Consider the following 144,179-nt stretch of genomic DNA (forward strand, 5'->3'; position numbering starts at 1 on the left):
TTGACAGGTCTTCCTGTCAAATCTATGACTGGAGATTCCCTTCTCTGGCTCCCCATGGCCCACATGATCCCAGCGACGCTGCGAACCACCTGAGCCTCTGGGATACGGCACACCGGCAGTTTGGAGAGGCCCAGTAACGGAACTCTGCGCCTCCCGGTCCAAGCGCAGATTTTTCCAGATCGCAGCCCTCCACCCACAGAAGACCTGCGAACGGAATTTCTGGGCTAATAATCTGGGACAATCTCAGACTGATGAAATGGCCAGTCACGTGGCAGATGAAATTTAACACAGAGAGGTGTGAAGTGATACATTTTGGTTGGTAGAATGAAGAGAAGCAATATAAACTAAATGTTACAATATTAAAGGGGTACATGAACAGGGAGACCTGGGGGTGTATGTACACAAATCTTTGAAAGTTCTAGGGTAAGTTGAGAAGGCTGTTAAAAAAAAGCATATGCGATCCTTGGCTTTATTAATAGAGGCACAGAGTGCAAAAGCAAGGAAGTTATGCTGAACCTTGATAAAACACTGGTTAGGCATCAGCTGGAATATTGTGTTCAATTCTGGGCACCACACTTTAGGAAGGATTTCAAGGCCTTAGAGAGGGTGCAGAAGAGATTTACTAGAATGGTACCAAAGATGTGGGACTTCAGTTATGTGGAAAAACTGGAGAAGCTGGGGCTATTCTTAGAGCAGAGAAAGTTAGAGGAGATTTGATAGAGGTGTTCAAAATCAAGAATGGCTTTGATAGAGCAAATAAGGAGAAACTGGCCTAGAAATTGTAACCTTTAGTGCTGGTCGGTGAGGCCAGTTTTGAAGAAAAATGGCAGCCGCCTCTCATCGCTGAACGCAGAAGCTGCCATATTGGACAGGTCGGCAGCGCTGCCATTGCCTGCATTCATCGCAAGCATTTAAATGACTCAGAGCATGATGTCAATCGAAGTGCAATGCTGAAATGACGCTTGCTCAGCGATTTTGGGTGTCACCCCTCCTCTTAGCGCCCTCTCCAAAGCACAACAGTGTGTAGAGCTGGGAGAAAGCAGTAGAGATCTATAGATCTCCACCAGAATCTTCAATAATGCTGCAGAGTATGTCCAGTCCAGTGAGATGGCTCATGGTGATTGCTGCAGGAACACATCAGATTGAATGCCTGTTCTATACACGTTAGATGCCAACACTCAACCAGACGGAGCAGGTCAGCGAGTTCTGGCACGTAATGTGTACAGAACAGTATATGGGTACAAATAGTCTGGGGGACTTGTACTGCATCTAAAGGCCTGATCCATTACTGTCGCTTGCAGTTGTGTCAGTAAACTGGAAATGAAATATTTGGGCTTTGTAAATGTTTACTGTTAGTGTTCCAAATGTCTGTATTGAATATGCATCCTCTTACTCTGAAGTAACAGGTGTGTACTTATTATATTTTCAATGAAAGGAGCCCGAACTACTTTTTCCTGTTTCTGAAGGAATTTTTAAATCTGCATTTACTCATATCGATATTCAGGTGTTCAGGGTATCCAGTAAACTTTTCACATCCCTTGGTGTATTCAGGGAGGAATCATGGGTCACCTACGCCGGCTGACGTCCAGTATTGCAAACAAGTCTCCCAATTCCAGTATACCATTGCCCTTTAAATGCTTATCTGAGTACCTTCTAGAGAGATATAATCCTAAAAACTTAGTGAAAAGCCTCTGTAATAACAAAGCTTATTCACTATGTATGCGTATCAAAAGAATAGGTTGCTTTTATTTGTATTCTAGGGAGTAGAATCGGAAATATTGGTTGTATTCTTTAAAATGACAGATTCATCTATTTTTACGTTTTCATTTATCTTGCATCAACCGCAAAATATAAGCGGAAACATAGTACACTAAGAAATCGCGATCTCCTGAGAACGTCACACAGATCCTTTAGACCCGACCTTCGGCCTCCTGCTGATTTTACCGGTAGAAAGAACGCATTGAACAAGAGCTTCTGCACTGTGCTCATTTAAATCAGCAGGCAGCACCAAAATACTGGCGGTGCCTACGCTCTTTTTGCGGGCAGCCGTTAAACCTTAGCCCGGGGTGGCACCCCTCGTTTTAGGGCTTAATAGAATTTCTAGGCCACTGTTTCCAGTGGCAGAAGGGTCCCTAACCAGAGCAGACAGATTTAGTGCTTGGCAAAAGAACCAGAGGTGACATGAGGAAACATTTTTTACCGCAGCGAGTTATGATGATCTTGAAAGCACTGCCTGAAAGGTGCAGGAAGCAGATTCAATAGTAGCTTTCAAAAGGAAATTGGATAAATACTTGAAGGGAAAACTTTTTCAGTGCTGTTGGGAAAGAGGAAGGGAGTGGACTAATTGGATAGCTCTACCAAAGAGGCGGCAAAGTCACAAGGGGCTGAATGGCCTCCTCCTGAGCTGTTTCATTCTATGTGGAACACTGAGCAAAAACAGTTATGCTGTGTTGATTTACTTTTAAAAAAAAAGTATATACCTCTAGTTGAGAACTGGATGGAAGGTACTTATAGGGGAAAAACAGAATATGATCAATACTGCATGAGGCACAATATTCACTGTGTTGTTGGGGGCTAGTGTCACCTTGGATGGCAGGGATGTAAGTGAAGGTGAGGGGAGGTGTAACATTTCAGAAATTTCACTTCAGACCTTTGGAAATCAGAGTACTTATGCATAAAATGTCCTGAGGAGATTAATGGAATGCAGTAGAGTCCAATGACGATTAAACTGTACAGGGTCTGTGGAAGAAACAGGTTTGATTGCCTGAACCATCATTTCTCATCCCATGCTTTCTTATCTACAAATTTGGAGTAAAATGAAAAGGAGAAAAATAATTCAAAGTACGCTAAAGAAATAAGTAAAAATAATGACTGGGCTTTCCGCTTCTGTGCTTGCCGGCATGCCATTCCACACCCATGTAACTATAAATGATAAAAAGTTTAAGGAATTTAATCAAAAAATTAAAGACAAGCGGAAGATTTTAGTTTGAAAATGTCACATAAAATATATACATTTTATGCATGTAATGCAAGATTGTGTCCACATGGTCATCTCTTCTGCTCCCAGAGTCCATCCTTGGTACCTCCTTATTCATAATCTACATGCTACATTCAGCAACATGATTCCCAATCATGCCTCCAGTCTCCCCAACCCAAACCAAATTCCTTGATCTCCTGCTTAGTGTCCACCGCTGCGTGTAAATCTTTCCAAGATGTCCTTTACATAAGGTGTACAATGTAAATTGGTGTCAATAGACAGCTAACAGGGAAGAAGAATTTTCTTCTCTCCTCCTCTTCTGAAGGCAGTGACTAATGCTGGGGTTTGGTTTCGTAGGTGCCAGTCACCTTCCAGCACCTCACTCAGCTAGTCGTGCTTCATGTGCGACCCTGAACAGTGAGCTTCAGCAAACTATTTGGGCTGTGGTGGTCATCGCTGACAAGCCCAAACCTGTCCTCACTTGACATACACAGCAGGCGTCAATAGATAGCAGTTAAGAGCAGTGCCCCTACTGTCACCCTGCCCGAGATCAATGAATTCGGCAGACTGGGAATAAAACCTGGTCTGCATGGTTCAGCTACACATCAACTTTACTAATTGAACCCCTGAAGAGCTCAGTTCAGTTGGCATTCAAATTCATAACAGCAAAGCTGAAGCAGTGTGTAATTGGTGGAACCCTCAAGAGCAATGACTCATGTGCCACCAATTTGTTCTCATATGTAATTTTTTAAAAGGTTTTCTTATGGTCAGCCAGTGAGGATGGAAAAGGCAAATATATGTAGGTAAAAGGGTAAAATTATGATAACCATCACTGAACTAGTACAACAATATTCTGGGTATGTTATTGAGGATATCAAATTACAAGAAAATAAACATTAATATTTTTCATGTAATTACCTGAAGAATTTAATGCGGTATTTAATACTTTTTCAACTCAGTAATCTAAATGAAAATATATAAACCAAGAACAAATCGGTGTTTATTCTACTGGGCAGTAATTTGTTTTTATTTTACTGTCATCAAAATTATTTGGGTGAGGAACATTTTTTCTGTGGTGAATTTATCAAATAGGACTCTGGCTTGTAAACTGGTGATTGAGGTTAGAATCAGCATTTATTATGGTTGAGATTATTTTGGCCCCTTGCAGGAGATAGTAAATTAGGAACAAAAGGCATTTTACTGTAATCCACCAAAATGACATGGTTCTGTTGGAAACGGGAGGCTCCAGAACTCTGGATCCACAGGACACAGAGTTAAGGAGAAAGGCCTTCCTCCTGTCTGTATAATAGAAAAAAATCTGTCAATTTCAGCATGATGGAAGAGTCAGGATTTCAGTAAACCATAATGGTATGTGTGAAATTTCCATACAATGACCACCTGAAGTAAAACTTACAGCAGTACAATTTATAAATTCTACCCTTCCGGACTTGGGATACATCGAGAGTGTGTATTTGAGCTTTATATAATGAGGGAGAAATAATTCAGCTCAAGGGGACATTGTATGAACATTCCATACATCCATCATGCTTTATTGAAAAAAAAATCAAAATGTGGATAAACTTCCATAATTGTTCCAGCAAATTTCAACCAATTAACATTACTACTACTGCTGTAATGTCACTAACTTAAGGATTGAACTGACAGCGCAATAACTTTTCATGACAACATAGAATCATAGAATAGTACAGCACACAAGGAAGCCATTTGGTCCATCGAGTCTGCGCCGGCTCTTTCGAAGAGCAATCCAGTTAGTCCCACTCCCCCGCTCTTTCCCCATATCCTTGCAATTTTTTCCCCTTCAAGTATTTATCCAATTCCCTTTTGAAGGCTAGTATTGAATCTGTATCCACCACCCTATCAGGCAGTGCATTCCAAATCCTAACCACTCATTGCATAAAAGTTTTTCCTCATGTCGCCTCTGGTTCTTTTGCCAATCATCTTAAATCTGTGTCCTCTGGTTATCGACCCTTCAGCCATTGGAAACAGTTTCTCTTTATTTACTCTATCTAAAACCTTAACGATTTTAAACACCTCTATCAAATCACCTCCTAGCCTTCTCTGCTCTAAGGAGAACTACCCAGCTTTTCCAGTCTATCCCCGTAACTGTAATCCCTCATCCCTGGAACCATTCTAGTAAATCTCTTCTGCACCCTCTCCAAAGCCTTTCCATCCTTCCTAAAGTGCAGTGCTCAGAATTGGACACAATACCCCAGCTGAACTAGTGTTTTATAAAGGTGCAGCATAACCTCCTGGCTTTTGTACTCTATGTGCCTCAACTCTGCTGTGACATTTTGCCTGCCCCCCACCTTGTCGCCTGCCCACCTTGAGGAGGGATCCCACTGGGTCAAGCACAGCAACTGAGCTCGGTGCACAGACCCGTCAAGGACACAAAACCTGAAACAGCAAGAAGCAAGGAGAAAGGGCACTGTGGTCAGAACATGGAGATGGAGAATGAAGGTGCCTGGGATCTCACTGCCGTGCTGCCTCCCGCAGGATAGCCGAGCACAACCAGGGTGGCAATAGGGGCTGCAATCAACTTCAACAGCCTGTGGTCATGGAGGAGAAACTAGTCAGGGTTCGTGCTCCAGGTCCCCAAGATCAATCCTGCTGGAAAATGCCTGCATGTGGCTGCTGGTGACAGCAGGGTTGGGCTTTGCTGTAATAACACTCATCCCTCGGAATAAATATCAACATTGAGAGCCTAGAAACACGGGAAGAAGGCCACATTGGTGAGGTGCTGGATATGGAATATATAGCTGAGTAGAGTCCATGATAGGGGAGAGTGTCCGTGGGAGGAGATTAAATGGGTGGGTAGAGTCCATGATAGGGGAGAGTGTTCTTCAATCTGTGCTAGCCATAGATCCAAAGCCTTGCATTAATTCATCTGATCTAAGATTAAGATCCCATGATAATATTAAAGATTTTGTGGAAGTTTGATGTGCCTGACACCCACCATAAACTACACATTCAAGGGATGGACTGCCAAAGACTCCTCTTCCACTGAGAGATGAAAGGCATCAAATGGATCCCCTTATCTTAAGAGTTCCTGGAGGTTAAAAAGAACACAAATTGCATTATATGACAAATGGTCAAGAACATAATGCCAGATGTCAAAACACCCCAATTTGCAGATGCCTAGCTGTGAGTACAGGTAGACTATCCTTTATCCGAAAACCTCGGGACCAGCCGTGTTTCGGTTTTCGGAAAATTTCGGATTTCGGAAGGTATTTTATAAGACTGGGAAATTTGTCGGGGGTGGGTCCGCGGTGGGGGTCCGCGCGGGGGTCAGCGGGAGTCAGGGTCGGCGGGGGTCCGGCGGGAGGGTCGGGGTCGTGCGCACGACTTACGCTGACCCTCTGCTCAGCATAAGTCGTGCGCCACTCTGGTCATGTCGTGCGCACGACTTACGCTGAACGAAAAAACCTTCGGTTTTTAGAGGGTTTCGGTTTTCGGAAGTTCGGATAAAAGGTCGTCTACCTGTATTATCATTACAGAAATAAGAACATAAGAAACATAAGAATTAGGAGCAGGAGTAGGCCATACGGCCCCTCGAGCCTGCTCCGCCATTCAATAAGATCATGGCTGACAATCGACCTCAACTCCACTTTCCCGCCAGATCTCCATATCCCTCGATTCCCCTAGAGTCCAAAAATCTATCTATCTCAGCCTTGAAAATACTCAGACTCAGCTGAAGGGCTGAACAGGCTGGGGGTCTATTCTCCAGAAGAGAGAATGCAGAGGGGTGATCTAATAAAGGTCTTTAAAATTATGAAGCGGTTTAATAGGGTAGATGTAGAAGATATTTCCACTTGTGGGAGAGACCAAAACTAGGAGTCATAAATATAAGAGTCACCAATAAATCCTATAGGGAATTCAGGAGAAATTTTTTTACCCAAAGAGTGGCAAGAATGCAGAACTCGCTACCACAAGGAGATTTTGAGACAACTAGCATAGAACTAGATAAACACATGAAAGAGAAAGGAAAAGGTTATGCTGATAAAGTTAAATGAAGAGGGGTGGGAGGAGGCTCATGGAGCAAAAAAACACCAGCACAGACCAGTTGAGCTGAATGGAATGTTTCTGTGATGTACATTCTATGTAATTCTATGTATATGAAAACCAAAATACCCACCATGTATGATACTAAACTGTTAAGCTCGCCATTAGGTTGATTCAGCAGGTATTCCAATGTTTTAGCTGTATCACATGCTGGAAGAACTGCAATTTTGATTCTAACAATGGGTTTACAAGGGAAAACCTTGCCTGACTTACCTCCTTAATTTTTTTTTGAAGTGATGTCTCAAGTGGACTGTAGAAATTCCTACGATTTGGTGTACCTAGACTTGCCAAAAGCATTTGATGAAGCTTCTAATGAAAGATAAGCGCAAAGCGGTCAGGATTCAGGGTAAAACTTTGGAATAGAATTTTTTTTAATGGCCGATGGGTAAAAGACAATAGCTATTAGTTAAAGAAGTTATGTCGAAGGTGAGGGAACGTGCTGAGTGGGTTGAATATCAAGGCCGCTACTGTTTCTACTTTCTATAAACTCATTGCAAATTGGTATCATCTACAGATGTTACCAAAGTAGAAGCAGCATTTGATTGAGGAAACAGCTCAGGACCTGAAAAAAAATGAATGGGATAAAACATGTAATGGGCAAAATGATGGCCGGTAAAATTTAATATGGTTAATTTTTAAATACAGCAAATGGGAAAAAATGGGCAACATAATTACTCCATGAATGGCATTGAAATATCTAATGATAAAGTTGAAAATATCTAGGCGTGCAACAGCAATTAACAAAGCAAATAGAATGCTGAACTATATAAGCTCAACAGTAGCGCACAAGTCAGAGGGAACAGCATAAAAAGTGGCTCGTTTCCTTATACACTGATATCCCTTAGTGATGAGCACAAACATTTCCCACAAGTAAAATCAAGGAAAACCCAAAGATGTTTTATGAATACATAAAGAGCAAGAAAAAAAAAGACTTGTATTTATATAGTGCCTTTCACGACCACCGGACGTCTCAAAGCACTTTACAGCCAATGAAGTACTTCTGAAGTGGAGTCACTGTTGTAATGTAGGAAACAGGGTGCATATCCACAGATTCCTGAAGGTAGCAGGACAGGTAGATAAGGTGGTTAAGAAGGCATACGGGATACTTTCCTTTATTAGCCGAGGCATAGAATATAAGAGCAGGGAGGTTATGCTTGAACTGTATAAAACACTAGTTAGGCCACAGCTAAAGTACTGCATGCTGTTCTGGTCACATTACAGGAAAGAGGTGATTGCACTAGAGAGAGTACAGAGAAGATTTACGAGGATGTTGCCAGGACTGGAAAATTTTAGCTATGAGGAAAGATTGGACAGGCTGGGGTTATCATCTTTGGAACAGAGGAGGCTGAGGGGAGACTTGATTGAGGTGTATAAAATTATATGGGGCCCGGATAGAGTGGATAGGAAACACCTATTTCCCTTAGCAGAGAGGTCAATAACCAGGGGGTATAGATTTAAAGTAACTGGTAGAAGGATTTCAGGGGAGTTGAGAACTATTTTCACCCAGAGGGTGGTGTGGGTCTGGAACTCACTGCCTGAAAGGGTGGTAGAGGCGGAACCCCTCATCGCATTTAAAAAGTACATGGATATGCACTTGAAATACCATAACCTACAGGGCTACAGGCCAAGAGCTGGAAAGTGGGATTAGGCTGGATAGCTCTTTTGGCCGGCACACACACAATAGGCCGAATGGTCTCCTTCTGTACCGTAAATTTCTATGATTCTATGAGAGTTCAGCGTGAATTACATTGTAATGGAGAGTTATGACACTGGTTTTAAACTACAATACCTCAGATATTTTAACTGTTTAAAACTACAGTTCATCACATGAATATGACTGCAGAACTAAAGGAGAACCCAAGAAATTTAGCAACAGGAAAGTGGAATTAGGCCCAATAAGTATCCCTTTTTGATAGATCTCAACCCCATCATCTCAAGTCCGAGGTTCAGTCTGATGAGTTGCTTGATCTCGGCTAGGGTGGCAGCAAGACCATAACTGGCCTTGGGGCCTCGAGTTTGGGAAGAAAAAAAAAATCAGCCAACTTCCTGATCACAATATAGTGCATTGTCCTCCTACGATCATCACACATGGTCTACGGCTGAGCTCTGGACAATCCTTATTGGTTGGGGAAGGGCGGATCTGCAAGGGTCCAATAGTTGAACAGGATAACTGAATTAGGCAATTAAAGGCAGGTGTTGAGAGCTATAAAGATGGCTGCTGCTATATGACCTAAAGTTTTGAAATAAACTAGGTTTTGGGGTGTGCCTGCAAAAGTGGGGAAAACAACTATTAATATTTTATGGCCTCTTTAGCCTGTGCACGCCTGGCATAGGCCTTTGTGGAACAACAAATTTCTAGGCCTCCTCTGCTGATATTGGAATGCTAGATGTCTGGGTCTAATGAGCATCTCTTGCATCCAGCATTCAAATGACACAAATGGAGGGAAATAGGTCAGTTGATATACTTCCCTCTATTGGCATGCCATTTCAATAGGCCCACCATCTTGTTGGGGTACAGTCACAAATGCCAAGCATCCTCTGATATCTCACTCAAACCTAACCATTCTTCACGTGGCCTAGAAAGTTAGTGTCTGCAGCTATTCAATAACAGGGGGTATCACCACGTAGCTCAGTCCTGACCTCACTCCGTTTACACACGTGCTTAATTCCAGCAGGGGTTGCACCACCTTCACCATAGCTGATGATTGTAATACAAGAAATCCTCACACATTAACTAAGCTTTGCTGTCTAATCGCAAATAGCAAAGCCTTTGGCAGATTGGTCATGACAGTTGGTGTTATGGTTGCTAAGCAGGGGCCTTCCGTCCTAACCTTATACCACTTTGAGATGTTCCAATGGTATATACAGGATGAAGGTTGCTAGATCAGAAATAAAGAACTTACATTTATATACAGGAAACTTTCTGATATCCGGCACTGACTGGACCGAGCTGGTGCCATAACATCAAAAGTGCCGGACATACCAGAGTTAATGTTTAAACATAGAGAACTGAGCAGCTCCGTGTGAATCAACAAACCCTGTTGCTTAGCAACAGCTTCAAAACAATCGGCTGCAGCTGCAAGCGTCTGTAGCTGAAGCTGTTGCTATAGCTACAGACCTTGCAGTGCTTGACTGGGGAAAAAAAAGCAACGAGAACTAAAAAAACATAGAAAACAGCTCCTGATTTTTGCCGTTAGATCGAGTATTCCGGACATATAACCCACGGATAAACCAAAGTTTCCTGTAGCATCTTTCACATCCTCAGGATGTCCCAAAGTGCTTTACAGCCAATGAATTACTTTTAAAAGTGTTATGTATGCAAACATTGCAGTCAATTTGCACACAGCATGGTCCTACAAACAGCAATGAGATAGGCGAGTTAATCTGTTTTGGTGGCGTTAGCCAGGACACCAAAATATCTCCCCTGCTCTTCTCCGAACAGTGCCAAGGGATCTTTTACGCCACCCAGTAGGGTTTTTTTGTTGTTGATTCTTTGACTAATATGCATCCTCCGCACCACAATCTCATCCATCAATTCCCACAAGATTATTTTTTTGGGGAGTTCATGATTAAGTGATTAGTTAGATTCCAGTTAGTTTCAGGTCAAAACAAACCGGCACATTGGCACAGGTTCTACAGCTTAATATGACACGGGAGTAGACGACTGCATGTAACATCACCTGTCTGCAATGTCATGATGCGGTTTTCATTTGTAGTACGCAGCATATGGTTCCTCCAAATTTTAAATCAAGCCAGGCTATACTTCAACTGTGTGTTGAGGATGTGAAATGAAGGATAATTGGGCTTCATATTAAATCTGTTGCAGTTATTTTTCCACTTGCTACATACATGTATACCATTAGGCACTAGTGAAACAAAGCTAGAAACTGGGGTGTGACAGTATAAAACATACTTCCAATTCAGGGCCATTATACTGCAGATCTGGCTATTTTCTGTCATGTAGCTGGGTAATAAATGTTTTAATCGGGATGTACCTATTACAAAGATTCATATTCATCTACACTACTTTAGCGGCAGTAATCCTCTCTAGGGAATATAAAAAATGATTTACAAAAAAAACTATCATGCTCTCACATTTTGGCCTGGTTATAGAACAATATTGGCAGCAAGCTGTCTGGCCACCCTTCTTAGCCAGGTAACTGCAAGGTTTGGTGAGGAGTATAAAACAGAACTAAACTAAGGGTGGTGGTCGGGGGGGGGGGGGGGGGGGTGCCGACGGGTGTTGGGGAGAGAGCAAGATATTTTTTAAAAACTCATTCCGAATAAATTTCCCTTAGTTTCTGGCTGAAGCTGATCCATGCTTAAAAGGAAAAAAAGAAACTGATGTATTACTTAACAAAAGGGGGGAGAATAACAGTCAAACTGCAAACTGGTACACATTTCCTTTTAAGACCACTGAACCATTGTAAGATGATGTTAATATTTAATATACTGGAATTATATTCTCAACCACTGGCAAGCGCTTATAGTCAGGTAACATGTTCAAACTGAAAGAAAAACACACCAAGGCTAACAAATGGTCACCAAATTCATATTTATTTTCATTAAATTCATATAAACTGGGCCAACTTGAACCTCCAATATCTGTTTCAGACATATGAAAACTAATTTTATAGAAAAATCAGCTTCAGGCTTGCTTTTCAGAATGACATTTTGTTGGATTTGAACATCTTATTGAGCTACAGCACATCCAATTGAGATCTTAGCTGTTGTGACCTTGAAGAGCTTCAGCCATGAATAATTTGCCCATGCTCTGTGACGTGAACTCCTTGACCTGCTGGCAGTAGGTGTTGATTTGTCCTGTTAAGCAGAGAGAGTGAGAAAAAAATTACTCTGGGAACTTGACGGCCAAAAATGCAGCCTGAAAATGTAAACCCAGAATTCAAAAGGACAATAGTTCACACAATTATATACTGGACAGAATAAATGTAATTTTGTCAATATTTAATATACACATCTCATACTTTTTTTGTGTTTTAATGCTTGCATGCAAGCTAACCAATCACCACAGGTTACAATACAACCCCTACTGTATAATCACAGCGCCAACCACATCTGTCTGCAAAGTGACCAGTGTCAAAGTAATTATTACACAACACTCAAAAGAAGCCTTTCTGAAAACCTCTTATTTTCTCCACAATTCCATGCTAATGTAATCACAAGAACTTATGGTTGCAAAATTCTAAGGATCTGTATCAAATGGGCAATGTTCTGCTGCTTACCAATCATGCGATATGTACTTGGCACAGTACACCTAAAAGGTTGATACTCATTTAAACAGAAATGCAGGAGTACAATTTAAGGAAATGGGATTTGGACTTTAAGCGCAATGCCAAGTTTAATGACCTTTGCTGCTCTAACTTTACTACTTATTGCTGAATGGCAGCAAAGACTCTGCCAAAAGATTGGTAAATAAAGCCCCCAACTGTTCCTAAGGGATTCTGCAGTATTTCAGCTCTTCCTGAGTCAGCAGCCCAGTGCCCAATTTGAGTCAATACTGTGTATACTCGCCCAATTTAGACTAAAACAACAGAACTACCACAAAGTCTTACTAAACATGTTCCAAAATCTGATACAGTAATCATTTCCCTCTCCTTTCTAGAATGCTTCTGTAGGACAGGGATATTAACAAGAATTTCCATCTGGAAGTCTGCAAGTAACCAATGACAGGATCGGACAAAGTCAACATGGATTTACAAAAGGTAAATCGTGCTTGACTAATCTACTGGAATTTTTTGAGGATGCAACTGGTAAAATAGATAAGGGAGAATCAGTGGATGTGGTGTATTTGGATTTTCAAAAGGCTTTCGATAAGGTCCCACATAAGAGATTAGCGTGTAAAGTTAAGGCACATGGGATTGGGGGCAAGGTATTGACTTGGATAGAGAACTGGTTGGCAGACAGAAAGCAAAGAGTTGGAATAAACGGGTCTTTTTCCGAGTGGCAGGCAGTGACTAGTGGGGTACCGCAGGGATTGGTCCATGGACCCCAGCTATTCACAATATATATTGATGATCTCGACGAGGGAACTAGATGTAATATCTCCAAGTTTGCAGACGACACTAAGCTGGGTGGGCGTGTGTGCTGTGAGGAGGATGCCGAGAAGCTCCAGTATGATTTGGACAGGTTGGGCGATTGGGCAGAAGCATGGCAGATGCAATATACAGGAAACTTTTTTTTATCCGGCACCAACGGGACCGGCGTGGTGCCGGTTCATCAAAAATTCCAAATAACCGAAAACTATAGTAAAAGATACGGAGCTGAGAGCTCCGTATAAAGCAACAAACCCTGTTGCTTAGCAACAGGTTCAGAACAATGGCCACAAGTTCCAAGCGTCTCTGTAGCTTAGCAACAGCTGCAGCCACACCCTTGCACAGCAGCAGACCGAGGAAGGCAAGTAATAAAACTTACCTGAACCTACTCCTGAATTTTGCCGGTTAACCGAGATTTCTGGTTATTTAGGTGCCGGTAAATCAAAAGTTTCCTGTAACGTGGATAAATGCGAGGTTATCCACTTTGGTGTCAAAAACAGGAAGGCAGATTATCTGAATGGCAATAGATTGGGAGAAGGGGAAGTGCAATGAGACCTGGGTATCCTTGTGCACCAGTCGCTGAAGGTAAGCATGCAGGTGCAGCAGGCGGTTAAGGCGGCAAATGGTATGTTGGCCTTCGTAGCGAGAGGGTTTGAGCACAGGAACAAGGATGTCTTGCTGCAGTTGTACAAGGCCTTGGTGAGACCACATCTCGAGTATTGTGTGCAGTTTTGGTCGCCTTATCTGAGGAAGGAGGTTCTTGCTATGGAGGGAGTTCAGCGAAGATTCACCAGGCTGATACCTGGGATGGCAGGAATGACGTATGAGGAGAGATTGGGTCGATTGGGCTTTTACTCGCTGGAGTTTAGAAGAATGAGAGGGGATCTCATTGAAACTTATAAAATTCTGACAGGACTGGACAGACTAGATGCAGGAAGGATGTTCCCGATGGTCGGGGAGTCCAGAACCAGGGGTCACAGTATAAGGATAAGGGGTAAGCCATTTAGGACAGAAATGAGGAGGAATTTCTTCACCCAGAGAGCAGTGAACCTGTGGAATTCTCTACCACAGACGGCAGTAGAGGCCAATTCATTAAATATATTCAAGAAGGAGTTGGATATATTTCTTAAGGCTAAAGGGATCAAGGGATATGGGGAGAAAGCAGGGACAGGGTACTGAATTTGGATGATCAGCCATGATCTCATTGAATGGCAGAGCAGGCTCGAGGAGCCGAATGGCCTACTCCTGCACCTATCTTCTATGTTTCTATGATAGAGGCACCTCCCAAGGGTCCAATTTAGATCCCACTTGCACCAAGGAGTGGAAAATAGTCCAGGCCACTTTCCTTTTTGAAGCAGTTTTGGCAGTATCTGGACAAACCCAAGGGAGAATGCCAAGAGGTCTGGGGTGGCTGTTTTGGACATTTTTTACTTGGACTTGTCTTACTTTTCCAGGAAACAATTAAAAGTTGTGCTCTGTGAAAAGCTCTTCCCAAACTTTTTAAAGCCAGAATTTTCCATAAATTTTAAATTTTAAAACAAATACAAAATGGATTACAACAATAAGAGGAAAAGAATATGTAAGGTTTCTCCTACGACTTGGTTATGGAGAGCAGAAAGATTTAAATTGAAAGTGTTTTCCTTTATACTAAGCTGCTTTCTCCGTTACCTAACCCAATCTTCGCATGCCGCTACGTTTTTGTTTATATACACTAATGCATGGGGAGGGGCAGTAATACTAAGGGGATGCTTGTACCACAAATGAAAAGTGCTTACAAGTGCATGTGGCGTAGACAAACAAAAAGTGAGGAAAGTAAGAGAGAGAGGGAAAAAGATAGTTGTTTTATATTAATGCCAGATATACACAAGTTTGCAGAATTGGAAATATATGTGTTAAAGGAAAAGTGCTAAATAAAAAGAAGAGATCTGGGTTAAACTGTTAGATCCGTGTATCTTAATGTTGTGTCCTTCAATAATCAGACAAAGACTGCAGGGAACGATCAACAGGTGTTTACTGAATGAGGTTCAAACTGCAACTAACTGTACAGAGCACTACTCATGGTTTATATACAGGTGTGGTCACTGCCGGTACTACAGGATACAGGAGCTGTAAAAAGTAGTTCTCCCCCTTAAAAAAGGTACATACATTACAATTCCTCCCCTTTTAGATTAACAGTACCATAACTCTCATTTAACAATTAAATATCAAACTAATTACAATTAACACTTTTAACATGCAACATTAACTGGAAATAGTCTATTTATAAATTCAAGTCTTTGGGGAGGCTTCCTGATTCTTTCTGGATAACGCCTTTCCTGAGTGTCTCGCTCTTGGTGTGGAGGCGATTCGAACACCCTGTCGTCAGTTGATTCATCAGCTTCCAATGCTATTGTTTGAGGTAGATGCGACCTGTACGTCGGGTTCCTCACCAGGTACGTATGGCCGAGACATGGGGTTGACTCGTTCCTGTGACTCTAGGATCTGGTCAGCATGGCGTCTCACAATGTTCTCCCCAACATCCACTGTGTACATTAGTGGCCCCTGCCGTGTGCATATCGTTCCTGGTTGCCATTTCTCTGTTCGGTAGTCGTGGGCCAAGACTGGTTGTCCTACATTGAAGCTTCTTGTCGGCTTCTCATTGATGTGCTGGAATTGCTTATTCTCAACATCTCTTCGTACATTTGGCCTGAGCAAATCCAGACGAGAACTCAACCTTCGGTTAAAGAACATCATGGCCGGGGCCTGGTTGGTGACTGCATGCGTCACATTTCTGTAGGCTAACAGGAAATTGTCCACCTTATGCTGCAGTGGAATGTCGTCATCGCACATGGCCTTTACTGCTTTTTTAAAGGTTTGTACGAACCTCTCAGCCAATCCATTTGTGGCTGGATGATACGGGGCGGATGTGTAATGCCTTACCCCATTCCTTTTCATAAATCTTCCAAACTCTTCGGACACAAACTGTGGTCCGTTATCAGAGCAAATCTGCTCTGGCAAGCCGTTCCTGGCAAAAATGGTCCGTAGGACTGCAATAGTTTTCTCCGTGGTGGTGGAGGACATTTTGATCACCTCAGGCCATTTCGAGTGCGCACCCATGGCTATTACAAACATTGAGTCCATGAATGGACCAGCAAAATCAATATGCACCCATTGCCATGGAGATGAGGGCCACTCCCATGGGTGTAGAGGGGCATGTGGTGGTGCATTTTGGACCTTCTGGCATCCTGAGCAGCTCTTTGTCAGGTCCTCGATTTGCTGATCGATCCCCGGCCACCACACATAAGCCCTGGCAAGGCTTCTCATTTTCACCCCTCCCAGATGACCTTCGTGAAGCTCATTGAGCACTCTCTCCCTTAACTTGGGTGGAATTACCACTCGGGATCCACACATCAAGGTCCCCTGGCATACTGACAGCTGTTCTCTTCTGGATGAGAATGCTGGCAACAGTGAGTCGCCATGTGCTGGCCATCCCTTCACTGTCAAATCATATACCCGAGACAGTGTCAGGTCATTTCGGGTCTCCTTCTCTATACCAGCGTAAGTTACTGGCAAGCATTCAATTATAGTCGAATGAAATATTTCGACAGGATCCACTGCTGGTGCTTCCTCCACAGTAGGCAGTGGCAGGCATGATAGCCCATCAGCGTTTCCATGCTGTTTCGTGCCCTTATACTAGATATCACATTGGTGCGCCCCTAGAAAAAGGGACCATCTTTGTAGCCGTTGCGCAGTCATCACCGGAACGGCCTTCTTTGGATTAAAGATGGAGACAAGTGGTTGGTGGTCAGTCAGCAAGGTGAACTTCTGCCCGTGCAGATAGTGGTTGAACTTTTTCACTCCCCACACTAGGCTGAGGGCCTCCCTGTCAATCTGGGCGTAGTTACGCTTGGCTGAGGTTAGTGACCGAGATGCAAAGGCTACTGGCCTCTCCGAGCCGTCCGGGAATTTGTGCGACAGTACCTCTCCAATGCCGTAGGGTGATGCATCACATGCCAACCGAATTGGTAGTGCTGGGTTGAAATGAGCCAACACCTCTTTCAATGTGATCAATGCTTTGCTCTTCTGGAAAGTTCGTTTACATTCGTCACTCCACTTCCATGGTACCCCCATTTGCAGTAGGGTGTTCAGTGGGTGTAGTACGGTAGACAAATTCGGCAGGAACTTATGGTAGTAGTTCACCAGCCCGAGGAACGACCTCAGTTGTGACACATTTTCCGGTGCTGGAGCCTTGACTACTGCCTCAATCTTCTCTGGGGACTTATGTCACCCCTCTTTATCAATAATGTGGCCACAATACGAGATCTGCTCCTGGAAAAACTCGCATTTGTGGCGATTAGCTCGGAGCCCATATTCCTTCAATCTAGTGAGCACCTGCTCCAGGTTGGCGAGGTGATCACTGTCATTTTCGCCCGTGACCAGGATGTCGTCCAAATAACACTGGGTCCCTGGAATCCCTTGCAGGACTTGTTCCATTGCCCTTTGCCAAATAGCCGGAGCTGATGCTACCCCGAACACCAGCCGGTTGTATTGGTAGAGACCTTTAGGAGTGTTGATCGTGAGGTACTGTTTCGAGGCTTCTTCTACCTCCATTTGCAGGTACGCCTGGGCCAGATCAATCTTGGTGAAGCGTTTCCCTCCAGATAGCGAGGCGAAAATATCTTCAATCCGCGGAAGCGGATATTGTAGTGTGAAGGACTGGGTTCACTGTCACCTTAAAGTCCCCACAGATGCGAACCTTCTTTGGTTCCCCAGGCGTATTACTCAATGACCTCTTCATTACAGGAATGATGGGTGTAGCCCACTCGCTCCAGTCCACTTTGGACAGTGCTCCTGAACGTTCCAAACCTTCCAGCTCTGCTTCGACGGCTGGGCGGATCGCATAAGGTACCGGTCTGGCCTTAAAAAAACTTTGGGCTTGCATTTTCCTCTATTTTGATCGTCGCCGTTATGCCTTTCAGTGTTCAGAGTCCCTCCTGGAACACTTCTTGTGCGTCAGTTAGCATTTTTGCCAGTCGTCCAGGTGTGACGTCGTCATCCTTTTTGGCATCTACAGTCAGTGCTTGTATGGAATGCCAATCTAGCTGTATCTTCCGGATCCATTCACGTCCTAGTAGTGGTGGTCCTCCATCTGGCAATACAGATAGGTCCATTTTTGGTGTTTCCTTGCCGTTATATATAACTTCACCCTTATTTTTCCTTTGGGGTAGACTTTTTGCCCCGTGTACGTCTTCAAGACAATCTCTGTATCTCTCAAGGGTATATGTGAGAATAGCCGCTTGTAGTCCCTTCGGTTTATGGCTGTTAGGGCTGATCCTGTGTCCAATTCCATTTTCACTTGGACTCCTGCTATCTTGAGCGTGACCCAGATAGTTTGGTGATCCTCCGTTTTGATCACATTATGTAGTTTCAGACAACCCAGCTCCTTGCTTCCGGAGTCTGTATCACTCTTCTGTTCGTCTGAACTACTCTCCATCACCTTATGTACCTTCTTGTACTTCTCCTGTGGAGAATTCTTGCTGCTGGTTTTCTTTCCCGACCTGCAGACTCTTGCTATGTGTCCTACTTTTCCACACTGTCTGCACACTTTGTCCTTGAACCAGCAATCATTATGGTCATGTGTTGTTCTGCCGCAGCGATAGCACTTCACTGTTCCGTATGACATTTCATTTGTGCCATATTCTTGCGGTCTCCGTTGTATCTCTGCAGTGCCCCGTGCTGCTGCTTCGTGTGATACTGCAATGCTGAAAGGCTTGTCCAGCGTAAGATCCTTCTCTGATAGAAGCCGTTTCTGGGTTCCTTCACTTTGAAGCCCGCACACAATCTTGTCCCTTAAAGTATCTGCTAGTCCCGTTCCAAACTGGCAGTGTTTCGATAGCTTGCGCAGTTCCGTTAAATACTCAGCATTACTTTCATCTTTATGCTGGTTCCTTTTGTGAAACTTAAATCTTTCTGCTATCAGCAGCGGTGTGGGGTTTAAGTGGTCCTGTAGGATTGACACTATGTTTTCAAAATCCTTTTCTACTGGCTTCTCTGGGGTTACTAGGTTTCGTAGTAAGCCATACATTTTTGCACCCATTGAATTCAACAATACCAGCGCTTTCTTGTCATCTGGCACTTCATTCGCCTTGCAGTATACTTCTATGCGTTCGACATATGTCGTCCAATCTTCGACTTCATTGTCGAACGCTGTGATACTGCCACTCTTCGGCATTTTTGGGTGTGGTTAGACTGGCTTAAAATGGCGTCTCCCGCGCTTTCCTTTCTTCCCCGCTGCGGCTTAAAATGGTGTCTCCCGCGCTGCTGCCAACGCCGCTCTCGGCGGTCCTCCTGGCAAATGGCGACGCCCTGTGGGCCTCGCGCGCTGCTCCTGCGCTGCTGCCAATGCCGTTCTCTGCGGTCTTCGTGGCAATGGCAGCGCCTCGCATTTTCCTGCGCGCCTCTCTCCCCCGTTGACGCTGCTCGGCCCCTGAACACCGACTGCGCTCTGCTCTCTCTCGCCTCTCTCCCCCGTTGACGCCGCTCGGTCCCGAACACCGGCTGCGCTCTGCTCTCTCTCGTTGACGCTGCTCGGCCCTTGAACACCGGCTGCGCCCCGTGCGCTCTGCCCTCTCTCTCTCCCCCGTCGACGCTGCTCGGCCCTTTCTGTGCCGCTCAGTCGGCTCTAGCCGCCGCTGTCCAGGAAGGGTCTGCGCAGTACCTGTTGCCAGCCCGTTTCGCTGGACCACCGTGGCTGGAAAGCCAAGCCTGGCTCTCGACAGCCTCCCCTGCGATGCCCGTGCTTCTGGACTCGACCTCCTTCAACTGTTCTCCAGGAGCGAATCCCTGGGAGGTGATGCAGAGATGCAGGTAGGTTCGAATCTTCTCGTCGCCAATGTTAGATCCGGGTATCTTAATGTTGTGTCCTTCAATAATCAGACAAAGACTGCAGGGAACGATCAACAGGTGTTTACTGAATGAGGTTCAAACTGCAACTAACTGTACAGAGCACTACACAGGGTTTATATACAGGTGTGGTCACTGCCGGTACTACAGGATACAGGAGCTGTAAAAAGTAGTTCTCCCCCTTAAAAGGTACATACATTACATAAACGAGAACATTAACTGGAAAATGTTGGAGTCAACAGAAGGGATAAGCACATCATAGCAGGTGGAGGAGCGTCAACATGTTAAAAGATATTGTATCCATATAAGGAAATTATATAAAAGTCTTGTCTGATGCAGCTGAGAAATTATGGATTGAGATCAAAGAAAGGTAAGAATTGGACAAGAGAAAACCAACAAGGAAAAGGTTTGCAGAAAGTAAATGCCTGAACAGTAATCATTGGGGGGGGGGGGGGGCGGGGGTGGCGGGGGAAGAGAGCACTGCATTTTTCTAGAGATGCTACATGGTTCTTTCATTAACTCGTTTGTCCAACTAACAAGGTCAGTGCCAATTCTGGATCTAATCTTTAGTAGTGATCCAGGCATTATACATAAGATAGTGGAGCATCTAGGATCCAGATATCATTATATTAGAACTGCAATGTTGGATGAGGGAATACAAATAAGGTGATGACACAAAACTATTGATCATTAGAAGAGCAGACTTTGAAGCAATGCAAATTCTGTTTTTTTAACAAAAAGGTTGACTGGAACACAATAATGATTGGGCGAAGTACAAGAGAGTGGGAAGTACTTAAGGAAACATTGGAGAGGCTACAATCAAAATTAATTCCTGCTGGACTTTCAGTAATGCTGTGATCCAGAGAACTGTTTAAGGCAAGAGCTGTGGACCCTAGCAAAAAATTGCACCTTAAATCGCCCCATAGAGCTGAGAAAACTGGAAAGAAAATATGAATATCACAGTTTCCGCCACGCTGCAGCTGAAGAATGTCACTAGAAAACAGGTATGCTCCCAAATCTCAAGCAACAACCCATAGCATTCTATTTCCCTCCCTTCACCAACCACAAATACAACACAAACCAAGGGAGCCTAGAGTAACCTTGGTGAAAACAGAATTGCCCAAGTTTCATCAAAATCAACAAAGATAAACCTTGTTTTGGTACCTCAGAAAACATATGCTGAAAACTGCTATCAACCATGCCAACCTGTGATTTGTACCATTTGTATTTCTGATAAACATTTATTATGATGCTTTTTAATAAAGACACCACTCCTTCACTCTACATAGGTTAGATACTAGTCTTTTATTTCTGGAAACTGGGTCTAAGACCAGCCATGACTGACCAAATGCAAGTCTCTTTTGCCTACTGGCGGTAAGGATTGTGTGAAATGGTTCTGGGCAGTCTCAATCCAACTCTTACCAGCTATAAGTCGACAGCACAAAATTGATCCTAATTCTCTACCAACTGGCATTAACTTATCAATCTCATTCACAAAAACCACAGAATGGCTCATGGGAGAAATGTAAAAATGTCACACTGGTACAGCAGAGCGCTCTTCTGAAACAAAAAATAGAAAATGCTGGAAACACTCATCAAGTCAGTCAGCATCCCTAGAGCGAACAAATGATTAACATTTTGTGTGTAGACATTTTGTCAGAACCTCTTCTGAGCTTGGGGAAGAATACAAAAGCTTTACTGTGCACCTAACTGAACTACATTTGACATGGAAGTGTTTAATATTCACTTCTCTCCTTTTTCCCCCCTCTAAATCTCTAACCTGCAACAAGCAGCGTTTCAAGCCTTGGTGGTGGCTGAGGTGGTTTGAATAACTTGGTAGGATCTTCCTCTGGCAATGGTGCCTCTCCACGGCTCTGTCGTTGGGTATTTTCCAGCTGGCGTCTGTGGAGATACTGCAGAGAAATTGTCAGTAGAAAGTATGCTGCCAATTCAAGGTTTTCAGATAACTTAATTGCTTTAGAGAACACTTTTTAATCTTTCATGTGGGGGGCAGGAGGAAGGACATTCTTAATCACCTATCCTCACTTTTTTTCCTCCAAAAGGAAATATAAAATGTCCGATTAGTACTTCCATCTGCCACTGACAAATATTTGTATGTTAGTTGTGTAAATTATTCTTAAGTTATACTGACCCTTTATTAACTATGTACATCCTTGTTGTAAGCTAGTATATTTTCTCAGGTGGCATGGTGCCGGTCACCTCCATAAGTAGTCTGAGCATCTTACACTTAGGGGTGCCCGTACTGCCACTAGAGTTTAGAAGAATGAGAGGGGATCTCACTGAAACATATAAAATTCTGACAGGACTAGACAGACTGGATGCAGGGAGGATGTTTCCCCTGGCTGAGGGCTCTAGAACGAGGGGTCACAGTCTCAGGATGTGGGGTAGGACATTTAGGACTGAGATGAGGAGAAATTTCTTTACTCAAGAGGGTGGTGGACCTGTGGAATTCTCTACCACAGAAGACTGTGGAGGCCAAGTCACTGAATATATTTAAGAAAAGGAGATAGATAGATTTCTAGACACAAAAGGCATCAAGGGGTATGGGGAGAGAGTGGGAATATGGTATTGAGATAGAGGATCAGCCATGATCATATTGAATGGCGGAGCAGGCTCAAAGGGCTGAATGGCCTACTCCTGTTCCTATTTTTCTATGTTTCTATGCCCCATATCTAACTACGTGATAATGTAACCCAGAAGCTGTAACAATTTCTTTGTGAGCTCAGCTTTGAGACCAAGAAAACACTGGATAAGACAAGGTCAGACACAAATGGTTAAGCCATTTTATTTTTCAGACAGCGAGTGAATCTACAGAACAGTTATGATGGAACTCACTTAATTCAAATCAGTACAACATGTATTTGTGCAATAATTTAAAATAATACATGCTACACTTCTCCATGTCAGTGAGTCACCTTGCTTGACTTAAAATACATTTTAACTACCCTTCTGCAACCTAACCGTCTGAGCCTGGCAAAAGCATTTTGTTTAAAAACCTAACTATCAGTGTGCGGTTCTGTCCCTATCTTATCTCCGTGTTCATAACCAGAGGGGAAGGCCTATGCCAGACAACCTCCGCTGAGCACATGGTATGGGGGACTTCCCATTGCAATGGGTGTGTTTACTGGGACAAACTAACAAGTTGCTTATTGCCTTTGGTCTTTGGGAAAACCACTTCAATGCCTAGTGCATTCACATTGTAATCACCTTCCGACTAAAGACATTTTTTTTCTTTTTTTAAACTTGTGGGAATGCACTTTGCTTTAAAAGCACAACATTTAAATGTATCTCTCTTCCAAATTCTTTCTATGGAAAAATGGTCAAAAGTACCAAAACATGACAATCCTGCTTCTGGAAACAAATAAACTACTGCTGATGTAAAAATGTTTAGATCCGAATGACCTCCCCCACTGCATGCAATATGTAATAAGCATTTTACAATAATAAACCTACAAATTTTGCAGATTAAATTTAGGAGAGTAACAATTACTAAGGACTTAAAAAAGCTTTTATTTCTAAACTACAACGCACAATGTTTTTTACACCTACAATACACAATTTGTTTTACACCAAAAGGTTGATGGTGCACATGAAATATGCTCATCTCAAGTTAATACACAGGAACAGAATTCATAGATGTGTATCTAAAGATGCAATTATATTCATAGCATCAACAGTGACAACTTTCAAATGGCTGCCAAATACCTAAGCTTTGACTCAGCACATAAAGGAAAACTGACCTTTCCCAGAAGGAGGAGAGGAGGCCAACAGAGCACTCAGTGTCAAAAAGAAACAGAAAAAATGAGAAGAGAAAAATACTGGGCTAAAAAAAAGGATGTTTTTCTTTAAAAGAGTTTTTAAGCATGAAATCCAAAGGGTGTGATTCATTTCCCCCAGTTAAGAATAACCACCATGACATAATCATTATGCAGTTGTAAAGTCTGTGCTTACCACAGTTTGCAGTGATACTATGCTGATGGTATTTCTTTATTCTAAACTTTGCCAATACAGGAAGTTGTAGCTTTGATTCTACTTACTTGTTGCTTCTGTTGTTGCTGTTTAGTTACATTCCTCATGTAAGTATTATATTTAATGATATCTTGGCTCATTTCATCCACTCTGTCCATTAACAGCTGGAGGTTCTTCTCCAGGTGATTTCTGTCAGACACAATTATGAAATGAAAAATTATAGATTGTATATATTATACAAAAATAAATTAACCTCTATTCTTCATACGCTCAATTAAAATTTATTTGTACTCAATTTTAGAACAATCACAGAAAGGAGTGAAAGCCCACTTGCCTCAGCAGACCAAACTGTCGACGCTCCAGTGGGGAAAAAATACAGCCGCTGTTGCTTTCTAGTTCACCTGCTGGTGTAGGCCACACAATTAGTCAGAAATGGCCAGCATCTGACAAGAACATATCTGGAACCCTGGCTCATTGTGTTGCTTACAACACCACGTCAGCCAGAAAGCAACACTGGTGGTATCTTACCCATACTGGATCGTCTACTAAGTCAATACTGACCTGCTACAGGCCAGAAATCCTGCCAACGGATGGGAGGATTGAAAGATGCATACCCTGAGCCTCCAGCCATTTTCAGTAACCCAGCTAGTGAAGCCAGACAATTCAAGCTGCTTTTGCTAGGCAAGAATAGGAACCCAAGTATACAATCCAAACTGTACAGCCAAAAAGTATTTTAGTTTGAAAACAGTAATGTTTTTATGACTTTTTCCCCCAAAGGGCCAACCCTTTAAAGTGTGCAAGATAGTTGATGGTATCAAGTTATACAAGAAAAGTATTTTTATTGAAATGCACTACTGCTATGGTATAAAGTAAAATTAATTTATGACCCATGCACCTAACCCAACAGAGTTGTGAGGAAAAAAAAAGTGTGCTGGAATTACACAGCAGGCCAGTCAGCATTTGTAAAGAGAAAATACATATTACAGTATGACAATTTGGGTTCGTACCTATTGTGGTTGGGTAATCCAATTCAGCCAATTGGGTACAGTGTGCCACAGGAGTGTAGTCAAAAGATCATAATCTTCATAACCAAATCAAGTCTTAACAAGATTTATGCAAGAATTTACAATAGTTATGGATGAGGAAAGCCATTCCCTCCATCTAAATTCATCCATCCAGAAAGATCATCAAGCCCCCCCATTGCTGTATCCCAATTTTTTCTTAAATGTTGCCCAGGTTTTTGCCTCAACTACTTTATAGAAACATAGAAGATAGGAGCAGGAGTAGGCCATTTGGCCCTTCGAGCCTGCCCCGCCATTCAATCAGATCATGGTTGATCATCCAAATTCAGTACCCTGTCCCTGCTTTCTCCCCATATCCCTTGATCCCTTTAGCCTTAAGAAATATATCCAACTCTTTCTTGAATATATTTAATGAACTGGCCTCCAGCGCCCTCTGTAGCAGAGAATTCCACAGGTTCACCGCTCTCTGGTTGAAGAAATTCCTCCTCATTTCAGTCCTAAATGGCTTACCCCTTATCCTTATACTGTGACCCCTGGTTCTGGACTCCCCGGCCATCAGAAACATCCTTCCTGCATCTAGTCTGTCCAGGTCTGACAGAATTTTATAGGTTTCGATGAGATCCCCTCTCAATCTTCTAAACTCCAGTGAGTATAAGCCCAATCGACACAATCTCTCCTCATACATCATTCCTGCCATCCCAGGTATCAGCCTGGTGAATCTTCGCTGCACTCCTTCCATGGCAAGAATGTCCTTCCTCAGATAAGGCGACCAAAACTGCACACAATACTCAAGGTGCAGTCTCACCAAGGCCCTGTACAGCTGCAGCAAGACATCCTTGTTCTTGTAATCGAACCCTCTTGCTATGAAGGCCAACATACCATTTACCTTCTTAACCACCTGCTGCACCTGCATGCTTACCTTCAGCGACTGGTGCACAAGAACACCCAGGTCTCTTTGCACTTCCCCTTCTCCCAATCTATTACCATTCAAATAATAATCTGCCTTCCTGTTTTTGCCACCAAAGTGGATAACCTCACATTTATCCACATTATAGTGCATTTGCCATGTTTCTGCCCAATCACCCAATCTGTCCAAATCGTACTGGAGTTTCACGACATCCTCCTCACAGCATACCCTCCCACCCAGCTTTGTCGACTGCAAATTTGGAGATATTACATCCAATTCCCTCGTCCAGATCATTAATGTATATTGTGAACAGCTGGGGTCCTAGGACCGATCTTTGCGGTGCCCCACTAGTCACTGCCTGCCACTCGGAAAATGACCCGTTTATTCCAACTCGCTGCTTTCTATCCGCCAACCAGTTTTCTATCCAAGTCAATACTTTGCCCCCAATCCCATGTGCCTTAATTTTGCACGCTAATCTCTTAAGCGGGACCTTATCGAAAGCCTTCTGAAAGTCCAAATACACCACATCCACTGGTTCTCCCTTATCTATTTTACCAGTTACATCCTCAAAAAATTCCAGTAGATTAGTCAAGCACGATTTACCTTTTGTAAATCCATGTTGACTTTGTCCGATCCTGTCGCTGCTTTCCAAGTGCTCTGCTATTACATCTTTTATAATGGACTCTAGCATTTTCTCCACTACTGATGTCAGGCTTTTTCTCTACCACCTTTTTTGAATAGTGGGGTAACATTAGCTATCCTCCAATCCATGGGTGCTGTTCCAGAGTCTGTCGAGTTCTGGAAGATGACCAGCAATGCATCTACTATTTCTAGGGCCACTTCCTTAAGTACCCTAGTATGTAGATTATCAGGCCCTGGGGATTTATCAGCCTTCAGTCCCATCAATATTCCCAACACCATTTCCCTACAAATACTGATTTCTTTCAGTTCCGCCCTTTCATCAGGCCCTATGTTCCCTGGCATCTCTGGGAGTTTATTTGTGTCCTCCTTTGTGAAGACAGAACCAAAATATGTATTTAGTTGGTCTGCCATTTCTTTGCTCCCCATTATAAATTCCCCTGATTCTGACTGCAAGGGACCTACGCTTGACTTCACCAATCTTTTTCTCTTCACATATCTGTAAAAGCTTTTACAGTCAGTTCTTATGTTCCCTGCAAGCTTACTCTCATTCTATTTTCCCCTTCTTAATTAATCCCTTTGTCCTCCTTTGTTGAATCCTAAACTGCTCCCAATCCTCAGGATTATTGCTTTTGCTGGCCAATTTATGTGTCCTCTCCTTGGATCTTATGCTATCCCTAATTTCCCTTGTTAGCCACAGTTGAGTCACCTTTTTTGTTTTATTTTTATGCCAAACTGGGATGAACAAATTCTGTAGTTCATCCATTCGGTCTTTGAATGTTTGCCATTGCCTATCCACCGTCAACCCTTTGAGTGACATCTCCAATCAATCCTACCCAACTCGCTCCTCAGACCATCGTAGTTCCCTTTATTTAAATTGAGGGCCCTTGTCTCTGAGTCAACTACTTAATTCTCCAGCTTAATGAAGAATTTGATCATACAGGAAACTTTCTGGTATCCGGCACTGACTGGACCGAGCTGGTGCCGGTCGATCAACATTGCCGGAAAAACGAGCGCTAATGTTAAAACATACGGAGCTTCTGAGCTCCCTCTGAAGCAACAAACCCTGTTGCTTAGCAACAGCTTCAAAACAGTCGGCGCAGCTTGCAGGCGTCTCTGTAGCTAAGCAACAGCTTCAGCTAGACGCTTGCAGAGCCAGGACTGGAGAAAAAAAGCAACGAAAAGTTTAAAAAAATTATCTGAACCGACTCCTGAATTTTGCCGGTGGATAGAGCATTCCGGATATTTAACCTGTGGTTAAACGAAAGTTTCCTGTATTATGATCGCTCCGACCCAAGGGGCCTCGTACAACAAGATTGCTAATTAATCCTTTCTCGTTACATAATACCCAGTCTAAGATGGCCTGATCTCTGGTTGGTTCCTCGACATGTTGGTCCAGGAAACCATCCCGTAAACACTCCAGGAATTCCTCCTCCACAGTATTGTTGCTAATTTGGTTAGCCCAATCTATATGTAGATTAAAGTCACCCATGATGACTGCTGTGCCCTTATTGCACACTTCTTTAATTTCCCTTTTAATGCCATCCCCAACCTCAGCCTTACTGTTTGGAGGTCTATATACCACTCCCACTAACGTTTTCTGCCCCTTAGTATTTCTCAATTCTACCCATACAGATTCCACATCAGAGCTAATATCCTTCCTTACAATTGTGTCAATCCCTTCTTTAACCAGTAATGCTACCCCACCTCCCTTTCCTTTTTGCCTATCTTTCCTGAATATCGAATACCCCTGGATGTTGAGTTCCCAGCCTTGGCCATCCTTGAGCCACGTTTCCGTAATCCCAACCAAATCATATTCATTTACCTCTATTTGCGCAGCCAATTCATCCACCTTATTACGAGTGCTCCTCGCATTAAGACACAAAGCCTTCAGGCTTGTTTTTTTAACGCTCTTAGACCTATTAGAATTATTATTTACTGTGGCCACCTTTGATTTAAACCGTTGATTTCTCTGACTGCCACTTTTGTTTTTCTCCTTCCTATCTTTTGCTTTTATCCTTGTTTCCCTTTCCTCTGTTTCCCTGCTCAGGTTCCCAACCCCCTGCCATTTTAGTTTAAACCCTCCCCCAGAGCACTAACAAACACTCCCCCGGAAGACTATTTCATACTTTGATCACACTCTATGAAGAATAATTTTCTGATCGCACTCATAAAATTACTAGCTTAAATCTGTGTACCCTTGTCCTGCTCTAGAAATTTAAAATACTGTTACAGATTTACCTTTTCCATTCCTTTAACTACCTTATATAGCTCTATATGGTCATCTCTCAGGCACCAAGGCCCCAATAGAACAGGCAGGCGGAAGGGTGCGGGGGAGCCCTGTAGCGGGCGAAGAACACAGCAAGGTCGGGGACATGGAGACGCTACCGATCTTAAAGGCAGGGCCTCATTTAAATAATTCTGTGCTGCTGGCCAGATTAACTGCCTGGCTCCCTGGTGGGAGGAGAAATTTAGCAGTAGGAAGCCACAGCCTGGGACCCGTGGAAATGGTGCTGGTAGAAGGGGGTGTGTGTGGAGGAGAAGAGGGAGAAGACCCTCTGGCCACAATCAGCAGGGGGAGGGGGGGGCCTGCTGATGGCTGTGATTGGGGATGGTCAGGGTTCAGGAGGCTGAAGGCTTCCTTGTGAGGCCTGGGAGGAGCTCCTGGCCCAAAGGGAGCTTAAAACCAGGCAAACGTTCTAAGACTTACCTGGACCTCCTCTGGTCAGTCGGCTCCTCCCACAGTGTTGCTGCTGCTGCTGGGCAACAGACTGTGAGAGACTTCCCGTGTTGAGAAAGAAAGACTTGCATTTATATAGTGCCTTTCATGGCCACCGGACATCTCAATGCGCTTTACAGCCAATGAAGTACTTTTGGAGTGTAGTCATTGTTGCAATATGGGAAGCACAGCAAACTCCCACAAACAGCAATGTGATAATGATATGTTGGTTGAGGGATAAATATTGGCCAGGACATCAGGGATAACTCCCCTGCTCTTCTTCGAAATTGTGCCATGGGATCTTTTACGTCCACCTGAGAAGAGCAGAAAGGGCCTCGGTTTAACGTCTCATCCGAAAGACAGTATAGCCCTCCCTCAGCACTGCACTGGAGTGTCAGCCTAGTTTTATGTGCTCAAGTCCATGGAGTGGGACTTGAACCTACAACCTTCTGACTCAGAGGCGAGTGTGCTACCAACTGAGCCACAGCTGACACTGTGGTTAAAAATAAGTTTTGCATGTTAAGTAGTCCCCTGCCTGCTTTTAGCAAGAGCCTGTCCAGGGCCTGAATCGCCACCATGAATGGGGTCGGGTCACTCGATTCTGGTATTGTACACCGCCCACACCCCTCCCAAATGAGCCCCAAGTTTCTCCAGTCCTTCCTCATAACTCAGACCTTTGATACTAGGGATCAGCCTCATGGCTTTTCTTTGCATTGCCTTCAGCCCTTGAATGTTTACCATGTGTCTCAGCAACTAGAATTGGACACAGTACTCAAGATGCAGTCCAACCAGAGCACTATAGTTTTGTCACAACTCCTGACTTATAATCTCGGGTTGGATCTTGCTGGAGTGGGGAATCTCAGACTTTTCTCTCCATCCTTCAGCACTCAATGTTTTGTGGCATAACTTGCTGGCAGTGCGAGCCACTAGCAGTGCGCCGAGGGTAACAGGAACTTTGGGACCTCAGTGAACGGTGGGACCAACAATGCATTAACCAATGAGATTTAAGGATTGAGAAAGAAACCAAGGAACTACTGAGAAGGAGGGTGAATTAGAGACAAATCGGGTACAGAAAGAGAACTAAAGAGAAGTAAAGAAAGATCGGATTAAGAGAGCGAGTAAAGAGACAGAAAGGGGAAAAAATTAAAATTTGACATTTTTAAAATCTCTAACAACAATCTACTGTTCCACAGTTTAAATTGTTCAATTTCTGGGCCAGAAAGGTTGATTGGCACTGCATTAACAATTATCACGTTGTCATAAACGTACTAACTCTGTTAATTACCAGTCTTAACTTTGTGTGGCAAGTTCAATGGGCAATTAATGTGCAAACCCAGCAAGGTCTTAAAAATAACAGGAATGTTAAGGGTGCAATGCCGTTTGTGGGAAGCAAACATTGGAGCAGCAAATCCACCAGCAAGTTCCAGACATTCACAACTCAATGCATGTCTCTCAATCCCCTGAACCTGCTGGCCAATTTGCACGTTAATAACTCCGTGCGTTGTTATCACACCGTTATTATTTCAGCAAGATCCTGCCCCTCCTGTTTTGGTTTTGTAGGTCACTAATTGCTGCTCTAGATTGGTTGAACATATTGAGCATTCATTCTGCTAAGACTCCTAGATCTTGTTCTGCTTCATCATAGCTATTTCAATACAATTCATAAAGTATGTGTGTCACCTATTTTACTTTGCACTCGTTCATTAAATTTTACCAGCAATTGTTCTGTCCATACTTTGTCCAATTCATTTTCTAGTTCCCGGGCAGACTTGTCAGAATCAAATGCCATTCCTAGTCTGGTATAATCTGCTAATCTGACCAAATGCATTGAGTTTCTGAATCAGTGGTGGCCTAAACACAGAGCCCTGGGGCACGGCACTCAGTATTTATCCCATCCCACCATAGCTCCTCTAACAAATACTCATCAGTTTCTACCCTTCACATCCATTCCCAGGGTTTACCCTGAATCTGCAGAGCTTTTTAGGTTAACTAACAGCCTTGTGTGAAAGCCTCACATGCCTTTTGGTAGTCTCAGTACACTATGTCGTAGGGCTTTTCACAATCCACTTGGAATGCTACTTCCTCAAAGCGGTCAAGGAGGTTCCCCATCTGACTCCAAGTTGACTACTGTTTGTTTGGTTATTATTCTACAGTCTTCAATTTTACTCCTGATAATCATTTCCATTATTTTACCCAAAATGGAAGAGAAACTAATGGGTCTATAGTTGCCCATGTCTGTTTTGTCCCCCTTTTTGAATATAGGAATCACACTGGCCTGTTTCCAATCTACTGGTACCTCCCCCCAGTGTCCACTGACTCCTGCATAACGGTCCTTGGGTATTTCTCAAATCTGTCGCTCAAAAGACTTCTTCCTAATCACTTTCAGCACTCTGGGGTAAATACCTCCTTTCCTTGGCAATTTACTTGTTTTGAGCTTGTTTTACTTGTTTTGAGCACATCTCAGACTTCCATCTCAAGGTCACTGAACTTACTTAAGTTATCACCATTTGAGCAGGACATGTTGCATATGTCAGACCCTTTTTGAGGAAGTAATCATTCAGAATATTTACTATTTTGTACTCAGTTTCAAGTCTGTCTGCATCTTTTATGGTTTTCACCTCTTTAACTGCTCTCTTACTGGTACAGTTATGTTTAGCCTTAGCTTCTATAATTCTTCCTAGATCTCTTTTTGCCTCTCTGATCATCCTTCTGCATTTTCTTGTATTTATCCCGTGACCTCTTTCCTGTTCTTGCTGCAGGATTTGTAGATGACATTTTCTATCTTTGTCACTTTTACTTTGTTTGTTAATCCATTTAAGGTCATGTTTGTTTAGTCTTGTAATTTTTTGGCACACGTTTATCCTGCATGCTCAATGTTGTTTCTTTAAAGGTTACTGAAATGTTGTTTAAAAATCTTTCCAAATCTATTTAGTAGCTCCCTCCTTTCATTAAATGTAGTGCTTTTAAATTTATATACCTGGTTCTTGGTCTTAGGTATTTTGGACTTCCAGATCATATCATTTGTGGAATGCTACAACTTCCATTTCCTACACATTATTTGGGTTGTTTCCAAATACCAGGTCAAGATGGGCACTGCCTGTTGTTGCTTTGTTGGGTCATTATGCAGTCTAGTATTATATTTACTAACTCTGATTCTAAACTTCTTGGGTTTTCCCAATTTTTATTTGGTTGGTTTAAGTCTCTCGTTAAAATAACTTTCCTGTTATCACATTCTCTTCCTATATCTTCATCGAGTAATGTATCTTCCTCCTCTTACTGACCTGATGGTTTGTAGCATGCATCACATACTAGCTTAGATTTTTAAGCATGAGATTATTAACTAATTCCCTTCCACAGGATCAATTTTGTTTACCTTCTTCCAGGTATCCCTGAAATATAGGGGTACACCACCTTTTTCTGTCCACTCTGTCTGTTCTGAACAGTTTCTAAGCCTGAACTTTATTTTGAAGGGATGTACAAAAAATGTTTTAATTATATTTCCCAGCTGCTGTTACAGATGTGCAGGTGAATACTTTGTTCAAAGTTGACAACACTTCCTATAAGCTTAGATTTGATTGTTTTACAGTGGTGCTTTTAAAAGTTACTTTGAAGTCCTGCACTAAAGCTAGAAGTTTGGGTTATCAAAGCGGTGTATCAAACTTTGCCATATTAATAATGCAGATATTGGTTTGGCACCAGTACCTACCTCCACACCGGACTCAAAATGGGAGAGCAAATAGCACTGCACATGCTTAAATCTATTTGCAAGCTCTGCTAACCAGCATCCAAATACCAGTGACATTTTGAACATCACCAAAGAGCCAAATTTCTTGGTTTATGCCCATTGTGTACAATAAAAGATAAAGATGGGTGCTGGCTTTTTACCACCAAAAAGATTGCCATGTGTCTTTTGGTGGAACCAAGTTATCAAGGTGCTAACTTGCATTATATAACTGATGCAGGCACCTAAACAATGTCAACACATGTATAAATGGAGATGCACTAATGGAGTTTTAGACTGCTAGAAATAGTTGATGGCAGAAAAAGAGCTAAAACAAATTCTTACGGAACAAATCAAGACGACAACTCTGGCTATTCAAACAGAAGAAATAAATTAATCTACAGAGATCGGCTGACATAAAATAGGTGTAATTACTTTAAATTTTAGCACCATCAGCCAGAATCTTAAGATTCTGATTGCACACAATAATCATTTTGTAAAAAGTACTATTACAATCACTATTACATCTATTTTAAACCCAATTATAGAATGCATAGACATACATTTTTTGTTTAGTACTTTCAAATATTTTGACAATTAAAAGGGTTGCTGAATATAATGCTTTGACCGATCAATGAGCTAAACATGATTGACCGCAAAATAGAGCCTGAAATGCTGCAGTGCCCCAGAACTATTTAAAGTAATGCACTCCAACAGTTTCCCATGGACTGTGTTATCGTTAATAGATTGACATTTTTCTTGAAAATCACGGGCTGGATTGGGACCAGGGTACTAATCCAGCCCATGATGAAAGGCTTTGCTTTGTGAAATTAGTTTAGGCAGTCACAACCTAGCTCTTAGCAAGAAAGAAAGACCTGCATTTATATAGCGCCTTTCACAACCTCAGGATGTCCCAAAGAGCTTTACAGCCAAGTACTTGTGAAGTGTTTAATTTGCGCACAGCAAGCTCCCGCAAACAGCAATGTGGTTTTTTTTTTAAATAGTGAGGGATCAATATTGGCCAGGACACATGGGATAACTCCCCTGCTCTTCTTCAAAATAGTGCCATACATCCTGCTGAGAGAGCAGACAGGATCTCTGTTTAAAGGCTCGTCGGAAAGACGGCAGCTCCGACAGAGCAGCACTCCCTCAGACCTGCATTGTACTAAGGCGCTATATATACATGCAAGTCTTTCTTACTAAGTTAGGTCGAGACTGCCCAAACTCATTTCACAAAGCATCATCCTAGATCATGTGCTGAAGTCTCTGGAGTGGGACTTGAACCCATAACCTTCTGACTTACAGGCGAGATTGCTACCGCTCAGCCACAGCTGACTCCTTACTTACTAGCCCTAATTTGTGATCTCAGGGAAGTCATAGGATGTCTATTATGGGAAATGGAAATGTCACACTGGTGCAGTAGGTCTTGCACTTTGGAGAGTGGGGCCTGTAAACATTGTTGGAGTAAAGAGTATTCTGCATAGAATTGTAGAATGATACAGCACAGAAGGAGGCCATTCGGCCCATCATGCCTGTACCGGCTCTTTGAAATAGCTATCCAATTAGGCAGACTCCCCTGCTCATTCCCAATAGCCCTGTAAAGTACCCAGTGAGCGGCTGATCGGGGGGTCGGAGGAGCTCATTGGGGGGCAGGGGGGGGGTGGTAACGATGACTGAGGAGCTTAGCGGGTATGGGGCCGGGGGGATATCGAACGTCTCCTGGGGGATGCTGGATCCAGGAGTGTAAAAGGCACTTACCTCCTGGATCCAGCAGTCGTCGCCGTCCATTATCTGGCAGGTTTCACTAGGCGTGCAAATCCCGACCAGTCATTGTTAAATTTAAAACGGTGGTTAAATCTGAGGCACGCCAGCCTCATTATAATATTTAAAAGTGCAACCCGCCTCCTGGGAGCAGGTTGGCTGCCCACCTCCGTTAAAACCGGAAGTGGGCAGGTTGGAATTCAGATTTTTAACACTTTAATTTCCCTTCCGACCCCAATCCATCCGTTTTTTTGCATTAAAATTCCCCCCATGCCTCTGTTTATAAAGCCAAGGATCCCATATGCCTCAACGGCCTTCTCAACTTATCCTGTTACCTTCAAAGATTTGTGTACATACTCCCCTAAGTGTCTCTTTTCCTGCATCTCCTTTAAAATTGTACCATTTAGTTTACATTGACTCTCCTCATTCTATCTACCAAAATGAATCACTTTACACTTGTGTTAAATTTCATCTGCCATGTGTCTGCCCAATTCACCAGTCTCTCTATGTTCTCCTGAAATTTGTCAGTATCCTCCTCGCTGTTTACTACACTTCCGAGTTTCATGTCATCTGCAAACTTTGAAATTATGCCCTGTATACCCAAGCCCAGGTCACTAATATATATCAGAGAGAGCAGTGGTCCTAATACAGACCCTTGGGGAACACTACTGTATATTTCCCTCCATTCCGAACAACAACCGCTCAACACTACTCTCTGCCCCTTTAATCCCACCGGCTTCAATTTTGCTTACAAGTTTATTATGTGTTACTTTATCAAATGCCTTTTGAAAGTCCATATACACATCATCCACACTAACCTCATCAACCCTCTCTGTTACTTCATCAAAGAACTCAATCAAGTTAGTCAAATACGATTTGCTTTTAACAAATCCATGCTGGCTTTCATTTATAAACCCATGTATTACCTGATCTGGAAGTCCCTGATGTTAACACTTGAAATGACTAAAGCTAGCTAACTTCCCTCACTTTTCTAAGCCAAAAAAAGTTGGAAACATGAGCAAAGCCAGGTGCAACAAAAAGTTTAACATGGAGTGTCACTGGAGAAATAGAACTCTGTAGAATATTTTGTCAAAATTCTGTGGGGAATCTGCAGGACATTACATTTGCTTTCTTATAGATAGGAATTCCATAATTATACATTTTCATTTTTAGAACATGGGGAAATGTAGTCACCTGGGTCTTCGTACAAGACAACACTTTTGGGTCAGGAGCTTTAAAATGATCTATTCTGTGCTGCTTTACTCTTGACCCGGCTGTAGGACAATTCAAGTCTTCATCAGTAACTGACTACTGAATAACAGTTGCGATACAAAGCTTCTCCCTAGACACAAACTCTCTTGAAAATTTTACGGCACATCACAGCAACTGAAGCACATCTGAGCTAAAGCAAATGCCAATGCCTGCCAAATGTACGATATACACACACGTCACATAATAGAGACAGTTACAACCAATAGATCTCCACTAATAAATTAGTACATTTTATTTGAAATTCCCACGGAAACAGTGTGGGTTGGACAATTAATACTAGGTCTACAGTTTCTAACATTCTCTTCTGCAGGGTTGTGAATCTTTGGAATTCTCTATCCCAAAGGGCTGTGGATGCTCAGTCGTATATTCAAGGCTGAGATCGATAGATTTTTGGACTCTCGGGGAATCAAGGGATATGGTGATCAGGCGGGAAAGTGGAGTTGAGGTCGAAGAGCAGCCATGATCTTATTGAATGGCGGAGCAGGCCCAAAGGGCCATATGGTCTACTCCTGCTCCTAATTCTTAGGTTCTAAACTTATATTCACAATATATATGGCTATTTTCTCTTTCTTTCTCGACCAAACAGGCTTTTCTTCATTCAAATGCCCATGTGGCAATACTGAATACTTAGTGTCCAGATGAAATGTTTGCTTAAAATGCATCAAAAAATTACTGAACAACAATGAAACACGCTTTATTCCACTTCCTCTTCGAGGATTTTAGTTCTTTCATAAAAAAATGTTTTCACTTCCACTCAGCTGGAAGGAGCTGTAGGCTCCTAAAAACAATGCAGCTCATGCTCCTGTGTAATCTTTTAATTTGGTGTGTAAAATGTGTATGCAGCAACTTTAAAATTGAAATATGATACTACAGTTGGCAGCCCTGCTATACCTTGCCCAGGTGGCTATTGCTCATGTCTAGACAGTGCGCATCAGTGGGTTATTCCACTACAGTGGCAGTTATAGTTGAGCCAAATCTCATCCTCAACCATCATCCGTGTGAATATGTGGGAAATACAGCAACAAATCTGCACACAGCAAGATACCACAAACAGCAATGAGGTAAATTACCAGATATTCTGTTTTAGTGGCGTTGGCCGAGGGAGAAAGGTTAGCTGGACACAGAGAATTTCCCAGCTCCTCTTCAAATAATACAATGGGATCTTTCACATCAGAGAAGAGAGTTTAATATCTCATCTAAACGGACATTGCAGCACTTCCCCAGTACTATTCTGAAGTGTCAGCCTAGATTATGTGAAGTCGCTGAAATGGGGCTTGAACCCACAACCTTTTGATTCAGAGGTATAATGAATAATTTCATTATCCACATAGCCTAGGTTACATTACTGTGCAAATGCAGTATCAAAGAAACAACATTTATCATTAGCAGGATGCGGAGTTCCAGAGCTCATTGAAACTCAGCAGTTGCGCATCCACAGAATAAACCATGACCTGGATTTTGCGGTAGTAATGATGGCGAAACTTTCAGCAATCGCTGTCATTACTCCTCAAAGTGACATCAACTTCTGGAGTCAACACATGCTCAGATAAACTCAGAAATCCAGAAGCTTGTGTCAGTCATTCCCTGCTTTGCCACAGGCTGAGCTGTGGAACTCCCTGAAGCCCACAAGCAATTCAAATCACACTGCAATGTCGTTTCTGATGAAAACTTCCTCTATTACGCTGGAATATCACTGTTTAAAAACCCCAGAAAAAGCTACGCCTTGTTAAAAGAGGTGTAACTGGGTTTTTAACGGCGCATTGACTACTGAACAACAGTTTATTTGTGGAATGTAAAATTTTTCCACTATGATAATTACTGTACATGGTTTTTAAATATAAAATTGTTTTTTAAATTTATGATATTTCGGCTTCTATCTTAATCCTATACATAGAAGATAGGAGCAGGAGTAGGCCATTCGGCCTCTCGAGCCCGCTCCGCCATTCAATGCGATCATGGCTGATCATCCAAATTCAGTACCCTGTCCCTGCTTTCTCCCCATATCCCTTTAGCCTTAAGAAATATATCTAACTCCTTCTTGAATATATTTAATGAATTGGCCTCTACTGCCTTCTGTGGTAGAGAATTCCACAGGTTCACCACTCTGGGTGAAGAAATTCCTCCTCATCTCTGTCCTAAATGGCCTACCCCTTATCCTTAGACTGTGATCCCTGGTTCTAGACTCCCTGGCCATCGGGAACATCCTTCCTGCATCTAGTCTGTCTAGGCCTGTTAGAATTTTATAATTATCAATGAGATCCCCTCTCATTCTTCTAAACTCCAGCGAGTATAAGCCCAATCGACCCAATCTCTCCTCCAACGTCATTCCTGCCATTCCAGGTATCAGCCTGGTGAATCTTCGCTGAACTCCCTCCATGGCAAGAACATCCTTCCTCAGAAAAGGCGACCAAAACTGCACACAATACTCAAGGTGTGGTCTCACCAAGGCCCTGTACAACTGCAGCAAGACATCCTTGTTCCTGTACTCAAACCCTCTCGCTACGAAGGCCAACATACCATTTGCCTTCTTAACCGCCTGCTGCACCTGCATGCTTACCTTCAGCGACTGGTGCACAAGGACACCCAGGTCTCGTTGCACTTCCCCTTCTCCCAATCTATTGCCATTCAGATAATAATCTGCCTTCCTGTTTTTGACACCGAAGTGGATAACCTCACATTTATCCACGTTATATTGCATCTGCCATACCACCCAACCTGTCCAAATCATACTGGAGTTTCTCGGCATCCTCCTCACAGCACACACGCCCACCCAGCTTTGTCTCGTCTGCAAACTTGGAGATATTACATCTAGTTCCCTCGTCTAGATCATTAATATAGATTGTGAATAGCTGGGGTCCTAGGATCGATCCCTGTGGTACCCCACTAGTCACTGCCTACCACTCGGAAAAAGACCCGTTTATTCCAACTCTTTGCTTTCTGTCTGCCAACCAGTTCTCTATCCAAGTCAATACCTTGCCCCCAATCCCATGTGCCTTAACTTTACACGCTAATCTCTTATGTGGGACCTTATCGAAAGCCTTTTGAAAGTCCAAATACACCACATCCACTGATTCTCCCTTATCTATTTTATCAGTTAAATCCTCAAAAAATTCCAGTAGATTAGTCAAGCACGATTTACCTTTTGTAAATCCATGTTGACTTTGTCCGATCCTGTCACTGTTTTCCAAGTGCTCTGCTATTACATCTTTTATAATGGACCCTAGCATTTTCCCCACTACCAATGTCAGGCTTACTAGTCTATAATTCCCTGTTTTCTCTCTACCACCTTTTTTGAATAGTGGGGTAACATTAGCTACCCTCCAATCCATGGGTACTGTTCCAGGGTCTATCGAATTTTGGAAGATGACCAGCAATGCATCTACTATTTCTAGGGCCACTTCCTTAAGTACCCTAGGATGTAGATTATTAGGCCCTGGGGATTTATCGGCCTTCAATCCCGTTAATTTCCCCAACACCATTTCCCTACAAATACTGATTTCTTTTAGTTCCTCCCTCTCATTAGACTCTATGTTCCCCGACATCTCCGGGAGGTTATTTGTGTCCTCCTTTGTGAAGACAGAACCAAAGTATGTATTTAATAAATAATTGGTCTGCCATTTCTTTGTTCCCCATTATAAATTCCCCTGATTCTGACTGCAAGGGACCTATGCTTGACTTCACCAATCTTTTTCTCTTCACATATCGATAAAAGCTTTTACAGTCAGTTTTTATGTTCCCTGAAAGCTTACTCTCATACTCTATTTTCCCCTTCTTAATTAATCCCTTTGACCCCCTTTGTTGAATCCTAAACAGCTCCCAATCCTCAGGTTTACTGCTTTTTCTGGCCAATTTATGTCCTCTCCTTGGATCTTATGCTATCCCTAATTTCCCTTGTTAGCCACGGTTGAGTCACCTTATTTGTTTTATTTTCATGCCAAACTGGGATGAACAAATTCTGTAGTGTGTGTCCCAATCTTTATCTCGCTCTCAATTTGTTTAGGAATTAAAAAAAGATAATTATTGGCAGACAATTTCTATGCATTCTTATTTCTATGAAGGATGCCTATATTTTAGATGCTCAAGTAGTATGGGGCAATATAACAACAGAAAATGCTGGAAAAACTCAGCAGGCCAGGCAACATCCGTGGAGAGAAAATAGAGTCAACGTTTCAGGTGAAAACCCTTTGTCAAGACTGAAGAAGCACAGGAAATGAAATAGATTAAAATGCCAGTGGGGGCTGGGAGAAAACAAAAGAGAAGTGAAGAGACATTAAGAGGTATTCAAAACGAGACGAGATGGTGATAGGACTAGTGGAGACAAAAGACAGCTCTAGATTAGGTGTGAAATGCGCTGGCAGAATGGGAGACAGCTGCCATGTGGGAGAGAAAAAAAAAAGGGGGGGGGCGGGGGAAAAGGCCAAAACAAAGGTGTGGATAAAAAACATAAGTAAAAATGTAATAGGGGCCGAGGTTATGATCTGAAAATGTTGAACTCGATATTGAGTCCGGAAGGCTGTAAAGTGCCTAATCGGAAGATGAGGTGCTGTTCCTCGAGCTTACGCTGGGTTTCTGTGGAACAATGCAAGAGCCCGAGTATGGTGTGGTCTGAGTGGGAATGGGGCGGTGAATTAAAATGACAGGCGACCGGAAGCTCGGGGTCACCCTTACGGACTGAACGGGGGTGTTCTGCAAAGCGATCACCCAATCTGCGTTTGGTCTCCCCAATGTAGAGGAGACCACATCGTGAGCAGCGAATACAGTATGCTAGATTGCAAGGAGTACAAGTAAATCGCTCTTTCACCTGGAAGGGGTGTTTAGGGCTCTGGACAGTGGGAAGGGGGGAGGTATAAGGGCATGTGTTGCATCTCCTGCACTTGCATGGGAAGGTGCCAGGCAAAGGGGAAGAGGTGCTGGGGGTGATGGAAGAGTGGACTAGGACGTCTCGGAGGGAGCGGTCCCTACGGAATGCTGAAAGGGGAGGGGAGGGGAAGATGCGTTTGGTGGTGGGATCACTTTGGAGGTGGCGGAAGATGATCCGTTGAATGTGGAGGCTGGTGGGGTGAAAGGTGAGGACAAGGGGAACCCTATCGTAGTTCCGGGGAGGGGCAGGGGTGAGGGCAGAAGTTCTAGTACGGTTTAAATCAAAAGTGGCCACAGTAAATAATAATTCTAATAGGTCTAAGAGCGTTAAAAAAAACAAGCCTGAAGGCTTTGTGTCTTAATGCGAGGAGCATTCGTAATAAGGTGGATGAATTGGCGGCGCAAATAGAGGTAAATGAATATGATTTGGTTGGGATTACGGAAACGTGGCTCAAGGATGGCCAAGGCTGGGAACTCAACATCCAGGGGTATTCGATATTCAGGAAAGATAGGCAAAAAGGAAAGGGAGGTGGGGTAGCATTACTGGTTAAAGAAGGGATTGACACAATTGTAAGGAAGGATATTAGCTCTGATGATGTGGAATCTGTATGGGTAGAATTGAGAAATACTAAGGGGAACAAAACGTTAGTGGGAGTGGTATATAGACCTCCAAACAGTAAGGTGGAGGCATTAAAAGGGAAATTAAAGAAGCGTGCAATAAGGGCACAGCAGTCATCATGGGTGACTTTAATCTACATATAGATTGGGCTAACCAAATTAGTAACAATACTGTGGAGGAGGAATACCTGGAGTGTTTACGGGATGGTTTCCTGGACCAATATGTCGAGGAACCAACCAGAGATCAGGCCATCTTAGACTGGGTATTATGTAACGAGAAAGGATTAATTGGCAATCTTGTTGTACGAGGCCCCTTGGGTCGGTGCGATCATAATATGATCGAATTCTTCATTAAGATGGAGAATGAAGTAGTTGACTCAGAGACTAGGGTCCTGAATTTAAATAAAGGAAACTACGATGGTCTGAGGAGCGAGTTGGGTAGGATTGATTGGGGAATGTCACTCAAAGGGTTGACAGTGGATAGGCAATGGCAAACATTCAAAGACCGAATGGATGAACTGCAGAACTTGTTCATCCCAGTTTGGCATAACAATAAAACAAAAAAGGTGACTCAACCGTGGCTGACAAGGGAAATTAGGGATAGCATAAGATCCAAGGGAAGGACATATAAATTGCCCAAAGAAAGCAATAATCCTGAGGATTGGGAGCAGTTTAGGATTCAACAAAGGAGGACAAAGGGATTAATTAAGAAAGGGAAAATAGAATATGAGAGTAAGCTTTCAGGGAACATAAAAACTGACTGTAAAAGCTTTTATAGATATGTGAAAAGAAAAAGATTGGTGAAGTCAAGCGTAGGTCCCTTGCAGTCAGAATCAGGGGAATTTATAATGGGGAACAAAGAAATGGCACACCAACTAAATACATATTTTGGTTCGGTCTTCACAAAGGAGGACACAAATAACCTCCCAGAGATGTCAGGGAACATAGGGTCTGATGAAAGGGTGGAACTGAAAGAAATCAGTATTTATAGGGAAATGGTGTTAGGAAAATTGATGGGACTGAAGGCCGATAAATCCCCAGGGCCTGATAATCTACATCCTAGGGTACTTAAGGAAGTGGCCCTAGAAATAGTAGATGCATTGCTGGTCATCTTCCCGAACGCAATAGACCCTGGAACAGTACCCATGGATTGGAGGGTAGCTAATGTTACCCCACTATTCAAAAAAGGTGGTAGAGAAAAAGCAGGGAATTATAGACCGGTAAGCCTGACATCAGTAGTGGGGAAAATGCTAGAGTCCATTATAAAAGATATAATAGCAGAGCACTTGGAAAGCAGTGACAGGATCGGACAAAGTCAACATGGATTTACAAAAGGTAAATCATGCTTGATTAATCTACTGGAATTTTTTGAGGATGTAACTGGTAAAATAGATAAGGGAGAACCAGTGGATGTGGTGTATTTGGACTTTCAGAAGGCTTTCGATAAGGACCCGCTTAAGAGATTAGCGTGCAAAATTAAGGCACATGGGATTGGGGGAAAGGTATTGACTTGGATAGAGAACTGGTTGGCGGACAGAAAGCAAAGAGTTGGAATAAACGGGTCGTTTTCGAGTGGCAGGCAGTGACTAGTGGGGTACCGCAAGGATCTGTCCTAGGACCCCAGCTGTTCACAATATATATTAATTAATGATCTGGACGAGGGAATTGGATGTAATATCTCCAAATTTGCAGACGACACAAAGCTGGGTGGGAGGGTTTGCTGTGAGGAGGATGTCGTGAAACTCCAGTACGATTTGGACTGGTTGGGTGATCCTCTTTTGGTACGATTTGGACTGGTTGGGTGATTGGGCACATACATGGCAAATGCACTATAATGTGGATAAATGGGAGGTTATCCACTTTGGTGGCAAAAACAGGAAGGCAGATTATTTTTTGAATGGCAACAGATTGGGAGAAGGGCAAGTGCAAAGAGACCTGGGTGTTCTTGTGCACCAGTCGCTGAAGGTAAGCATGCAGGTGCAGCAGGCGGTTAAGGCGGCAAATGGTATGTTGGCCTTCGTAGCAAGAGGGTTCGAGTACAGGAACAAGGATGTCTTGCTGCAGTTGTACAGGGCCTTGGTGAGACCGTACCTTGAGTATTGTGCGCAGTTTTGGTCGCCTTATCTGAGGAAGGACGTTCTTGCCATGGAAGGAGTGCAGCGAAGATTCACCAGGCTGATATTTGGGATGGCAGGAATGACGTACGAGGAGAGATTGTGTCGATTGGGCTTATACTCACTGGAGTTTAGAAGATTGAGAGGGGATCTCATCGAAACCTATAAAATTCTGTCAGGCCCGGACAGACTAGATGCAGGAAGGATGTTTATGATGGCCGGGGAGTCCAGAACCAGGGGTCATAGTCTAAGGATAAGGGGTAAGCCATTTAGGACTGAAATGAGGAGGAATTTCTTCACCCAGAGAGTGGTGAACCTGTGGAGTTCTCTGCCACAGAGGGCGCTGGAGGCCAGTTCATTAAATATATTCAAGAAGGAGTTGGATATATTTCTTAAGGCTAAAGGGATCAAGGGATATGCGGAGAAGGCAGGGACAGGGTACTGAATTTGGATGATCAGCCATGATCTCATTGAATGGCGGAGCAGGCTCGAAGGGCCGAATGGCCTACTCCTGCTCCTATCTTCTCTGTTTCTATGTTTCTATGGGGCAATGTTCCTTTTAAGCTGTGTAGTCGTGCAGCGCTCTGCAGCTCCCGCACAGCCGGCTTTTAAATGGAAAAAAACTGCACATGCACGGCATTTTGAATGAACCGTGCAGCCCCTTAAAGGGGCCGTGCATCAAAAAAAAATTAAAGGGAACATTGATTAGGAGTTTGTCACACTTAGTAACTGAAATAGAAGGGATAAAATGGAGTTTACATGTTACATAGGACATATGGCACAGAAACAGGCCATTCGGCCCAACCAGTCCATGCCAGCGTTTATGCTCCACTCGAGCCTCCTCCCATCTTTCCTCATCTAAATCTATCAGCATAACCCTCTATTCCCTTCTCCCTCATATGCTTGTCTAGCCTCCCCTTAAATGCATCAAAACTATTCGCTTCAACCACTCCCTGTGATAGCGAGTTCCACATTCTCACCACTCTTTGGGTAAAGAAGTTTCTTCTGAATTCCCTATTGGATTTCTTGGTGACTTATCTTATATTGATGGCCTCTAGTTATGCTCTTCCCCACAAGTGGAAACATTCTCTCTGTATCCACTCTATCAAAACCTTTCATGATTTTATAGACCTCTATTAGGTCGCCCCTCAGCCTTCTTTTTCCAAGAGAAAGGAGACCCAGCCTGTTCATCCTTTCCCGATATGTATACCCTCGCATTTCGTTGTACCTATTGTTTGCACCTAATGGAACAAGATGCACCAACCCCAAATTTAATTTGATTGGCACTCACATAAATCTTTGGTCAGGACAAGGACAAAGGTTAACACCTCCTTTACAGTCGGCACAGTGAGCTGCTAATGGTAAACAATTTGTGAAGGGTCACCCTTCAATATACACTCTGGTCAGTCATCCACAGGCCAGATTACGCTCTCTTCAATTAAAGCAAGATAGAACCACGATCAAATTGGAAAGATTAATTTCATGTTGTTTGAAAATCCTATCTTCAAAAATCAAACCACAACTTTAAGATTTCTTGAAAGGTTAATGTGACTACTCATGAAATAGAAAAATGTAGTTTTACTACTACATTTGGCATTTACTGTGATCTGATCTACAATCCCTTATGTATGATGTACAGAACAAATGTCTAAGTTTTGTTTTTAAAGGGAAAAGGATTCTTTTAAAACATTTTCATTATACCCCACGACTTTGGGTCTGAAACGTAAGACCACAAAGACTGAATTGAAGAAAATATGCAACACAACATGCTTCCTGAAACATTAACATTTTTGTTCAAGTTCTGATTAATACATTTTCCAAAATTTCTACACAGAATACTCTTTGGATTTTTTTTAGAGACTGCAATCAAAAATACCATAAAGTCTAAGACTGTAACGAGTTCAATCGAAGCACAAGCTAGAAAATGTGCAATTGTTCACAGGCAATTTCAGAAGTTTTCATGCATCTAATTGGGACACACTACTGTGGATTTTACAAAACTGAATATAGGCACAGAACATGTTTTAAAACAAGAGTTGAGGTTTAAAATTAAGAAATGTAATTGGCGATTCGCTAATTTAAAAAAAATAACCCAGAAGAAAACCAATGATATGGGGGTATCCCTGGATCAATTTGTATTTTTTTTTAAAGTAACACGTAGTCCTGCAACTCTGCAGACACTGCTCAATGAATGGTCAATAGCTCAGTTTTCACCCTCCTTGTGGGAAAGTGTGTGGCTTATGGTGCATCGCCACAATCAATTAAAAATTCACCTTGGTGCAAACCATCACTCGCCCCCAAGTTTGTTAGAGCGCCAATACTTAACTTATCTCAAATCAGAATGTTACTTTTAATTCCTTCCATTTATCTCTACCTATTTTCTTACTGCCAAGGTATCAGACTTGGCTCAGTGACAGCACTCTGACCTGTGAGTCAGAAGATCGTGGATTCAAAGGCCCACTCCAGAGACTTGAGTACATAAGCTAGGCTACACTTCAGTGCAGTCCTGAGGGAGTTCTGCATTGTCGGACGAGCTGTCTTTTGGATGAGACATTAAACACACTTCTACATCTACCCTATCAGATGAATGCAAAAGATCCCATGGCACTATTCGCAGAAGAGCAGGGAAGTTGTTCCGGCGGCCTGGTCAATATTTATCCCTCAACCAAAATCTCTAAAAAAAAATAAAAATAAAAAAATAAAAAAATAAAAATTAAAAAAAATGATTTAAGATTCTCTGGTCATTGTTCTTTGATGTAATTGCTGTTTGAGGGACCTTGCTGTGCACATATTGGCAGCCATGTTTCCCTACATTACAACAGTGACTGCAATTCAAAAAAGTACTTCATTGGCTGTTTTGAGGTGTCTTGAGGTCATGAAAGATGCTGTGTCAATGCAGATTCTCTTTCTTTACTAAGTTTTCTCACCACGTGTAGAAAAATTCTAAATCTTTACTTTCACATTCAGTTTATTTTCTCTCAGTTGGGTGAAATGCTCTTTTGCTAAACTGTAACTGTGGTATGAATTTTGAAGCTCTTTCACAGTGTCTAGCTGTGACATTCCCATAGAATGGATGTCTAATTTCAGCATCATCATTGTAGAGAGGCACTCAGCAGATTGAAACGGGAGGGGCGGGGGGGGGGGGGGGGGGGGGGGAACCGTTGAAAAATTACTTTCCGTGAAGCACTTTACTGATAGAGGTATTTTGGTGAGGAAATCTGCTATTCATTTTTTTCCCCCCCTTTGCACCAAACACTATCGTGGTCTGACAGGGTGGATCAACCACTCCTGCGTCTCCTCCAACATCATTCTCAAAGCAGCTGCTAGGTGTTCAAGATTGGCTAAAGCATAATTTCCCCTCCTTCTCAGGGGAATCTCAGTGAACCCAGACTCTACTTCACTGGACAGCAATGCTCCCCAACCCACTTTAAAAGAAGTTGCACTAGACTTCTTCAGATGCAAAAAAAAAAGTTTACTAATCTGAAATAATGGTGTGGAGATGCCAATGTTGGACTGGGGTGGACAAATGTAAGAAGTCACACAACACCAGGTTATAGTCCAACAGTTTTATTTGAAATCACAAGCTTTCGGAGCGCTGCTCCTTCGTCAGGTGAAGTGGAGAGATGCATAAAGACACAGCTTATATAGTCAGAGAATCATGCCAGATGATTACAGGTAATCTTTCTAACTGCCATTTATCACACCTCGGCAGAGAGATAATCACAGCAATCAAAGGTGTGAATGGTGTCCAAACAGGTCAGTCAGGAAAACATTACATCAAAGAACAATGAGGTGGGGTCACAAGGGGTAAAATGTTGCAGATGCTGGGGTCTGTATGGAAAACAAAAAAACATTTTATTTGCTGGAAATCACAGCAGGTCCGGCCGCATCTGTGTAGAGAGAACAAGCCAACGACGACTCGAGTCTGGATGACCAGCCTTCAACATGTCATCGATGACGACGAACACCTCGCCAAGGCCACCCCCACGCCTCCACTACTCGCCTTCAAACAGCCGCCTAACCTCAAACAGACCATCGTTCGCAGCAAGTTACCCAGCTTTCAGGAGAACAGCGACCACGACACCACACAACCCTGCCACGGCAACCTCTGCAAGACATGCCAGATCATCAACACAGATACCATCATCACACGTGAGGACACCACCCACCAGGTACATGGTACATACTCATGTGACTCGGCCAACGTTGTCTACCTCATACGTTGCAGGAAAGGATGCCCCGGAGCATGGTACATCGGCGAGACCATGCAGACACTGCGACAACGGATGAACGGACACCGCGCAACAATCGCCAGGCAGGAGTGTTCCTTCCCAGTCGGGGAACACTTCAGCAGTCAAGGACATTCAGCCTCCGATCTTCAGGTAAGCATTCTCCAAGGCGGCCTTCGAGACACACGACAACGCAAAATCGTAGAGCAGAAACTGATAGCCAAGTTCCGCACTCATGAGGACGGCCTCAACCGGGGTCTTGGGTTCATGTCACGCTACATGTAACCCCACCTGACGTAGGGTCATCCAGACTCGAGTCGTCATTGGCTTGTTCTCTCTACACAGATGCGGCCGGACCTGCTGTGATTTCCAGCAAAAAAAATGTTTTTTTGTTTTTTGTTTTTCATACAGACCCCAGCGTCTGCAACATTTGACCCCTTGTGACCCCACCTCATTGTTCTTTGATGTAATGTTTTCCTGACTGACCTGTTTGGACACCATTCACACCTTTGATTGCTGTGATTATCTCTCTGCAGAGGTGTAATAAATGGCAGTTAGAAAGATTACCTGTAATCATCTGGCATTATTCTGACTATATAAGCTGTGTCTTTATGCATCTCTCCACTTCACCTGACGAAGGAGCAGCGCTCCGAAAGCTTGTGATTTCAAATAAAACTGTTGGACTATAACCTGGTGTTGTGTGACTTCTTAAATCTGAAATAAGACATTTCTCACCTCTTATGGCTCACACTCACTCTTTGGTCAACAGCACAGGTAGGCAACTTTCTCCAAAGAGTTCCAACAATGCTGCTCTATAACTGAATGTAACCATGCATCCCTTTTCACGCCCCTCACCGATTTGGGGAAAGTCAAGCTTATTCTTTGCTCAGTGATTAGCCCATCAATGCGGGAATGCATCTCGAGAAATTGCAGCTGTTAACCTATGTTCTTCCAGTCCATTGCAAAAATAGTTCTGAAACAAAATTCCCTTAAAATGTGTGCTACTGATAATGCTATCCCTGCATCAGCTGTGAGTGAAACCAAGCTAACATTATGAAAAGTCTGATTGGTAGCAGTTTTCTTTGCTGCTGCCCTACCAGAAAAGTATCATACTACTAGCCCCTCTTACATTATCTGTTCTCTGTTAACAATCATCTCTCTGGCTCAGCCTTTTGAGGGGAAAACTGGTTGAATAACAGCAAGGCAACTCAAGGGACAAGATTGTCGGCTGCTATGGGATCACAGATGGTCAAACAAAAACCTAAAAACAATTTAAATTGGCAGGAAGGGTATGATTTTACCTAGAAAAATATCATGCCTAATTTAAAAAGATTGATGGTTCCATTTGTATTACAAAATAGATCACATATAAACGGAATTTCCCAGAACGAGCAGCTAATACTCAGGTACAACCCTAATCATATGTGGATTTTGTACAGAAATTGAGAAACAGCTGTTCCTAACAGGATGTGTTCTGTGCCAATGTAGTGCCTATCATCTGTGTAGTTGCCATCAGCAAAGCAAGCAAACATATGCGAAGATGAAGTATACCAAGTATATTAAGCATGACCTTTAACAGCATTTTAAGATTAAAATGACATATTCCTTTAATATCAATTCTGAAGTATAATATATTCAACAAAGTGGGCAAATGTTCTTTTTAACTGGATTTAACTTTTTAGATTTCAAAGCTATTTGTTCAAATATAAGCAGAGTCCTTATAAGCAGAAGCTCTCACTAATTTTATTTAAAAAAATTAACTTTGAAACATGCAAGCTTTTATATTTAGTACAAGTGACCTATTGATGATAATATAAAATGTTGCACCATACAACACATAAAGGAGAGGAAACTGAAGTATAGCTAACACAAAATGTATAACGCCATTAAACTAGCTACAGCACAATAATCACAGCTTTTCACTATAACCTCATGACTATATTAACTTTCTTCTTTTCAGGAACCTGTCTCCTATACATTAATTCAACCATCACACTTCACATCAGGTTACAATATTGTCCAACAGATTTTGGTAAGATTTTGTCTCAGAGCTTTTTTACTAATGTTCCAAATTCAGAGATTTCGGCACACAAAGTCAACCCAAAGAGAATGGAGCCTCCAAATAAAAATTATACGTCACAAGCCACAGGACAAAGTGAGGCACGCATATCATAACTGATATATGTATTAGCATTATCTGCCCCTGCGAGACCTCACGTAACAGCTTTCAAATCCCACCTTGGCTAGCCTGAGGATAGAGGTAAGGCACCACTGAATGGAGGCAAGATACCTCTCCCCAAGGTGGGGGTTGCTCTCACCCACATCCTGCTGACCAGCTGCAAAGTAAAACTGGAGAAATCTTGAAGCAGATCACCTACCTGGCTACTGTAGCACAGGGTCTTTAAGGACAGTGGAAAATAACTGAAGCTTGGGAGATAAATAAAAGATGAACTGCACCAATGTCTTCTCTCATTCAGTATGATGGCAATTTAAAACATGCAAGAATTTCTGCATGTAATTCCAGATGACTGAGTTTTACAATAAAAACAGAGGCCCCAATTTAATAATCTATGCACTTTTGCAAAATCTCAATATAGGCAAGGTCAAAACTGAACCAGTGGCAAAAATATTCTGTTTGTAATTTATTCTGTAAATTTTACATAGAACTGCCAGTAGCATCAATGTCTAAGCCACAAGCTTGGTTCTATGGCTAGGAAGAACGGTTGTAAACAAAGGGTCTCTCTCTCATTGCCAACCTTCAGCTTTCTAATTTGGTGATTACCACCAGGACTATGTCTACAAAAGTTTTGGTAAAGCATGTGTGTAATTTCCCACTGACAGCATTTCGAAAAGGATTAAAATTCACATTTAACTGGACACACCTCAAACATGCCAAAAAATATTTTAGAAGCCCAAATTGCTTAAACTACAGAAATTAAACTTGAGGGTATTTTATTGGGCACAAAACAAGAATGCTGTCAGAAACCCATATTAAATTCACCCAGAGTGTAATAACTAGGTCAATGATTTAGAAAGTCCCCACTGGGGATAATAAGATGAGCTAGCTTTATTAAATAATTCTAAAATACCTAACCTGCGAGAAGTTACTAATAAGGTTTAAAGGAACACATGTTGCCAAGAGGCTAGGTTATTCTCCCCAAGCACAGTAACTGCAGCAGCTGGCATGGCAAAGTGGCAAACCCAAATTAACATGAGGGATAAAGGCCAAGGAATCGGCAGAAGGCTGCACTAAGTACTTCAGCAAGTGAGAGGACAATGGTGACACAAATAGGTGCTAAGGGAAAATCTAATAACACAAAATCAGATTTTATTTGGATTGAAACCAATTGGATTGAAACTGCTCCATTTAACAGTGCTGTACGTCTTAGTTCACTTAGAATTTAATGCACAATTGCAACTGAAACTAGGTCATGTGCTTAACTGATATCCATCCTTTTCCGTTCAGTTTGTTTGTGTAGGCAGACATTCCAAAATAAAATTAGCATGCTACTCATCTATGTTTTGTTGGGGCGACGAGAGGATAGCATGTACAGTATCATAAAGATTGAATTGTTTCACTGAGTTAATTGATTAACTCATTCCATTTAATTTAAATATTCATTGCACATTAATGCAATTTCTCAAGTTAGTGCCGGGATCTTTGTTATTCACATTGGCCCAGATTTTCCGATCGCAGGCCTCCCGCGGGCGGAGGGCTGCGATCTGGAAAAATCTGCGCCCTTACCCGAGGGCTCCCGGGAGGCGCACAGTTCCGCTGCTGGGCCTCTCCAAACTGCCGGTGCGCGGGGCCCACGTATCCCAGAGGCGCATGTAGTTCGCAGCATCCCTGGGATCACGTGGACCATGGGGAGCCAATCAGAGAAGGGAATCTCCCTTCATACATTTGACAGGAAGACCTGTCAAATATATGAATGGAGATCACCCCCAAAAACATAGTAAAACTTCAAATAAATGTTTTAAAAATCACGTTTTTAAAATGACTTGAAATTACATAACTATTTTAAACAAAAATTTAAATTTTGAAAAAAATTTAAGTTTTTAACAGGACTAAAAATAAACTTGCCTTTCTTTAAAGTATTTTTAAATGATAAATCAGTGGGAATTTTTTTTAAAACTTTTTTCCAACTCTTATCCTGGTAAAAGCAGGCCTTGCGCCTGCTTTTACCAGGCGCAAGAATTGTAAGCAGGCGCAAGAATTGTAAGTGTTTTCTGCGGGCGGAGGGTCTCCAAAAAGCAGAACTCTCCGCCCGCAGAGGCCCTTCTCCCGGGGAGCCGGAGGATCTGTCAAGAGCTTTCTTGACAGATTGGAAATGCCGATTTCCAGCGCATGCGCAGTGCATGCGCAGTGCATGCCTGAAACCAGCATTTCCGATGTCCCTACGGGTGAGTACACAGTGCGTACCCACCCGTAGGGATCGGAATATACGGCCTATTGTTTATCAATGATCTGGAAGTGGGCATTGAAAGATGATTGATAAAAATTGCCAATGGTACCAAGGTTTGGAGGGGGTTGTAAATAATTAAGAGCAAGCTGATCAGGTACAGAGGCATCTAGATAGATTGGGAAGATAAGACTATAGAAATGGCAACTGAACTTTAAAGTCAGCAAATGCAAAATGATGACACTAGGAAAGCAGAATAAACATTGGACCTATAAACTAAATGGTGTTAATCTAAAGGATAAAGCCCAGGAAAATAATTATTGATGGACAAATCGCTGAAACCGTGTGTAGCAGTGCACAGCAGCAGTAAAGAAAAGCAAATAGGATCTGGGATTCTATTGGATCATGGAATAGAAGATGTCACAGGATGATACTGAGCCTATACAGGACAATGATTCAAACCAATTTGAAGTACTGTGTGCAGTTCTGATTTGGAATATTACATAAAGGACATCATAGCTCTGGAAAAGGGGGAGAAAAAGGCTACCCGTCTGATACTGGACATCGGACACAAACAACAAAAAGAAACTACACAAGCTGAGTTTGTTGGCATTGGAGAAAATTGAGAGGGGATCTTGTTGAGTTATTTAAGATCTTTAAGGATATTGTAAAGTGGAATACTAAGAAGCTGTTTAGCACAGCCTCAAAAATGACAATGAGGGAAGGTGAAAGAATAGATTAGTTTCACATATAGTTAGGGTGTACTGCCCAAGTGACTGAGGCTGATAACATCAGTAATTTAAGGGGGCGTTGGAAAGGCATTTTCTGCGAGAAAAACAAATTGAGAGATATAGGTAGTGAATTGTGCATCGTGTTTTGAACTCTGGGCCAGCAAGATGGACCAAAATGGTCAATTCCCTGTCGTATGCTTTCCTGTGTTCCTCAGCTTCCCCCATGACTCAGCTGGTTAAAGTAGTGAGTAGTTGAGCAATTCAGACAGGGAGAGTTCCAGGTTGGGGCAGGGGGAGAATTAAAAACATAGAAAACTAGGGTTCCTTTCCTGATCGCTGTCCAATGATCCCTGCTATAAGTGTTATGTGGATATCAGATGAGGACAGCTTACAGCTGATATGATAATCCCTGCAGCCAAACTATCTATTGACACTCACCGTCCAATCTCTCTCTTACACATACACACGTCTTATGAAAGGCACCACAGAATTAACATTGAATCAGACAGAGAGAAGAATTCGCATGAATAACAAGTAATATGCCCCGTTTATATAGCAACTGCTGATTTGCATTTGTGCCCAGGTTATGACAACATTGTATCTCAGGCATTCATTATTCTAATATAAACAAATCAATGCTTGGTATACAAAAGTTTCTTTGCACATTAAAAATTGGTATGGATTTCAAATTTTCCCTCATCTTCAGTGTTGAAGTGCCGTTACCTAGGGGTATTTCAGACCACTCTCCAGGGTTTTCAGTTAGCTAATAAAACTCAAAATTCTAGGTTTATAAGGTCTTGACTTTTCATTGCATAATCACACTCATGAGAGTTACATGTTAATCCTTTAACTGGTAAAGATGTTTGTCTATAGGTGGTTCAGATTTACCAAATGTGCACACCCATAACTCACAAGTCTAAGTTGCTTTTGAATATTTTAAATTACCCTGGTAACTTTCAAAACATGGAAGTATAGGCAACAGAGCAAAAAGGCCTCTGTTAGCCTGTACAGCCCTTCTATAAACTTTGGTAAAAGTGGCATCAAAACAGTCACATGCTTAGTTGTTTTAAAGTCTATCTTGCCTGTGCAAAATCATTCTATAACCTAGAAAGGGTGGTTTCTACAGCAGTAGGAGCAGCAATGGTCCAACACAAAATGAGCCATTACTAGGTACAAGCTGCTGATATCCCAATTGCATTCCGGGACTGTGATTCATGCACCTGAACTTGAAATTATCCATCCTACAAGTCTGCAAACTAAATCATGTGTTTTTAAATATACCAATCTTCATTCTGTAATACCTTTGCAACTGAACCACATTATTTTTTCCAACCACGCTTTCTACACAAGTAATTTACTGAGTGTTAAGTGCAAGTTTGGTTGAAGACATCGACAGCTCACTGTAAGCAAGCATAGTACTTTCCCTCCAGATCCTCCCTCCTGTCATAGCAGAGATAAGATGCTTTTGTTTCCTATCTGTATGGATTCTGCCTATGAAAAAAAGGACAAGCCGCATATTTCATTGTTTTGAAACCCTAACACTAAAATGTTTCTTCAGTCTCTACATTTGATTTCAACAACTATAAAGCTGGAGTGTCTAAATTACATGCTCATGCTAGCTCCACATGGAAGCTGTCTACTCTAAGCTAATTTCCTTGCTATTTTCCCAAATGCTTCATTATATTTCCACATCAGTTGTGTATCTAATGCCCTGTTAAGTGCCTTGATTGATGCAGCTTCAGTAGCTACTTGCAGCAATGCGGAGTGGAACGCAGAAGCACCTTCATGTGGTCACACTGGCCACGTGTTTTCCTTTTTGGAAAATATGGACGCTGTGCAAAACAAATATTATTTGATGCTGTGAAAATGACATAGCTGATCCACTGATAAACAACTAATGAAACTCACAAATACTACTTTCAGTACAAAATCGATCTAAGAGTATATGGGTCCCAGGTGAAATATACAAGTACAAAAGGGTGGACGCATTATATATTAGCAAAACTAATAACGCTGTGCACAATTTCAAGAGTGATCAAGGAACACATGGGTGTGGAATAAATACCAAAACAATTGGAGAAAAAGATGTTTGGAAAAATTCTGAAGAGGGTTAAACACACATCCTAGGTTTAATTCCTACTCTGTACTGTGCCAGTAGAGGCATTACATTTGGCCTCTGCAGCTCGGTGTTGAGGTAAGAAAAATCACCTAGGGTTTCCACTCCTGAACTCTTTCCAAACACCTCTGCTGGACCCCATGTATGGACGTTGGGCGAGGTTACAATTGCACATGGCTGTGATGCCCCCAATCAACACTCACACACTAGGAATGGTCCCTTGGGCGAGGTAATTGAGTACAACCATTGCCTGAGGGACATACTGTAGCAAACATGAAAGCTACAGGAAAGGAAAAGAGGAAAATGTTCATGGCAAAACCCCTTGTCTAAGCAAACAGCTGGTGCTGCAAATTTTACCATGGTAGCGACTGGTCAAAGAACTGCAGCTACACTGATGAAGACGCATTCACCTTCAGTAACTACATTAGCCAAACAAGCCTAAATAACTAGTAGCTTATCTACCAACACTGTCGTCATGGATACAAATAAGATGTCAACTCTTACAAAGCAGATTTATTTTACAAAAAGACAAACTCTTGAAAAGCAACTAGATTAAAGAAAGCAAACTTACCCACTAGCCAGATTGAGGAGTTCCTGTTTTTCAGCCACACTCGATTTTTCTTCTAGTTCCCACAGGAGCACATTGACGAGGTGAGAATTCTTGATAATAATGGGCACTTCCTCAAACATATTCTCAGAAGTAATGAGCGCCTTCTTTATTCTAGTTGATAAATAGAAACAAGATGAGAATAATGGCACTTATTCATATTTGTTTATGAAGGTGATTAGTTCTCAAACAACAACCATCACTCATTTGGAGTGAGATGGGCACATTTTGGTTTAGAAGTTACATATTTGGACCCATTTCACTTAAAAATAACCACAGCTGCATTTATTTATATGGGTTTGAAATTGGGGTTGCTCATTTTAAAGAGAAATCTGATATTTCTCTGATCTGGACGACTTTCTTTATTCAAAGCATTTCAAGGTTTCAGATTTACAACATTTCAGCGGTTTAAGGATTTTGTATTACCAGTATTTCAACTCAAAATGGCTCTCGACTCTCCAGATGCTGAGCAACTTTATCCAGTTAGTAGCTGAGCTATGCAGACCAGGTTTGATCTGTTGTGCTAAATTACCCGATCTTAATCAGAACAGCAGTAAGAATGCTACAATTGATGTGGAATTAGGGAATGGGTGGGAATACACAGGTTTTCCACTGTTGACCATTATTCAGTGACTTGTGGCGACACGCCACCACTGGACATAATCCGCTCACGGCGGCACAGTCTAAGCAGAAGCCCCCAGCCGGGGGCCCTTTCCTCCAGCAACTTGTTTCCCGCAGGGACAGGCTGCCGGGAGCACTTCCTGTCTGGGAAGTATTTAAGTGGATGCGTGGGCTTTTCTAGTTCCTGTTTGTCATGTGGTTGGAATAAAGCAGTTGTGTATTCAATAGCTCTGGTCTCGACTCCCACGTTTGCCGCGGTATCTCAACACTGGTGACCCCGACGCTCAGGACGAATCCTAAGCTAGCATGGCAGATACAAACGCAGTCACGGTTAAATTACCAGACTTTTGGGAGAACCTCGCCGAAGCCTGGTTCGTTCAAGCGGAGTCCAGATTCCGGCTGAAAGGCATTACAGTCGACGCCACGAAGTACGACTACCTCGTCGCCTCGCTCACCTACGCTACAGTCCCCAAGGTTTGGGCAGCGCTGCAGAATCCACCAACGGAGGGCAAGTACGAACATCTGAAGGCTGCGCTAATTAAAAAATTTCAAACGTCCTCTTACCAGCGCCACTGCCAACTCCTGGACCTCCCCGGCCTTGGTGACGCTTCACCATCAGACCTGCTTTCCCACATGCTGTCCCTCTCAGACGACAAAAATCCCGGCGCCCTTTTTCGCACACTTTTCATTCGGCAGCTCCCCGCCAGCATCCGCCCGCTCATTGTGGAGTCTGACTCCACGGACCTGAATCATATAGCCGAAAAGGCCGACCGGCTGCTCTCTGCACAGGCCGCTCGCGACGTCGCGCCCGACCTCACGGCAACGACCACGCGGTCTTCCCGGGCCGCTAGGCCCGACCGCCCTACCACTCCGGGTCACTGCTACTACCACACCCGTTTTGGCACTAGGGCTCAACGCTGCACGCCACCGTGTACCTTCAAACCCCCCCCCCCGCACTGGCCGCGGGGCAGAAGGAGCCCCTACTGTACGTCACTGACGACAGAACCAACCGCCGATTTCTGTGCGACACAGGGGCCCAGCACAGCATCACCCCCGCCTCCGCCCTCGAGATCCAACGCGGCACACGGGGTATCACACTGGCTGCAGCCAACGGCTCTGAAATCCGCACATATGGCACCCGCATGGTCACGCTCGACCTCGCGGGCCGCCGCTACCGCTGGGAGTTCCTCACAGCCAAGGTCCTCTGCCCACTCATCGGCGCCGACTTCCTACGCGCCCACGGCCTCCTTGTCGACATTCCGAGGCACCGCCTCGTCGACATCAACACTATGGCCCCCATCCCCGGCGCCTTTACCCCGGCCCGTTCGGCCGGCCTGACGACCTACTGCCTCGCCAGAGCCACGGACGACTACTCGGCACTCCTAGCTGAGTTTCCCGCCCTCACTAAACCGACCTTCTCGGCCAAAGCCGCCAAGCATGGTGTGGAACACTATATCCCCACCACCGGCCCCCCAGTTTCTGCCCACGCCCGCAGACTCAACCCGGCCAAGCTGGAAATCGCGCGGGCCGAGTTCACCAACATGGAACAACTCGGCATCATCCGCCGCTCCAGCAGCCCTTGGGCCTCGCCCCTCCACATCGCCCCCAAGCCCGGCGGAGGCTGGCGCCCTTGCGGGGACTACCGCCGCCTCAACGACGCCACCACCCCCGATCGATACCCGGTGCCACACATCCAGGACTTCTCGGCCCGACTGGCCGGACGAACCGTCTTTTCCAAAGTCGACCTGGTGCGCGGTTACCACCAAGTCCCCGTACACCCCGCGGACATCCCCAAAACGGCCGTCATCACCCCATTCGGCCTGTTCGAGTTCCTGAGGATGCCCTTCGGCCTCAAGAATGCAGCACAGGCTTTCCAGCGCCTTATGGACTCAGTCCTCCGGGACCTGAACTTCCTATTCGTCTATCTAGACGACATTCTCGTGGCCAGCTCCTCCAAACAGGAACACCTCGAACACCTTCGCATCCTGTTCGGGCGCCTAGCCCAACACGGGCTCATCCTCAGCCCGGCGAAGTGCCAATTCGGCCTAACCGAGATCGATTTTCTCGGTCACCACATCACCCCTGCTGGGGCCGTCCCCCTGCCCAACAAGGTGCAGGCCGTCCAGCAATTCCCCCGCCCCACAACCATCAAGGGCCTCCAGGAGTTCCTCGGGATGGTGAACTTCTACAACAGGTTCATCCCCAGAGCCGCAGCCCTCATGAAGCCCCTATACGACTCCCTCCGAGGAAAATCCGGCAAGATGGACGTAGCCTGGACCACTGACACGGCAGCCGCCTTCGACGCCACCAAAAACGCGCTCGCCGACGCCACTCTGCTCGCGCACCCGAGGGCCGATGCCCGGGTCGCGCTCACCACCGACGCCTCCGACCACGCGGTCGGGGCCGTGTTCGAGCAGTGGGTCAATGGCGCGTGGCAGCCACTTGCCTTCTACAGCCGCCAACTGCGCCCCCCGGAGGTCAAATACTCCACTTTCGACCGCGAGCTTCTCGCACTCCACCTGTCGGTCCGCCATTTCAGGTTCCTCCTGGAAGACCGCCCCTTCACCGCGTATGTGGACCACAAGCCACTCACATACGCGATGGCCAAGCACACCGAACCCTGGTCCGCTAGGCAGCAACGCCAGCTCGCGGCCGTCTGAGTTTACTACGGACATTCAGCACGTCTCCGGTAGAGACAACGTGGTCGCCGACTGCCTTTCCCGTCCCGCTGTCTGTGCGAATCACCTCGCGGTCGACTACGCACAACTAGCAGCGGCCCAGCTCACGGACCCAGACCTCCTCTCGGCGGCTACCAGCCTGCCAGGGCTACGCCTAGCCAAGGTCGCGCACGGGCCCGAAGCCACGGCAGTCACGTGCGACGTCTCACTCGGCCAACCCAGGCCGGTCATCCCTGAGACCTGGCGCCGCCGCGTCTTCGACGCGCTCCACGGGCTCTCTCACCCGGGTTCCCGCGCATCCGTCAAACTCCTCTCCAAGCGCTTCGTCTGGCGCGGCCTCAGCAGAGATGTTCGGACTTGGGCCACCTCCTGCCTCGCCTGCCAACGGGCTAAGGTACAACTGCACACCAAAGCACCCCTGGGAGACTTCGAGGTACCCAGCCGCTGCTTCGACCACGTACACGTCGACATCGTCGGTCCCCTGCCGCCATCGCAAGGCCAAACTTATCTCCTCACGATGGTCGACCGCTACACACGCTGGCCTGAGGCAGTGCCGCTGACCTCCACCACCACAGCCGACATCGCCAGGGCGTTCGTTAACACCTGGGTTGCGAGGTTCGGTGTACCGGCCGACATAACCTCCGACAGAGGCGCCCAGTTCTCCTCCGAACTCTGGACGGCCACAGCACGCAACCTCGGGGTGACGCTCCACCGCACCACGGCGTACCACCCGCAGGCCAACGGACTTTGTGAACGCTTCCACAGGTCACTCAAGGCCTCACTCCGCGCCGGCCTGCAGGACAGTACCTGGACTGACCGCCTACCGTGGGTGCTACTCGGCCTACGCACCGCGGTCAAGGAAGACCTCCAGTCCTCGGCAGCGGAGTTAGTCTACGGACAACCGCTGCGCGTCCCAGGCGAATTCCTTCCGGAGCCTACCAAGCCTTGGTCGGCCGAACAGCAGCGGCTCGACTCTTTCTCTTCCGCTCAGCAGTTCGCCCCACTTCCGGTCAACCGACACGGCGAACTTGCACCTCACGTCCCGCCAAATTTACAGCAGGCGCGCTTCATCTTCGTGCGACACGACGCGCACCACGGGCCCCTGCGACCCCCGTACGACGGTCCGTACGAGGTACTACAAACCGGGGACAAGGTCTTCAAGCTGCGACTCGGCGACAGGGTCGAGACAGTCTCCATCGACCGGCTCAAACCAGCACACACAGAACCAGGGGAACAGGTCCCCGTGGCCCAGCCTCCAACTAGAGGCCGTCCCCCCGGCAAGCCAGCACAGCCGGCGGCGAACCGCCCGACCCAACCAACCAGACCGGCGACCACTCAGAGCCGCTGCGCCAGAACCATTAGACCACCGTCACGACTCGTCCACTCCTCCTAAGCGGATTCTGGGGGGAGCTCTGTGGCGACACGCCACCACTGGACATAATCCGCTCACGGCGGCACAGACAGTCTAAGCAGAAGCCCCCAGCCGGGGGCCCTTTCCTCCAGCAACTTGTTTCCCGCAGGGACAGGCTGCCGGGAGCACTTCCTGTCTGGGAAGTATTTAAGTGGATGCGCGGGCTTTTCTAGTTCCTGTTTGTCATGTGGTTGGAATAAAGCAGTTGTGTATTCAATAGCTCTGGTCTCGACTCCCACGTTTGCCGCGGTATCTCAACAGACTCATGTTACAGGTACACTTCTGCGAGAAGAACTGCTACTTTGGCAAGGTTCATGTGTGACAGACATTCATGGAGCCCTACCCCAGCAAGTATTCAATGCCTTAGAGAGGAGAAAATTAGTGACAAAAAAAAAATTGCCAATGTGAAATCACTACCCAAAGCAGAGTTTAAAATTAATAAAGGATGTAGCTAATGACTCAAAGAATGGCTGAATATATCATCAATAGGCAAAATATTCTGCATATTCCATCTCAATGATGAAATCCATATAAAGCTATTTTTTAATACTCATTTTAATGAGATTTATTTCAATTGGAGAAACAAAGCGGTTTGGTCATTCTATAAACACAAGTTTTATGCAAAACAATGTTAGAATGCTTAGAAAAACCTACCTGTGGAAATTTTTGAGAGCGCCTTCAGAAGTCACACTCCAAAGTGTCAAAATAATAGTTATGCTAGAAATATACAGTCACCTGCGAATTTGCAAACCACCCTTATCAATCAACCTGTAATTTACCTCAGGATGCTTACAGCAAATAGATTTTTTTTTTTAAAATAGTTCTACTTTAGTAACAGAATTACAGATACAGTATATGGTATCCTGCACCTGTTAATACAATGAGCGACAGTACAGACGATCTGCCAATTAATATAAAACAAAAAGGTTTTTGACTCACTGAAATAACTTACAAGATCATTAATCAACACACGTATCCCCATCCAGTGGGTGCTCCTTTAACTTATATATATTCAAATTTGTCGATTGTCTATTTGGGAGTTACAAAATAGAGTGAAAATTACGCAGAGGCCAGTGGGTTAGCATACTGAACTTTCAACTCAAGATTAATGGGATAAAGGTCGCCACACTCTTTCTGCCAGTTGTAAGGGTCATACAAGTAGTACATCTGGCCACGCTAAACCCATTTCCCAAGTAGATGCACAAAACTGCCCACAAATCAGCACAAGTTAGCAAATTGGGCAAAGTGCTTGTGAACATCAGTTCAGGACAAGGTTGGGTCCTGCTATCAAATGGCCTGAGAACAGAGTGTTAGCTTACATAGAAAGCATCCACTTGGGAATGTGACAAAGTTCGGTAGCCATGTGGAAAATTGCCCAAGTATGTCCTGTCTACAAAAAGCAGGACAAATCCAACCCGGCCAATTACCGTCCCATCAGTCTACTCTCAATCATCAGCAAAGTGATGGAAGGTGTCGTCGACAGTGCTATCAAGCGGCACTTACTCAGCAATAACCTGCTAACTGACGCCCAGTTTGGGTTCCACCAGTGCCACTCAGCCCCTGACCTCATTACAGCCTTGGTCCAAACATGGACAAAAGAGCTGAACTCAAGAGGTGAGGTGAGAGTGACTGCCCTTGACATCAAGGCAGCATTTGATCGAGTGTGGCATCAAGGAGCCCTAGCAAAACTGAAGTCAATGGGAACCAAGGGGAAAACTCTCCATTGGTTGGAATCATACCTAGCACAAAGGAAGTTGGCTGTGGTTGTTGGAGGTCATTCATCTCAATCACATGACATCACTGCAGGAGTTCCTCAGGGCAGTGTCCTAAGCCAAACCATCTTCAGCTGTTTCATCAATGACCTTCCCTCCATCATAAGGTCAGAAGTGGGGATGTTCGCTGATGATTGCACACTGTTCAGCACCATTCAAGACTCGGCAGATACTGACGCAGTCCGTGTCCATATGCAGCAAGACCTGGACAACATTCAGACTTGGGCTGACAAGTGGCAAGTAACATTCGCACCACACAAGTGCCAGGCAATGACCATCTCCAACAAGCGAGACTCTAACCATCTCCCCTTGACATTCAATGGCATTACCATCGCTGAATCCCCCACTATCAACATCCTGGGGGTTACCATTGATCAGAAACTGAACTGGACCAGCCATATAAATACTGTGGCTACAAGAGCAGGCCAGAGGCTGGGAATTCTGCGGCGAGTGTCTCACCTCCTGACTCCCCAAAGCCTTTCCACCATCTACAAGGCACAAGTCAGGAGTGTGATGGAATACTCTCCACTTGCCTGGATGAGTGCAGCTCCAACAACACTCAAGAAGCTCGACACCATTCAGGATAAAGCAGCCCGCTTGATTGGCACTCCATCCACCACCGGCGCACTGTGCACCATCTACAAGATGCACTGCAGCAACTCGCCAAAGCTCCTTCAACAGCACCTTCCAAACCCGCGACCTCTACCACTTAGAAGGACAAGGGCAGCAGACGCATGGGAACATCACCACCTACAAGTTCCCCTCCAAGCCACACACCATCCTGACTTGGACCTGTATCGCTGTTCCTTCACTGTCGCTGGGCCAAAATCCTGGAACTCCCTTCCTAATAATAATTATAATAATAATAATAATAATAATTCAACTTTATTGTCATTGCACAAGTACATGAACAACGAAATGTGATCTTGCAAGCTCCCATGACTGGGAGAAGCAAAGCCGCTGCGTCGGTGCGCGCCGCCATTCCATTTCCACCATTCCTCCTGTCCGACAATCTTCAGCCCACCGCCCGGGCCTGCTCACCAGCCGCTCCTCCCGTGGCTCCTTCCGTGACCTTCTGCACCTGGTCTTCCCTGATGGTCACCCCTCCAGGTACTAACCAGGCCTGGCTCTGCTTAGCTTCCAAGCCTTGCATTGTGGGTGTACCTACACGATATGGACTGCAGCGGTTCAAGAAGGCAGCTCACCACCATCTTCTCAAGGGCAATTAGGGATGGGCACTAAATGCAGGCCTAGCCAGCCAGCGACGCCCACATCATCAATGAATTTTTTAAAAATTGCTCCCCAGCATAAATTGCCACGTTCAGGGAAGAAGGGATAGACTGAGAAAACTAGGAGGAAAAGAGGTCATAGAGGGTACACTGCTATGGTTGAGATAAAAGCACATCTACCTTACAGCCAGTGCTGGGGACTGACGAGTTCCATTTCCCATTGCTGATACCCACACCTTGAGACATGCATTTGTCAAAAAAGCTTTTTTTTTTTTTTACAGAAGCAAAATCCCACTTTGGTACTACCAGGATTTGCAGCCATGTAGAAAGAAGCCATACTTTATTTCATACTTGCATCCATTTCCTGGTTCTGATGGGCCACCACCTCAAATTAGGAAACTATTTAAACATCCAAAAACCATAACAGATGATTCTACATGTGTGGATCACTTATCAGATGACAAATGTTATTACACTTCATTCGGTTGTAAATATTGAACTACGTGCATTTTGGTACTGTGGCCCATGTTATATAGGCTTCATAACAAAATATACAGGTTTATACTCAATATTAAACTGCAACACTACCAAGGTTCAGACACTAGAGGTCCCATGTGAGCTACGAAAACATCAGAGCTCCCTCCACTGACAAAAACACATATTGCCCCACATAATCCAGAGGCTGCCGAGACAAAAGTATTTTTGTTTAAAAAGTAGATGCAAGACTTCAAACTTTTCATATTCTAATAATAGTTCTGACAACGATTCTTTTAACTTCCCCTTTGTTGTTCCAGTATAATCTATGTCTATGTTCTCGTTATCGTACTCCCCAACCAGTAGAAGTAATCTCATTGTATATCCTCTCAAAACCTCCCATACTTTTGAAAACTTTTATTAGCTCCCCCCTTGGTCTTCTCTGTTCATGTAGAGCCCAAATTTAATAAGCTTTTGTTCATAATTATAGCCTCTCATTCATAGTATCATTCTAGCAAATTTACGATGTACCCTTCCCATGATACTAATATCCATCCTATAACAGATTGCCCAATACTCCACTGTGGCCTAACCAATATCTTGTGTAAAATTAACATCCTTTCCTTGCTTTTGTATTCAATATCTTTTAGTCATGCAGCTACATTCTCTTTAATATCATCTCCCTTAATCTTCATACCAAGTTTCTTACATGTCACTTTATCAAATACTTTCTGGAATTTAAAAAAAAAATCTATAGCCACTGGATTCCCTTTACCGACACACTTGTGATTTCTTTAAAAAATTCAAATAAATGTGCCAAGAAAACCTGCTGGTTAAAAATCCACACAGATTAGCTGCTAATTAGTCAATGTCTTTTTAACTACCCTAGTTTCATCCCAGTTGTCTAGTTCCTTGGCACAACTCCCATTTCCAAATATTCTGGGAAAATCATGATTACTGCCTCCTCTTCAACCTCCTTCAGTATTCTGGGATGCATATCAACAAAGCACCAGGTGAATTTTGTACTTTTAATCCCATAAACTTTTTTTTTTATAAATAGTTTCCTTTTGACAATTTATCTCCAGTAGTCACCCTTCCATATCCTCTTCAGATATTTCTATGGTTACTTTCACCTTCTGGACAACTGAGGCAAAATATTTATTAACTATCTGTCATTCCCTCACTCGCCTACTTCATCTCCAAGTGATTCCAACCTTTCTTTGTTAATCCTTTTCTTTATATGCTTATAGAAAGCTCTTATTATTTCCCTTTAGTGACTCAGAATCTTTTCATACTTTCTCTTACCTTTCCTAATCCCTCCCATACTTTTATATTGCTCAGTTTACCTCTATTATACTCTTTGTATGTAATCATATGATTCTTTTTAAAACCGTACTATTGTTCTAATCTCTCGATTTATTCACAGAATTCCTGCCTTTGATGCACCTTCTATAATCCTAGTTAGAATGTGTTTAATTTGTAAGTTTATTAATTTCATATTTAAACATCTCACTGCTGTTTGATCTACTATTCTTTCCAACCAATCTGGGTTAGGTTCATTTTCATTCCACTGAAATTAGCCAATTTCCAGTCGAACACCTTGATCTTTGATTTCTCTTTTTCTTTATCCATTATATGGATAAAAACTAATTAAGTTATGGTCACTACGTACTTCCCAAGTGTTTCCCTGACTTCAGGTCACTTGTTCATCCCTCTGTTACTCAGAACCAGATCTAGCACTGTATCCATCCTGCTGGACATGCAACATACTAATTAAGGAAATAGTCCTGGGCCCATTTGCAGGAGATTTTCCCAATTTGACGACAAACTTTTGTCTCATCCCAGTCTACCTTAGGATAGTTAATGTTCCCCTTTATTACAACTCTTGTTACTACTGCAAACCTCTCCAAACTGCCTACAAACCAGATACTAAATATCTTTACTAATTGATGGTCTATTGTATATTCTCAATATGGCAACATAACCTTTAATTATTTAAGCTCTCTAGCTACCTTAAGATAACCCTGTTCTGTTTATATAGTTTTGCCCTGTCACTGTACTGTACCGAGTTAAATCTCTCACCTTCCAGCAGGTTTATTAGTTTAAACTCACATATGCAGCACTATTCTTATTACCAGTTTTGTGCAAGTGGAGTCTGTCCCTCCTTTACAGCCACCTCCTTTTCCAGAAGTGAGCCAATGCCTCAGAGATTTGAAACCCTCCCCCCACATCACAATTCCTATATTATGCATTTAGCTGTCTAATCTTCCTCTGCTTATCTAATCCGATGTATGACACATAGTATTCACGAGTTTACTAAAACCTTAATGGCTTGCTTTTTAGCTTTCCTCCCAAGCTCCTAATACTCCTTGAACAAAACCCCTTCTTCATTCAGTCTTACCACATTACTAGTATCCATATTATGACTCAAGTTTGTCAATACAACCCTTCCAAAACTATTTCCACTTGTTCCTTAACGTACTTTACTCTGGCATCAGACCATTTTGGATTGCAAATCACATCGATGGATATACCTACCGATTATGGAGTTGTCTTCTCCTCCCAACTCCTATCTCCTCCTATGCTCACTACCCAGCCCTCCCACCCAACATCTTTCCCATGGAGCTGTGGCTCACTGTCTACTAATCCTGTTTCCTTGATAAGGCTGATGGTCATCTAATTCCTCATATTATAAAGCAAAGGAGTTGACTAGTTTCAGTCCTGCCTGCACCCTTCTGGTTTACTTTACTCTTCTCGTCACCTTCTTCACCTCAGTGTCCAGGTTTACTCACTATAGAACATCTAATTTAAAGCTTTTGCCCCAGCCTATGTACTGCATAAGGTGGTTACTTAAACAGCCAATTGCATAACTTGAGTGGTCATTCAGAGTGCCCATGTCATTTAAATTCCTCACACATTCCACTTAAGGCAGTTTTGCCATTTTGTTTCATTATAGCAACTTTAGGAGGTCTAGTTGGACCCCAGCAAATTGTATATGCCTGTTTACTTCCCTTCACCAGTCTACCTCTTTCTTGTTGAGGTATTTTGTTCTCCCTACATGTCAAAATTATTAACTGTGTGACAGTATCTCTTCTATGCTCCTTTGTCAGTTCTACTTTGTGCATTTTATTGTGTATAATGATTCTATTGGCTATCTCCAAATGTTGCAATTGTTGGCCAACTGATCTCTTTCATTTTGTACCCCTGATGAACATAAATTAAACTTTAAAAGTTTTTATACAATTCAGAAGAATTCAAAAGCAGTGAAGTTGTGTTAAGCTTATAGAGAAGCTTGGTCAGACCACACAGAGTTCTATGCATAGTTTCGGTTTTCAAATTACAAAAAGGTTATAGAAGCATTGGAGAAAGTGAAAAAAAGATTTCCAAGGATGATACCAGGACTAAGAGTACAACTATCAGAAAAGACTGGGGCTCTTTTCTCTAGAAAAGAGGCCAAGAAGTGACCTATAGGAGGTCTTTAAAATTATGATGGGGTTCAATGGGATAGGATAGATGTAGAGAAGATGTTTCTACTTTGGAGGGGGGGGGGGGGCGAGGGGGAGTCCAAAACTAGGGGTCATAAATAAAAAAACAAAATACTGCAGACGCTGGAAACCTGAAATAGAAACAGAAAATGCTGGAAATACTCAGCAGGTCAGGCAGCATCTGTGGAGAGAGAAACAGAGTTAACGTTTCAGGTTGATGACCTTTCGTCTGCAAGCTAGTCACTAATAAATTCAATAAGGAATTCAGGAGAAACTTCTTTACTCAGAGTGATAAGAACGTGGAACTTGCTACCACACGGAGTGCTTGAGGCAATTAGCACAGATGCATTTAAGGGGACGCTAGATAAGTACATGAGGGAGAAAGGAAGAGAATATATGTTGATAGATGAGATGAAGGTTGGAGGAGGCTCATGTTGAGCGTAAACACCGACATAGATCTACTGAGCCGAATGGCCCGTTTCTGTGCTGTGTAATTCTACGTATATGCAACCGCCCTGTTGTAAAATTTCTACACAATACAGGAAGGAGGGTATACCTCCCCAAATGTTTTGGAACCTGAACAGTAGTACCTACTTGATTACTCAAGTAAAAAAATACCACCCAGTTTAAAAACCACACCAAATCCAATTCAAAGCTTTAAGACGCCGCATAATTGTGATCTGATCACATTACAGAGCTGTTGATGTTAAAACTATGAATATGTTGAAATACAAAACTATATGTTAATCATTTTGACCTGACAAGCATAAAGAAACTAGTTCTAATTTTGCATTGTAAATTAAGTGCTAGTAGACAACTATTTTGTACCTCACATATAACCAATGTAATGTTGAAACAGAACCTATTCCTATTTCAGTTGTATTCCTTCCCTAGGCTTCACAGCTTGCAATACTCTTGCACCAGTTCCATACCCATGCTTGATGAGACCAGACAAATGTGTCAAGTATTTAACCAAACATCAAATTAGGCAGTTTCAGGAAGGAAGTATTCAGTCAAAAAAGCTTGGATGAATTGAGCAGTGTACTTGCATCTGTGAGGCACTCTCTTGTGATGCAATTGTGTACACAGCATCCTTCAATTTGATCAGGATTAACCATAAGTTTTCTGGACTCTGCTGTTGTGCTATTAAGATTAAGAGATTTATGAGTGCACAATACAATACTAGTTGATTACAGCTGATGTATTAACATATACTGCTTTTGATTGAATCATATGCCACAACAGGAATAATTTTGTAAAAATTCATACAATGTTGCTATTAGCAATTGTCCACAACTAATTTTATGTATAAATGCATGCAGGGTGCTTGAGTTTAGTGTACTTTTAATTCATTTTTTTAGTAATATCTCAATTCATATAATAGTATATTCCAAATCCAGCAGGTACAGCTTTTCTTTTTAGATCAGCTCCATTGACAGATGAAACAGCCACTGAACCACTGACTGTGAGAAGATGCTTATAACCAACAGGATGGCACTGCACACAATTGCAGTATGTTCAGCCTGGCAAGTTAGATGCAGTAGACCTAGTGAGGTAGCAGGAATGCTTCCACACTTGAGTTTCTTTTTTTACAGTAATTAATTTTTAATTGCAATATTTATAGCATAATATATTCTGCTGAAAGAAATGCAAATTAAGACATTATTTAAATTGTGAGCAACTTGAGGCATAAAAAGTTTTTTGGTACCACTGCCTTTTTGGTACCGGTTTCCATGGCTCAAAGCTTAGATGTAATGCACATGTCTTTCAACAATTTGCAGACTGGAGTGAAATTAGATAAGAATGGGTTGTCTGTTAACGATTTAATCTAGTCTACTGTAGTGTTTCAGGAGAACTGACAGCATTGGTTGATTTGAACTGTTTAATTATTTCCAAAAACCTGCGATGTACATTGAATACTCCAGTAATACAAGTTGTGGTGGCACACATTAGGAAAACAGAATTCGATCAATGTATATGAATGTCCACATCACTATAGTATTTTAAGTTGTTTAATGTTTATGATCTGATGCTATTCAAGACTGCTTTGGTGTGCAGAAAAAACTAAAAGCAGCACAAACTATAAATGAAGAAAACAGATAATAAAACTACAGCACACAGATCCAGAGTGATCACAGGCTTTTCAATGCAATAGGATAGGTTTCTCATGGTTCATAAAACCACTTTTAAAATAGTCAATACAAACAAATTGCATTATATCACTAAACAATTCTAGCTGCAATTTCTGAATGAACATAAATGCTATGTAAAAGGGTGGTTCCAGAATAGTTAGTTAAATGGATTTTGATTCGGTGCTAAGTTTTGGGTAATGACAAGTTTTCTTTAACTTTTCCCTGTGGACAAACTTACCCTTCAGGAGTGAAATCTTTCTCCTTACAAACTTCCATTAATTTTGGAGTCAGTCTGTATGCCTTCAGCGAAAGAGAGCCCTGCGCAGTTTTAATGGGATCTGGAAACATAAAGGAGAGAAAGGGTAAGTTAATTCTTAAAACCACACACATTCTGCAAAGCAATAAATAACCATCCACTCAAATGAGGTCATGCCATTCAACTGTAGAGCGGTTACCATCATCGTGCCCGTTAGATTGATCTTCAACATGAATACATTTCTCTACTTACAGGAGACCCGGCAAACAGAGATATGAAAAATGAACTAGGGTGACCTGTATTTATAGGCGAGAGCAATGTTCCCTTTAATTTCTTTTTGGGCTGTGTGGCCGCTTTAACAGGCTGCACGGCCCAATCCAAATTCTGCGCATGCGCAATTTTTCTATTTAAAGGCCGGTGAGCCGACTTCGAGAGCTCCAGATCGCTGTGCAGCCGTAGCTTAAAAGGGAACATTGGGCGAGAGGACTATTTACAGGCATTTGGAGCTGCATCTAAAACTGTTTTCTACTGTGTGCACTGAACAGAACATTTGGATATCACATACAAAGGAGGACAAGCGGTTGCCCAACATTTTTCTGTAGACCTGCTACTGGGGACAGTAGCACAGTGGATATATTACTGACTAGTAATCCAGAAGCCTGGACTAATCATCCTGAGACGGGGGTTCAAACCCCACCACGTTAATTAAATAAATCTGTAACAAAAAATGGTGACCATGTAACGACTGTAAAAATCCATCTGGTTCACTAATGTCCTTTAGGGATGGAAGTCTGCCATCCTTGCCTGGTCTGGCCTATATCGGACTCCAGACGTACCTAAAAATGAGATGCCAACCTGGTGAAGCTATAACATGCATGCGAAACAGCAGAAGCAGCATGCTATAGACAGAGCTAAACGATCCCACAACCAACGTATCAGATCAAAGCTCTGCAGTCCTGCCACATCTAGTCATGAATGGTAGTGGACAATTAAACAACTAATGGGAGGAGGGGGTTCCATGAACATCTCCATCCTCAATGCAAAAGACAAGGCTGAAGCATTTACAACCAGTTTCAGCCAGAAGTGCTGAGTGGATGATCCATCCCAGCCTCCTCCTGAGGTCCCCACCATCACAGAAGCCAGTCTTCAGCCAATTCGATTCACTCCACATAATATCAAGAAATGGCTGACGCACTGGATACAGCAAAGGCCATCGGCCCTGACAATATCCTGGCTGTAATGCTGAAGACTTGCGCTCCAGAACTAGTTGCGCGTCTAGCTAAGCTATTCCAGTACAGCTACAACATTGACATCTACCCGACAAAGTGGAAAACTGCCCAGGTATGCCCAGACCAAAAAAATGAGGACAAATCTAATCTGGCCAATTACGGCCCCATCAGCCTACTCTCAATCATCACCAAAGTGATGGAAGGTGTCGTTGACAGTGCTATCAAGCAGCACTTACTCACCAATAACCTGCTCACCGATGCTCAGTTTGGGTTCTGCCAAGACCACTCAGCTCCAGACCTCATTACAGCCTTGGTACAGAGGTGAGGGGAGAGTGACTGCCATTGACATCAAGGCAGCATTTAACCGAGGATTGCATCAAGGAGCCCAAGTAAAATAGAAGTTAATTGGACTCGGGGGGGGGGGGGGAAAACTCTCCACTGGCTAGAGTCACAGCTAGCACAAAATAAGATGGTAGTGGTTGTTGCAGCCCATTCATCTCAGCCCCAGGTTATCGCTGCAATATGGGGATGTTCGCCAATGACTGCACAGTGTTCAGTTCAGTTTGCAACTGCTCAGATAATAAAGCAACAAATGCTGACCATGCCAGCGGCTCCCACATACCATGAATTAATTCTTAAAAAGCAGTCCGTGCCCGCATGCAGCAAGACACGGATAATATTCAGGTTTGGGCTGATAAATGGCAAGTAACATTCACGCCTCACAAGTGTTAGGCAATGACCATCTCCAACAAGACAGAGTCAACCACCTCCCCTTGACATTCAAAGCGATTACCATCATCAAATCCCCATCAACAACATTCTGGAGGTCACCATTGACCAGAAACTTAACTGGAGTAGCCACATAAATACTGTGGCTACAAGAGCAGGTCTGAAGCTAGGTATTCTGCAGCAAATGTCTCACCTCTTGACTCCCCAAAGCCTTTCCACCATCTACAAGGCACAAGTGTGATGGAATGCTCTCCACTTGCCTGGATGAGTGCAGCTCCAACAACACTCAAAGCTCGACATCATCCAGGACAGAGCAGCCCACTTGGTTGGCACCCCATCCAGCACTTTCAACATTCACTGCGTCCACCACCAGAGTACTGTGGCTGCAGTGTGTACCATCTACATGATGCACTGCAGCAACTCGACAAGGTTTCTTCAGCAACATCTTCCAAACCCGCAACCTCTTCCACCTAGGACAAGGACAGCGGGCGCATGGGAACACGACCACCTCCAAGTTCCACACCATCCTGACTTCGAAATAGTTTGCCGTTCCTTCATCGTTGCTGGGTCAAAATCCTGGAACTCCCGAAGTACCTTTACCACACAGACTGCAGCGGTTCAAGAAAACGGCTCACCACCACCTTCTCAAGGGCAATTAGGGATGGGTAATAAACGCTGGCTTTGCCAGCGACGCCACATTCCATGAATTATTTTTTTTAAAGTTGCACATAAGGAATCCATACCTTGATACAATGACTCCCCTATACTTGGTGGGAAAAATAAACTTCCATCCATACCGAGAACTCTTGCACTAATGGAGTGAGCCGTTTTGGCTTATTGATAGAATACTAAATCTTCTTAGGCAGTCCCTCGGAATCAAGGATGACTTGCTTCCACATTAAAAATGAGTTCTCAGGTGACTGATGAGTCCAATGCGGGACCTACAGTCTCTGTCACAGGTGGGGCAGACGGTGGTTGAAGGGGCAGCTGAGTGGGGTGCTTGGGTTGACATGCGCTCCTTGCGCTTGCTCCCGGCAAAGAGACTCGAGGTGTTCAGCACCTTCCCGGATGCTTCTCCTCCACTTTGTGCGGCCTTGGGCCAGAGATTCCCAGGTGTTGGTGGGGATGTTGCACTTTTTCAAGGAGGCTTTGAGGGTGTCCTTGAAGCGTTTCCTCTGCCCACCTGGGGCTCTCTTGCCGTGCCGGAGCTCCGAGTAGAGCACTTGTTTTGGGAGTCTCGTATTGGGCATGCAGACGATGTGACCCGTCCATCGGAGCTGATCGAGCGTGGTCAAAGCTTCGATGCTGGGGATGTTGGCCTTAGCAAGAACACGGACATTGGTGCGCCTATCCTGCCAATGGATTTGCAGGATCTTGCAGAGGCAGCATTGGTGGTACCTCTCCAGTGCTTTGAGGTGCCTGCTGTACATGTCTCTGAGGCATACAGCAGGGCAGGTATCACTGCTGCTCTATAGACCATGAGCTTAGTGCCAGGTTTTAGGTCCTGGTCTTCAAACACTCTCTTCCTCAGGTGACCGAAGGCTGCACTGGCACACTGAAGGCAGTGATGGACTTTGTCGTCGATGTCTGCCCTTGTTGACAGTAGGCTCCCAAGGTATGGAAAGTGGTCCACGCTGTCCAAGGACTTGTCGTGGATTTTGATCATCGGGGGGGCAGTACTGTGTGGCGGGGGCAGGTTGGTAGAGGACCTTTGTCTTACGGATGTTTAGTGTAAGGCCCATACTCTCGTACGCTTCGGTGAAGGTGTTGATGATGGTTTGGTGTTTGACCTCAGAGTGGACGCAGACGCAAGCGTCATCTGCATACTGTAATTCGACGACAGAGAATGGGATCTGGACTGGAGGCGACAGAGGTTGAACAGTTTCCAGTTTGTTCTGTAAATTAGCTCCACTCCAGCGGGGAGTTTACTGAGGGAGAGATGGAGCATTGCAGTAAGGAAGATCGAGAAGAGCGTTGGTGCGATGACACAGCCTTGCTTGACCCCGGTCCGTATGTGAATTGGGTCAGTGGTGGGACCGTTGGTCAGGATCACGGCTTGCATGTCGTTGTGAAGCAGGCGGAGGATGGTGACAAACTTTGGAGGGCAGCCAAATTTGAGGAGGACACTCCATAATCCCTCAGTGTCGAAGGCCTTTGTGAGATCAAAGAAGGCCATGTACAGCAGTTGGTGCTGTTCCCTGCATTTCTCTTGTAATTGACGTGTGGTGAAGATCATATCCATTGAGCCCCTTAGTGGGTGGAATCCGCATTGCGGCTCTGGGAGGAGCTCTTCGGCCACTGGGAGAAAGGCGATTGAGGAGGATTCTTGCGATGACTTTCCGTGGCAGACAGCAGGGAAACTCCTCTGTAATTACCGCAATCGGACTGGTCACCTTTCTTGAAGATGGTCACAATTACGGCGTCTCTGAGATCCCCGAGCATGCTCGCCTCCTTCCAGATAAGAGAAATGAGTTCATGAATTCGCACCATGCTTTAGTGCCTCGGCAGGGATTCCATCTGCTCCTGAGGCCTTGCTGTTCGATGGCCTTTTCAACCTCATGCCGGGTTGGGGTTGTGCTGAAATGGTGGCGGGTAACATGCTGCGGGATGGAGTTGAGGACACTCGCGTCGAAGACAGAGTCGAGGTTAAGGAGATCTTTGAAGTGCTCCTTCCAGCAGGCACTGACTGCCTCTCTGTCCTTGATGAGTACCTCTCCCTTCTTGGCCCACAGTGGGGTAGGGCCTTGGGTGCTTGGGTCATAGATGGTCTTGAGTGCGCTAAAGAATCCACGCACGTCATGGTTGTCGGCTAGCTGCCGAATCTCCTGCGCTTTCTCCACCCACCATCTGTTCTTTAGGTCGTGAGTTTTTTGTTGGACCTCGGCCTTCAGCCGTCTAGAGCTGCTTTCTTGCTCTCGAGTTCTGTTGCTGTTTCCAGATCAGGAATGCCTTGCGCTTGCGGCTTATTAGCTCCTGGATCTCCTGGTCGTTCTCGTCAAACAATTATGAACTGAAATGCCTCTGAATAAATATCTGCCTTTGGGAGTGAAAGCTATGAGTTGGTACAGAGAACCTGATTCTGAAGCCATCTATAATGTGGGGGAAAGGGTGGGCACATTGTTGGGTTAGAATAAAGAGAGCTTTACATTATATTTAATTATATTAAACCAGACAGACCTGGGAACACTTAAAGATGACAGTGCCCAAAAAAATAGGAAGTATCCAGCAGTACCAAAAATTCACAATGAATATATTATCTACAATGATCTTCCAAGTGACAAATTTGTCTTTAGTCCAATCAGCATTATGCGCCATTCTCTGGATAAGAAGAGTGGACAGATAACCTACAGGGAAAGGACAATCTGTGGCAACTCCAGTTTCCCTACCTTGGTATTTAATCAAAATGCATGGTGTGGGAAATCGCTGCACCTATTGTTCCATGGCAAACTGCACTGGCATTTTAATGCACTCTACCACCGCACTGCCATATGTAGATTTAAACCATGTATGATGTACCCAGTCTGAAGACTGTAAATCTAAATGCTTACAGTGAAATATATTTATCTTGGGTTCATTATCAATTTATTTAATGTAATCTCAGTTTCTTGGAGATTAAATCAGTTAAGGTTTCTTCTGATAAAATGGAGTTGGGTTTATTAGCATTTCTATTGCAACATTTTCATGGTACATAGGTTTTATTTCCACATTAATTATATTTACTAAACTTGGGAGTAACCATGCAAAAGTATTTTCAAACAAATGGAAAACTGAACAGAAAGAGAAATACAAAAACTCCTACATACAAGTGAAGATGTAGGACAGAAAATTTAATACAAGTGGAAAATTCAAGAGGAAATGTTAAAAAAATGACAGAATTTCCAATGAATAAAGTATATTTTAACAGCTTTTCTACTGTAATCCGATTGTTAACATACTGAAACAATTTTTGTGCTACCCAAAGATTAATCGTGTTCATTAGTATTTTTTCTGACAGATATTCAGGATGTAACATTTACTTCTCGGTTGGAAACTTTGTAACAGCCTGCCAGCTATGGCAAATAGTGAGCTTGGGGAAGGCAATAAAGATGTTTTACCTACAGCTATGATACTGCACAGAACATCTGGTTTAGTGAGTAAAGGAAACACCACTAAATGGGCAGAAAGAAGAAAATCTTTGTGCTAGGAACAGTCTACGTTTTGTGAGCGCCTGTCAGAGGCGAAATCTGGCAAAATGTGTCATAACTGTAAGGTCACGTACTGAGCCAGACTCAAGCAATCAGTTTTTGTTAGACATCTGGTCCCGTTCCACCCGCCATCAACAAGGGGGAAGAGGAATGAAAAAAAATGAAGCAGCAACTTCAGCATTCCAGAATGTACACATCAGGGCTCTGATAGCAAGAAAAATAAACAGAAAGAAGGAAACCCTGTCTAGACTGAGCTGCTGCTGGGGCTGAGGCAGACACTGGGCTGGTATTTACTGAGAGGGGCTGCCAGGCAGCATTGCCAGGTAAACAGTGCAGGAGAAGAAATGAATAGGAAAACGTCACTGACCATAGATGAGGACCACAGACTCTTCAATTGCATGTTGGTAACTAAACTGGGAGTCCAACAGGGCTCGGCTGACGAAAGAACCATAGTAAGTTGACTGGTACCAGCCGACATGGAGGTGGTCAATGTTAACGTGACGCAAGCTTCTCATCATTTCCATTTGGTAATGAACTGCAAAAAAAGGGAAACTATTACTTTTCAATTTTTAAAAGTTAATTTTTACAGTCTAAGCTACAGGTTATAATCAAGTTTAAACTGTTGATACATTTTATGATTTAGAAGACTCTTTGCTCTAATAAACTTCACCGCTTAAATAAAAAATTAAACACTGTTCTCAACTATCAACTCTTATCTCAGTGTAGAAGAGATTACTACCCTTATATATCTGCCATTACGCTACCATTTAATAATTATTCCCCAGTTCGGCCTATAAGTTATTGCTTTTATGTAGGCACATGCAATACTGAAGTACTGTGATGTGGAGGAGTAGAAAAGAGGATTTAAACTAACTGAATTCACTAGCTACCCGTCAGTTTTTTTTACAGCTCCCGTTTAAATACTTTGTGATTTATTTAAGCTTGTTCTATATGTTAACTGTGGTTTCCATTGCGTGATATTACCCTTCAGTATAAAAAGGTATTCAAACCCTCAAATTTTTAGCACTAAAATCCCTAAGACTAGAAAATATTAATGTTGTATAGAACATTTAAATTGGTTCTGAAGATGGCTGTAATTGTGGATCAAGTTAAAGCATTTTCATCCATCATTAAAATCTATAAGAGATACTCATGAGGCACAAGTTAATTATTTTAACTATCCCTCCAGAAAATGCACTTCTAGTCAGAGATTGTAAGATTCAAGTACATTGGCCCAGATATTCCGATCGCAGGCCTCCCACGGGCGAAGGGCTGCGATCTGGAAAAATCTGTGCCCTTACCAGAGGGCTCCCGGGACTCGCACAGTTCCAGTGTTGGGCCGCTCCAAACTGCAAAAGCGCAGGGCCCACGTATCCCAGGGGCGCAGGTAGTTCGCAGCGTCCCTGGGATCACGTAGGCCATGGGGAGCCAATCACAGAAGGGAATCTCCTTTCATACATTTGATAGGAAGACCTGTCAAATATATGAATGGAGATCACCCCCAAAATATAGTAAAATTTAAATAAAATTTTTTTTTTTTTAAATCACATTTTTAAAATGACTTGGAATTACAATAAATTAACTATTCTAAAGAAAAATTTATAAATTTTTGGAAAAAAATTAAAGTTTTTTACGGGGCTAAAAATAAACTTACCCTTTTTAAAGTATTTTTAAATGATAAATCAGTGAAAACTTATTTTTACTTTTTTCCAACTCTTATCCTGGTAAAAGCAGGGTCTTCAAAAAGCGGAACTATCTACCCGCAGAGGCCCTTCTCCAGGGCAGCCAAATGATCTGTCAAGAGCTTTCTTGACAGATCGGAAATGCCAGTTTCCAGCATATGCGCTGTGCATGCCTGAAACCGGCATTTCTGATGTCCCTATGGGTGAGTACACAGCCCGTACACACCCGTAGGGATCGGAATATCCAGCCCATTATTATGATGCATGCGGAAACTGTTGTGCGAAATATCACTTATTCTAACTATAGTTTAACAGAATTACAATTCTGGATAATCAACAACTATTACAGATAATGGGGAACAGGCAGCATGCAATATTATAATTTAGCTCCATGTACTTTGACCCATGCAGAATTTTTAGTCTGCGTGCATCGCCGTTAGACATTTAAGTATTAGCAATGATTATCCAACATGGCAGGAGGCTTGCATAAATGTCCAACTTATTTCACATTGATGGTCTCTAGCCCAACTAATGACTTATCAAAAAAAAAAATCAACATCTTAATTCTTAGAATATTGTTTACAGAAAGTCTAAAATGCTTAACACCACAAGCAAAATGGCCAGCCACACCCCAGACATTAAAATTACACAAAGCTGCTGACTCAAAGATGACCATCAAACTTGACTACTACTTAAATCTCAAAATAATCTTGTTGCTTCCTCCAACTGGAAATGTGCCTGGTGGCTTATAAACATCCCAAATAACCAGAGGATTTAAAGTTACAAAACAAAAAATTTACTATTCCATAGATCTGAAAACCACTACTACCATGAAGCATCCACCAAGCTTGCCCTAAAATTACAGAATGCAAGATTTCAATCAACATTGCCATTGGTCTTGATTGACGTAAAAAAAGGTTAAATGAGAATGTTTATTAATCACTTTTCATTATAGAAGCACTGTTTAATTCTTTTTAAAAAAAACACAGGACAGTCATACCCTAAAAGTCCACCAAAACTGTAACTTCAATCAAAATGGCTGTGAATTCCATCCCAATTATATTTTCAGCTATATTTGATAGTATACAGCATCTTACTACAGCAATGAAGATTACCTGTATACGCATATATTGATGAGTTGTCATCTGAAATCTGATGGGTAAAATTTAAATGGTTTTTAAATTGACTGGTCAGTTGACAATTGTTTTTGATACATTATTCGCCTCTTATGACCTTGGTTTTTAAACCATGCTCCTTCCTGCAAGTAAAGCTGTTCTTTAAAATGTACAGCTTTGTTTCACCTGCAAAAAGCAGCATGGTTAACTAATGGGTACAGGTTATCGACCAATTTTACCCATCTTAAAGAACATTGTTAAGAATTACCCTCTTTGATTTAAAAGTGCAAGGCCCAGGTTGGGGGTGAGAGGTAACTAAATGATGAATGTTACTAAAAAATTTAAAATCTTTAAGATATATTTTTAAAGGTCAGAGATGATGGCCAGAGAGGAAATTTCTGCCACTTAGCAGATGGGGCTTTAACGGGGAATGTTGGGATATGGAGAAAGTGACTTGGGTACTACGGAAATGTGTCGAAATTCTAAATATTCCCATAGTTTTCACTCCAAAGATTTAGAGGCCTTTCACCAAAAATGGACATCAGGGCCACAGGGAGAAAAAATCTCATATCTTTTCAACTTGACCTCATTTTGAAGTTTAGTCTCACTTTACTTTTTAAATACATCATCCACATTTAACAATTGATGATCAATCAAGACACAATTTTAGTCACATGTTTTGTTACAGTAATTACTCACTGAAAAATAAATTCTGCCTAATATTAAAGAAAAAACATCCAACTTAAAAAAATTCAACATACAATGTAAAGTACTGCAATAGTACAACCTTCCCCCGCACACACAGAAACCTTCTGAAAACATGTTTTGACATTTAAGATAAATTTGCCCTGCTTTCGCCCTTTCAGAATATGAGTGTTTTTGTGGCAACATCCAACCCACGCCACTAAAACTAGCTATCATTTGTGCATTTAAACCACTTCCCGGGTCGGATCCCATTTTTGCTGCTTGTGATCATTCAAGCAAAATCAAATCCTCGTAGCAATGTAGTCAATGACTGACAGCTTTACAAGTTGAATGGTCTTTGAACTTCTGAGAAATGCGTCAACATTTCTCCATCAAAATGGAAAAAAACACATGTTCAAGTCTTATTAAAAGCACGCTGTCCACTTCTGTAATCCTGCTTTATAACAATTAAAATTTGAAATAATTTTTGCTTGAATGCAAAATTCAGATGGGAAAGGGATTCAGTACTCCGAAAAGGTTAAATTCTGAAGAGCACATAATGGCATGCTATCAGTGGGAGGTGCTAGCTACTCCCCACAGGGAGGTAAGTCAATCACAGGGTTATCATTAATCATGTTTAGAGGATTGATACTAATATACTACAGAAGAACATAAAATTACTTGATGCCAAATATCCTAATGTTGCCACCAGTGATGCAATACTGACCCCTGTGCACAGGTGTTGTATTACTTGATGTTTTTAAATGTTTGAGCAACAATTTCTATCTGTTGCCCAAAGATACAACGTATGATGCTATTCAAACTATAGCTCAACAGTTTTACACTTGTTCAGCTTCCACTTCATTAAAATAAATCTTTATAAACTGATTTAACTTGTGACTGGCTCTTGATTTTTAATCTACCACTGTGTGGCCTGCGTTTCCTCACTCAACCCTCACACCACACTGCTCACTCTCATCCCTATATTCTGTAACTTGTCAGCACACATGAACAGCAAAGAAATGGAATCATCAAGCTACAATGGGATGGTTAGGCAGAATGTCCTGGTACATAGCAACAGTAGTGAAGAGTGGGAAAAGCAGTCAGGAACAGAGTAAAGGAGATTGATGAGAAAAGCCAGAAGTAGGCTGCAGCAGCTTTTACTTCTATGGGGTCGAGTTCCATTTTCCAGTTCTTCCCCCTGAACAGGCTCATATTGCAAGGGAACAGCTCTGTTTCCTAAACTCTGGCCAAGACTGCTGACAAAGCACCATTATAACTACAATTTTGAAAATGCAGAAGCTCGTTAGCAACATGATGGAGTCATATAGCAAAGTGATAAGACGTGGCATCAAATCTGCAATTCCCCAAATGGCGAGTTACTAATTATGGCATGCCAAGAGGGAGGTGCTAGCCACTTCCCACAGGGAGGAAAATCAATCACAGGGCTTTCATTAATCTCGTTTAGACTATTGATGCCAATATGCTGCAGGGGAAAATAAAAATCACTTTTGAGCCAATACCCCAATGTAGCATTAAACTTGTGATACTCTGAATTCATCATCTCAAATTGCCACAATAATGACCAGACCTGTAATCACCAGCACTTCATTCTTGTGTTAAAACAGCTGAAATTGTGCACTACAGATTTACACCAAGTTTGTAAGGGAAAAAGAGTGTTTGTCCTTAATTAATGTGGACGAAAACAAAAATTTCACATGCTCATTAAGCTTTAGTGAAATCTTAGTGCCAGCATTGGAGTTGGTGAGTCATTCTGGCTGCTTTCAACCACCTTCCAGCAGCTCGATAAAAAGTAGATAAATGAGGAAGTAAAGCAACTGCAAAAATGTTTTTCAGCTTTATCTGAAATTTTGGATACATTCTGGGGGTGGAGAGCTGGGATATTATAATTCACATGCCTGGAAGTTAGATTCAACTGAACGCAACCAACAAAATTATAATGGCCTCAAAGAAATAAAAACTCAAAGTTCTCTTTGTTCCTTGCTGTGCCATGAGACAGTCATGCTTATTAAAATATTTTAAAACAGTCTATACCAGTTGGCAAGTACTATTGTAATGCTTTACACTTGTAGTTTTAGGGCACTGCAGCTTTACTATACTTTCAAATATGTAATCAAAAACATTCATTCAAATATTTTCATCCGGTCAGGAAAAGGGTTAGCTGTCTCTCGTGCCCAATGAATACAATTGTGAGAAGAGAACAGTTTCACAAAATTAGAAAACTCAACTCTTAATTTTCAGTTAATTTTTTTTAAGTTTGGAAATAAGAGCAAATGCATCTAAAACTCAATGATTTAAGGTGCAGATATCCTGACACTTTCATGTTGTTTGGAAGTGGTTTCAGCTGCATATTGATATGAAGATAACAATATAACTGAGCATGCTTGCAACCTGGCACTCTAAAGCAATAGAGCAAGAGATGCAAGACCATCTCCAGTAGATAGACTCACATCAATTGCAGTGCAACTCCACTGGACCTCCTAGAACCTTACACACTCACTTTTCAATCTGTGCACTATTGTGAAAAGGGGAAGACTCCCTTCTAATCCCTCCTGATATTAAAAATTAAACACTCAAGGTGCGGAGCTGTGCGCATGTGTACAACTATACATACACGTGCAGAGCTCTTTTATCACAGAAATAAAAACAGAAAATGCTGAAAATACTCAGCAGGTAAGGCAGCATCTGTGGAGAGAGAAACGACGTTAACATTTCAGGTCGAAGACCTTTCAGCAGAACTAGCAAAGGTTAGCGATGGAACAGGTTTTAAGCAAGTACAGAGACAGGGGAAGGGGGAAGAAGAACAAAAGGGAAGGTCTGTGATAGGGTCGAAGGCAGGAGAGATTAAATGACAAAAGGGATGATTGCACAAGGCAAAAGGGGGTGGTACAGGAAACTTTGGTTTATCCGGAGGTTGTATGTCCGGAAAACTCGATCTAACGGCAGAAATCAGCAGCCGTTTTGGTTAGGTTTTTTTTCTTCTCCTAGCATTTTTTTTTTATAACAGTCAGGCTCTGGAAAGCATCTCTGTAGCTTAGCAACAGCTTCAGAGACGCTTCCAAGGTACGGGCCGAGTGTTTACAAGCTGTTGCTAAGCAAGTGTTGTCGTCAGATACGGAGATGAAAACCTCCATATCCTTCAACATTAGCGCTGGTCTATCCGGAAGTTTTGATAGATCGGCAGCAGCTCGGTCCCGTCGGTGCCGGATATCGCGAAGTTTCCTGTAATGGGACGAATAAAGAAACAAAAGATGGGTCTAGGGGAGCTGTAAATGGCTGTCTGAAAAAAAATGGGAGCAATGGATATGATAACCATGATAAAGCTAGAAGAGATGAAATCTGAGGCACGCAGCCTCATTAAAATATTTAAATGAGGGACCCGCCTCCTGGAAGCGGGTTGGTCGTTTCCCCCCAGTTCTGTCGGTTAAAACCGAAAGTGGGCGAGTTCGGGTTTGAAATGTTTAACTTCCCACTCAACCCAAACACACCCATTTTGGGGGGTTAAAATTACCCACACCCCGTGTCAAAATTAAGTACTCATAGATCAGGTATGACTTAAGACTGCAATAATCTGCATGATAGTGTTTTGAATGTACAGCATGTTCCAAGGCATTTAAAAGAGCAGCGACAGTAATAATAGGAATGCAATACCAAGCTAGGGGGAGAGTGTTTAGAAGGCGTAATTAAAGGCTAGGATGAACAAATGGGTTTTAAGATGATTTTTGAAGTAGAGAGGTGAAGAGATATAGGAAAGGAATTCCAGAGAGCAGAGTCAAGGTGGTTAAAAGCTCTTCCATCTATGGTGGGCAAAGGAAGGGAAGGATGCACAGGAGGCCAGAGTCAGAAGCCCAAAAGGCTGCAGGAGGTAAAGCAAATCTAGAAGAGATTGCAGAAATAGAGTGAAGTGTGGCCATGGAGGAATTTGCATAGGTCCAGGAATGGTAATTCAATGATAAGGAGTTGAGTGGGAAGTGGATTAATGAAGCAGGAGATGGGCATCATGGATGAAGAATTTGGAAAGGACAGTTGGGAGATGGGGCAGAAACTAGAAAGTGACAAGGGATTAAGGCCAGAGTGGTTGTGAGGAGATCTATGGCAGTGGAGGAAGGGTATGAAATGGCAATGGCTGCTGGTCTGAATCCCAACAAACAAAGAAATCTATGAGCTATTCACATTTGGTATTGGGTGTGAGGGCAGGGGCCCGGGGGGGGGGGGGGGGGGGGGGGGAGGGGGAGGGGGCAGCTAGTCATAAGAGAAGAATTGCCTAGGGTTTGCTCCCTCAGGATGATTTTGGAACACTAGGTGGTTTGGCAGAAGCGAACGAGGCATGGTAAAGCTCGATAATGGTTGAGTTAAATTTGGTGGTTGATGACAAGTTCAGTTGTGCCCCAGGTGTGATCACACTGCTGGCTTTCTGATATAGGGGAACAAAGGTGGAGGAGGACAGGCTGATTTGCTAGGAATGAGAACTTTAAAGATGTAGGTGACAGAACTCTCTTCTCTACATGTTACAATCCCTTTCTCCTTTCTTTCTTTCCAGTATAGCTCCATTTATGCTGCTTTTCATTTTCCCTTTTCTTATTAGACACAGGAGCAGACAGATGGAATACTACCTTGTGGAAAGAAGAGGTACATGTTCTCATCGGGCCAAAGGCAGAGGACAACAGCAGCGTTTTTGATATACTAATGCCATATGACACTGTATGGTTGGACTATGATAAGTGGCTGCAATTCCTTAAATGGGAGATTTTGATAGACCAATCTGAAAGACGTCTCTCTCTTTCTCTCTGGTGGCAGCAGACAAGCAAAACTACAAAATACACTACACATGATGCAAATATACTGCCTTGTGGCTAGTACACAGCAGCACGAACATATCCTGGTAGCTGCCTCTCCTCTGGTATCCTCTAGCCTATAAACTGGAAAAAATTATGAAAGGTGAAAAAATGTGAATTCATAGTCACATACTGTAACTTATGAAAGGGCTGTACGACATGCACCAAATTCTCAGGTCCTGGCTTTCTCATCAATAACAACCTTTGCGTGTTTATTTTACAATATACCAACCGCGGCCACTGTTTTATTTCATGAGAAACCAAGTTTTCTGCAAAACCAAAACATCTGGTGACAAAGAAAATTCTACAGACCTACACCCGGTAATGTAGTTAGTATTCACTAAAGCAAACTGAAGCTTATAATACAATGAACACAGCAGAGGAAAATAAAACAGCAAATCATTCTTTAATGCACCATGAGCTACAACATTGTGCGTCTGAACAAAAGACATAAAAATAACTACTTCGAAATTGTTTTAAAGAGTGGTATTTGACATCAGAGGAAGAAATACTATGTTTTTTGTTAAAATCAAAATAATCTGCCAAGAGGAAAAAAGTTCCATTTGACACTCTGGTCAGGCACCACCATTTTCAACACTGGTTTAATAGATTCCAGTTAACCGTTCCTGCCCAACTTTAGCTTTAAATCCTTTTGAGACAGTGGCAGCCTCATTATTATGTTTGTTACTCCCCCTATTCTAAGTGGAGACAGATATTCACCACTCATGGGGTAATCATGGATTTAAAATTAACATACTCACCAGAGTTTAAACCTTTGTACGGTAAATCAAAACACTAAAAGGTGGGTGAAACTTTCATTCATCCACCAGCCACAACATTATGTCCACCAGCCACAACATTATGTATCTGAATAGAAGTAAATACAATTCAGGTCACCTTTGAGAGAATATGAAATGGATGACTTCTGCACCCCTCTCCCACAAATAGGAAATAAGAAGTGCTTTTATACAGTGATCAGCCATTATATCTTTACATGGATCATTGGTGTAACAATCATATATTCGTATTAATTTCAGAATCCTCCGACTTATTTCACATCACAGTGAACACATTGGCGACCACAGCATTAACCAAGCCTCCAAAAGTACCAAATTTACATCATCACTGGAAGCAAACTACAGGGTACTATTAAAAGTAGATCATCAAGCTTCATTACCATGGAAACCAAGATAATTTGCAAAATCACATACAAGTGTTTATCATCTTCACAGAAGACTGAAATACACATTTGAATAGTGCATCAGTAGTGGTCCATTACCAGATTTCACTTGGGAGAAAAGATCGATTGATTTACGGTTGTAGCACTTGTAAATTATTTCTTTCATGCCCAAAAAAACCCTGTAAAACTAATATTTCTACTCGTACAAGATACTGCTGCAACTGATTAAACACCTGTTTCATGTCTTACAGCAACATTTTTACAAATTTAATAGATTGATGCAAGATACAATGAAAGCATAAAGAAATACTGCTTTTTCAGTGAAGTCATTAACGATGGCCTGTCACCTCAAACCATTTTTTCCTTTCTATTTTCTCTATTGTTATGTCTGTAAAATATTCTGCACTGTCCCATATGGTTAAGACATCTGTTCCCTTGATTTTTTTAAACAAGCAACATATCCATAATAATAAATTTTCAGAAGTTGATCTTTCAGTTCCTTCAATTATTTTGATAAATTCCATAATCTGGTCTCTTGCTGATACAAAGCTTGCCAGTAATGTTTATTTTGATCAATATTTATGCTGTGTTGTGAAATTAAACTTTGTGTACCGTGGAATAGCCTTTGTGGTATGTGCTTAGAAGCAGTGGGAATTATAATTCTCAGATAGTGTTGCCTATCTTGTAGACTTCACCGCTCTTATTGTAATTTTCAAATATTCGACATTATAGAAACAGATTCCAAGTCAAGACACCACAGTGAACCCTGCAGAATCTACAGGTGTAGAATATAATTTTACCACAATTACCTGAAATTAATGCAAAATTGTCAATTGTTCAGAAAATAAAATGCATCTTCACAATCACCACCCCAACTTCCCTTGGTATGAATGAAAGCAGCTATGGCTTTCTTTCTCAGCATGGATGAGAGAGAAAGGATCTGAGTAACAAGGAAACATGAGTCAACATTTGTGCAGGTGTATGGTCATGAACTAAATTGAACGAATTGATCTGAAAATCTATTAAGCATTGGAAATGGTCAGTCATTCCAGAATATGCCAATGTTACCACAGCAATTATTTTGTATCAATATCATAGCTAGGTTTTGGACCCAAGAATTATCAGTACATCAAGAAACAAAATTTAAACTCTCAAAATGAAATGTAAATGTTAAAGTAATTCAAGAGTGCAATTTTTCCCGAAATTTTATATTTGCCAATTTTCTTCTTTTAGTCTCCTGAGCCATAGTTCTATGTTCTGCAGATGCTAGTTTACCTTGTTGATCTATGTTGCACAGATGCACGTTGTCTTTGTCAGGGCATGATTCAACAGATGCCAATTATCCTCCGGTACCTTACTCAAGTTAGACATTGAACACTGGCCATAGCGAGGGGGATTAAAAGAGCACCTTAGATAAGCCAGACATCCATAGACACAAACTTTCCAGGAGGCATCGGTGGATATATCCTACTTAAACTTTTTCCCCACTAGGGACAACTGTAACACCATTAACTGTTGCCCTGGCTGGGATCTCAGTACAGACTGGGAATGCAACACGAGGCAGTGCCTTTATGTACCAGCACATCAGGAAAACAGAAAAGCAATTTTAAGGTTGGAAGTATAACTACACTACTTGGCCCATCTCCACGTACCCTGTGCACCTAAATGAAAAAAATTCTTGGCTGTATGATTCAATATGGAATGCTGCTAATAGTTCATCTTTCCTGGAACACTTTTGAAAACATTCTCTACTTAAACCACGGTCTTCCTTTGAACTTGTATCATTCTTCTCAAAAGAAACAGAACCAGAAAAAATACAAATTCTGGTTCTTTTGGCATTTGAAGAGTTAGACTTTTTGTCAATAGGACAATTTGCCAGTGAACAATGTGGTTGCAGTGAGGGTTTAGAGCAGGATTTACACTTTTGGGGTGCGCAGCCCCTTTAAGGGGGTGCACAGCCCCTTTAAGGGGGTGCACAGCCCCTTTAAGGGGCTGCCCGGCCATTCAGTTTCACGCATACACAAAATTTATAATTGAAAAAGCTGGTCCCTGGCTGTGGGATACCGGCAGAGCGCTACGTGGCCGCACGGCTTAGAGGGAACGGTGGTCACAGGTACCAGTAACTAGGAAGGATTCACAACATGACATCTTGAAATCTGATGGCTGAGCTGCCCAAGATAGACATATGTAGACATATACTGAGACATGACAACATAAAATCTGCTGTCAAAAATTTACATTTGTAATTTTCAAAACAAAACCTTTGGCTCCCCCAATGACTCGTGTGAGTAACCAGGAAGATTTTATTCATTCTCTGGATGGGGGCATCACTGTCACGGCTGGCATTTATTGCCAACCTTGATAGCGGTTTGATATAACTGCGTCGCTCGCTCGGCACTTCAGAGGGCAATTAAGAGTCAACTATGTTGGATTGGGACTGGAGTCACATATAGCCAGAATGGGTAAGGATGGCAGGTAACCTTCCCTAAAGGACATTAGTGAAACAGTTGGGGTTTTCGACAATCAAACAGCTGCTTGGTCACTTTTATTGATGCCAACTTTGTATTTCCAGCTTTTTTTTTTTTAATTATAAAGTGAATTCAAATTCTTAAACTGCCAAGATGGGATTTGAACTCTCATTCCATGGATTATTAATCCAACAACATAATCACTATGCTACCATACCCATTACCAAGATCCCAGGTCTGTGCTGAGTTTGTTGATCTCAATCAGGGTGGCAGTGAGAGACATTAACAATTAGCTTTAGCAACCCTGTGTTAGGGAGGGAAGAAAAAAGTGGATAGGAGTCCCACGTCATCACTATTGAGCAACATTTGCTAGAAGTGATATGTGCAGACACTGGATGACAACAGGAACATGCTACAACCAAGCGCTTTAAAAAAAATCTAACTAGTTGATCAATGATGCAAACTTCTTAAAAAGGCCAATGTCTGATTTTTCTAATGCTCCAGATCTAATAATGCAGTTTCCTGCATCTCACGCCACCTCGCCCCCCCACCCCCACCGTGTGTAATATATATGCGAGAAACAGGTACGTGTTTTGACAGCTGAAATGCTTGTTTAGACAAAGAGCAACTTTATATAAATGTTTTTCTGTCTCCCTCATTTTTAAGAAATTATGAAGCATACAGCCTTCGACAAGGTTGACCACAAATTCGCCTCCAACACCTCTCCTCTACTATCCAGCTCAGTTGGATTGCCCTCGCTTGGTTCCACTCTTACCTATCCGATCGCGGCCAAATTATCCCCAGCAATGGCTTCTCTTCCCTTTCCCATACTGTTACCTCTGCAGTCGCCCAAGGATCTGTCCTTGGTTTCACCTCCTCCTCATCTACATGCTGCTGGTGGCGACAACATCCACAAATATTAGGTCAACTTCCACATAAATGCTGATAACACCCAGGTCTACCTTTTCAGCACCTCTCTCGATCCCTCCACTGCCTCATCAGACTTCTTGCCCAATATCCAGTCTTGGATGAGCTGCAATTTCCTCCAGTTAAACACTGGGAAGACTTAAGCCATCATCTTTGGCCCCCACCACAATTTCTGTACCCTTTCTACTGATTCCACCCCTCCTCATTCATTGTCTCAGGCTGAACAAAACTGTTTGCTACCTCAGCACCCTATTCAACCCGAGTTGAGCTTCCAACCCCATATCTTCTCTAGCACAAGGACCTCCTACATTCACCTTGGTAACATTCCTGGCTTCGCTCCTACTTCCACCCATCTGCTCATGATATTCTCATCTATGCTTTTGTCACCTCCAGACATGAATATTCAATGCCCTCCTAGTTGGCATCCCTCTTGTCACCCTTCGTAAACTTCAGCTCATCCAAAGTTCTATTCCCATATTCTATCCAGTACCAAGACCAATTCAGTCATCACCTCTGTCCTCACTGATCTACACTGGCCACCAGACCTCCAACGCCTCAAATTTAAAATCCTCATGTTTAAATCCCTTTATAGCATTGCCCCTTCCTATCTCTGGTACTTCAACTGACTTGCTCCTCTTGAAAGACTTGCAACAGTTCTTCATTTGGCCATTTAATGAAGCCTAGTTGGTGCTGGGGCAAAATAGAGAGAGACTACTGGGCTATTTAGTCAAAGTCACATCAACTGACAGTAGGACAGATGGCTGCAGAGAAAAATAAATCAAATATCCCTTTAGAAAAGCTTGGGTGACAGAATGTGGAAATGCTCACCCGATGACTCAGTAAATTTGCCCATTAAGCAGGTGAGCCACACTAACCAGGGCATCCCACGTTCGATTCTCAGCCTACAGTGAGTTTTCTGCAGTGGCAGGGGAGCTGCAATTTGCCTCAGCACTCTTGGGTTATGGCAAGGGGAAAAAAATCGAAAAGTTGCCCACTTCTGATCAGTACTTAGTGATCCCTCCTGGAGGAATATATGTTGGATGAAAACAGAATTGGGTTTAGCTGCAATGCCTGCCAACATTCGCTGTTGAGGTTCACGTGAATCCTAGGCACTTGAGGCATCACAGAATGCCGCGCCCACACAGCAGTTTGGTTAACAAGGAACCAATCCATTCAAAGGTTAAAAAAAAAAATTGGAGAAAAAATGAAAATGCAAAGTATAAAAAAAATTAAGTAGAACTGCTGCTTGGCAAAACAAATTTTAAAAACCATAAGCTTCTCCACATACATGACCCTGAAACGTCATATTAAAAGTTATGGTGCTGAATTCGTGTCAGAAAGCAGAAGAGGTAAAATCACAAACACACATTTCAACTGTTGATGTCTGTATTAAAAAGGGAACAAAAACCTGTTAAACAAACCACTTGCAGGCTTCTGAGACCAACATCAACTGACTTGGGTCGATTAGCCATCTTAACACTAACCTAGCTAGTCCATTTTCCGTGGCATTGCACACGGAGTGCCAAGGCTTCTCAGTTGAAGCAAAGATAGAGGACTGGTGATAATTGAACTAGGGGGTGTAAACATGATTTAGTTGCCATTTTAGAGTTATACATTCTGTCCTTATGTCTATATTTCTATTATAATTTTTTTTGTTCGCATTTGTAAAACAAACCGCCAATGTAAACTGATCATACTATAATTATACCTTTGACAGTAATGGTGCGGTAGCGCCTCTACTAGCATGAAGGTGTAATTACAGTGCGATAAGCTTAGATAGGCAGTTTCTAATATTAATGCATATTTAAGAATTTATCATGCAAAACGTTGACAGGAAGTGTGTGTAAACACAAAAACAGCTGATTGAAGAAGACCTTCATGCCGTCTGTTAGCTGCACGCAACAGTGTAAACAAGCTGGCTCCCTTATCCATTCTGCTGTTAGATAAGCAAACTGCTTTTAGTGATGTCAATGTGGGGTGCTGGTCCCATGCACTTTTGTCTGTGGACCTCCAATAGTGGAGCTTTGCATTTCTAAGGAGAACACCCACCCCAGCCCTACTGTAAAAGCAGGGAGCAACTTGCATTCTCATTTATTTGTTAGAGCTCAACGGCTACTCATTACACTTCTTTGTAAGTAGTTGTTTCTGACATTTGTATTGACCATAATATTTTGTTTTGGTGTAGCTTTGATCACCTCTGCTGGTTTGGTGTAAAACTGTATGAATGGTTTGAAATTCAAGTAAATTTTCCAAACCTTAATGGAAAGGTCAAGCAAATAACAAGCAAACAGAATACCTCATCAGTAAAGTCCCACAGTTCACAGAATCACAGAAACCCCACAGTGCAGATAGAGGCCATTTCGGCCCATCGAGCCTGCACCGACACATATCCCACCCGATCCCCGTAACCCCTACACCAACACATATCCCACCCTATCCCTGTAACCCCACGTATTTAATCCCCCTAACACTAAGGGTCAATTTATCATAGCCAATCAACCTAACCCGCACATCTTTGGACTGTGGGAGGAAACCGGAGCACCCGGAGAAAACCCACGCAAACATGGGGAGAATGTGCAAACTCCACACAGACAGTCGCCCGAGGCCGGATTTGAACCCGGGTCTCTGGTGCTGTGCTGTGAGGCAACAGTGCTAACCACTATGCCACCGTGCTGCCCTGGTCACTTATTTTTCTTGGTTGAGTTATTTTCATCAACTCTCACAAGGTAGGTTGTTGGATAAAGTACCCTGTGATGAGCACTTTATATTAAATGATGTGAGAAATCGAAAAATGTCAACATGCATTCAAATGTAAATTGGGAATCTACTGAAAAGAATTTTGACTTTTCAAAGAAATTGACAATAATACTGAAGTGACAATATTCAAAATGCAGGGTTACATGGAGACTTGCGATCAAATGATTTAGCATTTTTATTGGCATATATTTAAACTTTATGAACTTCCAAATATGATTTTTGTGAAAAAATACAACCGTTACATGCATTTTCTATTATTTTGTAGCATACATAACAGGAGCCACATGCCCATAGAACAAACAAAGCATGGTGATTTTCATCAGTGTATAAACACACACAAAATTAATTTGTACTTGCAGTATTGTGACTTAGAGTTATGTGGTCAGATTAGAGAGCCTGAGATTGTTCTCGTGGAGCAGAGACGGTTAAGGGGAGATTTAATAGAGGTGTTAATAATCATGAAGGGTTTTGATAGAGTAGATGGGGAGAAACTGTTTCCACTGGCAGGATGGTCGATAACCAAATGACACAGATTTAAGACAATTGGCAAAAGAACCAGAGGGAAAATTAGGAGAATTCCTTTTACGCAGTGAGTTATGATGATCTGGAATGCACTACCTGAAAAGGTGGCAGAAGCAGATTCAATAGTAACTTTAAGGGAATTGGATAAAAATTTGAAAATAAAAATTTTCAGGGCTATGGGGAAAGAGCTGACATGGGCACGTTAGTCCGAATGGACTATTTCTATGCTGTAAGATTCTATGATTAAGGCTGAATTTATACTGCGAGTTTGATGTCAGCATCAAGTAGTTTCAGCTTTGCACCCACAGTGAACTTGTACAATGTAAATATGTTAACAACCAAACTGACTGTAGCAAAGGAGATTTGCTTTCGCAAGAAGTCTCGCACTGCTTTGCTCCGGTGTATTGGGTCCAATCTCAAATTGCAGGCTAGATTTACACTATAACTGTAGAGTTGATGAGAAGCAAAACTGCTCTGCACCAATGTTACAGTTGTACTACAACAACAATTTGTATTTATATAGCGCCTTTAATGTGGTAAAATGTCCCAAGGTGCTACACAGGAGCATTATAAAACAAGATTTAACACCAAGCCACATGAGGAGATACTAGGGCAGAGCTTGGGCAGAGGGGTAGGTTTTGAGGAGCATCGTAAAGGAGGAAAGAGGGGTGGCGAGGTTTGGAGGTTTAGTGAGGGAATCAAGCTTAGGGCCTTGGCAGCTGAAGGCACGGCCACCAATGGTGCAACAACTGAAATCAGGGACGCTCAAGGGGCCAGGATTAGAGTGGGGCAGATATCTCGGAAGGTTACAGGTTGGAGGAGATTACAGAGATAGGTGGTGGGGGCGGGGGGGCATGGTGGGATTTAAAAACAAGGATGAGAATTTTAAAATCGAGGCATTGCTTAATCGGAGCCAATGTAAGTCAGTGAGTACAGGGGTGATGAGTGAACGAGACTTGAGCGTGAGCTAAGAAACGGACAGCAGAATTTTGGATGACCTCAATTTTACAGAGGGTAGAAGGTGGGAGGCCAGCCAGGAGTGCGTTGGAATAGTCAAGGCTAGAGGTAACAAAGGCATGGATGAGATGAAGGTTTCAGCAACAGATGATCTGAGGCAGGGACAGAGTCAGGCGATGTTCTGCAGGTGGAAATAGGCGGTCTTAGTGATGGTGCGGATATGTGGTCAGAAGCTCATCTATGACACCAAGGTTGCGAACAGTCTGATTCAGCCTCAGACAGTTGCCAGGGAGAGGGATGGAGTCGGTGGCTAGAGGCCCACAGCCCCGAGACCGGAGAAGCAGCGGACCTGCGCGGGAGCAGCCCGAGGCGGGAGAGCTTAAAGGCTTGAGAGGGAGCAGTCAGAGGCACCGAGGCCCACAGCCCCAAGACCGGAGAAGCAGCGGACCTGCACGGGGGCAGCCCGAGGCGGCTGAGTATAAGAGGGAGCAGCCAGAGGCACCGAGGCCCGACCAATCCAGGTTCCAGGAGAGAGGTAAAAAGTAATCCAAGTGTGACGTCACCAGGGAGCAGGTAAGTGATTGGTTGGTGAGTATTTCTCTCTTTTCAATACAAGCTTGAATTCTATGGTGTTAAATTTCTGTGGTGTAGTGGGGACAGTTGGTAAATAAAGCGCCCTAGAGTATACCTGTAACTGGGGTATTGAATAAATTTTTTAATTAATTAAAGGAGTAAGTCATGGCAGGAGAGCTCAGACCCGTGTTCTGCTCCTCTTGCTCCATGTGGGAAGTCAGGGATGCTGCCAGTGTCCCTGACGACCATGTGTGCAGGAAATGCATCCAGCTGCAGCTACTTGTAGACCGCATTGTGGCGCTCGAGCTGCGGGTGGATGAATTTTGGAGCATGCGCGATGCTGAGAGGCTCGTGGATAGCACGTTTAGCGAGTTGTTCACGCCTCAGGGTAGGGCAGCACAGGGGGTGACCATCAGGCGGAGCAACAAAGGCAGGCAGGTAGTGCAGGGAACCCCTGCGGACATCCCCCTTTCAAACAAGTATACCGCTTTGGATACTGTTGAGGGGGATGACTCACCAAGGGAAGGCAGCAGCAGCCAACTTCCTGGCACTGGGGGTGCTCCTGCTGCCCAGGAAGGGGGGAAAAAAGAGTGGGAGAGCAATAGTGGTAGGGGATTCTATAGTAAGGGAAACAGATAGGCGTTTCTGTGGCCGTAGACGTGAATCCAGGATGGTTTGTTGCCTCCCTGGTGCCAGGGTCAAGGATGTCACTGAGCGGCTGCAGGGCATTCTGGAGGGGGAGGGTGAACAGCCAGTGGTCGTGGTCCACATTGGTACCAACGACATAGGTAAAAAGAGGGATGAGGTCCTGCAGCAAGAATTTAGGGAGCTAGGTAGAAGATTAAAGAGCAGGACCCCAAGGGTTGTAATCTCTGGATTACTCCCGGTGCCACGTGCTAGTGAGTATAGGAATAGGAAGATAGAACAGATGAATGCGTGGCTAAAGGGATGGTGCAGGAGGGAGGGCTTTAGTTTCCTGGATCACTGGGTCTGCTTCTGGAAAAGGTGGGACTTGTACAAGTCGGACGGTTTACACCTGAACCAGAGGGGAACCAATATCCTTGCGGGGAGGTTTGCTAGCACTGCTGGGGGGGGTTTAAACTAACTTGGCAGGGGGATGGGGTACAGAGTGGAGCTATAGTAGGGGGTGATTTACAGCCAAATACAGAGGGAAAAACAAGTCAGCTGGGAAGGCAGAGCAAATATGTGAAGGCAAAAGAGAATATGGCAGGGCTGGAAGGCATTTATTTTAATGCAAGGAGTCTTGCAAATAAGGTGGATGAACTGAAGTTGTTGTTGAACACATGGGAGTACGATATTGTTGCTATCACGGGGACATGGTTGAGGGAGGGTCAGGACTGGCAGCTCAATATTCCGGGGTATAGAATCTTCAGGCGAGACAGAGGGGGGTGTAAAAGGGGAGGGGGTGTTGCAATATTAATTAAGGAGTCAATTACTGCTGTAAGGAGGGATGATATATTAGCGGGTTCCTCTAAAGAGGCCATATGGGTGGAACTTAAAAACAAAAAGGGGGCAAGCACTTTGCTGGGAGTGTACTATAGGCCCCCAAACAGTCAGGGGGAGATAGAGGAACAGATATGTAGGCAAATCTCAGAAAAGTGCGAAAATAATAGGGTAATAATAGTGGGGGATTTCAACTTCCCCAATATAAATTGGGATAGTCAGAGTGTGAAAGGCTTAGAGGGTGCAGAATTCTTAAAGTGCATCCAGGAGAGCTTTTTGAGCCAACATGTAGAAAGTCCTACAAGAGAGGGGGCGGTACTGGACCTAATTCTAGGGAATGTAGCCGGGCAAGTGGTGGAAGTGTCAGTAGGAGAGCATTTTGGCGACAGTGACCATAATTCGGTGAGATTTAAGGTGGTCATGGAAAAGGACAAAGACGGCCCGGAAATAAGGGTTCTAAATTGGGGGAAGGCCGATTTTAATATGATAAGGCAGGATCTGGCCAAAGTGGACTGGGAGCAGCTACTTATAGGAAAATCAACATCAAAACAGTGGGAGACTTTCAGAAGGGAAATAGAGAGAGTACAACGCCAACATGTTCCTGTAAAGGTCAAGGGTGGGACCAACAAGCAAAGGGAACCTTGGATGACAAGGGATATACAAAAATGCATTAGGAATAAAAGGGGGGCTTTTGGCAGTTACAAAAGACTAAAGACGGAAGAAGCCCTAGAGGAGTATAAAAAGTGCAGGGGCGTACTTAAAAAAGAAATTAGGAGGGCGAGGAGGGGCCATGAAATAACACTGGCGAGCAAAATAAAGGAAAATCCTAAGATGTTTTATAAGTATATTAAGGGCAAGAGGATAACCAGGGAAAGGGTAGGGCCCATTAGGGACCAAAGTGGCAATCTGTGTGTAGAGCCAGATGAGGTAGGCGGGGTTTTAAATGAATTTTTTGCATCTGTGTTCACTATGGAGAAAGACGATGCAGACATAGAAATCGGGCAAGGGGACTGTGACATACTTGAACATATTAGCATCGAGAGGGAGGAGGTGCTAGCGGTTTTAGCAGGCCAAAAAGTGGATAAATCCCCAGGCCCGGACGAGATGTATCCCAGGCTGCTGTGGGAGGCAAAGGAGGAGATTGCAGGGGCTCTGACACAAATTTTCAGAACCTCTCTGGCCACAGGGGATGTACCAGAGGACTGGAGAACAGCTAACGTAGTACCATTATTCAAGAAGGGTAGCAGGGATAAACCAGGGAATTACAGGCCAGTGAGCCTAACATCTGTGGTAGGGAAATTATTGGAAAAAATTCTGAGGGACAAAATTAGTCTCCACTTGGAGAGGCAAGGATTAATCGGGGATAGTCAGCATGGCTTTGTCAAGGGTAAATCATGTCTGACAAATCTGATTGAATTTTTCGAGGGGGTGACTAGGGGGGTGGATGAGGGAAATGCTGTGGATGTGGTTTACATGGACTTCAGTAAAGCTTTTGACAAAGTCCCGCATAGGAGACTGGTCAAGAAGGTAAGAGCCCATGGGATCCAGGGTGCCTTGGCGCGTTGGATCCTAAACTGGCTGAGTGGCAGGAGGCAGAGGGTGATGGTCGAAGGTTGCTTTTGTGACTGGAAGCCTGTGTCCAGTGGGGTACCTCAGGGATCGGTGCTGGGTCCCTTGTTGTTTGTGATCTACATAAATGATTTGGATGAGAACGTAAAAGGTATGATCAGTAAGTTCGCAGATGACACGAAAATTGGTGGGGTGGTAAATTGCGAGGAGGAAAGCCTCAGGCTACAGGACGATATAAACGGGTTGGTCAGATGGGCGGAAAAGTGGCAAATGGAATTTAACCCTGAAAAGTGCAAGGTGATGCATTTTGGACGGACAAATAAGGCAAGGGAATACACAATGAGTGGTAGGACCCTAGGAAGTACAGAGGGTCAGAGGGACCTTGGTGTACATGTACATAGATCCCTGAAGGCAGCGGAACAGGTAGATAAGGTGGTTAAAAAGGCATATGGGATACTTATATTCTATGCCTCGGCTAATGAAGGCAAGAGCAGGGAGGTTATGATGGAGCTGTACAAAACGCTGGTGAGGCCACAGCTGGAGTACTGTGTGCAGTTCTGGTCGCCTCACTATGGGAAGGATGTGATTGCTTTGGAGAGGGTGCAGAGAAGATTCACCAGGATGTTACCTGGGATGGAGCGCCTCAGCTATGAAGAGAGGCTGGACAGGCTGGGGTTGTTTTCCTTGGAGCAAAGAAGGCTGAGGGGGGACCTGATTGAGGTGTACAAAATGATGAGGGGCATAGATAGGGTAGATAAAGAGGAACTTTTCCCCTTAGTAGGGGGGTCAATAACAAGGGGGCATAGATTCAGGGTAAGGGGCAGGAGATTTAGAGGGGATTTGAGGAGGAACTTCTTCACCCAGAGGGTGGTTGGAATCTGGAACTCACTGCCTGAAAGGGTGGTAGAGGCAGGAACCCTCACAACATTCAAGAAGCATTTGGATGAGCACTTGAAATGCCATTGCATACAAGGCTATGGACCAAATGCTGGAAAATGGGATTAGACTGGACAGGGATGGATGGGCGGCGCAGACACAATGGGCCGAAGGGCCTCTTTCTGTGCTGTAAAACTCTATGACTATGAGAATGGAGTTTGTGGCGGGGACCGAAGACAATGGCTTCGGTCTTCCCAATATTGAGTTGGAGGAAATTTCTGCTCATCCAGTACTGGATGTCGGACAAGCAGTCTGACAATTTAGAGACCGTGGAGGGGTTGAGAGAAGTGGTGGCGAGGTAGAGCTGGGTGTCATCAGCAACATGTGAAAACTGACGCTGTTTTCGGATGATGTCACCAAGGGGCAGCATGTAGATGAGAAATAGGAGGGGACCAAGGATAGATCCCTGGGGGGGGTCACCAGAGTTAACGGTATGGGAGCAGGAAGAGAGCCCATAGCAGCTGATTCTCTGGCTACTATTAGATAAATAATAAGAGTCGTATGAATGCACAAAAGATAAAATTACTGTATACAGTGCTGAATAGTTACATACAGCATCATATAACATACAAGACCTGGTGGCTGCCATTATTTTAGATGTCACTTTTTTTTTTTTTTAATTGCGCGCATAAAATGTTGAATTGTAATGAATTTTATTTGGATGAACTGTCGCTCCGAATGTCCTCTCCACAGATGGAAGGTAATGAAATGCATTGTGACATACTGCATTCCAGGCAATTGTGCAATAGTTTACAACTGGCATGGTGCAAGCACAAAATAAAAACCAACAGGAACGAGCTGCAAGAGAATTCAGCATTTCACAATTTAAATTTTCATGAGTGTTGGGAGTGGAGAAAAATGAATTTTTTGAAAGAATCAATAAGCCAAGCAGAAAAAGGAGAAATTAACTGTAGACAATGTTTGTTATGTAGTATGTGGCAGAAATGAGAAATTGCCTTTCAAAAGGTCTGCTGCTGAGGCCCTTAATACAACTGGGATTAGAACATTTTAAGCCAACAAATAGAAAGAGGCCACATACAGTATAAAAAAGATATACAATGAGAAACATTATGCAAACAGAGCAAAACTGTAAATTCAATCCTTCCTGAAATTTTGAAAGATTGCAATCTCACTAATACATACAATTGAGAGGTGGCCAGTTTCCTTGAAGAAACCTGTACCACAGACTACATATCAGAAAGAAAAAGAGCAAGAATGAATCATTGAAATGTCACACAAAAACACAGAGCAAGGGTTTGGGGGCTGGGGGGAGGGGAAAAGAGAATAAGGAGAAGAAGAAAAGTCATGGCTCGTGCTTTAAAAAAAGGCATTGATAAGGTTCAGGGATATGTTATGCAAAAACCACCAAAGTAGCAGACTAGATAGCACAATATGAACAAGATAAAAAAGCAGTTAAGATAAATCAGGTGTTCTCAAACCGTGGGGCATGCTCCATTATAAAGAGATACAAGTGGACAAAGCAAAGAAGAAATTGATGTGAATGAGGAAGGCGAGGTTGACAGCAATAAAAGCTTTGCAGTTATTTTTGCACTTACTGGATCCATAGTTAGAGAGGCTCAAAAAACGATTCATTTTTCTTGGTGGGATCCAGCTCGATTAAGCTGGAGATTGTGGGGCGCAAGTGCAAGTTTGAGAACTACCGAGCTAAACTGGAACGCCAACCTCTTCACATTCACTGACCTATGAAATAGACTGCCACCTAGTGCAGCAGATGTTTAATTCATTCAGAAAGCATTTACACAAGAGCACAGAGATAGTGGCTTAGGTGGAAAATTTTCTGAAGAGTCAGATCAGGTCAGGATCGAGATGAAAAGAAATCTGGGTGGATTAAGTTACCCTTTTTTTCTCCTATAAGTTTTGTTTAAAAAGTATATTTCAAGCCATATATAGCAACAATTCTGGTGCTTGGTCAACTGAAGTTACCAAATAATGGTCACTATTCCTGGATTGTGGGAACAAAAGAAGCCCCCCCCCCCCCCACCCAAAATAAAAATCCATATAATCAAGGTTAAACTGACCAGTGTGAACTTATTGTTTCTGTCTAATACAACCATCCCATAGATCCCCTCGTGGCTCAATAGTGAATACACTGCACAGTGAGCAATTATAACCAGGAAGGATCCAAATTCAATCCCTGGTCTGTGAGCTACTTGATCTCAGCCAGGGTGGCAATGGGAAGCTAAAACAATTAGTGCCCCTGCCCAATATTATAACTCACCATCCAATAATCCCCAATGGAAGCATGCACATGTGGATGCCAGTGAATTGTGATGCCCATTGTTTTCTCTCCGTAAAGTGTTCAGATGTTTTTTCAACATGGGGAGTACTATATAAATGCAAGATGCTGTTGTCGATGTCTGTATTTGTGGTCAAATACTGTGGATACCGTCCAAGCTTGTATGAATAGCAACTTGAGAAAGAACTGGAGGGCTGCTGGTGGAAATTGAGCTGAACCTTAGCATGCTCACCACTTTTAAAAGAGGGGTAAAGGAGAAAAAAAAGATGGGAAAAAACACACCTCATGATCAGGCTTTTATCTGGAACCCAAGTCTATAATTTAAACTAGAAGAATCCACAATTAGTTGAGGTGAAGACCAGAATTCATGTTTGATGAGTCCTGTTCCTAAACAAGTACTTTTCTCAACACTGCGGGTTTACAGAATTAAGAAGTCCATAATGGAAGGCACAACACGGTTAACTTTACATACTGATACAGCGCAATAATGCCAAGTATCAGTACAACACTGATACAAATATTTGCACTCGAGACCACAAATCAAAACTCCAGCCAGTTAGTGATTCCACACTCGAAGTGAAAATCCCTTGCTGCAGCACAATCCAGTCTCCTGGAGATCTGGAGCCCAGCAGGATGTTGCTGTAATGCTTACTTTTCTGTCTGCAATTTAAGCTTAGGAGTAATTCATACTCACTTCCCTTCACATAGTATAGCTGCACCCTTAGATTTTTGGAGTACAGACATGTCTCAGGGATTTTAAACAGAAGGCTTTGCCTTAAGTCCACGAAGAGGAATTTGCTTCTTCAGATGGAGACCAAGCTCCAAGCATATACCTCAACACCCAGTACAAGCTTTCTCATTTCCACTAAATGCAAATAGAAAACCATTCACGGTTCAACCAAACTCATTTGGCAGTCTGTGGGTCTGCATTTAAGCTTCAACAAACAAGTGGTTTTTGAACGTTTTTCCTGTCATGCATCTCTAAAACTCAGAAGATTTTGTTTTGTCTTTTAATACTCCTGTGAAGCGCCTTGGGACGTTTTACTACGTTAAAGGTGCTATATAAATACAAGCTGTTGTTGTTGTTATAGGAGGGAAAGTTGCGATTTAATGAGAAGTACAAGAGAACACAGCTAAGAAACAGCACAATTCAGAACTCAAATTTCAGCATACTACACCATCAACTGCAGTGCCATCTTAAATCAGTGATAAAACTCTTGCATGTGAGTTAGAATGTTGAGAGTTTAAAGCCTTCCTTAGGACCTGTGCACATAATTTAGACCGTCACTTCAATGCAGTGCTAAGGGAGTGCTGCATCGTCAGGATAATTTTTCAATGAGGCATTAAACTGACGCCCTATTTGCCCATTCAGGTGGATGCAAAATATCCCATATCACTATTCAAAGAAGAGCAGTGTTCTCCTGCTGTCCTGGTCAGCACTCATTCCTCAATCAACACCACCAAAACAGTTTAACTGGTCATGTATCTCATTACTGTCTGTGCATTAATTGAGCATATCTGCCAACAAATCAACAGTAATTCATTGGCTAGGAAGGGTTCGGGACATCATGAGCACACAAATTGTGCTATATAAATGCAAGTTTTCTTTTGAAATACTTAACACAAATTATGTCCGAGTTTACTAAATATGTTGCAATGTCAATCTACTGAATTGGGCCAATAAAACTACAGAGCAATGGCACAATTGCTAATGAGGGGAAGAAAAAGCACTAAGTATGGCTGCTTGCGAGTGTCAAGGATAAGGAAGATCACGTGACTCTATCCTAAAGCAAGGGACAGCTATGTTTGGATTTTCCTGTTTGGGTGGGAAACCTACATAACTCAATGCAGAATCGAACAAAATTATAATTCAGTTCTTGACTTCTGCTGTAAAAATTGTACAGTAAATAGTTAAAGAAAAAAATTAGTCCCATCAACCAGACATTTAAATTACCGAAAGCATGGTCATTTAAATTACTGAAGGCATGGTTAAGATATGACTTTATATTAAATTTGCAGAAATGCAAAATTTGAAGTAGGTGACATGAGTTTGTTTTAATTAGTAAAAAGTATGCTGGTAATTTAACTCAACATTGTCCAGTTTTAAGTTCAGAAACAGATTTCTAAACACCAACCTTCTTTTACCATGATAGCCACAACGCAAGTGAATCATTTAGCCTTAACATATGTACTCATTTGCTTATTTTTGCTGCTGCACTAAACTGCTTAATAAAAGGAATTATTTTGCTTTATCCCATCATTTTTCAGCAGGGAAATGAAAGCTTTGGGCATTGAAAAAAATGACTCTTGGCTAATGTTTTCATTTGGCAACATGTGAACATAGAGAACTAGAAGGATTGTGACTTCGGTGTTGGTCTATTTTTACACCTGAAGTCTATTGTTTAAAAAGCAGCTTTCATTACTCTTGCCACACTCATGATTAAGTGGTGCTAACATGCCAAAAGGAGCGTGGCTGGCCAGTTTCACATTTCAACAAGCAATTATTTGAATAAAATCATGCAAATTTGCTATAAAATGATATGATATTGCAGCAAATAAGTACATTGCTTGAAATCTTTTACTTTTTTTATTCTTTCCCCCTCTCTCTTGAACCTTCTCTCTCATGTTAGGGCATTGGTCAGCGGTAATATGACACGTTGCACCAAGTCCAAAACCGGATGGTGGATAGAGATCGAGAATGAAGTTGAAGTCCATAAAATCTCTCTATTAATAAATGAAGCACAAGTTTGAATATCGCGAATGGTAACAGCCCAAGCCACAAATACACCGACTATGCATGTCTTCGATGAATAAAAATTGCAATTTTATCCAAAAACTGCAAATAAATATCAGTAATAAACTTTACCTTTTATATATATTTTTAAAAAGAGCAACTTTCAAACCATGTTAAAAAGATCGGAGTGATTATTTGCAAGATCCATCCGCCCTTCTGCACATGCGCCCCTGTTTGGGGAGCCTGAAGACCGTTTTGGTACACACAATCGGTTGCGCGTGTGCAATACCAGACTGTTTTTCCCAATTTTGCTTGTGTATCATTGGTTCTTGATCCTTCTAGACTTGGATATATTGGCGAGTACGTCCACATAAATAATAAGTTGGCAGTTACCCCTTGAAAATATCCCAGAATGAATTGCTAGCCAATTCCTCTAGGGAGAAATGTGGGAACATGAATGGAAGGACCCTGTTCCGTCCCATTTGTTTTGGCACTACTATTTTTCTTCCAGGCTAACGGTGCTATTTTGTTACTATTTCTTTGAACTGTTTCTCTTTCTTACTTCTCCTTTTCAACAGTTTCTGTTGGGTTCTTTTCCCCTCTTACCACCTATTGCTTTATTTTTCTCACTTCCCTTATGTCTTTTTTTCTTAATGTTACACTTCACAACACTTAACACCTCGATTTTAAAATCCCTGCATGGCCTCGCCCCTCCCTATTTCTGTAACCTCCTCCAGTCCTACAACCCTCCAAGATCTCTGCATTCGCCACTGGGATACCTGGGCCTCTGCACATTTCGAAGGGGAGAGGCCCAGGATCACAAGCCTCAGGATCTATGGAACCAGCAGGTAAGTTTGTAGATTTTTTTTCCGATCGGAGGCATCCACCCGCAGGAAGTCTCTGATCGGAAATTCAGGGCCAATATTTTGAGTGCTACACAGCATTACTGAAAACAGCAGCCTCTGTTACTACCTGCAGCATGGGGAAGTTTGATAAAGCAAGACTAATAGAAAACAGGAAAAAGCAGCAAAAGCCAAATGTCAAAGAAAGTTAGGAAGGAGCACCAAGAGAGAGAAAATCCTGCTTTTTCTTAAGAACCAACCATCATCCCTGAACCTTCTGGATCACTTTAACCATTAATAGTAAAGCAGTCTGAACCTGCGGCATAGATGTGGAGCAATTTACTTATTTATTAGGAACACAATTAAAAACAGTATTCAAACTGTTTCACTTCAAGCCTTGTATAAGCATAGCAAACTTCTGCATTCTTTTCAGTGTGTCCCCCAAGGTTCTAGCTTCCTGAAAAACAAACCTTTTTCTGCCCATTTGTAAAATATGTTAATTTCTGGCGATTCTCCCACAGACCAGACATGTGATCATCCTATTCTGCTCGCAACTGTTGACCTTCAGTAACTTGCCCAGATGGCCATTATTCTTTGTGTAAGCCAGACAGTAAGTGCTTCGAGGATATTTCACAGTAAGGGATCACAGCCGTGCCTAATCTTGTGCTCACCTGACATTCACATACAAGTACACTTCAGCAGGGGCCCATGAATAACAAAGCGGGAGTAGGAATCCTGTTTGATTTTCTCCTCCCGAGCCCAGTAGAGCCGAGTGCCATTTTATAGCTCTTACAGCCACACCAGCCAAAATTTAGCACAGGCAGGCAATTCAAGGTCTGGCTCAGTTCCGCAATGTTTTTACCAACTGCACCCGAGACACCCGATAAACATCTAATCAAAAAGGATTTGCTTGGTGGCAATATTCAATATTCTTAGAATGAAGACACGATTTTAATTCTTAACTGAAGTTTACTAAGCTCATAGGGGAAAATTATAATTCAAATTTTAGAATACATTTGAAGTGATGCAGTAGTGTTCAAAATCAAATTTTATCAAATCAGTTGTTACCCAACTAATATAATTAGAAAGAGGGCTTCCTCTTTGGGTGACTGACTTATGGCAGTTCCTTCACACGTATGAAAGACTCTTAATTCACGCAAGCTTCCGGCAGTGAAATAACTGAAACCCACCATCAACATGATGTTCTGTTTATTCCATCGCCTAGAAACTTAAAATGATTTTGATACAGTGTTGTTACTGGCCATTAAGTGGGATTAAGGCACATGAATTATGGACAGTAAGTTTGCCAATTACATCCAACCTGTAAAGTGCATGAAATGCTGATTTAATATAATTTGTAAAAATATGAACTGTTTAAATAGTAAGTATTAAGAGTCTTAACTACTAAATTAAAAAAACATTAAATTATTCAAATTTTCCATTTTGGGAATTTTCTATATTTAAGGCAGCCAGCAGTCATTACATACAGGAAATAAGAAGTGGCGAGAAAAGGGGGACAAAAACCTTTTGAATTGTTCAAAAGCAAAATACTGCAGATGCTGGAAATCTGAAATAAAAAGCAGAAAATGCTGGAAATACTCAGACGGTCAGGCAGCATCTGTGGAGAGAAACAGAGTTTCAGGTCGATGACCCTTCGTCAGACCTTTTGAATTGTTGTTTTCCTGGCTTGATATGAACCAAATCTCAAAATTGGTCATTCAACAATCATAACATGCATTTATATATTGCCTTTAACATATTAAAGGGCCTAAGTCAATTTACAGAGAAGGACAGACAAACCTTGTGCAGTAGCAGAAGAGTTAGTGCAGATGACTGAAGACATGGTCAAAGAGATAGGCTTGAGGAGGCTTTTGAAGAAAAAAGGGGGTAGCAGGGCATAGACATTTATGGGGAAAGTTCCAAAGTATAGGGCCATAATGGTCAAAGGCCCTGTCATTGAAGGTGGAACGGAATCTCATGATAGAGCACATTTTGTTTCTAAAAGTACAACTGTGTTATGTAGGGGATGGGTGGGTGGGGTTGTTGCAGGTAGGAGTACTGCAAGGAAAAGTACTACTCACTATTTTGATCGACATCATCAGGTTTCTTGTTCAAATTCTGCCAGCTAGGACCTCCCTCCACACACACACCAAAATTTCAGGTATATTGGATGTACAAGTCTTCAGTAATAATTCAGTGAAAGAGTACACTATCGGAATAATAGGAAGGACCTTACTGGTGGAAGCTGATCCAAACTCTATTTTTGTTACCCAGTGCTGAATAAGAACTGCCAAGTACTTAAGCCAATATGGAGTTAGAAAATGGCCAATGCCTTTGAATCAGTGTTAAAACAAACAAAATGAATGCTAATCCCTATTATTCCTGTGGCCTCATTTGTTGTCACAGTTGCTCCAATCCCAACATAAAACTTCACATCTCCACATGGACATGATGCAGTGATTTAAAATATCACCCCCCCTCCCCCTCAAGAGGTAGAAATTCAACAAGTATGCTATGGGATAATCAAAGAGCCTGTGCTGTACTGAGTAACTCGCCCTATAGTAGTTATCCTTCCAAGTGGAACAAATACTCAGAGCCTTTTAAAACTGCAGCATTCCAACAGCTTGTAAATACTGCAATATAAAAGATGGATTTTGCTGGGGTTTTTTTTTAAAAAGAGTAGACAGACAGGGTAAATGCATTCTAAAAATAGAAACTTTCTTGACCAAATGTAAAAATGAAAACTGGAGCTCAGTTGTCTGTGAAACAAGAGCCAGGATGTTTGGTCTATAAATTAGTCAATATATAGAGGTTTTGACTGGAGTTCCAATTAAATTGTGCTTGGTGGTAGCATTAACAGTTCTGGGTAAACAGACAATGTGTAAACACCAGTTCGTCAGTCATTCTGTGCAATGGTATGCTCCACTGCATCCTTGATTTTGTTTGATTAATAGTGATATGAACACTAGATACTATTCTCAATATCTTTAGGTCAGTCCTGAATTAATTTCTGGATTCCACAAATCAACATGGAAATTGTGGCACTACATTGTTGTAAATGTGGAAAGACTTTTATCCAAAAATGTTGTTGAACTGTGGAATAAATACATTCTAGAAAAGGGTAACCCTTTCTGGATTGATTCCATCCTTACTATTTTAGTTTCTTACTGTGTCTTACTAGGTATCATCTTATATGCAATTAAATCTATTAATTTGTAGCCAATGTGCCATATTGGTCTAACAATACAGTACTCATCTTTTGGAGAAGACAGAAGTGATGTAGATCCCAAGTAATCCCTGGTGCAACAGACCACAGTTAAAGGTCAATTGTTAATTCTATGGCTATCCCAATCACAGAATAAGGATGCAGGTTTCGATTCATAGCAGACTTGGTTTCCTTTTGGAAACTGCCTTTCTGTCATGGACTCAAATGAAACAAGTGTTGGGAGAAAGCCCTGAAATGTGGCAACTACGCAAATCGTAAAAGGCTGATCAATATCAACTAGTGGCCTCAGTCCATGGTTAGTTTGGAAGCAGGTCTGTTAATAGACAAACAGCAAACTATAAGCTTTATCAATAACATTAAAAATTCTACCTTACCAAAAGCACATAAAGACATCAATCGGATGTGATATGGAATAGTTTAATAGGGTGTCTGTCCCCTACTTTCTTCTTGGCTCTTATGGGCCCAGACAGCAAATAAAGGGCAGGAAAGGAAAACCACAAAAAAGTTAAAGAAATTAATTAAACATATCATTTTTAATTGAGTTACTCATTAATCTGCCGTGACTTTGAACATGGGGAGTCGAGTTCAAGCAGTCTTCAAGTGAAACAAAGTGAGAGGGCGTAGAATAATTGGACCAGGCCATGCAGATATAATTCAGTCCTCATTCTATAGTCATCTGTTCTACCCTTATTTTTATACAATACTTTGATTTTGTATTATTTATAGTTTAGTAGCAAAACTTAAGGCAATTTGGGAAGTAGAGTCTGTTGGAGCACAGTAGTAGTAATATGGGCCGAGCAGAGAAATGCAAAACTGAAGCACGGAATTACAGCACGACAAGTTTACAGTTTCCATTCCAAGTGTGGAGATAGGAATTTAGAATGGTAAAAGTTGAAAAAAGTACGACAAAAATGTCACAAAAGGAAGAAAAGTTTTATAGACTGGAAATGCACACAAGAATAAGATTTTTAATATATTATAGATAACATCCAGTGTAAGCTTGGGAAGCTATCATGCTTTGAACTGAAAAAAAAAATTGAACGGCGTCACTGAATTAATAATGAACTTAAACTGGAGGGTACCTTTAAGATCTAGCATATCGCAGTATTTATAGTAATTTTTACATTTTTCAGAGCCAGTTTTTAGTTCACACCTACAGGTACAGAATTGCACAGTGACTGTAAACACAGGGTCAGCTAAACTTTTATTGGACTACCATCTAAAGTTACTCACAGATCTCCAACCACCTTGACTATGTTTGCCACCGTCCTTCACCCCACTCCCTCCAAAATTCACTGCCGATCCAGCCTAGATTAGTCTAACGCAATGGTACGATGGGGACCATAATTGAAGGAATTTCAGGTCAATCATAGTATTACTTTCCTTGCCAGTGATCTTGCACGGCAGTTGCAAGCATATTTTAGAGGAGTGGGTCTTATTCTCTCTTTTACCAGACGGTAGTCTGCCATGACAAATAAAAATCCCATTCGGGATGGATTCATATCAATGCCCTAGGCTCAACCATCTTCAGCTGCTTCATCAATGACCCTCCCTCCAACATAAGGTCAGAAGTGGGGATGTTCACTAATGATTGCACAGTGTTCAGCTCCATTTGCAATTCCTCAGATAATGAAGCAGTCTATGCCTACATGCAGCAAGACTTGGACAGCATCCAGGCTTAGGCTGATAAGTGGCAAGTAACAGTGTCAGGCAATGACAATCACCTTAAACATTCACTCCTACCACCACTGGCGTACCGTGGCTGCAGTGTGCAGCTTTTATAAGATGCACTGCAGCAACTAGCCACGGCTTTTATGACAGCATCTCCCAAACCTGCAACCTCTGCCACCTAGAAGAACAAGGGTAGCAGGCACATGGGAACACCACCACCTCCAAGTTCCCCTCCAAGTCACACACCATCCTGACTTGGAAATATATCGCCATTCCTCATGTCGCTGGGTCAAAATTCTGGAACTCCCTGCCTAACAAAACTCAGGGGGTACCTTCGCCACAAGGACTGCAGCAGTTCAAGATGGCGACTCACCACCACCTTCTTAAGAGCAACTAGGTTTGGGCAATGAATGCTGGCCTTACCAGAGACACCCACATCCAGTGACAGAATAAATTACAAAATTTTAAATACTCAGTGCAGCAGGTTTGTCCGATCCTCCCTTAGACTACTGCAAGTGGATGTTCAATTCATGGCTCCCTATCTTTCTGTCCACTGTTGTACTGCAATTTCACTGTCCCAAAACCTCTCCCATTCCTCTTACTGCATTTGTTGACTGAATTAAGAAAAAAATTGGTAATGAAAGTAGAACCTCAAGTGAGTTGAGAGATCCTGTAATTGCAGTCAGTAATTCTAATTGGAATACCAATGTGAAGTAATTTGATTTTGTTAGTGGTATATTGGGTCTTAACAGTCAATGATAGCAGTACAATGGATATAAAAAGCATAAACTCTCCATTCTAGATAAATAGCCTTAGCACATTTTTGGTTGCTCTTCAGAATTTATACACACAATATATTCAGTATGCACCAGTCTCCTGAAAATTTAAAAATCAATTCTAAGACAACTCTTCATTAGTTGGACAGTTAAAAATGTAGCCAAGTATTCATTTATTTTCTACAGCTTGCTAGCAAACCAGGAGAAACTATTTGGCTCAAAATACTATTAACCACTCTATACTCTATTTGTACTTGGATGTTGAGAACTGATTGCAGTAATCACAAAACTTACACCACAAATGAATTCTGACATTAACCAAGTTGAACACACAATTATTAATAATCAATACAGATTGGCAGCTTTTATTGAAAAATAGACAATCATATGTAATAACAGAAAGTGACTTATCCAATCACCATATGCCAGTGACCAATTATGAAAACGGACAGAATCGTAACTCTGCTTGTATCGGGAAAAAGTCTTGGAATCCAATGGAATAGAAACCAAGTCGTCTTGGTGAAATGGTGGCTCTGTTCATAACCAAAACAGTTAGCATGAACAGTAAGCACCATTTTTCCATCACATGAATATATGCTCGGTTGTAGCAGATTAACCAGGTGGTCAGTCTTTTGGATTGTAGGATTCGGTTGCTCCCTTAAGTTTGCTTTCAGAGCAAATACAGTTCATAGTCTATTCGTTTGAAGTTTGCATATGCTAAAAAAATAGAATTACTCAGTAAGTTTAATTAAGCAACTTTTAATTAAGAGGAGTATCCTGAAAATACTCAACCATGTTGATTGCTGCTGTGCCCCAGTAGAAGCATACCCTGGGCTAAGAATCAAATCTATCCTTTTGAACAGACTAGCTAAAATCTAAGAATCTGGAAACAGAGCACATTTATGTAATGAAGAGACCCCACAATCGCAAAGATACTGTGTCTCGTTGATCACAAAAGAATCTTAGCAACACACTATAGCAACAGCATGTCAGAGAGTAATGTTGGACTGTGATAGGTACTGCTCAGCCTCCACAAAGTACCTATACCAAAATATATATTGAGAGATTACAAAATGCTGCAGCAGAGGGACCTGGGGGGTCCCCTTGTGCATGAAACACAAAAAGTTAACATGCAGGTACAGCAAGTAATCAGGAAGGCAAATGGAATTCTGGCCTCTATTGCAAGGGGGATGGCGTATAAAAGCAGGGAAGTCCTGCTTCAACTGTACAGGGTATTGGTGAGACCACACCTGGAATACTGCGTACAGTTTTGGTCGTCTTATTTAAGGAGGGATATACTTGCATTGGAGGCAATTCAGAGAAGGTTCACGAGGTTGATTCCGGAGATGAAGGGGTTGACTTATGAAGAAAGGTTGAGCAAGTTGGGCCTATACTCATTGGAGTTTAGAAGAATGAGAGGTGATCTTATTGATACTGAGGGAGCTCGACAAGCTAGATGCAGAGAAGATATTTCCCCTAATGGGGGAATCTAGAACTAGGGGGCATAGTTTCAGAGTAAGGGGTCACCCATTTAAAACTGAGATGAGGAGGGATTTCTTACCTCAGAGGGTCATAAATCTGTGGAATTCTCTGCCCCAGAGAGCTGTGGAGGCTGGGTCATTGAATATATTTAAGGTGGAGATAGACAGATGTTTGAACAGTAAGGGAGTGATGGGTTGTGGGGAGCGAGCAGGGAAATGGTGTGATGCGGAGCGGGCAGTGAAATGTAGCTGAGCCCAAGATCAGATCAGCCATGATCTCATTAAATGGCGGAGCAGGCTCGAGGGGCCAAATGGCCGACTCCTGCTCCTAGTTCTTACATTTTAAAAATGAGAGGGAGCATATTGTTTAAAAAAACTAAAGTGCTTCCATGTCGCAGCACTTTCACTGTGAAAATGACTCCGGTGAATAACCACCAGTGGTCTGGATACCACTAATCTCCAGCAAAAGTCAATACGATACTAAAATACTTTTGTTTTCCTATAATTTTATATTAATTAAGGGACTGACATTCAAAGCATAAAATAGAATATCCAACCGGGCTAAATGTGATCGTTTATACAACAAAAGGAACACAGTCACCATCAATTAGGTGTTATGCATAGGGTTTCTGGCTGTTATTTTTTTATTTCTGCTTCTGATTTTTATCCATTGAATTTGCAGTATTATACGGTGCTTTCCTTAAAAAAAAATGCTAAATTCAGTAAACTCAGGAAAAGGAAGTAACAAGTGTACTGGTGCGATCATGCAGGCAGGAGTTAGTTTAAATTTTTAATTCAGGTTGCTGGACCAGTGGACAGTACAGTAATGATGCCAACATGTTCCAGCCAGAGGTTGTGAATATCGACCTTTTTCTTCAACATTTTTTCCTTTAGTTCTGTGTCTTTTAAATCATGCTACCAAAATAAATAGCTCCAAAATTCCCAGTCTTGTTTTATCAGACATGATTAATTATATCCAAAAATCAGAAACCTCAGTTATACAATAGTCACATTTGTATAAAGGGATCACATATCCCATGGTCAATGGGCTTCAGTGTTACACCGCACCGATTCACAAGCCACACTATTTCCACTATGCTCCTATGCAGGTACAATTGTATGTGTTAGGAAGGAGGCCTGTTAATGCAATTGGGGGGAGACAGACAGACATGCATTTATATAGCGCTCTTCATGACCTCAGGACGTCCCAAAGCGTTTTACAGCCAATGAGGTACTTTGGAAGTGTAGTTGTAATGTCGGAGAAAAATAAAACAGGAGGTAAAAATAAAGATCACAGTGCAATATTAGAGGTAATTGGGAAAAAAGAGATTACAGCAAACCTAAATAGGATCTTGCAATAAACACTCCAAAGATACACTAGGGATACAAATATAACAGGCCAATTGACAAAGTATATGCCCATGGGATAGATGGCAAAGTTTTAGGCTGGAGTGCAGTGTCTGGAAGCTGGCCAACAAAACGCAGTGAGGAATGGGGAAGGATTGTGGAAACTGGATGATATTGGAGTTCCAGAGTAAGTGATGGGGTGCTGGTTGTATTTTTCATAAATGATTTGGAGGACTGAACATTTTCCTAGGTCCTAGTCTAAGTTTTCGAAAGACATCAAATTGGCTCCCGTGGTCAATGATGCCACCCAATGTGTGGTAATTCAAAAGGATTTTGACAGGCGATTTCATAGAAACATAGAAGATAGGAGCAGGAGTAGGCCATTCGGCCCTTCAAGCCTGCTCCGCCATTCAATGAGATCATGGCTGATCATCCAAATTCAGTACCCTGTCGCTGCCTTCTCCCCATATCCCTTTAGCCTTAAGAAATATATCCAACTCTTTCTTGAATATATTTAATGAACTGGCCTCCACCGCCCTCTGTGGCAGAGAATTCCACAGGTTCACCACTCTCTGGGTGAAGAAGTTCCTCCTCATTTCAGTCCTAAATGGCTTACCCCTTATCCTTATACTATGACCCCTGGTTCTGGACTCCCCAGCCATCATAAACATCCTTCCTGCATCTAGTCTGTCCAGACCTGACAGGATTTTATAGGTTTCGACGAGATCCCCTCTCAATCTTCTAAACTCCAGTGAGTATAAGCCCAATCGACACAATCTCTCCTCATACGTCATTCCTGCCATCCCAGGTATCAGCCTGGTGAATCTTCGCTGCACTCCTTCCATGGCAAGAACGTCCTTCCTCAGGTAAAGGTGACCAAAACTGCACACAATACTCAAGGTACGGTCTCACCAAGGCCCTGTACAACTGTAGCAAGACATCCTTGTTCCTGTACTCGAACCCTCTTGCTACGAAGGCCAACATACCATTTGCCTTCTTAACCGCCTGCTGCATCTGCATGCTTACCTTCAGCGACTGGTGCACAAGAACACCCAGGTCTCTTTGCACTTCCCCTTCTCCCAATCTATTGCCATTCAAATAATAATCAGCCTTCCTGTTTTTGCCACCAAAGTGGATAACCTCACATTTATCCACATTATAGTGCATTTGCCATGTTTCTGCCCAATCACCCAACCTGTCCAAATCGTACTGGAGTTTCACGACATCCTCCTCACAGCTTACCCTCCCACCCAGCTTTGTGTCGTCTGCAAATTTGGAGATATTACATCCAATTCCCTCGTCCAGATCATTAATATATATTGTGAACAGCTGGGGTCCTAGGACCGATCCTTGCGGTACCCCACTAGTCACTGCCTGCCACTCGGAAAACGACCCATTTATTCCAACTCTTTGCTTTCTGTCCGCCAACCAGTTCTCTATCCAAGTCAATACCTTGCCCCCAATCCCATGTGCCTTAATTTTGCACGCTAATCTCTTGTGTGGGACCTTATCGAAAGCCTTCTGAAAGTCCAAATACACCACATCCACTGGTTCTCCCTTATCTATTTTACCAGTTACATCCTCAAAAAATTCCAGTAGATTAGTCAAGCACGATTTACCTTTTGTAAATCCATGTTGACTTTGTCCGATCCTGTCACTGCTTTCCAAGTGCTCTGCTATTACATCTTTTATAATAGACTCCAGCATTTTCCCCACTACCGATGTCAGGCTTACCGGTCTATAATTCCCCGCTTTTTCTCTACCACCTTTTTTGAATAGTGGGGTAACATTAGCTACCCTCCAATCCATGGGTACCGTTCCAGAGTCTATCGAGTTCTGGAAGATGACCAGCAACGCATCTACTATCTGTAGGGCCACTTCCTTAAGTACCCTGGGATGTAGACCATCAGGCCCTGGGGATTTATCGGCCTTCAGTCCCATCAATTTTCCTAACACCATTTCCCTACAAATACTGATTTCTTTCAGTTCCTCCCTTTCATCAGACCCTATGTTCCCTGACATCTTTGGGAGGTTATTTGTGTCCTCCTTTGTGAAGACAGAACCAAAGTATGTATTTAATTGGTCTGCCATTTCCTTGTTTTCCATTATAAATTCCCCTGATTCTGACTGCAAGGGACCTACGCTTGACTTCACCAATCTTTTTCTCTTCACATATCTATAAAAGCTTTTACAGTCAGTTTTTATGTTCCCTGCTAGCTTACTCTCATATTCTATTTTCCCTTTCTTAATTAATCCCTTTGTCCTCCTTTGTTGACTCCTAAACTGCTCCCAATCCTCAGGATTATTGCTTTTTCTAGCCAATTTATATGTCCTCTCCTTGGATCTTATGCTATCCCTAATTTCCCTTGTTAGCCACGGTTGAGTCACCTTTTTTGTTTTATTTTTATGCCAAACTGGGATGAACAAATTCTGTAGCTCATCCATTCGGTCTTTGAATGTTTGCCATTGCCTATCCACTGTCAACCCTTTGAGTGCCATTCCCCAATCAAGCCTACCCAACTCGCTCCTCAGACCATCGTAATTCCCTTTATTTAAATTGAGGACCCTTGTCTCTGAGTCAACTACTTAATTCACCAGCTTAATGAAGAATTCGATCATACAGGAAACTTTCTGGTATCCGGCACTGACGGGACCGAGCTGGTGCCGGTCGATCAACATTGCCAGAAAAACGAGCGCTAATGTTAAAACATACGGAGCTTCTGAGCTCCGCCTGAAGCAACAAACCCTGTTGCGAACAGCTACAAAACAGTCGGTGCAGCTTGCCAGCGTCTCTGTAGCTAAGCAACAGCTTCAGCTAGACGCTTGCAGAGCCAGGACTGGAGGAAAAAAAGCAACGAAAAGTAAAAAACTTATCTGAACCGACTCCTGAATTTTGCCGGTGGATAGAGCATTCCGGATATTTAACCTCCGGTTAAACGAAAGTTTCCTGTATTATGATCGCTCCGACCCAAGGGGCCTCGTACAACAAGATTGCTAATTAATCCTTTCTCGTTACATAATATCCAGTATAAGATGGCCGGATCTCTGGTTGGTTCCTCGACATATTGGTCCAGGAAACCATCCCGTAAACACTCCAGGAATTCCTCCTCCACAGTATTGTTACTAATTTGGTTGGCCCAATCTATATGTAGATTAAAGTCACCCATGATGACTGCTGTGCCCTTATTGCATGCTTCTTTAATTTCCCTTTTAATGCCATCCCCAACCTCCGCCTTACTGTTTGGAGGTCTATATACCACTCCCACTAATGTTTTTTTCCCCCTTAGTATTTCTCAATTCTACCCATACAGATTCCACGTCATCAGAGCTAATATCCTTCATTACAATTGCATTAATCCCTTCTTTAACCAGTAATGCTACCCCACCTCCCTTTCCTTTTTGCCTATCTTTCCTGAATATTGAATACCCCTGGATGTTGAGTTCCCAGTCTTTATTATGCAAGTCGTGGAATTCAACACAGATGAGGGTAAAGTCACATTAGATAAATAACACAAGAATGTGGAGCAATTATTAAATGGTAATGTGATGGAGGTAACAGCAGGAAACCGAACTGTGGGTTATGATGGATAGGTTATTAAAACGGTCAGTTCAGTGTTTGCAGTCAGTCAAAAAAGTAGATAAAATGTTCCTCCTTTTAAGTGATCTTGAAGTTGCATCTGGCCTTGGTGAGATTGCTTTCTTGAGTCCTGTGATCAGTTTTGGTCTTCATGTTATAAGATTCATATAAAAGTTCATGTGAAGAAGGGAGACAAAGAGAGGGTTTCCAGACTGATTCCTGAACTTAAGAGCTAGGCTTGTAAGTAAAGATGATCTTTACCTGACCATGGTAAAGGATAGCAAACTGAGAAAAACTTTGACAATGTACAGACTTAGTGAACATAACCTGGCGGTCGAAAAAGGTAGACACAGACAGACCCAACTACCAAGAGAGGACAGGATATGCTCTCACTGCAGTCAGGGAGTGGTGGAGACAGAGATGCACTTCCTCACAGCTTGTAGAAAATATCAGGGCATAAGGGAGAATTTCTACCCAAAATTCACAAAAATATGCCCGGAATTCAGAAATTTGAATGACGCCCAAAAACTCCCATACCTACTAGGGGAAGAGAGAAATTGCATAACACTAGCGGCACACTATGTTACAGCTTGCCATAAACAGAGGGACAACCAGTAAATATAAGAAAAGTATATATTTATACACTCAGGGATATATCTGTTTATACACTGTATGGATAGATCTGTATTTTTGTGAACAAACATGAATGTTTTCCGATGCTTTGGCAACATAAGATGTAACTTGTCATGCCAATAAAGCGATTTGAATTGAATTGAATTGAATTGATCGACCCTGGGACTTAACTCGAGGGGGGGGGGGGGGGGGGGCCTTGATAGAGCTCTTTAAATTTTTCAGGGCTACTAGTGAATTTCCTGTAGCTTTGTCCACAAAGTCAGGGAAAAACAAAATTCCCTCAGAGTGCACCAATGACGTCATAAGTATCAGTATGGGGATCTGCAATTCTGGATCTCCATCTAGTGGTACAAGTGTGTAGCTGCAGACATCACTGTGCGTCAGAATGATGATGCCCAAATAAAAAAGTGCACGACATGCATAACAAATTTAATATATTACTAGTATGGCACCGAGTCATTTGGTGTACCTCACAAAGTAGTTCTGCAAATGATGTCGCAGAGGCTAAAGACTACATAAAACCAGCTTAGTTCTTTCCAAAGCGAGCAATCATGTATACATGAAGATCTGCTGGATTTTGACATAAAGCTTTAACGTTTAAAAAAATTATTGGCATATAACTTCATCTAAGCTTACAACTTGACTGACCTAATATTTTTTTTAATTTGGTTTCCAACTGAATTAAAATATAGAGGTGGACACTGGTGCAATATATAGCACCTCTGCTAGATCCCTAGATCAACTTCTGCTGGCTCATGGTCAACTCTCCACTATTCCACCAACTCTGCCCCTTGAATGCCTCCTGGCTCCACTCAATCTCTGAATCGGGACACTCATTCATGAATGCTCCAAGCTGACTCCATCCTGTGTATAAATCAACTTCATCCCACCACAGAACCTCAGACTTTAACTTTGGACTTTCTCATATTGGCCCGGATTTTGTGGTGGTAATGACAGCGAAACTGTCACGTTCGTCATCATTACCCCTCTGAAACTGACTAACTTCAGGAGTTAGTGCATGCACAGGTCAAAACAGAAATCCTGAAGTTACAGTCAGTTATTCCCTGCTCCGCCACAGGTTGCACTGTGGAACCACCCACCCCACACAATTCACAATTCACAATTCAAATCGCTTTATTGGCATGATAAGTTACATCTTATGTTGCCAAAGCATCAAAATACATTTATGGTTTAGCACATAAACGCAGTTCTATTCATACAGTGTATAAACAGGTATATCCCGGAGTGTATAAATATACATTCGCATTGTTTATATATATTCTTTTCTTAGTTTACTGGTTGTCCCTCTGTTCATGGCAAGCTGTAACATAGTGTGCTGCCAGTGTTATACAGCTTCTCTCCTCTCCCAGTAGGAATGGGAATTTTTGGTTGTCATTCAGATTTCTGAAATCAGGGCATATTTGTGAGAATTTTTGGTAGAAATTCTCCCTGATGCCCTGATATTTTCCACAAGCTGTGAGGAAGTGCATCTCTGTCTCCACCACTCCCTGACTGCAGTGAGAGCATATCCTGTCCTCTCTTGGCAGCCTGGTCTGCCTGTGTCTGCCTTTTTCGATCGCTAGGCTATGTTCGCTAAGTCTGTACCTTGTCAAGGTTCTTCTCAGTTTGTTATCCTTTACCATGGTCAGGTAATCAGCTATGTTGTATTGTCTGTTTAGGGCCAAGTAGCAATTGAGTTTGCTTTGGGTTTTTGTTGTTTCTGCCCAATATGTCAGATATTTTTCCTTTTGCTTAGCGACGATTGTGTTGGGTCGAATTCTTTGTGTTACCCTGTCACTGTCCTGGGGCTGGTTATTGTTAGTATTGTTAGTAGTTACTTCACTGAGTCCCAGGACTAGTTGACTGAGGGTATTCTTCTTTATGGTCAGCTCTTGGCATTGCAGGGCGTCGTAGTGATAGCATTGGGGATTGCTCATTTGTAGGTGATTCCAAAATTTGGTGGCTCTTTTTTGGATAGTGATTATTAATGGATATTGGCCTAGTTCCGCCCTGCATGCATTGTTTACTGTTTTCCTTTGAGTCCGGAGGATACTTTTACAGAATTCTGCATGTAGGATCTCAATTGGGTGTTTGTCCCATTTTGCAAATTCTTGTTGAGTTAGCGGTCCCCATACCTCACTGCCATAGAGTGCAATTGGTTCAATTACTGATTTGAAAATTTTGAGCCAAATGCTAATTGGGATTTCTATTTGGATTGATTTTTTGATGGCATAGAAAGCCCTTCTTGCTTTCTCTTTCAGTTCATTCACAGCCAGTTTGAAGTTTCCCGTAGAACTGATTTTTAAGCCCAAGTATGTGTAGTTAGTGGTTTGTTCAATTTTGGTTGTTCCTACTGTGGATCTTTGCTGGAACACAAGGACTTTGGTTTTTTGGGGATTTATTGTCAGGGCCCAAGTCTGGCAGTACGACTCCAGCAGGTCCAGGTTTTGCTGTAGCCCCTCTTTAGTAGGTGACAGCAGAACCAGGTCGTCTGCATAGAGGAGGAATTTAACCTTGGATTCATATAGGGTGAGGCTGGGTGCTGTAGATTGTTCAAGTAGTTTTGCCAATCCATTTATGTAAATATTAAAGAGTGTCGGTGAGATTGGCGAGCCCTGCGTCACCCCCCGCCCCTGTGGGAAGTATTTTGTTTGTTTGTCTCCAATTGTAACTGTACATTTGTTGTTTGTATACATTGATTTAATTACATCATATGTTTTCCCTCCTACCCCACTTTCGATAAGTTTCAGGAATAAACCGTCATGCCAGATGGAGTCGAAAGCCTTCTGGAAATCTACAAAGCATGCGTAGATTTTGCTTTTGTTATGGTGAACGTGTTTGTCAATTAGGGTCTGTAGGGTGAAGATATGATCGGATGTTCTATAGTTTGGCAGGAATCCAATTTGGCTTTTACTCAAGACATTGTGCTCCTCAAGGAAGTTTATAAGTCTTTTGTTTATGATGCTACAGAATACCTTCCCCAGGTTACTGTTTACACAGATGCCTCGATAGTTGTTTGGGTCGATTTTGTCCCCACTTTTGTATATGGGCGTTATGAGTCCTTTGTTCCAGATATCAGGGAAATAACCGACACTCAGAACCAAGTTGAAGAGTTTTAGGATAGCCAGTTTCATTTTGTTGTCTGTGTGTTTAATCATCTCGTTTAGTATGCCGTCTGTCCCCCACCGAAGATGGGCTAAACAGTCTCCCTTATGTGTATGTATGTATATTGTTACCCACAGGACTAGCATCCCACCCAGCTCCCATTCCGTTTCTGCTTTATGTACAGGATAAAGTTATAGACCAACTTCCAAATTTCCTTTTTATATACAGGTTACAAAAGTTTAAAAACCTACTGAAACAGTTAGTTAATGTTACTTACCATATAAATGTAAAACATCTACTTTAAATATATTAATATACAAGAAATGACAGGTGCTGCCACCAGGAATATTGGTACCACTGACCATTGTTTTAATATGTATTTGGATTACCCCAAAAAATAAAAACACTGTTTTAATAAGGTTCAACAGCTCCTTTTGAATAGTACCAGCAATTTTTAGCAGTAACACCTTGACCCTCACTTTGTCTGTTATTAAAAATTATTTTTTGAATTTAAAGGAGCACTGGTCCTTGAAATCCCATCCTAGACATCTTTCAGAATTCTTAAATGCAGGAACAAAAATTGCTATGGGGAATTATCACAAGGAACTCAATAGGAAGAAATTATAGATTCTATCGCATGCATTTTGGAAAGTTGAAGATTTATGTTATTTGATCAAATTTAACTCAATATGGCATTTTGATTAACAGTCAAAGCTAAGGCAACATAGCAGGCACATCACGAAGAAAGATCTGATTTCCTGAAACTATTATAGGAAAAAACAGTTCTGCTCACTCATTTTTTGAGCAGAAAATTGAAAAGGTTAATAACAGAGGGCATGGATATTCACGATGCATCATGAACAGAATTGTGTGTAGAGAACTAGATGATGCAGTGGGTTGTAAACACTGTTCCTCAGAAGTCTAATTGAAAGGATATAATGGTCTCCAAACAACAAAACCTGTTAAATGCACCAAGTAAAAAGAGGTCAACTAGTCTCAGCATACAATGCCCAGTGGATCTAAACCATGGTATAAATCTATGTTCACATTTACCCCTAGAACAACCTCTGCTGGCACATGGTCAACTTTCCTCCTCCTCAACCTTCTGATTCCATTGATTACCTTCAGCAGTACACCTACTGATAATCTGCCCCTTGAATGGCTCCTGGATTTACTTCATCTCTATAACTGCCTCCAAACATGGACACTGGTTTTTGAATGCTCCCAGGTCGGCTGAATTCACCCCATCTACAAGGCAATCTCATTCCAGCACAGCACTTCAGACTTTAATTGGGAGTCTCTCATATCACCTCCTCCCTGTTCTCTGTTTGCAACCAGGAGACATCCCTCCTAACCTCTGCCATGCCCATATAACCAGAATTCCGTGTGTCCATTTGCGTGCCCTTTTTGGCTGATGCTCCATCTCCCCCTAGTTTCTCTCCCATCTTCCCTTATGCCCAGTCCGAGCTCGTCTAGTATCCAAGATCCACCTCCTGTTCCCTTGACCCCATTCCCACTAAATTACAAGCCACCCAACTTCAGTTCCAGTACCCAATGTTAGTTGACATTTAAGTGTTTCCCTCTACTCAGGTACCATTTCCCTTCCTTTCAAAACCATCTTTATCCTCCTGCTTAAAAACCCCACCGTTCTTGAAAACTACTGTCCCATCTCCAACTTCTCTTTCCTTTCCAAAGTCCTAGAGCGTGTCGTCATTCCCAAATCCATGCTTGCCTTTCCCACAACTCCACGTTTGAACCTCCTTAATCAGCTTTCCACCCATGCCAAAGCACCAAAACAGTCCTAATCAAAGTTGTAGATGTGTCTGTGGTGCATTATCCCGCCTTAACCCCTCTACAGCCTCTGACATGGTCTACCACACCATCTTCCTCCAATGCTTCTCCTTCATTGTCCAGCGCAGTTGGACTACCCTCACTTGGTTCCACTCTTACCTATCCGATCATATCTAAAGCATTTACAGCAAAGGTTTCTCATTCCATTCCAATACCATTACCTCTGGAGTACCCCAGGAACTATCCTAAGGCCCATCCTCTTCCTCATCTACATCTAATATTTATACATACTCTTATAAAGAAAACACTTTTTGTGAGCATCATTTTTAAATATATAGTAGCTGTAGAATAGTTCCTATCCAATTAGTGACATAAATTATAATGCCACGTATATTTAGTGGTTCATCAAAAGAATGTCATCTTTCATTACTCAAAATAAACATTCCTGTTGGGAATCAATTAGACTGAAACAATACACTTAGTTTTGATTTCAAATTCCACTTTTCTTTTGAAGGCCCCACAATTAAGGCACTGAAGTAGAATTTTTGTTTAGGAAATATGTAATGCAAATACAGATAAACCACATCAGATGACTGCATTTTTTTAAATGTTAGATTGAGCCCATCAATTTGATTCCTGTATAATATCTGGAAGAATTAGCTACTGTGACTTTGAGAGACTAAAAGGGGGAAATGCATAGATATGTGTATGTGTACAACGAATGAGAGAACAAACCAGCACAATAGCTAACTGCCAGACAATAATTTTAATAGTTTACTTGCTTTTTGATCTATTAGTGCAGTAACATTACTCAACAGACTACTTTCACATGAAATCTATAGTATGGAACATATTTTACTATTCAAGTTTATGCCAAATTTATTCTTCAATTAAAATAGTTTCCATTCTAGCACAATAACCACCAGCATTTCCCTAAATATCTCTTCCAATGCACAACCTTCAAAAATTTATACAAGAAACACAAAACAGAACACTATATAAAATAATTTTCCATTTTTTAAAAATCTGTCCCATTCACTGGTTATGGATTACTACATCTGTATTCACAACTGTACAAATATGCTCAACCCTTTTATTGACTTTCCTGATCATTTCAAAACATCAGTTCGCCACTGGAGAATTCAAATGCTAAGTTTTAAAAATGTTTCAGGAGTGTGAGTGTCAGTGGTTTAAGCACAGTACCATTTCACTTTTGAGGAGTGATTTTGAAACCATCCAAAACTGAAATCTTTTCATCCTGCTCTAAGGTCCCTATGTAAAACAAAGTTGGTAAGTCTTAAGCCAGTTATGTGTGTGCATAGGGATACAGCGGAAACGGCGATGTCCTCAAAAATGTGTTGGAAATACAGGGGAGAAAAGTAACACGGTTGCACCATGGTATGAATTGGAGGCTGGGGTTACGGCATATTGTTGCTGTGCACTTCAACTGGTAATAGTTGGCCCGAGAATACCCGCTTTCAGACACCCAGCGTTAGCATGGGGAAATGTTCCATGTTAAACAACTAAATGATGATCGCAAAAGTTAGTTGCATCCAGCTCGGTAATAAACTCCAATTCAACTTTGCTTATGCTTTGCCTTACCACACATCGAGAGAGATCTTGACCAGGAAAACAATGACCATATTATAACTGATCTGGTGTATCAAACAATGTCCTGTAGTTAGAAGCATTAGCACAGTTTTATAATTTCACAAAGCTACAAAAGGTTTAGAAGAAATGGTCTAATTTGCAAAGATCAATTAGAACATGTTTAAAGTTGGGGCTCAACACAATCTACAATAATCATGCTCTTCAAGCTGAAAGAAACTTGTATTTCTCAGAATACACTACCACCCTATAATTCCTGATATAACGAGTCATTAAATTGATCCTCCTTTCCACCTCACTTGGTCTGGATACAGGTTGACCATCACGAATCTGGCAACCTCGGGACCGAGGCCGAGCCAGTTTTCGTGTTTTTCCGGACTTTGGAATGTGTTTCTGATGTCCGGAAGTCCGGAAATATCGCAACCTGGGCTCGGGCATTTCCGGACTTTGGACATCAGAAACACATTCCGAGTCTGGAAATGCCTGAGCCCGGCTGGCGGCAGAAACAGGGTGTCCGGATTCCGGAACATTTTACGGATTCCGGACGACCCTGCCACCAATTGTCCCGGAGTCCGGATTCCAGAACATTCCGATCTCCGGATTTTGGGCGCTCAACCTGTAGTACATTTGCTATCTCTGGTTTTTTAAAAAGCTGACCTCTTCTGCTTCACTTTTCTTCTCCAACTCCAATGCTGTCCACCTTGATAAGGAACCCCCTTCATTCTGCTGTATCATTGTTGACTATTAAGTTTTATCCCCACCAGGTCTGTGGAATCCTCAGCCTTTCCTTCCTCCTACAATCCTCAGGCTTTAAAACATAAGATTGTCACCCTCTAATCACTATTTTCTGATTGGCCTCATCATCTTTTACTCTTTCCAAGCAAACTGGCGTACTGACCAACGACCTTAGTGCCACACAATGAGGTGTCAATTTAAAAAAAAAATCAAAATACAACACGCCCACGCGTCTTTCATTTTTTTCCATCTGACAAAACCATATCAATTTATTTCCTTCAATTTACAGTTAAATAACTTTTTAAACAAATATTAAACTAGTTAAATGCAAACATCTGGGTTTGATTCAAACATCTTAATATGATTCAAGAACATAATAAACACAGGTGTATGATATGGCTGACAGAGCAACAGAAAGAACGGTGGCATAGTGGTTAGCACTGTTGCCTCACAGCGCCAGGGACCCGGGTTCGAATCCGGCCTCGGGTGACTGTCTGTGTGGAGTTTGCACATTCTCCCCGTGTTTGCGTGGGTTTCCTCCGGGTGCTCCGGTTTCCTCCCACAGTCCAAAGATGTGCGGGTTAGGTTGATTGGCTATGATAAATTGACCCTTAGTGTTAGGGGGATTAAATACGTGGGGTTAGGGGGATTAAATACGTGGGGTTACGGGGATAGCGTGGGATGTGTCGGTGCAGGCTCGATGGGCCGAAATGGCCTCTATCTGCACTGTGGGGTTTCTGTGATTCTGTGATTGTGTGTGTGAAAGAAGAAATCCTGTGAACCACAAACCAAAATGAAGAGCGGAGAATTTTAAATGACAAATATCACACTAAAAAGGTGAGTGATTGACATTTCTTGTGCATTAATGAATGCATGGGCAATTCTCCCAAAGTTGTAATCCTTTTATAACTTCTGGAAAGCTTGGCGAGAGGGAGAAAACTATCTGCTTACAGCCTAATGCAGATAACTGCACAACAGACGAGTCTCCAAACAGGAAAGAAGATCCAAGAACCAGCTTTAGTGACCACTATTAGAATGAGACTGCCACCAGCTTTCTTGATCTTTTTCTCCTCCTCATTTGAAATTTTTACTCATTATTAGAAATGTCTGCTGGCAAAGAAAATACATTTAGATTGTGTGCACCAGCATTAAGCACTCTCAGCTCACATGGAGCTTTCATATGCAAACTACAAAACATCATGGCATGCCAGAGGTTTGATCACTCATACCACGAATGCCACCACCAATGATCATGAGTACACCCAGCATAAAGTTGCTGAAGCTTCCCATAAGCTTCCTTTCTCTTTTGTAAAGCCACAGCGAGTCTCATCTTGAAGTCACAAGCCCCAAGGATCCCAATTCAAGACCCCGAGACAGCAAAGGGATGTTCAATTTGAGCTCCCCCGATGAAGGGTATATAATGGGAAAAAAACATAACTGTGTACTTCAGTTCTTGCTAATTAAAAATGTTCCCAAAACACTACAACAGTTATTCATAGCAACTTTGATTCAAGAATTAATAAATTGAACCATAATCATCATAGACTACAGTAGGTCATCTTTCTTCTCGTCCCCAAAACAAACACAGGCACGGACACTCTTGCATACATTTCAAAAATAAAATATTCAAGTCATGAAAAAATTACATTTTGGGTAGAGAAAAATAACTTTTTTTTTAAAATGTTGACCTGTGCCACTGGAGCTGTACAGTGAAGCTGGAGCCATAATGTCCAATTCCATCAGCAAGCTACAAAATCATAAAGATTCCCTTTGAATTTTCTGCAGCTTATATACTTGACAGCATGACTAAGATGAGCAATTATTGAGAATCTCAGTTACATTTTAAGCTGATTTTACCAATCTGAAAGTAATTCCCAAGTTATACCTTCAAACTTCTATACACTTCAGGTCAGGATGGCCTTAAAAAGATTTGCAAATAATTTATACAGGGCGTTTCACAAATTTATTCATGAGCTGCAATGCATTGAATTACCTACCCAATGCAAACACTTTCAATTTCTAGCCAATTCCATTAAGCAAGAGAGGGAAAAATTCAAAGAAATAGCACAGCTGCAACTTTGCTTCACAAGAAATAATTTTACTCAGAAAAAGATTCTTAGTTGCAAAAGTACTGCAACTACACGGAGGGGAGTGTTACCCACTAATGAAAAGAAAGCAGGTAAATTGACGACGTGTTGTTTTTAAATTTGGCTGGTTTATCAAGTCAGTTTAAAACAAAAGCCAACAGAAATAATTGGCACATATGAAACGAAGAAATAATAAATAAAAACCTAGTCAAAGATTGAGTGAAAATATTAAGACACTAAATATTTGGATGACAAATAGTAGGTACAGGCTACAAGTTAGTAAAAATACAAGTTAGTAGAAAATACAAAACACAACAAAGACTAAGGCATATAAAATTTAAAACAAAAAGTTAAAGAAAAATAGGGACTTGATAGAAAAAAGTTACCATGATGGGTAATTAGTTCTGCTCTGCCCATTATAATCATCATCTACTGTTCAATCCAAAACCACTCAATAAAAAGTTCCAATATTGCAGCCTTATCATAGAAATTTACAGCACAGGAGGAGTCCATTCGGCCCATCGTGTCTGTGCCGGCTGAAAAAGAGCTATCCAGCCTAATCCCACTTTCCAGCTTTTGGTCCATTGCCTTGGCACTTCAAGTGCATATCCAAGTACTTTTTAAATACGATGAGGGTTTCTGCCTCTATCACCCTTTCAGGCAGTGAGTTCCAGACACCCTCTGGGTGAAAAAAGTTCTCAACTCCCTTTAATCCTTCTACCAATTACTTTAAATCTATGCCCCCTGGTTGTTGGCCTCTCTGCTAAGGGAAATAGGTCCTTCCTATATACTCTATCTAGGCACCTCAATTAAGTCTCCCCTCAGCCTCCTCTGTACCAAAGAAAACAATCCCAGCCTATCCAATCTTTCCTCATAGTTAAAATTCTCCAGTCCGGGCAACATCCTTGTAAATCTTCCATGTACCCTCTCTAGTGCAATCACAGCTTTCCTGTAATGTGGTGACCAGAACTGTACACAGTACTCTAGCTGTGGCCTAACTAGTGCTTTATACCGTTCAAGCATAACCTCCCTGCTCTTATATTCTATGCTTCAGCTAATAAAGGAAAGTATCCCATATGCCTTCCTAACCACTTTATCTACCAGCCCTGCTACCTTCAGGGATCTGTGGACATGCACTCCAAGGTCCCTCTGTTCCTCTACACCTCTCAGTATCCTACCATTTATTGTGTATTCCCATGCCTCGTTAGCCCTCCCCAAATACATTACCTCACACTTCTCCGGATTGAATTACATTTGCCACTTTTCTGCCCACCTGACCAGTCCGTTGATATCTTCCTGCAAGTCTACAGCTTTCTTCCTCACTATCAAGCACACGGCCAAATTTTGTATCTGCAAACTTCTTAATCATGGCCCCTACATTGACATCTAAATCATTGATATATGCCACAAAAAGCAAGGGACCTAGTACTGAGTCCTACGGAACCCCACTGTAAATAGCCTTCCAGTCACAAAAGCACCCATCAACCATTACCCTTAGCTCCTGCCACTGAGCCACTTTTGGATCCAATTTGCCACTTTCCCTTGGATCCCATGGGCTTTTACTTTTCTGACCAGTCTACCATGTGGGATCTTGCCAAAAGCCTTGCTAAAATCCATGTAGACTACATCAAACGCACTACCCTCATCAACCCTCCTGGTTACCTCCTCAAAAAATTAAATCAACTTAGTCAGACAAGACCTACCCCTCACATATCCATGCTAAAATAACTTGATTAATCCGTGCCTATCTCATCTAATATTTCACACTCCTGCACAAATACAATGTCTGCATCATCCCTCTCTTTTTTGAAGACAGATGCAAAGCACCCATTAAGAACCATGCCTCCACACACAGGTCTCTAAGGGGCCCTACTCTTTCCTTAGTTATCCTCTTGCTCTTATGTATTTATAAAACATCTTTGGGTTTTCCTTGATGTTACTTGCCAATATATTTTCATGCCATCTCTTTGCTTTCCTAATTTACTTATTAATTTCACCCCTGCACTTTCTATACTCCTCTAGGCTTTCTGCAGTATTTAGTGCTCAGTAACTGACATAAGCTTTCCTTTTTTGCCTTATCCTACCCTGTATCCAGGGGGCTCTAGATTTGGGAGTCCCACCCTTTTTCTTTGTGGGAACATATTTGCTTTGAACCCTCACAATCTCCTCCTTGAATGCCTCCCATTGCTCTGACACGGAGTTATCTTCAAGTAGCTGTTTCCAGTCCACGTTTGCTAAGTCACATCTCAGCTTAGTAAAACTGGCCTTTCCCCAATTGAGAACTTTTACTCCTGGTCTATCTTTGTCCTTTTCCATAACTACGTTAAATCTAACTGAATTATGATCACTACCACCAAAAAGCTCCGCCACGGATACCCCTACCCCTTCCACCTGCCCAGCTTCATTCCCTAAAACAAAGTCCAGAACCGCCCCCTCTCTTGTTGGACTTGCTACATACTGGCTAAAAAAAGTTCTCCTGAATGCATTAAGAATTCTGTGCCCTCTATACCTTTTACACTGATTCTATCCCAGTTAATATTAGGGTAGTTGAAATCCCCTATTAATGCCCTGTTTTTGCACTTCAGAAATCTGATTACATATTTTCTCCCTGACTATTTGGGGGTCTATAGTACACTCCCAGCAGTGTGATTGCCCCTTTTTAGTTCTTCAGTTCAACCCCAACGGCCTCATTTGATGATCCTAACATATCATCCTTCCTCACAGCTGTAATTGTTTCTTTAACCAATATTGCAAACCCCCGATCTTTCTTATCTCCCTCGCCATCTCGTCTGAAAACCCTGTAACCAGGAATGTTGAGCTGCCATTCCTGCCCTTCTTTCAGCCACGTTTCAGTAATAGCTACGATATCCTACTTCCATGTGTCTATCTGTGCCCTCAGCTCATCTGCCTTATTTACTAGACTCCTTGCATTGAAGTATATACCATTAAGCAGTGCCAAACCCCTTTGTCGTCTATTTTCTAGCTTTTGTTTCCTCTGCTTTCCAAACTCACTTACTTATTTACTGTCTTCCATTCTCTCCCTTCTGAATCTATGCTCAGGTTCCCATCCCCGCCAAGCTCGTTTAAACCCTCCCCAACAGCAATAGCAAATCTCCCGCGAGGGTATTGGTCCCAGCCCTGTTAAGGTGCAACCCGTCCGGCTTGTACAGGTCCCACCTCCCCCAGAACCAGTCCCAACGCCTCAGGAATCTAAAGCGCTCCATCTCTCCCGCCACACATTCACCTGCTCTATCCTCCTATTTCTGTACTCACTTGCGTGTGGCACCGGGAGTAATCCGGAGATTATGACCTTTGAGGTCCTGCTTCTTGATCTCTTTCCTAGCTCCCTGAAATCTGCCTGCAGGACCTCATCCCTCTTTCTACCTATGTCATCGGTACCCATATGGACCACGACCTCTGGCTGTTCACCCTCCCACCTCAGAATGTCCTGCAGCCGCTCAGTGACATCCTGTCGGTGGAGCAAAGGAAATTTAATCTCAAGTAAAATTTGACTGTGAAATCACCCCGCTCTCATTTTGCAAATTCTGGTTTATATCAAAACTACAGTACAAGAACCAGCACAATGAAAATTTGTCCGAAAGGGAAAAATCAAATGCCACCACTAGCCTATTATTAACACTAGTCACATGGTACCAACATGAAACCTTTAAAAATAAATTCTGATATTTAATGGTTTTGCCTTCAAACCTGTAAGTATTATTGGGGCCAGAATGGCATTAGCATTCCACTTCACTAGCATGGATACAGTGACTTTCGATTGTGCCAAAAATAAATTTAGTCAAGTTACCAAGAAGACATCTTCACATTTCTAGATCTGGGGGGGCCCAGTTTAAAGGACTATAATGATATTTTCACACAAGCAATATTGTTCTCTCCAAAATTGACTCTTGCATGAAACTGACCTCCTGCTCTCTGGATTCCTCCCCACTCAACTCCTGATCACTTACATCACTCCTGGCCTCTGTTAGCTGAAACCGTTACCAGTTTCCCTTTCTCAGACACCATACCTGCCCCTTCATAGCCATTCTTATTAACTCCTTTCCCTTTCTACCGATCTGCCTTATTTTTTCACCATTTTCGAATCTCCCCATCCTTCCTAAAGTTCCTCAAGTCATATAATCATAAAATGATACAGAACAAAAGGATGCCATTTCGCCCATCGTGCCTGTATCGGTTCTTTCAAAGAGCTATCCAATTAGCACCACACCCCTGCTCTTTCCCCACAGCCCTGTAAATGATTCCTTTTCAAGTATATATCAAATTCTCTTCTGTAAGTTTATGGCCTGGAATTTGCAGTAGTAATAATGGTGAGACTGTCAACGCTCGCCGTTATTATTGTGATAAACTGACAGCAGCACCTGGTGTCCACACATGCACAGTTAAACGCAGAAATCCAGTAGTTGCTGTCAAGTGATACCCTGCTCCTTCAGGGGGTGCGCTGTTGCAGTCTTCGCAGATGGAGCCATTAGAAATCACTGATTTGTCATGAACTTCAACTATTTACGCACTATTCTCACTGTAAAAACCAATGAAAATGTTAATACGATAGCAAAATACTGCGGATGCTGGAAATCCGAAATAACAACAAAAAATGCTGGAAAAACTCAGCAGGCCAGGCAACATCCGTGGAGAGAGAAATAGAGTCAACGTTTCAGGTCGAAACCCTTCATCAGGAAAAGAGGAAATCATCCCTTCACTGCTGGCCACAAAATCCGGGACATTATTGAATCTGCTTCCACCAGCTTTTCAAGCGGTGCATTTCAGATCACAACAACTCACTGTGTAAAAATATTTTCCCTCATGTTGCCTCTGGTTCTTTTACCAATTAACTTACATCTGTCTCCTCTGGTTACTGGCCCTTCTGCCACTGGAAACAGTTTCTCCTCATTTACTCTATCAAAATCCTTCAAGATTTTGAACACCTCTATCAAATCTCCCCTTAACCTTCTCTGCTCTGAAGAGAGCAGCCCCAGTTTCTCTAGTCTCTCCGCATAACTAAAGTCTTTCATCCCTAGTACCATTCTAGTAATTGACCACAGTACTCCACCTAAGGCCTAAGCAGTGTTTTATAAAGGTTCAACAGAACTTCCTTGCTTTTGTACTCTGTGCCTCTATTTATAAAGCCAAAGATCCTGTATATCTTTTTAATAGCCTTCTCAACTTGTCCTGCCACCTTCAAAGACGTGTGTACGTACCCCCGCCCCCAGGTGTCTCTGTTCCTGCACCCCCTTTAAAATTGTACCATTTGGTTTATATTGCCTCTCCTTATTCTTCCTACCAAAATGAATCACTTCACACTTATCTGCTTTAAATTTCATCTGCCATGTGTCTGCCCAGTTCACCAGTCTGTCTATGTCCTCCTGAAGTCCGTTACTATTCTCCTCAGTGTTTGCTACATTTCCGAGATTTGTGTCATCTGCAAACTTTGAAATTATGCCCTGTATACCCAAGTCCAGGTTAGTTATATATATCAAACAGAGCAGTGGTCCCAACACTGACCGCTGGGGGACACCACTGCATACTTCCCTCCAGTCTAAAAAACAACCGTTCTCTGCTTTCTGTCCCTTAGCCAATTTTGCAACAGTCACTGCCCCTTTAATCCCAGTGTGCCTCACAGCAAAATGCCTCCTTCCCAAAATTCCCTGCTTAAATCCCTCCAGACTGGCAGAAGTCACGAATGAAATCTTTCTGTGACTGTCATGCATTACCTCTCCTTGATCTTCCTGCAGCATGTTGATCATGTTGCCCTCCTCCACAATTCAGCTCCAGGGGACTGCTCATGCATAGTTCCACTCCTACCTAACCAGACACAGCTAATACACCACCAGCAACAGCCTCGCTTCCCTTCCCCACCATCCAAGTCCCCCAAAAGGTCTACTGGTGCCCCATTCTTATTTTATTTATGGAAGCGACTACTGCCAACGAACTGAAAACGGTCAGCGCATGCACGCTGCCGGTTCGTCACGGGAGCAGGTGCCTTAAAAAAAAAATTTAAGCCGGGAAGGGAGCGAGCTGGTGAAAAGGCCGGGAAGGGAGCAAGCTGGTGAAAAGGACGGAAAGGGAGCGAGCTGGTGAAAAGGACGGAAAGGAAGTGAACGGTTGAAAAAGCCTGGAAGGGAACGGGCTCGTTCTTAAAAAAGCAGAAACATCATGCTTCCGATTGTTGGAGTGTGCAGTACACTTCTGCACAGCTTCTGGTTCGTTGGCAGCAGTCACTCCATTTATTTATATGCTGCTCTTCGGTGACAGCATCTGCAGGCATGAATCAATTTCTACAGAAATGCCAACAACAGAGCTCTATTGCTCCACCACTTATCTTGACCCTGCAATCACCTCTACGCCGTCACAGTCTGACTTCAAATCATAATGGCCCAGAACTTCGGGTCTCCACGGGCGAGTACGCACGGGGTACTCACCCGTAGGCCCAATGGAAGTGCCGGTTATCTGCATGCACTGCGCATGCGCAGGAAACCGGTACTTCCATTCCCCTGAAAGAAGGGGTTCAGAGTTCAAACGCATGCGCTGGAGAGGCTGCGCGTGCGCATCTAACTTACGGTTTTTTTTGCAGGTTTTCCCGGGAAGGTAAATCTCCAGAAGTTACACATTTAAAAAGCAGGCATACGGCCTGCTTTTTACAAGGTAAGTGATGAATTAATTAAAATTAAAACATTTTTCCCACATGTTTATTATTTTTAAATACTTTAAAGCAAGGTAAGTTTATTTTTAGCCCCATTAGAAAATAAAATTATTTTTTTCAAAAATTTAAACTATTGTTTAAAATAGTTATTTCATGTAATTTATAGTTTATTTAAAAAATGTGATTTTTTAAACATTTATTTGAAGATTTAGTGATGTTTTGGGGCCCGTAGGATCGGAATTCCACGGGGGCCCACAGCTCAACGGCCGGCGTGCTAGGTAAGTGCAGGTCGGGGGCTTACACCCGCGGGAAGCCCCCAGCCCAAATTTCTGGGCCAATGAGTCACAACTTACTTCAGTGAACATCAGGAAGACCAAGTCATCGTTTTAGCACACACCACAAACTCTGCTCCCTTGCCATTGGCTCCATCCCACTTCGTGGCCACTCAATCAGGCTAAAGACAGTGCAAAACCTTGGCAGCCTGTTCAACCCTAAGGCTTCAAACTCAACATTCGTTCCATTATCAAGACCACTTATTTCCATCTCTATAATATTGCCTAACTCATCCCCTACCTCGGTACTTCCACCTCTGTAACTCTTATCCATGCCCAAAATGGAGCAGTCTGTATCCATCTCTGTGCTGCCACAGTCTCATTGTCTGACCTCAAATCATAATGAATCACAACTTACTGCAGTGAACATCAGGAAGACTAAGCTATCACTTTAGCACACACCAGTGTGTATCCTGTCCACTCTAAATTCCGCTTAACCATCACTCTCATTGTTGAAGACTTAAACTGGGCTTCAGTCCCGCAAAGTATTAAATCCCTCTATAACCTTGCCCTATTCACACCTCAGCAACCTCTCCCAGACTTTAAACTTCTCTCACCCTTGCCTTTGGACTCTGGGCTCCTGTACATCTCCCCTTTCATTGCAGCCAACTCGGCCTGCTCTCTGGAGCTCCCTCCCTAAATCCTGCTGCCTCTCTACTTCTCTCTCCCCTTAAAAATCCTCTCAAAGCCCATCTTTTCACCCAAGCCTTCAGTCATCGCTCCTAAACTCCAACAGCTTGCCATTCTGTTCCTCTAATTATTACTCTGTAAAGTGACTTTTTAAAGTTTATTGGTGCTCGAAAATTGACTTGTAAAATAATTATTTTTGTTGTGATCACCATTTTCCATTTTACCAGCAAAGTACTGTTGTGCTACCAATGCCATGCAAGGCATTTCATGGCAACAATATTTAACCTTCAATTCCCAATTATACGGTCATGTTAATCAACTGTTTTGTTTATGCTATATCCTCTCGGATTTCTACGCCAATCCTGACATGCTGAGCAGAGGCTTTCACTGGTTATTCATTTACAATGAGAAACCAAATTAACATTTATTGAACACTGGTTGTAGCAGGAAAATAGTTTTAATAGAATGGGCAAGTTATGGATCAGGTACCACTAGAATATCTGGCTACACAGGGAAAAAAATCTTGTTGACTTGTTCAGATAGCTCCCAAGTCGTATGGTTAAGCTCAAAACAGATTATTAAACAAGTCTCCAGTTATATAACTGCCTTGAAATCAGTCCAGAAAATCCGTTTCAATAATTTAAGTTAATTGCGAAGATAGGGAATGTTCTTTTATTTGACAGCAGTAGCTGCCATGGATAAGGAGTTGTCACATCCATGTCAGTAATGTGTAATGAAATCCACAGCAAAGAATTATGATTTTTATCATCACTGCAAGTTTGATTGTTAATGAATAATTGACTACACACATCCATACTTAGAGTCATAACGGCACAGGAGGCCATTCGGCCCATCGAGTCCGTGCCGGCTCTGTAGAGCACTTATGTGGATCTCTCATGGCATTTCGCAATGAGTTGAAGTTGGACGAGATGCTCTCTTTCTGTGTATTTACTATTTCCCTCAGGTTTCCCTGTCTTGTATTTCTCTCCCTTTTTTTGTTTTTTTCTCGGTGCTGTTCTGCTTTTCATCATCGCCTCTCTCTGTCTGTTTTACCACCCTCTGTCCTCTTGTGCTTCTCTCTCTCTCCAGATCTGTTGCTCTTCTACTTTTGCTTATCTCCATCATATTCTGCTCCTTCCTGTCGCTTCCATCTTTTGCTTATCTACATCTGTCCTCTTGTTTTTCTCTCTTGCCCTTCTGTACTTTTATGTTGGGGCAGGTGGGAAGGAATCCAACTAAGGCACCAGTCTACCTTAAATAAAAACAGAAAATGTTGGAAATACTCAGGTCAGGCAGCATCTGTGAAGAAGCAGAATCAACGTTTCAGGTCGATGACCTTTCGTCGGAACCTGAAGCGTTAATTCTGTTTCTCTCTCCACAGATGTTGCCTGACCAGAGTATTTCCAGCATTTTGTTTTTATTTCAGATTTCCAGCATCCACAGTATTTTGCTTTTGCACCCGTCTACATCTCTAGTCACAGGTGGCATGAGCAGGGGCCAGGGAGGTATCTGGCCTGGGCCATGGACTGGCTTTAGATCGCAAGCCAATCAGGGTTGTATCCAACCAAGAGCACAGGCCAGTTTTGGATTACCCAAAGAGATAGTCAATTACGCAAGACAAAATGAACACTGTCTGGATTTCTTTTTTTCCACTGATTAAAAGTACAATTTCATTTTAAAATGTGAGCATTTACAATTACATATAAAAAATCTAAAGCTTTGAAAAAGGTCTTTAAGATGTCTGCAACTCCACTTTTGCAGTATGTAGTGACCTCCTCTGGTCTGCTCTGTTAATACAACAGCAATACAAAAGCTGCAATGCAGCGAACACTGGGGAAGAGCACAGTAGTTTTTAGTACATTAAAGCTCAAATCAGCAATATGTTTTTGACAGAGCTCATGCTTTTATTTACTGGCTATGCTCAACAGCTGAAAGAAACAACCCTCAATTTACAAATGACAAAATGATCATATCAAAGGATATATCACCATTACGGTCAGATAAAAAATGTCAGATTATTTTTTTATTACTATACTCTGATTAATTGCAAGTGGATTCCACTTCACTGGCATTTTTTTCCTACTGTAGAGAATCACTTTCACAAATTCAAGTCTTCATGCAAGCTCTTTCTACTTCCCACCTCCCTGTAAAATGTTAATACCAATTCCCAAGTTATTATTTTCCAATAAAACTATCATTTTGACTGTCTCAATATTTCAATAAAATAGAATAACCCTGTTATGATCAATTTTGCTGCAAGGTCTGTGGAATTATCAATGTAATTAAGTCCGCATTGTTGCTGTCTGATCATTGCTAATTAGGCAATACCATAAAAGTAGATACATTTCCTAAAATGTGGCAATCGTTAATGAAGCAGTCCCACAAAGGGAAGACACTGCATTGTAACTTGTCTCTGAAGAGATTGGTTTCTTTGTGCACCCTATTTACATTTCATCTCGTGAGCCCTACAGACAGAACCAAGCAGTTCAAGTAGCCAAGTTAATCAAAGAAAAGTCTCACATTTCTGAAGAATGTGTGTTCCTCTTAGACGAACAAAACTAGGCTAAATTGAAAACAAAGTTAAACACCTGTATAAATACAGAAAATCCAAACTGACCAATGCATTCTCATAGCACCGCAAGAGAGAAAAAACTTCCTCTGTGATGCAAAACTGAAATTAAAAATGTAAATTACAATCTATTTAATTTATCCTCCCCACACAAAATGAGTAATTTCTAAAGAGTAGAACCTCGCTAGGAGGAGGTGGGGGGGGGGGGAAAAGAGAAGAAAGACAAACACCAGTCGGTATGCGTGGGGGGAGGGATAACCAAAAACTGAATAAACATTTTATCGAATCAAATACCAACAATAATCATTGAACGTAGATGGTCCATGAGGTAATCTCATAAACCCCACTATATTTGAAATAAGCACTCCCAATATTGTTACTGCCATGGAACACCCAGTTACTTTACTAAGGAGAATCTTTATCGCCAGCTGCAGCAGTGGAGAGTATGCACATTCTGAAATAGGTTGGGAAGTGCCAGTTCAGATATTTTTTACAACATGTTTTCTATATATATCATCAGATTTTATTTCTATAGCAAATATATGTGAAGTAGAATGAAAGAACATTTTTAATTAATATTGAGCGAGAACGTAGGGAAAGGGGCAAGTTTCAAAACAGAAGGGGCTTCACTGTGTAGATATGAGAGATTCAACACATTGTGGGAGTTGTTTCAAATTCTTGTCCCATGTATTTTCAAGTGGCTGTTCAGAAACACTTGTAGAGGGCATTCTCAACAGCCAAACCATTAATCCTACAGTGCACTGTGAAGCGTTCCAAGACTTGTCACCATCATCTGGGACAGATTTTTTCTGTCTTGTTAAGTCATAGCTTAACATAGAAACATAGAAGATAGGAGCAGGAGTAGGCCATTCGGCCCCTCGAGCCTGCTCCGCCATTCAATGAGATCATGGCTAATCATCCAAATTCAGTACCCTGTTCCTGCTTTCTCCCCATACCCCTTCATCCCTTTAGCCTTAAGAAATATATCCAACTCCTTGAATATATTTAATGAATTGAGTTCTCCAGTAGGAGAGCATCGCCAACAATTAGGCTTTGTTGCCAATATGGAGCTACTAAAATCATCCTGGTTCCCTCTTCCATCCTTCTGATGTCACTGTTCAAGATTTTTGTCGACACTTTTCCTAGAATACAAAGAGGTCACCAGGAGACAAAACAATAGACTGAAGCAAAAAATCAAAACATTTTCTTCTTGTGGAAAAAGGTGTATTTCTTCATTAGCGTACTTCTGAAATTCCAAGTCATCACAAGCCAACGCAGACTCATGCTTTCACTAAGGGTGTCAGCCAGTATTCTCTATCAGCGATTTCCAAACTACTATTCATGGACCATATGCAACTCTAACAATCCAGCCCAAAGCCCATGGAACTCAATTCTACTTCACTTATTTAATTGCCGATTCGTTTTGTTAAATTGTGGGGGCCTGGAGGTTTGAAAAAGCTGCTTTTAGCATTAGTGCCTCTTTGATGGATAAATTCTAAATTAGAACACCAAGAACAGTTAATACCTGCAGCTTGAAATACTTGCAAATTAATGGGCATGTGGATTGAAGCTTGTATGTGCCCACAAGGCTCCCCAGTATGCACCTAATCAACCCACAAAGACAAAAATCTAGACACTTCCAGTCTGTATTTCCTCTATTTCACCTGGTGACTGCTGTCTTCTGCACCCATATTTATTAACAAGAACATTCCTTGAAAGGGGTCCAACACCTAATTATTCCTATTTATTAATACATTTAACTACCAAATGTGCTTCATTAAAGACCAACTAATCCTGCGCCACTTCTATAGCTTGAGAAAATACACTAATTTTCCAACACCTTAAATTAGGAACCTCACAAAATACATGCATAATATTCCTGAGCCCACAAATGAAGCTGGGATAGCCATGGTGAAGGCGGTTTACATCTTTGTATTTTGTAGCTACCTTGTATTTTGTACCTGCTAAAGACCTGGTAAGAAGTTGCTTTAAGGACACAAAAGGAATCCTTGCTTTGGTTCCCTTTCCTCTTCTCAGCCTTTAAATTTTTCTTCATGGTCCAGAAACCTTAAACCAGGGATATCTACAAAGGAAATCACAACTTACAGATCCACATCCGAGACAACCACAGCCTCCTTACAACTTAGCTGTCAGCATGGCTTCCCATGGGTCTCGTTAGGTTTTTTAAAACTATAATTTAGAAGTTATTCCATCCGATTTACCAGCAATTTTAGAGCAGAGAAGGTTGAGAGGAGATTTGATAGAGGTGTTCAAAATCGTGAGGGGTCTAGACAGAGTAGATAGAGAGAAACTGTCCCCATTGGCGGAAGAGTCGAAAACCAGAGGAGACAGATTTAAGGCGATTGGTAGAAGAGCCAAAGGCAACATGAGGGAAAACTTTTTTACGCAGCGAGTGGTTAGGATCTGGAATGCGCTGCCCGAGAGGGAGGTGGAGGCAGATTCAATAGGGAATTGGCAAGTACCTGAAGGAAAAATATTTGCAGGGCTATGGGGATAGGGCAGGGGAGTGGGACTAACTGAAGTGCTCTGCAGAGAGCCAGCACGGGCTTGACGGGCCGAATGACCTCCTGTCTGTAACCATTCTATGATTCTAATTTGCAGTGTAGACATTACAACAGTGACTACATTGGCTGTAAAGTGCTTTGGGACATCTGGTGGTCGTGAAAGGCACTATATAAATGCAAGTCTTTCTTTCTAGACAGCTGTAAGTGACTATGTAGACCTGAACAATTTGATACAGGTATGTCCTGTGCCCTATAGCATTCAAGCATCTGGCTTCTATCCGTGGATATTTGGATCTTTAAATTAGTATGAATCTCTCCCAAACACGGTAGGAATACTTGCCTAGACCCAAAGCATTAAGTTTAAACTTAGCCATCTTCTTAGCTTTGTCACTCTAAATTTTAGCAGCTCTTCAAGTTGCCAGAGCCGTCTTTCGCTTAGAACTTTTGACCAAATTCACAAAATGTAAAATCACAATCTGCTGGGATGAACTAGTTATGACAATCCAGGAAGTCCTTCCTACAATTTGCATAGATTTTAAATCGAGGGCTTGATATTAATCACACTTTTTACTAAGATTGTTGAGTCCAAACTCAAAACTCAGTGTGCTGGAATAATTCAACTCAATGGGCCAAAAACAAACTGCGTTGTTCATAGAAAAGGTAAATACCAATGAGAGAAGAACTGAAGGCAAAACCTGGAAAGAGACAGTCACATCGTTGAACTTTGTAAATCTCAAAAGGGACAAGCATTCTAAATGTTTCCCCCGTGGAGCTGTTCAACTTCTCTACACTATTTGGAGAAAAATAACCATTAAAGCAGATTCAAAAACCAAGCCATTTCTTAGCAACATAAAATAGCCAGCGTTAAAGCAAAAGATTCCAGTTTGATTTTCCTTAAAAACAATTATAAGACTTCAAACCAATTTTTTCAAACAAGTTAGTTAATTTCATCAATACAGTTCAGGATATTAAGTCAACTGACATTACAAACCAAAAATAATGGACATGTTAGAAGTAAATGATTTTTGGAGGAAATTGAAATCAAATATCTCACAATGCTCTAAGAAAATCAGCTGTCCTACTACATACAGTAACATAATTAAACAAATCAAAAATTACTGGATAACATCTACATTGTTACAAAGTGTATAAATTGACCTGGCAGTTTACACTACTGCACTTAAGTGAGTACATTTCCAAAGATGAATGCTGGGTATTGTTGGGCAGAGCAAAACTAATTGGTACCAACAGTCTACAAGTGGGAAAGATCTGTGTGCATAGCTTTTTTTTTAATATACCACAGTTACATTAAGGTTGAGTACAAGTGCAGTGAAGCACTATCTTTATCCAATAGTCATTGGAACAGAGAGGAGGCCATTCAGCCCCTCGAGCCTGTCCACCATGGCTGATATGTACATCAAATGGATCCATGGTTCTCAAACTAGGGTCCATAGAGACTTTCCAGGGAGTCTGCGACCGGAGGTAATTTCAAGCCTTCTCCTCTTTATAAAACAGACACTGATTCAGTTCTTGCAAATTATTCTTAGCGGCTGGACCCGCCTCCTCAGAGGCACACAACTCTCACTCACTTTGCAACATGCGCTCCCCACCAGTTGAGCAGATTCCTCTCCCTGGGGCCACAGCCCTGTGCCATCCTCCCGACACATGATCAGAGCACCTGCAGGGCCCTTCAAATACATGCTTTAACGTGTACAATACCACAATGCAGCTGTTATGGAACATGCCAGTGGGACAGTACAGCAGTGAGTCATGCTTCCAGCTGCATCCCAGCATGCGCATGGGGCTCGTGCCCTCACTCACCTTGGCCGGCCTGCTGACTGCTTTAAAAACTGTCCAGCACTACGTGGCTAATAGTGGCCATCTGTTGCTGCAGACTACCCAGAATTGGTATGAGAAGCAGGAATACCCATCTCTAAGTAAATATCTGTTTTCTTAAAAGCATTATTAAAACACTCCTTACATGCAGCACTTTCACATTATGAGTATTACATAGTATTCCATTTGAAAAGGGGCCCTTCAAACAAAAAAGTTTGAAAACCACTGAACTAGATGTTGGTATATTTCAAATTTGCTCTTTGACCAAAATCTAGAAATTAATTTGATATACCTATCAATTCGTCCAATAAAAAGCGACGAGTTAGGAACGTAACTAAAGGTTTTTATTGACTAAATAACAGAGCCCACCCTCGTGGGTGATCGGGTCCAACAAGGAGGAATACCAGCCAGTCAACTACCTTTATACCTGGGCAGGTAGGTGGAGCCATGGGCGGAGTCGGAGGTGGTCAGCCCAGGTATAACAGCGCGACAAGAGGCGACCTCGTATAGTGATACAACAGTGAGAACAGTGATAACAATAAAACAGTGATAACTATAGTGTAACGATAGTGAACGATAAAAGTGGTTTACCACATAATTCCCATGAACTAAAATTATGTATCTCTGATCAATCATGGATTAAATCTTGGGGTGAAAATGTCATAATTTTATCTCCACTTCGGAGATTTTAAAAAGGTAGCTGGAACAACCAGTCGCCTATGCACCGAGGTAGAAAATAGTTCATATAACCCAGAAGGGGCAAATCAAAACACACTTCACCTTCATAAGTCTTTAATAGTTTAAGGAATGGAGATCTGTGCATACCTCTCCACCCTCCCCACATGAATATGACAATCCAAAAATTATAAAGAAAATTGGATTTTATGTAGGGCCCGACAGGTTATCAAGTATCTGAAAACGTCTGCTGTTACCTTTACTGAGCTTGCATTTTGCATTATCTTGACAATCTACTGTAGGACCTCAATGAAATAATGAAACATCAGATTAATAAATTATTCCAAAAATGTGCCAACTAAGAAATTAAGAATAAATTTAAATACTAGAAAAATTACTTCCCGAAAAAAGGTCCACTTGAGCAAAGAGCAACTTCTTACATATCAAAGTTAATAACATTTGCACATTTGATACATTTTACATTCAAAACATAATGAACACATGAAACAGGGCTCAGAAACTGCACTAGTACAAACCTTAAAAAAAGATTGATGGGTCTGGGCTACACAAAACTCTAGTCTCATGATAGGTAGTTGACTTTTAATACCCACTGACATAACAGTGGTAAACAATCAGTAAAAAGTTCAAAAATAAAGAAAAAGAAATTGGACAGATCGATCAGCAGCAATTTAGGTAATTCCAGCCCAGTCACCCTTGCAAACTCTTTCCCACAAACATCTGGGGACTGGTGCCCCTAAGTCAGGGGAACTGTCCCACAGACAAGTCAAGCAAGAGCCTGACAGGCATGTTCACAGAATCAGTCAACATTGCAGGCTCCTCTCTCACTGTCCTGGGTATACTTTTTCCCACCAGCAGGACAGACACACCAGAGAGGAGAACAGTGCTGTGCAGTTGGGTTTGTGAAACCTTGGAAGTCCTCAACACTGATGTCTTGGGTCCAACAAGGTCAAAAAAAACTCCTGTTGATTACTGTCTACTTCAAACCCCAACTTTACCTCGTCCTCGCCAGCCTACTTGTTAAAAGACATGCCTGTCCACAATAGCATTGGTAGGAGTGACTACTGCAGAGTCTTTGCAAAGACAAAGTCTCATCTTCAGTGAGGACACCCTCCATCACGCAGTCAAAGTCAACAGTAACAGTGATCATAACTGGCCTAAAGATAGGCATTCGTGAGGGTGCTGCCCACCATCAACAGCAGAATTGTATAACACCACAATTTGTAACTTCATGACCTGATATATTCTCACTCCTCCATTTCCATTAAACTGAAAGGTCAACCCTGGTTCAATGGGGATTTTAAAAGATCGTGCCAAGAACAGCACCAGGTATACAACTGAATGAGGTACCAACCTAATGCAGTCACAACAAAAGGCTACTTGCATGAAAAACAACAAAAGCAGCAGACTACAGATAGTTAAATGGTCCCACAACCAATGGACAAAAACACAACTCTACAGTTCTACCACATCCAAATGAGAATGGAAGTGGACAATCAGGCAATTAATGGGAGGAGAAGGCTCCATGAACATACCTATCCTCAACCATGGCAGAGCCCAACATACGAATGGAAGTGGCTAAGTACATTCAACACAGCAAAGGTTATGGATCCTGACAAAATCCCAGCTCTAGTTCTGAAGTCCTGTGCACCAGAACTAGCTGCTCCCCAGCCAAGCAGTTCCAATACAGCTATGAAGCAAGCAACTACCCAACATTGTGGAAGATTACTCAGATATGCCCTATTCACAAAAACAGGATAAATTGAACCTAGTCAATTACAACCCTCACCGCCTCCTCCCAATATTCAGTAGAGTGATGGAAGGAGTCATCAACAGTGTCAACAAGTGCCAACTACTCACCAATAAAGAGCTCACCAATGCTCAGTTCAGGTTCTGCCAAAACCATTCAGCTACAAACATGAAAACGAGAGATGAATGCCAGGGGAGATTGGAGAGTAGCTGCTCTCAACATCAAGGCAACATTCAACTCAGTACTGCACCAAGGAGCCTTAGCAAAATGAAAGTCAACAGGGTTTAATGGGAAGAGCCTCCAGTGGCTGCAGTCATACCTGACACAATGATGATTGTGGTTTTAGAGGCCAATCCTCACAGCCCTGGGACATCACTGCACGAATTCATCAGTAAAGTATCCTTGACCAAACCATATTCCGCTGATTTTTCCCTCCATCAGGAGGTCAACAGTGGGGTTTGTTCACTAACTATTCCACTCCAGCTCCATTCACAACCCTCCATAATGAAGCAGACCATGCCGGCCTACAATGGACTTGGACAACATCCAGGTTTCAACTGACAAATAATAATTTCCTGGGGCTGCAAGGACTGGCTTCCAACAATCATCTTCAGCTACTGTAAGGTTCTCCCATTGACCACTGTTTTGCTCGGGCTCCTTAGTGCCATACACAGTTAATCAAAAGAAAGCGCAACCACCTCCCCAACCTACAACAGCACAACCACTGCCGAGTCCCCCACCATCAACATCTTGCAAGATCACCAATGACCAGAAGCTTAATGGGAACAGTCATATCACCACTGAGGCAGAGGCTAGGTACTCCTGAGCCTCTCAAAGTCTCTCCACCACCCACAAGGCTCAAGTCAGAAGTGTGACAGAATACTCCCCATTCGCCAGGATAGGTGTTTCTACAATACCATCCACACCATTCAGGACAGAGCAGCTTGTTAGATCAGCACCCCTGTCACTGGACAATATCTGATCCCTCCATCAGCACGTATACCATGGTTGCAATATATAATCTACAGGATGAACTGCAAGAGCTTACCCAGGCTACTTCAGTAGCACATCACTTCCCTGTGACCTTACACCGAGAAGGGAGAGAGTAGCAATATCCCGGGAACACCATCACCTCCAGGTTTCCCTCCAGGCCACACACTATCCTGACTTGGAACATACATCACCATTCCTTCACCATCATCGCTCATCAGTATCCTGGAAGGCCTGACCCAGCGCCATTGTGAAAGCACCATCACCACAGGGACTGCAGCAGCTCAAGGAAAAGGCCCACCACCACCTTCTCAAGGCAAGAGGAAATGTAGCCATGGCCAGCATAGCCTACATCCCGGGAACAATTACAACAAAAAATGCAACCATGACACCTAATAAAACCCTGGTGCTCTTGGCTAATCTATATTTTTGTTAGTTTGGTCCCTGAAATCAATCTCTTGGTGTCAAACTGAATTTTTTTCTTTGATATATAATTATATTTTCGTATTTCTGGTTAATACAAGAGTACATAAAATTATTTTATAATTACGAAACAATTATAATCAAGAAATTGCTAACCTAAATACTTTTCCTCCATGGCTGCATAAGTGAGCTTTCACAGCATCTTGTTTACTGAGCTGCATTTCAATTTTAGGAAACATTCAGTGGAACCAATTTGCCTGCTGATAAATAATCCTTTTTGTACAGGTTGGTCTGCTTCAGAAACTCTACCAG

General features: G+C 42.5%; 1 protein-coding gene across 1 annotated transcript; it reads right to left on the reverse strand.

Moving 5' to 3' along the window:
* Positions 1–11,593: 11,593 nt before the first annotated feature.
* On the reverse strand, positions 11,594–102,488 carry eif3hb (eukaryotic translation initiation factor 3, subunit H, b). Its single transcript, XM_085993293.1, has 7 exons — positions 102,431–102,488; positions 76,269–76,436; positions 69,742–69,841; positions 55,666–55,815; positions 24,051–24,171; positions 21,773–21,905; positions 11,594–11,878 (listed from the first exon to the last, which is right to left on the reverse strand). Exons 1-7 carry the CDS (start codon positions 102,471–102,473, stop codon positions 11,781–11,783), a joined length of 813 nt encoding a protein of 270 aa, XP_085849419.1. The 5' UTR covers positions 102,474–102,488; the 3' UTR covers positions 11,594–11,780.
* Positions 102,489–144,179: the final 41,691 nt, after the last annotated feature.

The sequence above is a fragment of the Somniosus microcephalus genome, chromosome 7 (genome assembly GCF_052327205.1).
Source record: "Somniosus microcephalus isolate GS21.2 chromosome 7, FLI_Smic_1.0, whole genome shotgun sequence".
Classification (NCBI taxonomy): domain Eukaryota; kingdom Metazoa; phylum Chordata; class Chondrichthyes; order Squaliformes; family Somniosidae; genus Somniosus; species Somniosus microcephalus.

Coding starts and splice junctions, on each gene's coding strand:
- eif3hb (XM_085993293.1), bottom strand. CDS start 102,473: ATGAGAGAGAAGGTTCAAGAGAGAGGGGGAAAGAATAAAAAAA. Junction 24,172..55,665: donor CTCCTCAATCTGGCTAGTGG/GTAAGTTTGCTT, acceptor TGTGTCTGACAG/AAATCACCTGGAGAAGAACC. Junction 11,879..21,772: donor TGAAACGCTGCTTGTTGCAG/GTTAGAGATTTA, acceptor TCTGCTTAACAG/GACAAATCAACACCTACTGC.